At 37.3% G+C, this 137676-nt stretch overlaps 4 protein-coding genes, 5 long non-coding RNA genes and 1 pseudogene across 39 annotated transcripts in view; 4 read left to right on the forward strand and 6 right to left on the reverse strand.

The window, feature by feature from the left end:
* Positions 1 to 2129: 2129 nt before the first annotated feature.
* Positions 2130 to 4319, reverse strand: LOC143883795 (uncharacterized). The gene is made up of 3 exons (XR_013252545.1): positions 4187 to 4319; positions 3695 to 3735; positions 2130 to 2582 (listed from the first exon to the last, which is right to left on the reverse strand). It is a non-coding gene; the product is annotated as an uncharacterized LOC143883795 (long non-coding RNA).
* A 4982-nt stretch (positions 4320 to 9301) lies between these two features.
* LOC143885541 (uncharacterized) lies at positions 9302 to 15014 on the forward strand. 7 transcript variants are annotated; one of them, XR_013253432.1, is made up of 5 exons: positions 9302 to 9628; positions 9731 to 11125; positions 11205 to 13034; positions 14636 to 14676; positions 14761 to 15014. It is a non-coding gene; the product is annotated as an uncharacterized LOC143885541 (long non-coding RNA). The 7 variants fall into 7 exon arrangements; XR_013253430.1 differs by having other exon boundaries at positions 11205 to 12588; positions 12950 to 13034; positions 14636 to 15014; XR_013253429.1 differs by having other exon boundaries at positions 11205 to 12517; positions 12589 to 13034; positions 14636 to 15014.
* Positions 15015 to 17881: 2867 nt separating this feature from the next.
* On the reverse strand, positions 17882 to 22288 carry LOC143885542 (uncharacterized). 3 transcript variants are annotated; one of them, XR_013253435.1, is made up of 4 exons: positions 22147 to 22288; positions 21974 to 22028; positions 19476 to 19794; positions 17882 to 18867 (listed from the first exon to the last, which is right to left on the reverse strand). It is a non-coding gene; the product is annotated as an uncharacterized LOC143885542 (long non-coding RNA). The 3 variants fall into 3 exon arrangements; XR_013253434.1 differs by lacking the exon at positions 22147 to 22288 and having other exon boundaries at positions 21974 to 22138; XR_013253433.1 differs by lacking the exons at positions 21974 to 22028; positions 22147 to 22288 and having other exon boundaries at positions 19476 to 21359.
* A 691-nt stretch (positions 22289 to 22979) lies between these two features.
* On the reverse strand, positions 22980 to 23564 carry LOC143883796 (uncharacterized). Its single transcript, XR_013252546.1, has 2 exons — positions 23427 to 23564; positions 22980 to 23236 (listed from the first exon to the last, which is right to left on the reverse strand). It is a non-coding gene; the product is annotated as an uncharacterized LOC143883796 (long non-coding RNA).
* An 18415-nt stretch (positions 23565 to 41979) lies between these two features.
* Positions 41980 to 80396, reverse strand: LOC143885543 (cuscuta receptor 1-like). 11 transcript variants are annotated; one of them, XM_077389765.1, is made up of 8 exons: positions 58206 to 58702; positions 50859 to 51011; positions 44925 to 45080; positions 43765 to 43917; positions 43319 to 43471; positions 42873 to 43025; positions 42421 to 42578; positions 41980 to 42129 (listed from the first exon to the last, which is right to left on the reverse strand). In XM_077389765.1, exons 1-7 carry the CDS (start codon positions 58579 to 58581, stop codon positions 42559 to 42561), a joined length of 1164 nt encoding a protein of 387 aa, XP_077245880.1. In that variant the 5' UTR covers positions 58582 to 58702; the 3' UTR covers positions 41980 to 42129; positions 42421 to 42558. The 11 variants fall into 11 exon arrangements, 5 of the variants coding, with proteins under 5 accessions (XP_077245880.1, XP_077245882.1, XP_077245884.1 ...); XM_077389767.1 differs by lacking the exons at positions 41980 to 42129; positions 42421 to 42578; positions 42873 to 43025; positions 43319 to 43471; positions 44925 to 45080 and adding exons at positions 45958 to 46115; positions 47602 to 47754; positions 48444 to 48593 and having other exon boundaries at positions 43773 to 43917; XM_077389769.1 differs by lacking the exons at positions 41980 to 42129; positions 42421 to 42578; positions 42873 to 43025; positions 43319 to 43471; positions 43765 to 43917 and adding exons at positions 45958 to 46115; positions 47602 to 47754; positions 48444 to 48593 and having other exon boundaries at positions 44955 to 45080.
* A 62-nt stretch (positions 80397 to 80458) lies between these two features.
* LOC143885544 (uncharacterized) lies at positions 80459 to 91214 on the reverse strand. Of its 11 annotated transcripts, XR_013253449.1 has the most exons (9): positions 91084 to 91214; positions 90904 to 90969; positions 90658 to 90797; positions 86025 to 86182; positions 85804 to 85894; positions 84867 to 84928; positions 84737 to 84802; positions 82653 to 82742; positions 80459 to 82452 (listed from the first exon to the last, which is right to left on the reverse strand). XR_013253449.1 is itself a non-coding variant. In XM_077389771.1 (6 exons), the coding sequence occupies exons 3-6, from the start codon at positions 90748 to 90750 to the stop codon at positions 82423 to 82425; spliced, it is 321 nt and encodes a 106-aa protein (XP_077245886.1). In that variant the 5' UTR covers positions 90751 to 90797; positions 90904 to 90969; positions 91084 to 91214; the 3' UTR covers positions 80459 to 82422. The 11 variants fall into 11 exon arrangements, 1 of the variants encoding a protein (XP_077245886.1); XR_013253447.1 differs by lacking the exon at positions 84867 to 84928; XR_013253446.1 differs by lacking the exon at positions 84867 to 84928 and having other exon boundaries at positions 80459 to 82784.
* Positions 91215 to 98630: 7416 nt separating this feature from the next.
* LOC143885545 (uncharacterized) lies at positions 98631 to 108292 on the forward strand. Of its 2 annotated transcripts, XM_077389773.1 has the most exons (5): positions 98631 to 99156; positions 103656 to 104013; positions 104454 to 104910; positions 105291 to 105346; positions 108045 to 108292. In XM_077389773.1, exons 2-3 carry the CDS (start codon positions 103888 to 103890, stop codon positions 104718 to 104720), a joined length of 393 nt encoding a protein of 130 aa, XP_077245888.1. In that variant the 5' UTR covers positions 98631 to 99156; positions 103656 to 103887; the 3' UTR covers positions 104721 to 104910; positions 105291 to 105346; positions 108045 to 108292. The 2 variants fall into 2 exon arrangements, with proteins under 2 accessions (XP_077245888.1, XP_077245889.1); XM_077389774.1 differs by lacking the exon at positions 105291 to 105346.
* A 6121-nt stretch (positions 108293 to 114413) lies between these two features.
* LOC143885546 (putative LRR receptor-like serine/threonine-protein kinase At1g14390) lies at positions 114414 to 120429 on the forward strand (annotated as a pseudogene). Its single transcript, XR_013253452.1, has 7 exons — positions 114414 to 116519; positions 116806 to 116939; positions 118632 to 118875; positions 118964 to 119172; positions 119327 to 119376; positions 119578 to 119689; positions 120078 to 120429. The product of XR_013253452.1 is annotated as a putative LRR receptor-like serine/threonine-protein kinase At1g14390 (transcript).
* A 3385-nt stretch (positions 120430 to 123814) lies between these two features.
* On the forward strand, positions 123815 to 126898 carry LOC143883275 (uncharacterized). The gene is made up of 5 exons (XM_077386620.1): positions 123815 to 124892; positions 124949 to 125077; positions 125164 to 125582; positions 125685 to 126290; positions 126470 to 126898. Exons 1-5 carry the CDS (start codon positions 123815 to 123817, stop codon positions 126896 to 126898), a joined length of 2661 nt encoding a protein of 886 aa, XP_077242735.1.
* A 7249-nt stretch (positions 126899 to 134147) lies between these two features.
* LOC143883797 (uncharacterized) overlaps positions 134148 to 137676 on the reverse strand; it is a 4307-nt gene continuing 778 nt past the window's right edge. The window contains exon 2 of the long non-coding RNA XR_013252547.1: positions 134148 to 134545. This is a non-coding gene — a long non-coding RNA (uncharacterized LOC143883797). The remainder of the gene's footprint in view (positions 134546 to 137676) is intronic.

Below are 137676 nucleotides of genomic sequence, written 5' to 3' on the forward strand. Positions count from 1 at the left end.
GTGTAATTTTTTTTCTTTACACTAAATCAGTTAAGGTTAGTAAAGCCATTTCAAAGTTAGCAAGGGCCATGTTTCATGGCCGTAAGCTAGCCTTAGCACCTCTTGCCTTGTCGCCATATATCGTGGTTCCCACGACTTTCTATCTACAGAGTCTACTTCTTCTGAGGGCCCCCTTTGGATTCTGCAGCTTTGGCTTCACCTTTATTTTCGAGCTTTGCCCACCCTTGAAAGATGTCACCTACCATTTCACTATTGGGTTTGAGCTCGCATTGCTAGAAGAGGACACGAATCCTTACTTATTTAGGGATTGTCTCTTGTTTTCCTTCAATGTTGAATCCCGATCAATGTTTGCTCCTTTAATCTCTGATCTGCCTGGTCCTTCCTAGTTTCGACACTCGCTCAGTTTTGCTCCTGATATTGATCCGGACCTTCTGACCATCATATGGGTTCTTGCTTCATATGGGCTTCTTATTTAATTTTTGGCTCGTCAATTTGGTTTTTATTCAATCCATTCCTTTTCCAACAATTTACTCGGCCAACTTGGACTTCTATGAGAGACAGATTCTCAATTCTCTAGCTGAGATGACTATAGTTTCATCCATTTATCCTATTCTGAAACAAACTTTTCACTTTAGCCCTTCACAAAACTCTTTTTTTTTACAATATGAAGGATATTTTCTTATATATATATATATATATATATATATATATATATATATATATATATATATATATATGAGAAAACGGTTCCTACACATATGTGTAGAGAGTTCTCTACACACTAGCTTAAAATACAGTGGGGGCCCACATTGTTTGGGTGATCCAAGCCATCCATTTTAAAGGCCCTCACATAGATAGGTTGTCTACAAAAAATCAGATCCATAGGATCATCCCAACCCTACGATTTGTGGAGGCAAAATGGATGTCTTTAAACCTTCACAAATTAGTTCATTTTTTGCCTCCAAAGTTCGAATGGTTAGGATGATCCTATGGATCTGATTTTTTGTGGACACCCTATCTATGTGAGGGCCTTAAAAATGAATGGTTTGGATCACCCAAATAAGGTGGCCCCCACTGTATTTTAAGCTAGTGTGTAGATAGCTTATCTACACATATGTGTAGGAACCGTTTTCTCATATATATATAACCGTCCATGGGTTGATCCAAACCGTACGGACCACATATGCGATGCACGGGCCGACAAAGAACTGTACGGACCACATCATAGGTTGATCCAAACCGTCCATGTGATGGAACACAACATAAATAGGTTGTGCCCCAAAAATCATTTGTTGTTCCTCTTAAGGTGCCCGGAATTTATAAATATTTTTCAAGGTGTCCCGAATTCGTCATATCCTCAACATATTAATCAGGAAAAGTAGTTTTTTCATAATTGTCATATTTCAATACCTCTTCTTGGTAGTTTTTTTAGTAATTGTCATATATAGTTACCCATTGCCCGTAATTTTCCTACAAAACTTTAGTAAGTAATGATTATTATTGCTAGCTTCTTTCGGTACTCATTATTGCTAGCCACCTTTATAGAAAATAGTATTTTCATTCATTTTTTCACCAAGTGTAATAAGACAAATCTACGAAGACATACAAGTGCAAAGGACGGGCGAGACATAGCCTTTGGAGAAGGTGGCTAGCAAATGATGATTCAAAATTACCCACCACGTGTTAATTCCACAGATTTTTGAAATAATTCAACAATTTCTCTTCTGCTATATATATATATATATATATATATATATATATATATATATATATATATATATAAAACCCCGTGCGATGCACGGGGCGACAAAAAAACTAAAGATGATAAAATAAGAAATTTTAATTTACAAATCTCCAAAAAATAAAAACCCATCACCAAGAAATAGAATCTATTAATGCTATGGGTGCAGCAAGTAAACAAGGGCATAAGTAGAAAATAAAAATAGTGAGGAACTAAACTAAAACTCAAAAAAAATTACAAAGGAAAGGAAACATCAATGAGAAGTCCTTCTCGAAAGTTGGAGTTTAACCAAATCTCAGCTGCTATATTTGATTTGATCTTGTTAGAAAAAATGAAAATATCTACAAACATACAGAAAAAACAAAGTATCTAAACCTAAGAACCAAAGTCAATAAATAACTAAATTTATATACCATAAGATCTTTAAGTATCAAAACACAGGTATACAATACATTTATTTCGACGTTAACCACAATGATGTTGTCATCTCTTCAAAAAATACAACCAAGCTAGAGACGTCCGCGAAATCCAACTAGCTAATTTCATCTGACATTGTGGTATACATTTCGCTTAAAGGAGATGTGTGTGCAAAACAAAAATTATAAATATGCAAAACGTGAGAACATCCATTGAAAAGCTTGGACATTTACTAAAGATGGGGCAAGACGTAAGACTGATATTTTGCTTGAGGAAGTGACAATCCAAGTTTTTGGCTAATATTTGGCCACTAAAGATGGTAAACATAGTCCAATTCACAGTAAAATGCATGCAAATATAAGCATCCAATAGAGTCAGATCTTACCCTAACTGAAACAATCGCATCCAACCAAACAAACCTAACCTGCCATTGAAACCCAAGTCAATCCAACAGACAAAGACAAAGCGAGGCTTTCCAAAATCCTTGCAAATATAAACAAAAGCTTACTTAAATTGAAACAATTGATTCAAAAATACAACCAAGCTGTCTTGTCATTGAAAGGCAAGCCAGTCTAATAGGTAAAGCAAGTTTTCACCAAACCGTTGCAAATATAAATATTCAATAGACTCGAGGCAAGTCAGTCTAATAGGTAAAGCAAGTTTTCACGAAACCGTTGCAAATATAAATATTCAATAGAATCTGAGCATGTCATTGAAAGGTAAGCAGCTCCAATAGGAGTCCTGCAATCGTAGAAAGTACATTCAGTCAAATAAATCTTTCAGTGTTCTTACCATCTACATATAACATAGAATCAAGAATATGCCTTATAATGAAGAAATAATCAATCATTTTGCATTATAACAGAAATCAGGGTATGCAATTATGAGAAACAAAGCCAGAAATGAGAAGTAGACGGAAAATATATGAAAAACAAAGCACTGTGCCTATTGAGCATTACATGGCAATGAGAAGCTAATTGGAAATTGTAAACCAAAGTAAGAAGAGTCGGACGAATTCCTCTACAGATAGAAATGCTAATATAATAAGAAAAACAATGAGGATCTGAACCAAAACTCAGATAAAATTATAGAGAAAAGGAAACATCCACGTAAAGCCCTTTAATAGTTTTAGAGTTGAAACCCAAATATCCACAGCCATATAGGAAAAAATATGTAAAACCAAAAACCAAGTCAATAAAAAAAATTAAAATGCAGTAACTATAAGTAACTATAAGCCTGAAAAGCCCAAAAAACACAATTATACAGTACATGTATTCAAGAAAGAATAAGCATGCCTTTATTGTGCCATATCTTACTCCTCATCCTGAGCTTGACAGCCCCAACAGTCAGGATGTAATGACCCATAATTAGTCGTTAAAAACATAAAACATAATCCTGCTGAAGAATGGAAATAATCTAGTTGAAGAACGGAAATAAATGAAACTTGAGAACTCCCTGGCCGATGAACGAAGAGAGGCCTAAACCAATCCTTGAGATAAATTTTGCAGGAGTTAAGATTAGAAATTGTAAAATCACCTTTCATGTTGCACAAATCTCTGCAAATCCAGCCCAAGTCACTGATTCCCGTAATCAATCGCCAAAAGAATAAGAAGAAAAAAAGGAATGTAAATCTAAAGAGAGACCAGCTACAATTGATAAAAAATAAAAAATAAAAAAAAGGCAAGGGAAATGCATTTGGGTTGCCCATAGAAGACCAACTTGAGAGAAAAAAAAAAAGAGCACGGCTTGGATTTGAATACAAATGGGATGAGGGTTTGGTCTGCTGAAAAATGAAAAAGAAAAGAAACCCAAACCCCAAACCAAAGTAAATATATATATATATAAAAAGAAAAAAGAGAATCACAGATTATCCAAACTGGTTCTTAAACAGATTCAGAAAATTACATTGCAAACCCTAAGAAATTCATATAAGATAAAGGGGGAAAAACCCAAACCAGGAAAATAGCATACAATAGGGGAGAAAACCCAAAATAGAAGAACAAATATAATAGATCATAAGGGTTTTACCTCACACATACAGGGAAGATGATGAAGAAGATGAAAAAAACAACCGTGGAGACCTCAGAAGAACTGGAAAGTGCAGAATCAAACTACAAAATCAGAAGAGGAGAGAAAGAGACGTCTGTGAGTTTCAGAGAGACCTCTTATGGGGTTTTAATTTTACAAAAAAAGAGAGATTTTGAAGACCAGGTTATAGAGAGAGAGAGAGAGAGGTCGAGATGCCTCTCAAGGCGCTTGGCGCGTGGGAAATCGGGGGCACAACAGTGTTTTTTTAATTTTCGATAGGTAAAAATTAATGAAAACAAAAAATCTCGGGAGAAAATCGAGAGAAAATCTCTGGCCGATATTTTAGGCGTTTCACGAGACATGCTTATTTCGCCTTCTATTTTCTCTCTCTTAATATGAAGAGGAAAGGGAGCCCGACACGTAAGAGAATTTTTTTTTTTACATCTTTTTTAAAATAAACAAAAATCCAGGAAATATATCTTAAGACGAAGGAGAGGCTGACACGTAAGGCATGAACAGTAAAACGCCCTTTCCTCTTTATTATAACTAGTTGCAATCGACAGATTTATAACTAAAAGGGTTAATGACTGTTACACGTTAGAGAGTTGAAAATATGATAAGAAAATGCTGCTTTTTGAAAATACTCGAATAAATGCCATTTTTTAAAAGAAACAGAATTTAAGGACTGAAATGCCCCTAGCTTACTTTACCCATTCGTTTTACCTATCTAACTCAAACCCTAAAATTTTCCTACTCGAATCAAACGCCGAACAAGTGAAGACGAGTGAAACTCCGCTTATCTCCTATGAAATCTTCTCTTTTCTCTTGCGAATCCTCCTCGTTTACTCTGAATCTTGGATGCAAAAGAGAAATCCCAAGGCTTCACCTCGTTTTCACTCACGCCGAATCGTGGTAAAAAACTCAGCAATTTCTTTGCTGCATTAATGTTTTCATACTCTATGATTTCTTGCATTTTCTGCATATTTAGGGATATTTGGATCGATTTAATGTAAGTTTGGGGTTTTATCTTCATGCTGAATTTGGAGTTTTTTATGGCAAAAGGTGTTACTCGAAGCCAAAAATGTGTTATTTGAAGTCAAAATTTTGTTACTCAAATTCAAAAAAAACTCTCTTGCATGAAGGCAAAATATTACTAAAAATTATAAGTCTTGGTCGAAGCCAAAAGTTGTTACTCGAAGTTAAAAATGTGTTACTTGAAGCCAAAAAGATGTTACTCGAAGCCAAAAAAATCTCTTGCCCGAAGGCAAAATGTTACTGGAAATTATAAGTCTTGGTTGAATCCAAAAAGGTGTTACTCGAAGCCAAAAAAGTATGTTGTTTGAATGCAAAATGTTACTGGAAATCATTTTGTCTTGGTCGAAGCCAAAAATGTGTTATTCGAAGCCAAAAAGGTGTTACTCGAAGCTAAAAAATTGTTGCCCTAAAGCATAAAAGTTACTGGAAATCAAAACTCTTGGTCGAAGCCAAAAAAGTGTTACTCGAAGCAAAAAAAATGTTAATCGAAGCCGAAAAGGTTTTACTCGAAGCCAAAAAAAAGTTGTCCAAAGGCAAACAACGACTGCAAACCAAAAAGGCTAGTCGAAGCAAAAAACATGATAGTCGAAGCCAAAAGATGCAAAGCCTTATACAGATAATTTTCGCTACGAGTAACTATATTTTGCTTCGACTAACTGTTTTTATACTATTTTCAATGCTACATACAGATTTTGGGCCATCTACACCAATGTACAATAGGAAAACAATCAAACCCAAGGAAAATTATTTGAAGGAGAGAAAGTCTCTGCAAAAAGAAACAGGAAATGAAGATTTTGTATATTTGGATGAGAGAAATCGTAACAAAGAGAATGAGATTTTGTACATTTGGAAGAGTAATGAGGATCTGTGGCCGGCGAAATGAAGATTTTAGCCAAAAAAGAAGCCTTCAATCACCAGCATAATGAGGATTTCGCCAGAGAAGAACCCTTCCGAGTGTCTCTGTAGAAAGGAGTGTCTGAGAACTTGAGAAGAGTAAAATTGTAAAACCTAAAACTAAAAGAGTAAAGCTACCTAAAGGGCATTTTTGTCCTCAAAATTATTATTTTTAATAAACTAGCATTTTTTAGAGTTTTTTTAAAAGCCAACATTTTCATGTCATATTTTGAACTCTCCAGCACGTAACAGTAACTAACCCTAACTAAAAAAGATATATATATATATATATATATATATATATATATATATATATATATATGAGGAAAGTGTTGGTGAGCTTAAGCGCCCCAATCACATGGGTTCCACATTTTCTGTGGTGATCCAAACCATTCATTTGCAAGGCTCTATCATAGATAGGGTGTGTACCAAAAATCAACTCCATAGGATCATCCTAACCCCTCCATTTGTGGAGGACAAAAATGGGCAGATTTGTGGACAAATAGTGTCTGTCCATTTTGACCTCCACAAATGAATGGGTTAGGATGATCCTATGGAGCTGATTTTTGGTACACACCCCATCTATGTAAGGGCCTTTCAAATGAATGCTTTGGATCATCCTAACAAAGTAGGCCCCAATGTGATTGGGCGCTTAAGCTCACCAACACTTTCCTCTATATATATATATATATATATATATATATATATATATATATATATATATATATATATATATATATATATATAGAGAGAGAGAGAGAGAGAGAGAGAGAGAGAGATTGTAATCCTTGATTTTAGGCATTTTTTCATTCCATTTTAGGCTATTTAATCAAGAGGGATTGTAATCCTTGATTTTAGGCCTTTTTCTTATTTCATTTTAGGCTATTTAATAGAGAGATTGGAATCCTTGATTTTAGAGTAGATTTGGATAGAGATAAGATATATGATAAGGATTGCAATATTTTAGGAAAATATATTGGATGAGGAAACGATTTGATTGGATTTAGTGCCATTGAAAATAGGCAAGTAATCATGTTAGAGGGATATCGATGCATAAGAAAGTTAAAAAAAAAAAAAAAACATTTTCCATATTAACGTTTTAAATTTCGGGTGCCACATCCCCTTAAAACGTTTTTAAATTACGTGTGATAGAGGAAAACGTGTGAAACAGTGTGCCACATCACCTTAATGTGTTATTAAATGTGCGTTATACATAGAAATTCGGTGTATATAGATTGTAGACGTCTTTAATTAATTATCTTCTTATACACAGAAATTCAGTGTAAAGCTAAATGTGGGCGTGACACGTGGTGCAGCCTCAGCTTCTCACATTCAGCTTTACTTATATATATATGGGAATTGCTAGCATCCTTCGCAAAAGGTATTTCCCGGGTGGTTTGTCGTACGTCAGACCAGCTACCTCGTGAATGGAGACAACAGCTTTTGTCTCCATTCACGAGGTGGCTAGTCTGATATGCGATTGACCAGCCGCGAAAAGCCTTTAGCGATGGATCCTAGCAAATCCCTATATATATATATATATATATATATATATATCAGAAAAGTGTTGCTACTCGGTCTTGTAGCTAAGCTTATCTACTCATTCAGGTTAAATACAATGCGGGCCCACATTGTTTAGGTGATCCAAACCATTCATTTGAAAGTCCCTACCTAGATAAGGTGTCCACAAAAAATCAGACTCATAGGATGATCTTAACCCATCAAACAGTGGAGGGAAAATGGAAAAAAATGGACACACAGTGTGTCCACAAAGAGGAAGGGAAGTTTTACTGTTCACAGACACGTGTCGTCCTCCTGTTTATTTTGATTTTCTCAAATTCCCAAAAAATCACCAAAAAAAAAAAAATAACAGGAAAAAAACCATTAAAATAGGGAAAACCCTCTCTTGCCAAGAATATTGCCCTCTGTATCTCTCGCTCACCCCCAAAATCTCGCCTAAGAGAAAATCTCGATCGAGATTTTCGACCCAAGATTCCCACGAAGACTCTCTCTGTCTCTCTCTCTCCAAAATCTCGGTATCGCGAGATCATTAGCAAAGCCCGAAAATCCTCACCGAACTTATCTTCTCAGGACCGCCTCAACACACGCACCACAACTGCCATACAGCTGCTTCATCAACCACGAAGTTTCTGGATTTTGCCAGATGTTAGGAGTGTTCGTTTGATTTGTGTTTTTTGTTTTGTTTCAAGTCTTCGAGCTCCAACTCAATGCACTGTTCGAACATATTCTTTTCCTTTTACCTCTCTTCCCAAAACCTCACATCCTTCCTCTTTCTAATGCACCCCTTGAAGTTTTATTATGATGAATTATGCTCTGATTCTTTTCTCAGTTTTTTTCCCTGTATTTTCAGAGGAACGACCATGCCAACTGTTGTCAGAATCTTCGATGGAGAATTCCATCTTCTATCTTATTAGAATTCATGAAAAGTAATTTGATGTGTATTGACTATTGAGAATTACACCGATTCATCGATTGTTTAATCTGATGATACTTCGGAGATTATGAGGGTACTACTTTTTTCAGAGGATGTTGATGATGGCCGGCTTACTTGAATTATCTAAAATGTTCTTACAGGCAGCATAGTTTAAGACCACTTGATGTTGTACTATACATGTGTTCATTGGGACTTGCTAGGCAATTTTAAGAAAAGCCATGTCACGGCTGACTTTTGCATGTGAGAAAATCCACGGAGGCTCAAAAGTGGCGGTTCGCTGGTGCAAACGTTAGCCACAAAATGGCTTTCGGCTAAATTGCTTAGCAAGCCCATTTATTCAACCGCTTTTCCTATTGCTTACATTTTCCCCCTTCGCTACTTTATAAATGATTAAGACACCTTCTGTTGCCATCTGCTGCTAAGTTTTTAGGGGAGAAAATCGGAATCGCTCTCTTTACTGGCGAGTTCTTAGGGGAGAAAATCGTGCAAAAAGAGATGTCCACGAATTCCCATCGGCCTTCACCCTTTCCATCCCTTCGGCATGTCCTGGTTTTTTAAAGATTCGATGGGTTTTGGGGCTCAACAATCGATCTGGAGATTCTTTTCCCAATCTGCGACTGATTATTCAAGCTCTGCTGTTGGTTTTGGAATTTCTTTCTTCCTTCCTTCCTTTTTTTGGTTGTTGTTGATTCGATTCCTTTCTTCTTCCAGGAGTAGGCTTTTGGCAAACATTTAAGACACCTTCTGTTGCCATCTGCTGCTAAGTTTGGGTTCCAGACTTTAATTTCACCTCTCTAGCCTTTTTTTGATGGATTTATCAGGAAGGGGATGCTCTATATTTTGGTTGAGTGAAAATAAGGTTTATCAAAATTAGGGGATGCTAAAAAACTCAAAGAGTGTAATCAAACAAACCTACAACTATAGGAAGTTGGTACTTCTGGATTGAAATGAAAAATCCTTACTATGAGGTTTCTTTGTTGAATCAATGGATATTTATGGCAGATGGACTGTTACAGCCTTGGTGCGTCATTGCGGACGATGGTACTTTTAGTGAGAAGGTGGTGATGAGCAGTTGTATTAATTTTTTTCTACTTAAAGAATGTTTTTTTGAGGGTTTTATCTATTTTGATTATGATCTTCCTCTTTCTATTGTATTGCAGGTATACCATTAAAAAAAAATTGTATTGCAGGTATAAACAAATCTTACCATTGCTCAATTGTCTGTTGGAATTGCACACAATCTCTGGATATAAAAGTTTCTCATGAAAAAAATTAATCATGGTATTTTTGAAGTTTGCTTAATCATGTTTGAATTTGAACCAATAGGGTCATTGTTGGATGCAACATAATTTGAAAACTTAGTCGTGGTATTTCTGTATTTTACTTAATTGTGAACTGGAAAATTTAGAATAAATGAGTCTCTTTGAATTTCGATGAAGAGATGAGTTTCTTTGAATTTAACTTCTTGACTTTGGTTTTCTGTACACACCCTTCCAACCATCAAACATTGTTATTTTTGAAGTTTACTTAATTCTGAGCTAGAAGATTTAGAAAGGATGAGTTTCTTTGGATATAAGTTGTTCACATTGGCTCTTTGTACACACCCTTCCAACCATCAAACAGTGGTGTATATTTTTGACAAAAGCTAATATGTAGAAATTAAAATGCAATGATATCATTTCTTTAATTTTACCCGGCTCAATCATTTTTATTTCATCTTTTTAGAAACTAGCCGTCAGTTACAGGTCAAAAGCTCTTTCATTTGGTTCGTTTCCTTATCCTATTTCAGAAGTTTAGACTATGATTATTAGGTAATTCTTGTGGAATATTGTTGTATATGTTTCTCTATTTCCCTTTTTGAACTGTGCATTACATAATTTTCATTTATAGTGTGTTGAGATGTTGGAACTTTGGGTTTATTGGTGGTGTGTTGTTATCATTTATTGCTTCTGTGTGATTTTTTTTTTAGCTTGTGATGTTGTGTTCTGAGGTTTTCTTATAGATTGGATTCTGAGGATTGTGTAGTTACATGCATCCGGAAAGACTAGAGTTTTGGGAATTCATGCCATGAACTCAAACGAGTCTATGGAAATTCATGCCAATGCACTCATACGAGTCTACAGGATGTCTGGCTAGCCAAGATCTGTCCTCAATGCTCGGGAGGCTGTACTTTGGGCACTGCAGCCGTTAATCATCAGATATACTCTTTAAGTTTACTTAATTTGGGAATTTTTTTATCTTAAACTTGATTATTTTACATTCTAATTAGGACATTTCACTGATATATATTTCGTGGTGAATCTCTTTAAAATTCTTTAGATCATCTGCAATTCTCTTACGTCGCTATACTTTTTTTGGTAGGTGAGCTGGGTTTGAACCTGGGCCATAGTCGTCTTTGCTATTCTTTCTATGCGCCCAGTGGCATTTTTCATGGCCTCAATGATTTAATTTATGAAGTTGATATAGGAAGTATTCAATGGATGGGTATGCTAAAGTGTTAATAAGTATTAGTTTTTCCTTGCCGCCCGTGCATCGTCCATCTTTGCATTTCTCAGGTATGTATTTCTGCATTTTTTCCTTAAATTTTGGTGAAAAAAGATTGCTTGCATTCCATCTGGGATTTTACAATTTCAGGAGGAATTTGTTTCTTCCAACTCTGACAATTGGTTAGGGTTAATGGACACAACAATGATGGATTCAGAACCCATTTATTTTACGCATTTGGTTGTTGTGGGAGTTGCGGGTCAATGTTTTTAACTTCATAACATGGGTCCATCCTTTCTTCGTAGGTTTGTTTCCTACTTAGTGAGGTTTTTGGACTTCTGGTAATACAAGTTGTATGTTTTCCTCTTCATTCTTTGCAGTGATTATTCTTTTGATTTTGAAAAGCTTCCTTCATATACCCAATATTGGGTTATGTGTCTGGAGTTGTAACAATATCATACTTTGCAGAGCTATCTTGAGGATCTATTTTGATTGCCTGATGGTGATAGAAATGAGGATTGTGCTCCTGAACTATTTCTTTTGCATTGGCTACCACCATTGTAAAATTATTTTAACACAATATGCCAAGTTCATTTGGTTGTAGTATTTAATCCATCAATTTCCGTATTTAGAATATGACAGGATCTACAAATGTTTCAAAATTGATGAAGTTAAATGTGATGTTGATGTATTCGTGATTTCAGTAATTGATGCTTTGTGGATGATATGAAATGGATGAGAATGCAGCCAAGCAAGTCTGAGATTTTATTTCCTAAAAAAGGATAATGCTATTAATTTTCAAAGTCTCTTTCTCATGCTCTTCAAGGTTGGGCATCGAAGTACCTCCAGCTTCTTTTCCTTTTTCCCCAATTTTTCCTGTCTATGAGCCCTCGGTTATTGGGTTCTTTTATCAGATCTGGTTGGAAGTAGTGGAATTTTTTGAGAGAGAGAGAGCCCTTTTTGCAATTGTCTACAGAGGTAATTATATGAATATCTTTATTATTTAGATAGATCTATTGTACCATTGAATTCACGTCCTCTATTTCAAGGTCTAACTCAAAAACCATACTATCCACTCTGTATAAGTATTTAAGATTTTCTATGGTATCCCTTCTCTTGACTATTTGAAAACGATGAAAATCAATCCAATGATCATTTCTAATGATCTCTGCAAATTTCTTATGAGCTTGATTTTGGGAGCCAGTATTGATGACTTTTTTATAGCAACTATGGGTGATTTTGAGAGAGTATTGGTGGCTTTTCAGATTCTCAAGTATGTATTAAGTACGATAGCAATAATGAAGCTGAGAGCATATATCAATTTCACTGCCATGAAGGTGATAAAAGTTGGTTTATAAAGGTGGAGTGCAATGAAATTTGGATGTGGTTGCTGTGTTTTCTTTCTTCTTCTTTTAAATCTACAGAGTAGCCCCTGCAAAGGATGGGTTATTGTAGCTTGAAAGGTATGGGGAAAAACCTTTGATATTCCACATAGGGTAGCCCCTGCAAAGGATGGGTTGTGGTAGCTTGAAAGGTATGGGGAAAAACATTTGATATTCCACATATGTTTCACTTGCACAGAAACTGCTCGATGAAATGTTTTTAAGAAAAGAAAGAATTTTTTACCTACCTTTTGTGCAATGTTAGTCTTTTACATCCGAGCAGAGATTTGCTCTTGCTGGCCTTTCCTTTTTTCATGACAATTCCTTTCAGGTTTATCCAAAAAACTTTCTCTTTTTCACATTTATATAGTATAGATAGTCATGGAATTCTATAGGGATATGTTATGTTTCATTTAATTGTAGACATCATTTTCCTAAGCTTTGTAATAATCTACTATGGGTTCCAACATTGTTTATATTGGGTTTTTAAGGTTTTTGATTTGTTGAATCTAGGATTGCCTAAGATCATTTGTTCGCATGGTACAACTTGATATATCTCAACTTACCTGCTTCCATCAAAGACAATATCACCAGCCAGGTTGTTTCTATCTCTATCTAGAAGCTATTCATTTGACCTTATTTTTGTGCTTCCTTCTCATTTCCTGTTGTTGCATATAAATGGAAAAAAATTTCAATATTACTTCATTTTCTTTGTTTCAGTATGTGCAGGCAGTTCTTTGCCTTTTTATTTGTTTTGGAATTTTGATTGTTGATATGGAAATGAAGCTTTTCACTTTACTGAGATTTTATGTAGAACCCATGTCAGGAAAAGTGATGAAATGCGTTTGTAAACTATGGTCTCTAGGTTTTGAATGTGAATACTTGTTTTATCTCAATTTGTAGACCGTCAAATACACTTATTAAGACACACAATAGACTTCTAATCAAACCCAATCTTAACAAAAAATTGTTTCACATCCTTGGTTAAATCAAATCTATAACTATAATCCTGCAACCAGTCAAAGTTAAACACAGGACACTATCAGTTTAACTGATTTTGGAACTGTTTTAAAACAACACAAAATCAGCATATCACAATGATCCAATTGGGAGAAAACATTTAAACAAAATGTAATCAGTTTCACATTTTCGGTCTTTGAACTGTTTTTTTTATTTAATCTTGGTATATTAGGGCCGCTAAAAATGTCTCATTGAAGAAGGTGAGTTGAGGTGAGCTCTAATTTGGGTGATTCATGGCAGTTTCTATAACGCATCCACCTTTGGAAGAAGATATGCCAAAGTCCTATAAAGTAACTACAACCAGAATAGATGACTTTAAAATGGAAATAGACACTGAGAAGTGAACAACAAAATGAAAAAAAAAAAAGGAATGGAAGAAAAGCAGAGGAAGTGAGAACCTATTACTGTAAGAAAGAGAGCTGAAAATGATAAACGTCAGGGTGGATCAAAGAGAAAACAGAGATTAGAAAGGAGATAAAAGCAAGAGGAAGCTCAAGAAATTGGAGCTCACCTTCTTCTGTATAAGCTTCTTCCGCCAGTAATAGTTTCCAAAACATGACAAAAAATGGAATTAATTGAGAATACTGCAAATAAAAGCATACAAATGATTAATCAAAGAGAATCAAAATGTGTGGGTCCATAAAGTAGGAGGTAGGTCAAGAAATTGGAGCTCACCTTCAACACCACATTTTTTTGAATGTGAATACTTTTTTTATCTCAATTTGTAGACCGTCAAATACACTTATTAAGACACACAATAGACTTCTAATCAAACCCAATCTTAACCATAAATTGTTTCACATCCTTGGTTAAATCAAATCTATAAATCTAATCCTGCAACCGGTCAAAGTTAAACATTGGACACTATCAGTTTAACTGATTTTGGAACTGTTTTAAAACAACACAAAGTCAGCATGTCACAATTATCCCAATTTGCGAGAAAACATTTAAAGAACATGTAATCAGTTTCACATTTTCGGTCTTTGAACTGTTTTTTTATTATTTAATCTCGGTATATTAGGGCCGCTAAAAATGTCTCACTCAAGAAGGTGAGTTGAGGTGAGCTCTAATTTGTGGAGCTTCCTCTTATTTTATATCTTTTCTAAGTTTTATTTTCTTTGATCCACCATTTGCATGCTTTTATTTGTATCATTCTCAATTAATTTCTTTTTTGGGCAGGTTTTGAAAACTGTTATAGGTGGAAGAAGCTTATACAGAAGGTTCGAAACTTTCATGATTCTTTGCACTTTTCTGCCTTTTGGAACTGTAGCTGAGAAGATCTGATGTTACATTTCAATGTCAAGAACTACTCGATGCTTCGCATTTGGTGGAAGTAGAAACATAGTATTGCATGATCCCGAGATTGACCCACAGTTAGTTTTATCAACATGTTCTCAAGAATGTGGTAAGCTGTATTTTTTTTTGGAATGTTTTTCTCTTCTTTGTTATTGTCTGTTTTTATCCTCTTGCTTCAGTTTTTGGATTTTGATTGCATATGTATCTGCCGAATTCTGGGAATGTTGTGCGCTTTTAATTTTTTATAGCAATTTTTTTCACATTCAACAGTTTCTTGCAAAAGGAGCTCTCTCTATTTGTCTGACTTTTGTCTTTATTTTCCTGTATTGGGAAAGGAATTGGTCTTTAGTTTGATTATAACAGTTGGACATGTTTCATGTGTAGAATTTCTTGGTTGTCTCACTAGACAAATTCAAAACATTCTTCCTCGATTTAACATTTGTTATCCCATGAAATGAGGATGTTTTTATAGACAGCGTCATAACATGAATTGTATAATCTTAGTTGATACCCATTTTTAAGATGGGGATTTTTATTAGCTTTCGCATTTCCACCCATGTAAAAACATTAAACAATCTTCTTTGAATTAGAATTTTTTACTCTTTTAGAGTCGAATTATAACGACTGAAAGAAAAATAAGGACCTGGAATCTCTCCCTGTTTTCACATCTCTTCATTGAAAAGTTACATCTTCCTTAATTTCGTATCTCTTGGTATCGTCAACACATGAAAAATTACAGCTTTCTTACATCCATATCTCTTTGTATGTCTCTTTGTACGCCTCACTACTGTCTGCTAGAGTTCTAACCGTTCGAATTTTTGTAGCATCTACTAAATGTTTTACAGTGGTTACTCTGTCCACTTTTTATACAATGTTGTAGCCTCATGCCGAATTTGTTGAGATGCAGCTGGTATGGGTGGCCCCCCTCCTTCCTATACCAACTACTAAATGATTTCTTATACTTGAGATGTGCCCCCCTCCTCTTTCTGTAGCAACTACTAAATGATTTCTTATAATCTGATATTTAGCAACTACAAATTATTTCTTATAATTTGTTGAGATGTGTCAAACCAGTACATTCTCCACCGGCATCAACCACTCACTCCGTGCATCGCACGGATTTCTTACTAGTGTATATATATATATATATATATATATATATATATATATATATATATATATATATATATATATATATATATATATATAGAGAGAGAGAGAGAGAGAGAGAGAGAGGTGTTCCTGCGCAGCTGCTCATATAGCTTATTTGAGCAGCTGCTTCAGAAACTCATGTGGCCCCACATTTTTTGGGTGATCCAAAGCATTCATTTGGAAGGCACTTCCATGGATAGGGTGTGTACCAAAAATCAGCCCTTTAGGATCATCCTATCCCTGCCATTTGTGGAGGGAAAAAATTATCAGAAACAATGTCTGTCCATTTTCCCCTCCACCTTTGATTGGGTTAGGATGATCCTATAGGGCTGAGTTTTGCTACACACCCTATCTATGGAAGGGCCTTTCAAATGAATGCTTTGGATCACCCCAAATATGTGGGCCACATGAGTTTTTAGAGCAGCTGCTCAGATAGCTTATCTGAGCATGGATTTTTAAAACAAGGGTGGGCCCACATTTTGGGGGTGATCATAAGCATTCATTTGGAAGGCCCCATCATGGATGGCGTGTGTACCAAAAATCAGCTCCATTGGATCATCTCAACCCTTCCATTTGTGGAGGGAAAAATTGGGCAAATTTGTGGACGAACAGTATCTGTCCATTTTTCCCTCCTCAAATTGACATGTTAAGATGATCAAATTGAGCTGATTTTTGGTACACACACCATCCATGATGGGACCTTCCAAATGAATGCTTAAGATCACCCCCAAAATGTGGGCCCACCCTTGTTTTAAAAATCCATCCTCAGATAAGCTATCTGAGCAGCTTCTCACAAACCATTTCCTATATATATATATATATATATATATATATATATATATAGAGAGAGAGAGAGAGAGAGAGAAAACGGTTCCTACACATATGTGTAGAGAGTTCTCTACACACTAGCTTAAAATACAGTGGGGGCCCACATTGTTTGGATGATCCAAGCCATCCATTTTAAAGGCCCTCACATAGATGGGGTGTCTACAAAAAATCAGATCCATAGGATCATCCCAACCCTACGATTTGTGGAGGTAAAATGGATGTCTTTAAACCTTCACAAATTAGTCTATTTTTTGCCTCCACAGTTCGAATGGTGAGGATGATCCTATGAATCTGATTTTTTGTGGATACCCTATCTATGAGAGGGCCTTAAAAATGAATGGTTTGGATCACCCAAATAATGTGGCCCCCATTGTATTTTAAGCTAGTGTGTAGATAATTTATCTACACATGTGTGTAGGAACCGTTCTCTCATATGTATATATATACTAGTAAGAAACCCCGTGCGATGCACGGGTGAAAAAAACAAAAGCCGTAAAAACTTACACTTAAATAGCTTGATTGCATGATAAAAAATACCATAAGAGGTAAATAGAACTGAAAGAGAGATCCAAAGAAGCGGCAAGCCTGTTGGGAAATGAAATTAAAATGTAGCTGGCAATGTTTCATAACTAATATAAACAACCTAACAATAAGGTATTCACCTTTCTAATATGACTTCTCTCAACAGCCTATTGATATGACAGATGTGAGGAAAATAGAAAGACCAAGCATGAAAAGAACCTCAACCACAATATAGTACTATCAATTGAAGAGGTGGATATGAAGGAGGTGGATTTTGATATGGCCATTCCTAGCACAACCAAACTGATAAACAATTTGAATAATTGAATACGTGGGCCCCACCTTGACAAACGAAAGACCCCCACTCAAAATAACAAAGGACAATTTACTATCCTTCTTTTCATTACAATGATGAATCCAAATCTTAACCCGTAAAGTGGTATTAGAACATCACAAAAACTTTGAATTCTACATGGACACAGTAATGAACCTCAATTCTACACCCCGTGCGATGCAATATGCATTCGTTAAAAATATTTAGTTTGGAGATGCAGGTTTTGCCTTAAAACATGTGAAAAAGAGTAATAGCTCTTATAAATTATCTATTTAAAAATGGACATGAAAATGGAGGAGGAAAGAATAACAAATTCATTTTCTTGGAAAGAGGAAGGAATAACAAATTAAGTTTCGTAAACATAAACAGAATGAAAATCGAGCAAAATCCCAACTTCTAAGCCAACAAATCAAAGACAGACTATCAACAGAAAGTTCAAGTGGTGAACATTGTCTCCTGTTCTTAAGTGATGAAATAAGATGAAACCTCAATTTCCCACTCTACTCCACCCAAGCAACTGTCATTCTTTGCAAGTAGACCTCTCCAACTACAACTCAAGCCTGCATGCTCAACAACAAAATTATTCATGTGGGACCTATGAAAAAGCAACTACGGAAGGATTAGAAGATTTCGGTTCTTTATCAAAAAGCAGAAATGCAACTACGGAAGCATTAGAAGATTTTATTTCTTTATCAAAGAGCAGAAATTTTGAATAAGTAACTCCTATGATCCAAATTTCAAAATACATACCATTTAGGACAAATGTGACAATGATCAAAAGGAGATGTTGTTTTGCTAGTAATGATCCATACAGTTGGTTATTCAAGCACAATAAAGAGATCATTAGCCTTGGTATGGTGGGTTGAACAGATGAGACTCCACAAACACCCCTTGTTTGGTCAAAGCTGTAACCACTTGGAGGGTAAAGCCAGCTCCTAAAGAATGGCCAGCAACACATACATTGGAGGTTCCTAATCTATCAACCGCCAAATTTAGTGCCTTGAAAGCTACATTATATCTGACAGATTTGTAAACCCTACTTGGTAAAATGTTTGGGTCATCCTGTATGCAAACACGCATTTGCAAACACGCATTACATTGAAAGTGGTTGTATATGCATTACATTTTTGTACTGTTCATGTAATAGTAAATAAATTACCATCTCCTTCTCATAAACATATCTTTTTGGGTATGAAAGAAACAAACAAGATTGACATAGTAACATCTGCAACATGGATTCATGACAAACAAATCTGAGTATACTTACTCAAGGAGTCACCTTTTTTTTTTTTGAATGGTAGTATGATATAATAAAGAAGACTGAGGGAGTCCCCCTTACAGAACTAGAAGAGAAACAAAAACAAAAAACAACAACTGCTGAGAGATGAAATTAAGGAGGGAGAAAATCATAAAGAGTGAGAACTTGCTTTGACACTCCGTCTTTTGCTAACTTATCAGCCACCTCATTAGCCGATCTTCTCACCTGCTGAAAAGATACCGACATATCTTGTACGAGGTCTTTTATCTCATCAAAATATTGAAGAAAACGCCAAGGGGGATCTCGCGAGCCTCTGAGCCATCTTATAACATTCAACGAGTCCCCCTCCACCACACATCTAACTGAGCGCTCCTTTAGCAAACTTAAAAAGCCTTGATGCACTGCCCTGACCTCTGCCTCGTTTGAATCAGCCCTACCGATGGGCCCCGAAAAAGCCTGGAGGACTACACCGTTGCTATCTCTTAAAACACCCCCAATCCCAGCTGGTCCAGGGTTCCCCATACTGGAACCATCGAAATTGAATTTAACGATTCCGGCAGTAGGGGGGCTCCATTTAGGGGTTAAAACAGGCCTGGTTTCCTGACTCTCGCAGACCAATGAGGAGTCACCTTCTTAGAAGTTCTCCATAGAGTAGCAACCTGCCCTCGCCATTCTTGGATTCAAATGTGTACACATTCGTATCTTGTTACAACTCCAATACAAACACATAATCCAGTGCAGAGATATTGTTGGGTATACATGGACAGCTTGTATGCCCAGAGACGAATAATCACTGTAAACAATACATGAGGATGCCACATACCTACTGTAAACAATACATGAGGATGCCACACACCTTGGCAATCAGCATTGAGAGGCTGTGTTTCCTTTATCAACTGAAGTATGGCTTGCCTCTCAGAGGCAGCAGTAGATATCCTCGAAACGTGTCTATTTAAACAAAAATATAGTAGCAAGCATAGAAAGAAAAAAGTTACCTGAGTTCCGAACTCAAAAACATTGAGGACTATGAGATACCAAAGAAGAATTAACATTCTAGCAATCGTCATGGAAATTGTAATAACTATTGCCAGCAGACAACTAACAGTCATGAATTTTCTAGGCAAGAGAAGTGAGGGCGGATTTTTATGGAGTGGAGACAAAGTAAACCTGTTTTAAATAAACTTCAACTCAATTTGTAGTACAGTAACTTGTGTTATGGCCATGGTTTTAAATTTCAGTTTCGGTTATAATTTCGGTCTTGACCAAAACCGAAAATTTCAGCCAAAAACCGGTAATTGGAAAATTTATTAATTAATTATTTAACAAATTTCGGCTGAAATTACCAAAATTTTGGAATAATTTTATATTTTAAAAAAAAATCAATTTCTTAAAATTTCGAATGGTAAAACATGGAATTCCAGATTTCGCCAAATTTGGTTTTCGTATTTCGGATTTTAGCTGAAATTTGAAACCATGGTTATGGTAAACCCGAAATTTGAAACCATGGTTATGGTGAGATTATATGTATTACAGAAAATACCTTAAGAGTATCTGCAATTGGTGACCGTATAAAATGAATGAGGGATCTGATTAGTAAAGGTGTAGAAATCAGAGGCATCAAAGTGGTCCTTGGCATGAGATTAGAAAGTTTTTGTGCATAAATTGCAAAGTTCAATTTCCTAATAAGTAACAAAAAAAGGCCACAGAAATGTGGTTATCTAGCATCTTGAAACAATGATCTTTCCATGAAAGAGGGATTGTTTTTTGAAGGTAGGGATGTAAACAAAAAAGACCTCGAAACTTAGTTTTCTACCATCTTCAAACAATGATTTTTCCATTTGGCAAGAATTCCTAATAGATGTTTGGACTTGGCAAAAAGTCAGCATAGTAATATTGTAACAAAGTTCGGAATTGGGAGAAAGAAACTTTGCAAAAAAGAAAGGAATATGGAAGGATGTTTGGACTTGGCATTGAATTCCCCTTACGAAAACCAGAGGAAAAAAATCTTAATAGACGCTGAAATACTTGAATCGTAGTCCAAGTACACTTGACTTGGATATCTTCCTCTCAAAGAAGGTATCCCATATTGTCGAAGATATGTAAAATCGTTATGAAAAAGAAACCAATATTAACACTGGAATGACGATTGGAGTTGGCATTTCATCCATAACCACGTAAATTCCCCTTACGAAAAGCAGCAGGAATTTTTCTATGGAAATATCAATGCAACAAACAATGGCACAAACATAACTAATCCCATAAACATCAATGCAACAAACATAACTACGTGCATGCCCACTAAGAAATGTGATGAAACTTCTTAGAAAAGGCATTGAGCACTGACATGAATTTCTTCCATTTCAAAGACGGCTTTGAGCTTTGGACACCATTTTCTAGAACAAAGCAGGTCTTGAGATAGAAATTACCAATCCCAAAAATAATCAGCCAAGTAACGTAATACCTACCAAAATTTGACTGAAAAATATGAATCTAAATACCAACATGCCATCAAAATGGCAAGATAATCTAAACCAATGCAGTGTATTGAGCATCCCATCCAACAACACCATAAAAAAGAAGATGAGACTAAAATAATAGCCCAGTTTGGGTTGCCAGATTTTTTGGGAAATGTTTGGGAAATGAAAAAAAATTTACATTAAAAATTAGTAGCCCAAACAAAAATTTTCGGATTGCAGGATTTTCTTGGAAATGTTTGGAGAAAACACCCATCCATTGTAACAAAAAGAGAAGATACCCATGATGATCTACACTGTGTTCCTCTTATGGCTCTGGTTGATATAAAACTCTAAGTGGTGGGTCACTCTTGCAATTTGGGTACTATGCATATGATTTTTGAATCACCAGGCGATATCAGAGAATGGAATACAAAGAAGAATATACCGTTGAGCAAATGGTAGATATACTGCCCCTTAAAATCAGTGAATGGAATGAGAAAACAGAGAAAAGAATAAAACTGCAAGTTCACTAAGTTCTTTTCCTTCATATCCTCGAGGATATGAAGGAAAAGAAGAAAAAAATTGCCTCATTAATAGTAAAAAATATTACTTTTTTTCTATCAAAAGTACTACCATAGCTTGACAGAGCAACACACAGTGGTAAAATTCACCTTTAAGAAGGTTGAATGTATTGCTTCGTAGGAGATGAAAACTGCCCTCCAGATCCTGATTTCCAAGAATGAAGCTGGGCATGAGAATAGGTTTGTAGCAAAAATAGATACCAAATTGTCATCCATGAAGAAAACTAAAAAATTATCTTAGATTTCATACAGGAGACAAATACCCCTAAAGCCAATGTATTAGACAGGGAGACAGGGAAAGGCTCTGAGGGTATGAAACCCTAAATTACCCCCAAAAAAAAAATACAAAAATCCCAATGTTGTAGAAGATAAACAGGAAACCTAAGAAGAAGAGGAAGATAAGGAAAATACCTTTTTTTCTTGGACCGTGTATACCTTCAGGAACTGAAAGCAGAGCTGGGCCTGAGGAGAGATAGGGGTGATGGTGGAATGGCAAAAGTCAGGAAAAACAAATCCGGAATATATCGCAAGATGTTGAGATGGGAAACCAACGGACATCGAGAGAGAGAGAGAGAGAATATCACGGGCCGAGATTTTAGGCGTATCACGAGACGAAGGTGGTGACGTTGAGATGAGGAAAGCAACCGACATCTCGAGAGAGAAAATCTCGGCGATATCACGAGCAATCCTTTTCTTTGGCTTCTATTTTCTCTCTCTCTGCATGTGAGGACGAATGAGAGGCTGACACGTAAGAAAATCTTATTTTCTGAAATTTCTTTTAAATAACAAAGGACAATTTACTATCCTTCTTTTCGTTACAATGACGAATCCTAATCTTAACCCGTAAAGTGGTATTAGAACATCACAAAAACTTTGAATTCTACATGGACACAGTAATGAACCTCAATTCTACAGCCCGTGCGATGCACAGGCAAAAAAAGAAAGTTTGGCTTAAAATTGTTTTAAAGGCAGAAATATGCATTCGTTAAAAATATTGGGTTTGGAGATGCAGGTTTTGCCTCAAAACATGTGAAAAAAGAGTAATAGCTCATATAAATTATCTATTTAAAAATGGACATGAAAATGGAGGAGGAAAGAATAACAAATTCATTTTCTTGGAAAGAGGAAGGAATAACAAATTCAGTTTCGTAAACATAAACAGAATGAAAATCGAGCAAAATCCCAACTTCTAAGCCAACAAATCAAAGACAGACTATCAACAAAAAGTTCAAGTGGTGAACATTGTCTCCTGTACTTAAGTGATGAAATAAGATGAAACCTCAATTTCCCACTCTACTCCACCCAAGCAACTGTCATTCTTTGCAAGTAGACCTCTCCAACTGCAACTCAAGCCTGCAAGCTCAACAACAAAATTATTCGTGTGGGTCCTATGAAAAAGCAACTACGGAAGGATTATAAGATTTCGGTTCTTTATCAAAAAGCAAAAATGCAACTACGGAAGCATTAGAAGATTTTATTTCTATATAAAAAAGCAGAAATTTTGAATAAGTAACTCCTATGATCCAAATTTCAAAATACATACCATTTAGGACAAATGTGACAATGATCAAAAGGAGATGCTGTTTTGCTGATAATGATCCATACAGTTGGTTATTCAAGCACAATAAAGAGATCATTAGCCTTGGTATGGTGGGTTGAACAGATGAGACACCACAAACACCCCTTGTTCGGTCAAAGCTGTACCCACTTGGAGGGCAAAGCCAGCTCCTAAAGAATGGCCAGCAACACATACATTGGAGGTTCCTAATCTATCAACCGCCAAATTTTGTGCCTTGAAAGCTACATTATATCTGACAGATTTGTAAACCCTACTTGGTAAAATGCAACTACGGAAGGATAAGAAGATTCCGGTTCTTTATCAAAAAGCAGAAATGCAACTACGGAAGCATTAGAAGATTTTATTTCTTTATCAAAAAGCAGAAATTTTGAATAAGTAACTCCTATGATCCATGTAATTATGCTTCTCCATTATTAATAAATATATTAGTATGTGTATGCATATTTATATGTTTGTGTCTTGATGTATGCCCGTATGTTTGCTCATACATTTATGAGTGCATGTATGCAGAATTTTAGAAAAGGATTTTTGCTTATTTACGAGTGCATGTATGCAGAATTTTAGAAAAGGATTTTTACCTATAAGTATTTCATTTATAAAATATACTCTGCTTAGCCATTCTAACATATTATTTAGCCAAAAAATAATTTTTAGAAAAAAAATATTTCTACTAAGTATTTATTTATGTTGCATGCATTAGACATTGAACTTGTTTTCTTCAACATGAACTTTTGAGTAACGCTAAAAAGACAATGTTTTAGTCTGAAGAGTTTGTTGTTATATTCCTCTGATGTTTTGAATAATTTTTATTCAAAAAAATTGTGTACATATGGGCCATGTGTCCAACAGAAAAATAATCGGAGACCAATATCGATCAAAGCCTTGACCCCTAATTATTATGGCTCAAATGGGCAGTCCGCCAGACGAAATTTGGTCGGCGGCTGGACTCCACCTGGCATTGAACACATCTAATGGACATACTACTAATTAACCTTAACATTTAGTTGAAAATGTAACCCTCTATCTTTTTCTACTTTACCATTTCAACTTTTATTGGTAAGAAACTAGTGAGGGCATTTCAAGTTATTTTTTTGGAAAATGACTGAAAACCCTCTACATAAAAACATATCTAAAAGAGTCTGACCAAAATTTTCTTGATTACCAATAGCATAGTATTGTGTCCTAAATAGTTTTAATTTTTTGTCTCTACCAATTTCAACCTTAATTATATTAGGGAAAACTACTAAAAACCGACTACATCACAACATATCTATAAGAATCTCCACGTAATTTTCTTAATTACCAATAGCTTAATCTGCCCATTTTATCCTTATATTACCTAATTAGATAATGTTTACTTTTCCTAAGAAGGGACAAATTCTTAAATATCTCTCCCTATCATTAATCATTTGGAATATATATATCTCTCTCTCTCTAAAAAAAAGATAAAAATGCAACGGGAAGGAAGAAACACCGCAAAGAGTCGTCTTTCTCCTCCTCAAAGAGTCATCTTTGTCCGTTGTTTCAAAACAAAGGCTCCTTTGAAAAAGGTGGCTCTCCAAAGGGGGAAATTGCTTTGTAAAAATAAAAGATAGGTAACCGGATACATAAGTCCCTTTGACCTTTTGAGTTAAAGGATTGCTAAGGGGGGTGAATTTATTGTGAAGCGGGGTGAATTATCAGTGCCCTTTCACTTTCGTCTGTATTTTCCAAACAAATTCCTATCTTGGAAGTGTTTTCAAGTCGTTTATGAGATGACCTAATTATTGCTAGTCCCACGCCACATGAAAATCAAATCCATAAGATAGATCAACTTTCGATCACCTATGATCGAAAAAATTTCTTTATGGAAGTTGGAGCAAGCAGTTGTTTATGGAGATTTTGGTTCTAGAAAAAATTCTTAAGAGGATGAGGACGATGACCTATGATGAAGAGAGGGCTTCTTTCAATGACCCAACCGATAAAGAGATGTCGGGAGATCTTCTCCGGAAGCAATGGAAACTATTTAAGCTAAGGACCCAAGATTGCCCTTGGAAACTTTATAGCCTCTATGGGACAGACACGGTCAAAGACACCCACTCGCCGTTGCATAAACATCCTTTCTTCAAACTAATCTTGAACGAAGAAAGAGTGGTGAGGAGGCAGAACTGGGAAGCTAACAAGGTGGTGGGCATCTAGCTGGTGGGGGAAATGATTGCCTAGCAGAAAAATTCTTGGATTCTTGGATCGGGTTCCGGAGGATCTCCTCATTGAAATGTCAGATTTCCGAATCCAGCACATCCTGGAGGAGTTGGAGAAGTGCTCGGCATAGGTGAGCGGTCTAAAGATGAGTTGCTATTGGAATTTTCTGAAAGTAGGGTGGTTTCCATAGCGTTAGGGACATTGTCAGAATCTTAGGTCTTTATGGTAACATAAGTACACATGCGGAGGTTTAGAGGTAGTCTTTGGGTATTCGAGGTCATACTTTAGGATACCTTTTGTTCTGTATTTGGGACTCCTGGTCGCAACCCTTGTAAAGATGTTTGAAAGATTGAAATAAATTGTCATTTTTCAAACAAAAAAAAACTTTCGGTCACCAGATAGATCAACAATATTGATCACATGCAGAAGGTACACGTGGGAGCAAAAAAATCTATAGTTAGGAAAGATTCATCTTTTAGCGAGATAATAAATGCACCTTGTCACGCCTCGACCCCACTTTGTAAATATTGTTCGATTCTGGGTCTTCTACCCTCCTCGGTTTTATTTTCCAATAGCACTAACCGAGTCCGACCCACTCCGCGGGGCCCGCCCCTTGGAGATGCTGAAAACACATCTACACATGGAGAAGGAGAATCCACATATATAGCCTAGGAACATTCTCTCGCTTTTCGATGTGGGATCTTACACACCTCATTGTTATACGAGGGACATACCTCCGTAGATCTCTGTTTTGAAAAAAAAAAGCGATGGTGGACATTGATCGAATGGAAAACCGCGGAGCATGGGCCCCCGAATTCTAGTCTAATATATGTTAGAATATATCAGATCCATTAAGATCTAACCGTAGGATTATTGGGTACTGATTAATTAATTATTTAGATTAAGAAACATAGTTGATTAGGAGTACCTCACCATAGTTCTTATCCTTATTACTTACCATATTCAAGAGAATTCAATGTATAAGAGCATTCCTTCATCCTTCCAGGACAGAAAGTGCCTGCGTTCTTGTGGAACAGAGTTAAATAACACTCGATCTTTAGAAATGTTTCCCCATTTTTGGATTGTGAATTGTAGAGAAAAAAAATCTTAGGAGTAGTCACTACAACAATAAACACATATTTAGTTATATCTCTAAGTATATTTGCTACGTTTTCATCTTAAATTTCCATTATTACATTAGGAAACTGAGTTTCCTTCTAATTTCAATTCCTTGGGCAAGATCCATATACTAGTTTAGATTTTTTTTCCCTTACCTTGTTCCTCATCCTTCGAATTCTAGAGTTGGATATTGTTGACACCCCATTTTGACCGGACCCTACTTCCCCAAAATCGAATAAGTTCCCGAAACCCATAAATCGAGCCAAGTCGTACCCCAACCCAGGTCTTGGGTTCAAGTTGAGCGTAACAAAGGGGGGTGAATTATCCAGCCCTAGTGTACCTATATCAATCTCATGTGCCAAAAAAATCTAAATTCTACCCCTCCTTCCTACCTGAGCCACTCCTTTGTAGGGAAAAAAGTGGTTATAAATACACTAAAGTGGGGTTGTCTAGGGAGGAAAATGGGGGTGGAATTTATCACTTCCCTTAAAATGGATCGAATTAGGGCTTCGAAAGGGGGTTCCATTTTCGTTGAAAATCAAGGAGAGAGGGGTTCTCTGATCTGTAGAGGGAGAAATTGAGGGAGAGGAGAAGACTGAGAGATTTGTAGAGAAAATCTCGAAGAGAGATCAACGGAGAAAGTAGAGAGAAGAAGATAGAGAGATCTAAGACAAATTAGTGAGGGAAAGAGAGTAGGGTCTTTGATCTTTTTTTTTTTTTTAAAAGAGTAGATCTGAAAAAAAAAAAAAGCTGAAGGAGAGTTTCTAATAGCAGAGAGAGATATCTCTGATTCATAAGTGCAAGTGCTTTACAGGTATTTCTCTTACTTGTATTGTTTGGGAGTCATTGCACATTCAGATATATGGCATTTTCTTAAGGTTTTCTGGAACTTGACTTTTATGTTTGAGAGAAAGGAAACCATTGCATCTGTCATCAGTTTTTTTTTTTTTTTTTAATCTATATGATTGATGCATTTCATTTTTTTTTTTAAATTCGCTTTGGATTCTATTTTGCATGTTATAAATCATTTGTGAACTAGAGCAATTCCTTTCTGATCTTATGACATAATGGTGAATCCGGCTCAGTTTCAAATCTTTATATTATGTCCAGTGGTGTGTTTAGTATATTTGTGATACATGGAAAAGACTCGATGAGTAGATCTGCTTTAGATTGCGTGATGTTTAGGTGTTCAGAATGCAGGACCATGTTGATGTCTCGGTTTTATTTCACCTATATTCTTTTTTCTGTTAAAAGGTTATAAATAGCTAATGATTTTTCTTTTGATAGAATTGGCGGATAGTGCCATTTTATTTTGTCATCATTTGAAGAGCGAAATGAGAATTTCATTTCATCATGATTTCTTGAGGTCTTTGCTGTAGATTTCCTTTATAGCTGATTATAGTGTTTTGACTTTTCGTTTGATTCTCCTTATGATTGTGGATGTTATGATAAGGGCTGTAGAATGAGAGTCATATTTAAGACTAGAGTTTAAGAACTCGAGTTTCAGCTATCTCATTAGAGATTAAACCAACAACATTTTTTTTTGTTATTTCATAAATGTGATAGAACCCGGTATTTTGACTTACAATTTTTCTTATTAAGTTCTTCCAGAATATACTAGAAAACAAAGCTTTGAACTTATGATTTTGTTTGAATTAAGGTACTGGAATGTATTGTTGTTTGTGTGATGTTTCAAATAAAAATTACCGAGATGGATATCTGAAAATGATAAGCTCTCTTTATTTCTATGGTAATTTTCCTAGTTTCAGTTGAATATTGTAATACAAAATCCTTTATTCCATAATCTTTCACACATCCTATGGATATAAGATAAATGTTGATTAGTTGAGAATTTTCATGATTACTTTAGGTTACCTTGTTTTTTACATGAGTTACTTTGATATGAAGGTATTCAATGCACGTATTTCTTCCTAAAAAAAAAAGGGTAGCATTTTCATGATATGTGATGAGTGAATAATATTCTTAATTCAATAGGTTATACAGTTTTGTGTCTTATTAGTTCATCAAGCCTTGAAGTAAGGTTGAAATAAAACTAACTAAAAGTTCATGGTATACATATTGGGTCATATTCCTTTGTGATATATAGGCGAGTTCCAGGGTATTTGATGACTATTAAAGCATTGAGTTTTTTTATTTCATTCAAGCTGTTAATATGTTTTGGGAAATGGCTTTCAATTGAGATTTGGTTGAGACCTCTTCCTCTGCTTCCTTGAGTGAATGGGCTAAAATTGATCTGTTGTTTGTATTCCTTTTTGTTAATTCAACAGTTAACCACCGTAACCTTGGTCTTTGTAAAGCTGTCAAGATGAATAAAGAAGGTGTAAAATTTGTGTGCCTTGTTGATCCGTTTAACATACTACTTGTGGTGGCACAAAGTTTACAAGCTTCAGTTGGTTGGAAACAGCTATAGTTTTGATAAATACATGAAGTTGGGCTGTTCTTAAATGGATATATACTTTATTACAGCAACTTTATCACAGAATTTGCATGCTAACTGACCGACTTTAAGTTTGCACTAGGTGAAATGCCTAAAACATTAGCCATAATTAAGAGAGACATTTATAGAAATATTGGCTTGTGTTCTTGACTCCATATGTGTAGAGGACTACTTGAATGGAATTTAGGTTGCTTGAATGACAAATTCTTCAATTGGATAGATGGATAGATGATTTGGGAGGGTATATCTGACCTATTATATTCAATTTGTTCCATGATTGTTGTGAATTAAAATTATATGTGATTTCCTTTCTATTAACTTGTTCCAATTTAATCATCCATGGCATGTCATGATAATATGTTCATATTGTCTGTGTAAAGTATTACCCTTCTTCATTCTATAGAAATGAATGGTTTAGACCATTGATTTTATTATATCTTATCCGCATTCTCTTTTGCAAACAGATTTTGTTCAATTAGAGTTAGTTCCATTTCATTTGTTTTGTAAAACTAGTTATCATTTGTCATTTAAGGTAGATGATGTTTACATTTTTTTTGAAATATGTATAAATATTTAAACTTTAGGGGTCTGAGGAAAATGTGTCTATTTGATGATTATTGGTCAGTTGTACATTTCATTGAAATCATGTAGGGCTGCACATGGTTCGGTCCGGTTCGATTTAAGGGTGTTTCTTGAACCGAACCGATCCCATCGGTTTGGTTTTTTCCCAAACCGTAACCGAACCGAATTCGAGCCCGTTTGGGAACGGTGCCTCATTTTCCGAGTCCATTTGGGAATGGTCACTTATCTTCTTCGAGCCCGTTTGGGAGCGGTGCTTCATTTCTCGAGTCCATTTGGGAATGGTCTCTTATCTTCTTCGATCCCGTTTGAGAACGGTGTATTATTTTTTGAGTCCATTTGGGAATGGTCTCTTATATTCTTTGAGCCCGTTTGGGAGCGGTGTCTCATTTTCTGAGTCTGTTTGGGAATGGTCTGTAAGCCCAATGGTTCCCACCTTGGCATTCCCATCTTATTTTGATGATTCCAATACACAAGTGATTTAAGATCACTAATGTGTTTGAATGTCTAAGTTGTAGATCATAATGGTGTTAAGACAAGATTGCTTGGATTGAGGCCAAGAAGCTCTCATTGGACCGCTTATGAAGGCCAAAGACATCGGAGATCTAAGACGAATGAAGACTTGAAGTCGTTCATTTTGAAGTAACACCCTAGTCTCGAGTCTGGATTCTGGCATCAATAGAAAGTACAAGGAGACGTTGGGGTTGGACGATCATCCCAGGTGGGCAGAGGGTGCCCATCTTCCTACGATGACTGCTATTGATGAAGGCAAGGGTTGGTTTCTCGGTGACTAGTGACTGTTTAGAAACTGTTTATAACTATGTAGGCTAGCCTGTTGGGAACAAAAGGACTCTTGCACTAGTTGGGATAGATGGACACAATCCGGTAAGACCGTCTTTTACTGTGTTCCCTTTAAACCTATTCAGGTTGCACATGTGATACGATGGGTTTTGTAAAAAATGATAAATTTTTTATCCAATTAGCATGCCAAAAAAGGGTAAACTTGATTCCCTAATTGTTATCAGGTGGCTCGATGAGCTGGATGGGAGATCTCCCTCTCCATGGAGAATTTCAGAGTTCATTGTTGAGAAATTGAGATACTTGATCGCGTGAAGGGACACCATGTCCCGTTCCATCTTGTAAGGAGATCATGCAACTTTAGAGTATTTTTATTTTATCCCCTCATATTTTCATAAGATTTCTTTGGAGAACTAAAGCAATGCTGATGAAATAAACGGATTAGATCAATCAAAGGTGTGACTCATAACCCTCGTTTTTAAGGTTTCCGAAAAAGAAAAAGTTTGTATTATTATATTTTCATAGCCTACATGATAAATAGTCATTATCCAATCTTCGCATCCATGAAGGCATATCACTTCCTGTGCCTGCCACTTGTGCCCTGTGGATGTGATCTGTTTTGATAACTAACTGACGAATACAAACCTGGCCCATTATTGTTTGCCCTGTGGAACATTATGCTTCATTAAGGATTTCCCTATCAGAAGCTAAAGCATTGATATTTATAGTAGTTAATAGGGTGAATGGGATGTCCATTACGTACGGGACTAGAACCATATGGGTTTTCCTCATCATGTTTCACACCCCTGTCCCTATGTATGACATGATGTTGACCCTAGGCTTGATCGTAAGACTCATTTGAGGTTTTGTTTGAGTGATGTACTGTTTAAGACCCAGTTATCGGTTGTCTCTGGGTTGTGACCTGTGAGATCCAAAGATCTTAAAAGAGAGGGTGGGAATATCATTTCCCATTTTCTTTATAAAATTCATAGTTTACTTTTCTTTAAGGTGTATTATGACAGAAAAATAACAAAATCCTGTCAAAAAATACTCCACACATCATCATTGTGGGTGAGGAAATCCTACTGCCCCGTACCTGTTGAGATGACAAATGTAGATGTCAGATTATTCCATGATAAATCCAGGGTTTGAAGGGAGGAAAGGTTGCCTAGACATGATGCAAGACTTTGATCATAAAGATTGTTATTGCTGAGATATAGATTCGTGAGTCTCTTCAAGCCACATAAACCTACAAGAAAAATGATCAAGACATAAACACCCAAAACCCATATCATTTATTACTAAACAATAAATTGCTCTCAATGGAAGGGACAGTATGGGTTGACTTATGATGGTCAACTTGATCAACGGTCTTGATTACACCCTTGCCCATATGTGGAACTTAATTTTGACCCTAGGCTTCATCCTAACCATGACCACTCAAAGTAATAACATAATTAGTCCTGTAAACATGTGGAGATGATATAACTATAAGATTTGGCCCAGTCATTGTGTTGGTTGTCTCTGGGTTGTGAGATCCAAAGATCTTAAAAGAGGGGGTGGGAATATCATTTCACATTTTCTTTATTAAATGTATAGTTTAATTTTCTTAAAGCGGGTACTATGCCAGAAAGATAACAAAATCCTGTCAAAAAATACCTGTTGAGATGACGCCAGATGTGAATGTCAGATTATTCCTTGATAAATCCAGGGTTTGAAGGGAGGAGAGGTTGCCTAGACATGATGGAAGACTTTGATCGTGAAGATTGTTATCTCTGAGACGTAGAAATACGTGAGTCTCTTCAAGCCACATAAACCTACAACAAAAATGATCAAGACATAAACACCCAAAACCTATTTCATTTATTACTAAACAATAAATTGCTCTCAATGGAATATAAAACTAAAAATGCTAAAAAAATGCTAAAAAATCATCTCAAAGTTGTTGTTATCGGGTGGTTGTTGTTACATTACATATACACAGTATCTTTTAACCGTAGTGAACGAAACACTGTTTAAGGAGAGTTTTTTTTTTCTTTTGTTTTTTTTTTTGAAAAAAATCTCTTTTTATTGGTATGGAGTTAGTACTTTGTTTAAGACTTTTATAGTAAAAACCCCCATTTTCTGTGGAAAATATTTTAAGCACGTTTAAGATGGTATTAAATACATTTTTTGCCCAACTTTCCAACTTTATTACCCCCACTATATTTTTGTAAATGACAAAATTTTTAATGCATTTTTTGTGTTTTCATTTTTTACTACATTTTTTGAACCAATAATGTATTAAACTCGAATTTTCCCCATCCTCGTCCTTTTTGTGGTGCCGAACCACGTTTTGCTAAGTACGCTTTTAACTTAGGTTTCGAGCGCGGTGGATCACGTTTCATCTGGGACGGTTGCTCTCCAAAAGGCTAAGAAATTGCAAAGGAACAAACGGAAATTGACGTGCTTTGCTATTATAATCCTTCTCATAATCGTGGTTATCATTGTCGTTGTTGTCATCAAGCCTTGGAGTAAGAGCGGTGCGTGATTTGCGTAGTGTTTGTGTAATATACATCGGCAAAAGCCCAACTAAAATCTGTCATTTTTTTTCTTTTTTCTTCTTTCCCCTTTTTAGTGTGGTTTATTTCCCTGCATTATTGTTATATATTCTTTTCTGATCTATGTTTTGTGTACTTTATTCTGAGAAAAACAGATCTTTTATTTTGAAATATGAATTTGCAATTGTCTTTATATTGTTCAATAAAATTGAAAGGTGCAAAAATTGAACTTCCATCTTAGGTATTGTATTAGTGTATATTCTAGGCTACTAATGTTGACACTCCCATGTTTTGATAATTGCACTAACTCATCTTGTCTTTTATCATTTAAATGGCTGTCAAAGGTTATTATAGTTCCCCAAAAGCACTCAAAGCAATTAAGGAAGAACAGACAAGCTGAGATTCTGCAATTATGAAAACAGAGTAGTGCCAAATTCTATTGTCACAAGGTTAGAAGATTATTTTAGGGGGACTGATATCTGCACTACCGTATTTTGATAATGACACTACAATATTCAAGATGGTATAAACATCCACTCATAAAAGGTGCAAAACAAAGTGAGTAATGGCATTATCCAAATATGGTCTGCCAGCCTGCCTTAGTTATACTATATCACATGTCACTGTACTTGGTTAAAGAAGCAAAAACACCGCCCGCATGTTACAAACTTATATAAGCTATGTTTGGATGTATTACTTATATGAAAAATGCTAAAAAAATCACCCTTAGAATTTTTTCCTATGGATCACTTTCTGGGCCCACTGGTGCCATGTGGAAGTTGATCAATTCTGTTGATTTAGCTGACAGCCACAAAAATGGGCTCTTTATCATTTTCCCAACCTTGATCAGATGCTATTTTCTTTATTAAATGTATAGTTTACTTTTCTTAAACAGGAAATGCTAATAGCCCCGTACCTGTTGAGATAGCGCCAAATGTGAATGTCAGATTATTCCCTGATAAATCCAGGGTTTGAAGGGAGGAGAGGTTGCCAAGACATGATGCAAGACTTTGATTGTGAAGATTGTTATAGCCGAGATCTAGTTGCGTGAGCCTCTTCAAGAAACATAAACCTACAAGAAAAATTATTTTTGATTTCTTCTTTTATCAAGAAAAATGTATGATCGTGAAGATTGTTTTCTTCTCCAGAAACTCTATTGATTTAGTTTTGGTTACATCTTTTATCATCTTTTGTAACACGGGTGGTGAGGAGTTCGAGGGATCGTGTCAAACAACCAGTTGCTTCAAAAGCTTAAGCGGCTGGAGACGGCATTATTTAATCTTTCATACTTTAACACCCCCTCACTTGTGGCCCCTCTTTTAGGGTTGGCCTACATGCCATTGCATATGGATTTTTGTTATCAAGGAGAGATGCGGAGAAGAGGGATATCTTCTCCCTTGCATGGGCAACCTCACTTTGAGAGGAAGTCTGCGGCCGAGGCATGTGAGTTATGCACCAGGCTCTGAAAGTGTTGAGGATTTTTCTAATGTGGGTTATCATTGGGATATTTTCCATGGGGGCTTGAATTTTCCCCGTAATTACATCTACTGCAAATAATTAATCGGCTCTAATCTATAGATTTGGGGTTCCCCATTTTTGCACCATTTTGTGAAAATGGATGAGAGCTCTAGTCCAAAAAACTTTTCTTTCATGATTTCAATGGAGAATAAACCAAGAATCATTCTTTCGTCATGTTGAAGAATTCCACCAATCCTGGCTCCTTCGATATTAATCTTGAGCTCTCCATGATCATGATTCTTCGTTTCATATGGTTTGGTTTGGAATATCCTTTCAGTAATACTGTCTGGTGTTAGAGAGTGTAGCATTTCTGACCCTTCAACAACCAGCATTAGTTAGCAGACTAACGCTAGTCTTAAGCCAGTGTTGTATTTTTTAGGTGCCTTGAAGTCCTCCTTTGGAATGTATTAAGCTAGTCATTAAGATTCCTTTTCAGGTCTACCTTAAGGCCTTGTTCGAGTTGCAAGAAAAAAAATTCAGATGGAAAAAACTTTCTTGGAAAATTTTCATCTTTCCACAATTTAGATGGAAATGATATGATTATGGTTAATTTGGAAGGATATTATTATAAATTGTAAGTTACTCTTAATAAAATTTGAATAGTGGTGGTTCCAATTAGCTTTTTCATGTGTAAAACAAGTACGAAATCTTTGAAATATTTTTCCTTTCCAAACTTTTCCTCAAAATTCTTGCCATCTAAATAGGGCCTAAAGGATTCCAAGTCTGCTAGCAAGAGCTTGAAGTCTTCTGTAAGTTTTAGAAAGTTTTCACAATCAAGCAAAGCTTATTACTTTCCTTTTTTCACTAGGTAAGCTGGGATTGAACTGCCGACCTCAACCATATTGTGGATACACTATATTCTGATGGCTGTAGATAGTTAACAGTTTGACCTCAATCATATTGGCATATTTTATGGATTTACTATGGGGTGATGATAAATTCGCACCCCCTGTAGGATAATTCAAACCCTTTAACGTGAATTGAGGTAAAAAAAATGTTAAAGGCTGATGCTTGTTTATGCTTTTTGACACTTTTTGACGTCAATTCACCTTAAATGGGTGCGAATCATCCTATAGGGTGTGCGAATTTATCATCTCCCTTTTCTATATTCCAATGACTAAGGTAAATGATATATATCTTGATGAGTTTGTGTTATATGGATTAACTATATAGTAGAATGTTTTGAGCAAGGTATTCCATATTGTTTGTTATATATATGTATTATGTGATATGAAGCTACTTTTGAGAGTGATGATAGATCATACATGTGGCCTTGTTTTCACCTATATTATCTCTCTTTAGTGTGTATGATGTGCCATATATAATCAGTCGATATATCTGACACACAACATCTCATTGGATGTGGCAATTTGTGGAACATGATGAGAACAAGGTTTATAAAGCCCTATTTTACAACGTGATCTTTTCTTCGTACTTGGAAACTTTTTATATGAGGAAATTGAGCTCTATCAAAATAAATTTTTATAAGGTTTATAAAGCCCTATGGAAAGAAAGTATCAAATTTTATTTTTTCAAAATTTCTACTTTAAAACAAAAGAACTAAATGTCAATTGTTTATTGTCTAGGACTAGATATATGCACCCATTGGCTACATATTACTATTTCCTCCTCTTCTTCCACTTCCGGGTTTCATTGGTAGTCGCTGGTGCAACAAACACATTGCAGGAGATGAAAAGATAGGAAATATGATCTGAGAAAAAGATGACAAAATGGTCTTTCGAACCGTGAGACACGCCTCCTAGGTCAATAGTTTTTAAACTACCATTCATCCATAAATTCAGAAACTTTGAGTAATTACTTAGTAAAATGTCTATATATATAGTGAAGATATCTCAGCTATCACTCTAAGAGGATGTTATAGTCTAAAGAGATTGCTAGGAACAATCAACACAATCTAGGACATCCTCACAATGCAGGTGATGATTATCTAACAATAATTTATTAAAAGTTCAAGCAGTTATTTTTTTTGTGCCATCCCAACCATATAATTGTTGATATGGAGTGATCAACACCATCGTTTTGGGTAGGCGGTTTGATCTTTGTGGTCATAAGCCATTCATTGCAAAAATATCAAATTATTAACTTAAAACTCAAGATAAAGCTTATTATTAGTTCCAAAAATCATTTTGCATTACAGCTAAAGAAAAATTGTACCATTATTTGAAACAACAAGTTTTCAAGTAACTGCAGAATTCTGAGAGCTTCTCAATCGACCGATCAATATATGCATCCATAGCTCTGAAGTATTTATGCCTCCCATTTTTGTTGAGGATGAGAAAGACGATGAATCCCCAAAATCCCAAAGCATATGACATTGCCACGAATGAGTAGAAAATCACAGGATTGTCAAGAACCCTAGAATTTTTTCCCTCATCTCTAGGAGGTTGTGAAGGGATTTCCACGGAGCAATTTCTTTCTAGTGGTGGTCCACAAAAATTAGGATTTCCCTCATAGCTATCCTTACCAAATGTGGTAAGGTGTTTATCAAAAGGGATCTTACCTGATAGGTTATTGTAGGCGCAGAGAAAGCACCAAGTGAATCCAGTTGAGATAATTCATAAGGGATTCTCCCAACTAACTTGTTGTGGGAAAGATCCAAACTCTCCAAGCTTTTTAGGTTTTGAAAGGATTGTGGAAGATGGCCACTTAGCAGGTTGATGGAAAATTTTAATGAGTGAAGCGCTTCCAAGTCTCCTATTTGGAATGGAATATCACCCTGCAATTGATTCATGGACAAATCAATTCCAGTCATCAAGCCAAAAGGAAGGCCCTCGTAAAAGGAAGTTATACCCTTTGTGGTGAAAGAAGTTGAAGGCTTAGGATGAAATTTTGTATGACTTAAGAAAACAACAGGAATTTGAATTTGATCTGTTTTCTTCCATGAACTTATGTTGTTGAGACAAGAAGGTATATTTTCAGAAAAAGAATTGTTGGAGAGATCCAAGGTATAGAGGTTATTAGTTGACACAGTTGTATTGGAATGTTTCCTCGAAATAAGTTATTCCCTAAAAGAATTGATACCAATTTTGAGAGGGAGAATAACCAACTAGGAATAGTGTCGGATAGGGTATTTTTTCGCATATCAAGAATCATCAAGTCAGGGTTGTTGAAAATGAGAACACACCCATGAACTGATTAATTGAAAGATCAATAGATTCTATCTTCGTTAGGTTGTTGAAAATGAATGAAGGAATCTTCCCTGTAAAGCGATTGTGGGAGAGATAAAGCTCTTGCAGGTTATGCATGCCTTCCATACATGGATGAATGCCCTCAATTGAATTGTTCGAAAGATCCAAGTAACTTAAGTTCCTTAGTTTGCAAATCCCTGTAAGAATAAGACAGAGAAAATGGTGACAAAATTAGATTGATGTTGCAAAATGATAACGAGGAAGCCCCATTGTATGATTATGAGGCAAGATAAAATTCTTCGCTAAAAAACAAGTTTCTAATAATAAAAAAAAAATTCCAATTTATTAGTGTAAATGTAAATAGTCATATTTTGGGAAATAATATTCTCACACCTTGACTCAATGTAAGGCCTATCAAATGTAAGGATAAGATCAGTCAAAGGTGGGACCCTCAAGACCACCAACTTCCTCTGGATGACGCCCTCATACATCAAATCTCCAATGTGGGGTCCCATTCGCTATTTCTTCCCTTTTTTATTTTTTTGCTTATCTTCATAAAAAATATTTTTTATATATTTAGTTGAATGGATTGGATAGCCAAACAATGGACCCCGCCTTAAGATATGGCCCAGACATTGTATTTGTTGTCTCATGACTTGTGAGATCTCAAGATCTTAAAAGAGGGGGTGGGAATATCATTTCCCATTTTCTTTATTAGATGTATAGTTTACTTTTCATAAAGCGGGTAGTATTATGTCAGAAAAATAACAAAATCCTGTCAAAAAATACTTCACACATCATATTTTGGGTGAGGAAATGCTACTGCTCGTACCTGTTGAGATGGCGCCAGATGTGAATGTCAGATTATTCTCTGATAAATCCAGATTTTCCAGGGAGGAGAGGTTGCCTAGACATGATGGAAGACTTTGATCGTGAAGATTGTTATCTCTGAGATATAGATCCGTGAGTCTCTTCAAGCCACATAAACCTACAAGAAAAATGATCAAGACATAAACACCCAAAACCCATTTCATTTATTACTAAACAATAAATTGCTCTCAATGGAATATAAAACTAAAAATGCTAAAAAATTGCTAAAAAATCATCTCAAAGTTGTTGTTATCGGGTGGTTGTTGTTACATTACATATACACAGTATCTTTTAACCGTAGTGAACGAAACACTGTTTAAGGAGAGTTTTTCTTTCTTTTCTTTTTTTTTTTTTTGAAAAAAGTCTCATTTTATTGGCATCGAGTTAGTACTTTGTTTAAAACTTTTATAGTAAAAACCCCCATTTTCTGTGGAAAATGTTTTAAGCACGTTTAAGATGGTATTAAATAATGGTATCGTTACGGTTCCCGGTCTTTGCCAAAGCATCCGCTACGGAGTTTGCGGACCTCCGTCTGTGAAATTGTGTGTTATTTGACTAATGGAAGGAAAATTAATACTTGAGCCAAGAAAGGGTGTTTATAACCTCGTTCATTTCGAAGTAACACCCTAGTCTCGAGTCTGGATTCTGGCATCAATAGAAAGTACAAGGAGAGGTTGGGGTCCGACGATCATCCCATGTGTGCAGTGGGTGCCCATCTTCCTACGATGACTGCTATTGATGAAGGCAAGGGTTGGTCTCTCGGTGACTAGTGGCTGTTTAGAAACTGTTTACAACTATGTAGGCTAGCCTGTTGGGAACAAAAGGACTCTTGCACTAGTTGGGATAGATGGACACAATCCGGTAAGACTGTCTTTTACTGTGTTCCCTTTAAACCTATTCAGGTTGCACATGTGATACGACGGGTTTTGTAAAAAATTATAAATTTTGGATCCAATTAGCATGCCAAAAAAGGGTAAAAGATAACTTTTGACTCCCTAATTGTTGTCAGGTTGCTCGATGGGCTGGATGGGAGATCTCCCTCTCCATGGAGAATTTCAGAGTTGATTGTTGAGAACTTGAGATACTTGATCGCGTGAAGGGTCACCATGTCCCGTTCCATCTTGTAAGGAGATCATGCAACTTTAGAGTTTTTTTATTTTCTCCCCTCATAGTTTCATAAGATTTCTTGTGTTGTGTTTTCTTTGTGTTTTTTGTGGCTGCTTGGAATAAATTTTCAGTAGTTCAAAAAAAAAAGGTAAAAAACAACTTCTAGAAAGGCCTGTGTAGTACGTAGAATAACATAACAAGAAAGATGCTAAATTATTTTTTAGCATGCTTTGTCATGTGTGTAACGTTACAGTCATAATTATTTTTTAAGACAAAAATATCCTCTTGTTAGGAGAAAATCGCGCTTTATTGTTGAGAACTATAAATAGGGCTCGCTTTATTTTTTCACAAGAAAGATGCTAAATAAATATGGGTGATACTAACCAATCAAGCCTTGTTTTAAGGATTCTATTAAAAGAAGCTAAACCTTTGATATTTGTAGTCCTTAATCTGACGAAAGGGATCTCAGTTAGGCATAAGACTTGGACAATATGGATTGCCTCATGATGGTCCACTTGATCAACGGTCTTGATTACACCCTGACCATATGTAGAACTTAATGTTGACACTAGGCTTGACCCTAACCATGACCACTCAAAGTAATAACATAATTAGTCCTCTAAACATGTGGAGATGATTTACCTATAAGATATGGCCCAGACATTGTATTGGTTGTCTCGTGACTTGTGAGATCTCAAGATCTTAAAAGAGGGGGTGGGAATATTGTTTCCCATTTTCTTTATTAAATGTATAGTTTACTTTTCATAAAGCGGGTAGTATTATGTCAGAAAAATAACAAAATCCTGTCAAAAAATACTTCACACATCATCATTTTGGGTGAGGAAATGCTACTGCCCCGTACCTGTTGAGATGGCGCCAGATGTGAATGTCAGATTATTCTCTGATAAATCCAGATATTCCAGGGAGGTGAGGTTGCCTAGACATAATGGAAGACTTTGATCGTGAAGATTGTTATAGCTGAGATCTAGTTGCGTGAGGCTCTTCAAGAAACATAAACCTACAAGAAAAAGGATCGAGACATAAAAACCCAAAACCCATTTCATTTATTACTAAACAATAAATTGCTCTCAATGGAATATAAAACTAAAAATGCTAAAAAAATGCTAAAAAATCATCTCAAAGTTGTTGTTAAAAGAGGGGGTGGGAATATCATTTCCCATTTTCTTTATTAAATCTATAGTTTACTTTTCTTAAAGCGGGTAGTATTATGTCAGAAAAATAACAAAATCCTGTCAAAAAATACTTCACACATCATCATTTTGGGTGAGGAAATGCTACTGCCCCGTACCTGTTGAGATGGCGCCAGATGTGAATGTCAGACTATTCTCTGATAAATCCAGATATTCCAGGGAGGAGAGGTTGCCTAGACATGATGGAAGACTTTGATCGTGAAGATTGTTATCACTGAGACGTAGATACGTGAGTCACTTCAAGCCACATAAACCTACAAGAAAAATGATCAAGACATAAACACCCAAAACCCATTTCATTTATTACTAAACAATAAATTGCTCTCAATGGAATATAAAACTAAAAATGCTAAAAAAATGCTAAAAAATCATCTCAAAGTTGTTGTTAAAAGAGGGGGTGGGAATATCATTTCCCATTTTCTTTATTAAATCTATAGTTTACTTTTCTTAAAGCGGGTAGTATTATGTCAGAAAAATAACAAAATCCTGTCAAAAAATAATTCACACATCATCATTTTGGGTGAGGAAATGCTACTGCCCCGTACCTGTTGAGATGGCGCCAGATGTAATAGTCTGATAAATCCAGATATTCCAGGGAGGAGAGGTTGCCTAGACATGATGGAAGACTTTGATCGTGAAGATTGTTATCTCTGAGACGTAGATACGTGAGTCTCTTCAAGCCACATAAACCTACAAGAAAAATGATCAAGACATAAACACCCAAAACCCATTTCATTTATTACTAAACAATAAATTGCTCTCAATGGAATATAAAACTAAAAATGCTAAAAAAATGCTTAAAAATCATCTCAAAGTTGTTGTTAAAAGAGGGGGTGGGAATATCATTTCCCATTTTCTTTATTAAATCTATAGTTTACTTTTCTTAAAGCGGATAGTATTATGTCAGAAAAATAACAAAATCCTGTCAAAAAATACTTCACACATCATCATTTTGGGTGAGGAAATGCTACTGCCCCGTACCTGTTGAGATGGCGCCAGATGTGAATGTCAGACTATTCTCTGATAAATCCAGATATTCCAGGGAGGAGAGGTTGCCTAGACATGATGGAAGACTTTGATCGTGAAGATTGTTATCTCTGAGACGTAGATACGTGAGTCTCTTCAAGCCACATAAACCTACAAGAAAAATGATCAAGACATAAACACCCAAAACCCATTTCATTTATTACTAAACAATAAATTGCTCTCAATGGAATATAAAACTAAAAATGCTAAAAAAATGCTAAAAAATCATCTCAAAGTTGTTGTTAAAAGAGGGGGTGGGAATATCATTTCCCATTTTCTTTATTAAATCTATAGTTTACTTTTCTTAAAGCGGGTAGTATTATGTCAGAAAAATAACAAAATCCTGTCAAAAAATACTTCACACATCATCATTTTGGGTGAGGAAATGCTACTGCCTCGTACCTGTTGAGATGCCAAATGTGGATGTCAGATTATTCTCTGCTAAATCCAGATATTCCAGGGAGGAGAGGTTGCCTAGACATGATGGAAGACTTTGATCGTGAAGATTGTTATCTCTGAGACGTAGTTCCATGAGTCTCTTCAAGCCACATAAACAGAACCTACAAGAAAAAATGATCAAGACATAAACACCCAAAACCCATTTCATTTATTACTAAACAATAAATTGCTCTCAATGGAATATAAAAGAACTAAAAATGCTAAAAAAATGCTAAAAAATCATCTCAAAGTTGTTGTTAAAAGAGGGGGTGGGAATATCATTTCCCATTTCTTTATTAAATCTATAGTTTACTTTTCTTAAAGCGGGTAGTATTATGTCAGAAAAATAACAAAATCCTATCAAAAAATACTTCACACATCATCATTTTGGGTGAGGAAATGCTACTGCCTCGTACCTGTTGAGATGCCAAATGTGGATGTCAGATTATTCTCTGCTAAATCCAGATATTCCAGGGAGGTGAGGTTGCCTAGACATGATGGAAGACTTTGATCGTGAAGATTGTTATCTCTGAGACGTAGTTCCGTGAGTCTCTTCAAGCCACATAAACCTACAAGAAAAATGATCAAGACATAAACACCCAAAACCCATTTCATTTATTACTAAACAATAAATTGCTCTCAATGGAATATAAAAGAACTAAAAATGCTAAAAAAATGCTAAAAAATCATCTCAAAGTTGTTGTTAAAAGAGGGGGTGGGAATATCATTTCCCATTTCTTTATTAAATCTATAGTTTACTTTTCTTAAAGCGGGTAGTATTATGTCAGAAAAATAACAAAATCCTATCAAAAAATACTTCACACATCATCATTTTGGGTGAGGAAATGCTACTGCCTCGTACCTGTTGAGATGCCAAATGTGGATGTCAGATTATTCTCTGCTAAATCCAGATATTCCAGGGAGGTGAGGTTGCCTAGACATGATGGAAGACTTTGATCGTGAAGATTGTTATCTCTGAGACGTAGTTCCGTGAGTCTCTTCAAGCCACATAAACCTACAAGAAAAATGATCAAGACATAAACACCCAAAACCCATTTCATTTATTACTAAACAATAAATTGCTCTCAATGGAATATAAAAGAACTAAAAATGCTAAAAAAATGCTAAAAAATCATCTCAAAGTTGTTGTTAAAAGAGGGGGTGGGAATATCATTTCCCATTTCTTTATTAAATCTATAGTTTACTTTTCTTAAAGCGGGTAGTATTATGTCAGAAAAATAACAAAACCCTATCAAAAAATACTTCACACATCATCATTTTGGGTGAGGAAATGCTACTGCCTCGTACCTGTTGAGATGCCAAATGTGGATGTCAGATTATTCTCTGCTAAATCCAGATATTCCAGGGAGGTGAGGTTGCCTAGACATGATGGAAGACTTTGATCGTGAAGATTGTTATCTCTGAGACGTAGTTCCGTGAGTCTCTTCAAGCCACATAAACCTACAAGAAAAATGATCAAGACATAAACACCCAAAACCCATTTCATTTATTACTAAACAATAAATTGCTCTCAATGGAATATAAAACTAAAAATGCTAAAAAATCATCTCAAAGTTGTTGTTATAGGGAGGTTGTTGTTACCCCAACTTTCCAACTTTATTACCCCCACTATATTTTTGTAAATGACAAAATTTTTAATGCATTTTTTTTGTGTTTTCATTTTTTTGTGTTTCCATCTTAAGTATTGTATTAGTGTATATTCTAGGCTACTAATGTTGACACTCCCATGTTTTAATAATTGCACTAACTCATCTTGTCTTTTATCATTTAAATAGCTGTCAAAGGTTATTATAGTTCCCCAAAAGCACTCAAAGCAATTAAGGAAGAAAAGACAAGCTGAGATTCTGCAATTATGAAAACAGAGTAGTGCCAAATTCTATTGTCACAAGGTTGGAAGATTATTTTAGGGGGACTGATATCTGCACTACCGTATTTTGATAATGACACTACAATATTCAAGATGGTATAAACATGTCACTCATAAAAGGTGCAAAACAAAGAGAGTAATGGCATTATCCAAATATGGTCTGCCAGTCTGCCTTAGCTATACTATATCACATGTCACTGTACTTGGTTAAAGAAGCAAAAACACCGCCCGCATGTTACGAACTCATATCATCTTTTAAAGCATGTTTGGATGTGCAGAAAAGTTTTATATTATTATATGAAAAATGCTAAAAAAATCACCCTTAGATTTTTTTTCCTATTGATCACTTTCTGGGCCCACTGGTGCCATGTGGAAGTTGATCAATTCTGTTGATTTAGCTGACAGCCACAAAAATGGGCTCTTTATCATTTTCCCAATCTTGATCAGATGCTATTTTCTTTATTAAATGTATAGTTTACTTTTCTTAAAGCGGGTACTATGACAGAAAAATAATAAAATCCTGTCAAAAAATACTCCACACATCATCATTTTGGGCGAGGAAATGCTAATAGCCCCGTACCTGTTGAGATGGCACCATATGTGAATGTCAGATTATTCCATGATAAATCCAGGGTTTGAAGGGAGGAGAGGTTGCCTAGACATGATGCAAGACTTTGATCGTGAAGTTTGTTATAGCTGAGATCTAGTTGCGTGAGGCTCTTCAAGAAACATAAACCTACAAGAAAAATGATCCAGACATAAAAACCCATAACCCATTTCATTTATTACTAAACAATAAATTGCTCTCAATGCAAGGGAGAAATCTCAAAGTTTTTTATTACTTATATGAAAATTGCTAGAAAAAATCTTTAAAAACCCAGATTTAAGTTCTGTTGATTTGGAATAATGTGGATTTGTATATATAATTGCGTTTGAGAGGTCTCCGTGATTGATCTCGGATTCCTTGCGGTTCACCTTGTTATTGGATCTCCATCGAACCCAAGATCTTTCGGTTTTGGCCTAACCCTCTGATCGCCGCACCAATGGACCCACTTTCCATTTCTTCCCCTTTTATTCCCTTTTCTTTTCTTTTCTTTTCTTTTTTTGCCTAATTTATCCAAGAAAAACAAAACTTTTTTGTATGGCCTTGATCCACTAGCATATGAGCATGAGTTGAATGGCTTGGATAACCAAACAATGGACCTCACCTTGCAACAAAAATATGTTGTTTTTGCTAAAACCGAATAAACAATTAATCTAATCTACGTGTATTTGTGTTATTTTAAAAATTGAAGGAAGGAAAATTTGTTACTTTCCCCAAGAGACATGATAGTAGCCTATTGATCAATCAATCCTCGTTTTTATGGTTTCTCCAAAAAGAAAAAACAGGTTAACTTTTTATTAATATATTTTTCATAGGCCTATGACAGTCATTATATGCAGTGATCAGTTTGCCTTTCGAAAATTGAAAAAGGGTGCAGCTGCTGAAGATCCCCAAAAGCGTATTGTATGCATCATCTTATCATTGAAATTATGAGATAAGTGAAAGTGAAGAGGAAAACTACTTCAACCGTCATCATTTCGGATGAGAAAATAATATAGCCACTCCGTACCTGTTGAGATGCCAAATGGGTTTCTAAATTATTAACTGCTAAATCTAAATCTTCCAGGGACGAAAGGTTTCCTAGACATGATGGAAGGCTTCGATCATCAACATCAAGTTGGTTACGCCTGAGATATAGAGTCTTGAGTCTTTTTAAGCTGCATAAACCTACAAGAAAATGATGAAGTCAAAAACATACGAGCACATTTAATTTATTACCAAAAAACAAATTCCTTTCAATGCAAAGGAAAAAAACAAAGACTGCGATACAGGCACTATGGTTGTAGAATTTTATTACAAGGCTTGGAGTCGTACACTCATATCTCTAGGCTATATCTTATTTATTGGGATAATGCTACAGTAGGTTTCTTCTCTGAGGAGAAAGAAGAGTGACAATGACAATAAGCATAATTACTTAAAGTATCATATTGTTAGGGAGAACGTTAGGGATCATCATTTGGGTGTTAAGTACATATACACTGTGATGATAGTTGCATACCAAGTGACCAAAAGGCTTCCATACATATCACATAAGGGGCATGTAGAGCATATGGGATTGATTAGTTCAGTTAGGTCCTGTTTGTTTTGGATGCCAAATGTGAATGGTCATGTCATTTAGGCTCTGTGCATATATATGGGAATTTCAGAGTTCATTTTTTAGTATACTTGATTGCGTGAAGGGTCAGCCATGTGTTGCCTCATAATGGTCTGCCAGATCAAGGGCCTTGGTTACGCACACCCTTGTACTTCATCATGGGGTAGCCCATAAGGTTCTGATTCCATTAGAAAGGGCGGTGATAAATTCGCCCCTTGGACTCGGCATTCGCCCCCTTTAACTCCTCTCTAATAGAAGCTAAAGCTTTAAGAGGGTGTTTTTGTCTATTTGCAAAACCTGGGTTAGGGCTTCATATTAAACACCTAAAAATACAACTTTTGGGTTGTTTTTTCAAAGTTTAACCTAGTCTAATCATGCAACAGCCCTAAAAGAGCGTGTTTGTGTGCCCTAAAGGAGCGTGTTCGTGTGGGAGAAAGTGGAGAGACCATTCTTGGAGGCCGGAAATCGTGATCCAAGCTAAGATCCCATCCAAAAAATCTTTAAAAACCTTAAGATTTAAGTTCTGTTGATTTGGACATATAATTGCGTTTGAGAGGTCTCCGTGATTGATCTCGGATTCCTTGCAGTTCACCTTTTTCTTGGATCTCCATCGAACCCAAGATCTTTCGGTTTTGGCCTAACCCAAAAATATGTTGTTTTTGCTAAAACCGAATAGACAATTAATCTAATGTGTATTTGTGTTATTTTAAAAATTGAAGGAAGGAAAATTTGTTACTTTCTCCAAGAGACATGATACTAGCCTATTGATCAATCAATCCTCGTTTTTATGGTTTCTCCAAAAAGAAAAAACAGGTTAACTTTTTATTATTATATTTTTCATAGGCCTATGATAGTCATTATATGCCGTGATCAGTTTGCCTTTCGAAAATTGAAAATGGATGCAGCTGCTGAAGATCCCAAGATACCGTAAGGACTATACCAAAAGCGTATTTTATGCTTCATCTTATCATTGAAATTATGAGATAAGTGAAAGTGAAGAGAAAAACTACTTCAACCATCATTATTTCGGATGAGAAAAATACTATTGCCACTCCGTACCTGTTGACATGCCAATTGGGTTTCTAAGATTATTATCTGATAAATATAACTCTTCCAGGGACGAAAGGTTTCCTAGACATGATGGAAGACTTCGATCATCGAGTTGGTTAACCCTGAGATCTAGAGTCTTGAGTCTTTTTAAGCTGCATAAACCTACAAGAAAATGATGAAGACAAAAACATATGAGCACATTTAATTTATTAACAAAAAACAAATTCCTTTCAATGCAAAGTAAAAAACAAAGACTGCGATACAGGCACTATGGTTGTAGAATTTTATTACAAGGCTTGGAGTCGTACACTCATATCTCTAGGCTATATCTTATTTATTGGGATAATGCTACAGTAGGTTTCTTCTTTAAAGAATATGGAGATGCTAACCAATCAAGCCTTGTTTTAAGGATCCTACTAAAAGAAGCTAAAGCTTTGATATTTAGAGGCCTTAATCTGACAAATGAGATCTCAGTTAGGCATAAGACTTGGACATTTTGGGTTGACTTATGATGGTCAACTTGATCAACGGTCTTGATTACACCCCTGACCATATGTGGAACTTAATGTTGACCCTAGGCTTCATCCTAACCATGACCACTCAAAGTAATAACATAATTAGTCCTGTAAACATGTGGAGATGATATAACTATAAGATTTGGCCCAGCCATTGTATTGGTTGTCTCTGTGTTGTGACTTGACTTGTGAGATCCAAAGATCTTAAAAGAGGGGGTGGGAATACCATTTCCCATTTTCTTTATTAAATCAATAGTTTACTTTTCTTAAAGCGGGTACTATGCAGGAAAATAACAGAATCATCATTTTGGGCGAGGGAAAGCTATTGCCCCATACCTGTTGAGATGGCGCCAAATGTCAGATTAGTCCCAACTAAATCCAGATATACCAAGGAGGAGAGGTTGCCTAGACATGATGGAGGACTTTGATCGTGAAGATTGTTATCTCTGAGAAATAGATACGTGAGTCTCTTCAAGCCACATAAACCTACAAGAAAAAACGAACCAGATGTAAAAACCCAAAACCCATTTCATTTATTACTAAACAATAAATTGCTCTCAATGCAAGGGAGAAATCTCAAAGTTTTATATGACTTAGAATTTTTTTCCCTATTGATCACTTTCTGGGCACACTTGTGCCATGTGGAGATGATCAATTCTGTTGATTTAGAAGACAGCCACAAAAGTGGCTCTTTATCATTTTCCCAATCCTGATCAGATGATCCTAAGCCTTGATTTAGTAGGTCTCACACCAAAAGCCGCTAAAGCTTTCATATTTGTATTCAACAAATAATCTTAGGGCCCGTTTGGATAGTTGATATTGTGTATTTGGATTTGGAATTGAGTTTTGAATACAAAATGAATAGATCCGGCAGCTCATGTTGAGGGAGACAGATTTGTGGATTTCCAATTACTTACTACGACAGCATATTTGGAAATCTGATTTTTTTCACTGTCAGTAGCTGATTTGGAAATCCAAGGATTTGATCCGGATCCAAATCACAACACAAAAAGGGCTGCAAATGTGAGAAATCCAAATCAAAATCTTCTGGGTATCCAAATGGGCCCTTACTGACGGGATGGCGTTGGGTGTGGTGCTAGGGCCATATGCGTTGCCTCATGATAGTTTGCCATATCAAGGGCCTTGGTTATGCACACCCTTGTGCCTATGTGCAATGTATCTGATCTTGGCCTAGTATTCATCCTATGAGATTTGTTTAAGCCTGTTTGGATTGCAGAAAAACATATGAGATTTGTTTCAGCCCTGTTTGGATTGCAGAAAAACATTTCTCGCAGAAAATATTTTCTTTGATTTTTTATTTATTTCACAATTTAGAAGGGAATCATATGCTTACGGTTTAATTAGAGGGGTACCATTATAAAAAGAAAGTCCTAATAAATAAAACCTTGTAATCACTCAATGGAAAAGGGAGAAATTTTATAAAAAATTTCTTTTCCAAACTTTTTAAGAAAATTCCTGCAATCCAAAAGGGCCATATGCGTAGTTCCTCATGGCTGTCTTCTAAATGGTCAAGGGTGTAATTAAGACCGTTGATTTAATGGACTATCATGAGGCAACCCATATAGTCCAATCAGAGATCACATATGTCAGATTTAAGGCCTACAACTATCAAAGCTTTAGCTTCTATTGGGGACAAGGAAATGGGCCACATAAAAGCTTTAGCTTGCATTAGAGAGGCGATAGAGGGGGCGTATGCCGACTCCAATGGGCGAATTTATCACCACCCTTTTTAATGGGATTAGAAGTTGAGCCACGTAACCTAACCAAATGGCTTATCCTAACCGAAAGCCCGAAAGTACCCTAACCAAATTCGTCCTCCTCTTTAGACAAAGAGGGTGTTTTTGTCTGTTTGCAAAACCTGGGTTAGGGCTTCCTATTAAACACCAATAAATACAACTTTTGGGTGGTTTTTCTAGAGTTTAATCTAATCTAATCTAATCGTGCAACAGCCCTAAAGTAGCGTGTTGGTGTGGGAGAAAGTGGAAAGGCCATCTTGGAGTCCGGAAATCGTGATCCAAGTAAGATTTAAGTTCTGTTGATTTGGAATAATGTCGTCTGAGAGGATCTCCGCAATTGATCTCGGATTCCTTGGGGTTCATCTTGTTCTTGGATCTCCATCGAACCCAAGATCTTTCTCTGGCCTAATGGATTTTGACCTATATCTTAGATTCTCCTCTGATCGCCACACCAATGGACCCACTTTCCCTTTCTTCCCCTTTTATTCCCTTTTTTTTTGCCTAATTTGTCCAAGAAAAACAAATTTTTTTTGGATGGCGTTGATCCACCAGCATATGAGCATGAATTGAATGGCTCGGATAACCAAACAATGGATCCCACCTTACAACAAAAATATGTTGTTCTTGCTCAAACCGAATAGACAATTGATCTAATGGGTATTTTTGTTATTTTAAAAATTGAAGGAAGGAAAATTTGTTCATTTCGCCATGAGACATGATACTAGCCTATTTGTTAATTTCGCCAACGACAGTCATTATCTGATCTCCCCATCCATGTGGACAAGATGAGTTAATTTGCTCTATTGTCAAAACTAGTTTGTGCCTTGATCAGTTGCCTTTCGAAAATTGAAAAAGGGTGCAGCTACAGAAGATCCCAAAAGTGTATTATATGCATCATCTTATCTTTGAAATTATGAGATAAGTGAAAGTGAAGAGAAAAACTACTTCAACCATCATCATTTAGGATGAGAAAAATACTATTGCCACTCCATACCTGTTGAGATGCCAAGTGGATTTCTAAGATTATTAGATGATAAATCTAAATCTTCCAGGGATGAAAGGTTTCCTAGACATGATGGAAGACTTCGATCATCAAGTTGGTTTCCCCAGAGATTTAGTTGCTTGAGTCTCTTCAAGCTGCATAAACCTACAAGAAAATGATGAAGACAAGAAAATATGAGCAAATTTCATTTATTACCAAAAAACAAATTCCTTTCAATGCAAAGGAAAAAAAAATCAAATTTCTATATTACTTATAAGAATAATGCAAAAAACAGTGATTCTTAGGCCCTGTTTTCTTTTGGATTAAATCAATCAAAGGTGTGACTCTCATGACCACCAACTTCCCTGCGATGATGCCTGCATAAAATGCATTAATAGTAGTTTTTAGGCCGAAATTTCGGCCAAAATGTTGCTGAAATTTCGGTTGAAATTTCATTTTTGGACTTTTTTACAAAATTTCCACCGAAATAGCAAAAATTTCAACCGAAATTGACACCGAAAAATTTCCGAATTTATGTAAAATTTCAGCTAAATCTTGTAAAGAAATGACTTCATGTGAATTTCATTTCGGTTTTGTGCCGAAACCAAAACAGTTTGGCCGGCCGAAATTTAAAACCATGATCATATGTAAAGTGTATACATTTGGATATAGTCAAAGGAAGATTAACCACGGATGCATATTAGTTAGTCTTATCATAAAGAGTGCACCACATTAAGTACTCATAAAAGGAAATCATTATTTCTGTGACATATGGAATGTAATGCTCATTATTTGGGTATTTGCTGCCATGACCTATCTATTTAGTTCTCTTTACATGAATGTATATTTTCCCTGAAAGACTAGACTAAAGAGATTATTTGTTAAAGGAAATGATGTATGCCCATACTTCAGAAATTTAAAGTGTCCAAAGCCCGGTCTTTTTTTACCCAGAACATAGCAGTGTCAATATCGACCACTGGGAGAATGCTGGAATAATCTCTCGTGAGATCTAATAGGGTAGCCGACATTGCCACTTAGATTTTTTATTAATCCCTGTTTAGGATTTTTGCTAAAATAGATTTTAGATAAATTAAAGATTAAATCTATTAGAAGTTCAACTTTAAGAAGGAAGGTGTGTTTCACTAGGAGGATTAACCCCAATCTCTTTTATTAATATGTCTAATTGATGGGAGCAAGAGATATTCAGATCTTAGGATTTCTTATGATTTTTCTTTGATATACCAAAGGTAAGGCCAAAGATTCTATTGATCTGAGCATCACGACTTGGCTATATTGCAAAATCATTCCAGTGATCAACAATACTCGAAGATAGGAGCATTTTCAATAGTAGCACATATCATAAAGTACTGTCAATATGATCATCATGGCAAGAGGTACGATCAATTTTCCACATTTTTTATTTGACTTAGATACTAACACAAATTTCTATATCACTTCTATGAAAAATGCTAAAAATGTCACTCACACCCCGGTTGTTTGAAGCTAAATTTCGATGGTTCTAGCTTTGGCAACCCAGGCTGGACCGACATCGGAGGCCTTGTTAGAGACAAGACTGGTGATAATAAGGGAGCCTTCCCTCGGCCTTTTGGTATCAAGGAATCTAACAAAGCGGAAGTGAGGGCTGCTTTCCAAGACATAAGACTAGTGGCATGGTTTTAAAGTTCAGCCGAAATTTCGGATTTCGGCAAGACCGAAACAAAATTCACAATGAGTCATTTATTTTACACGGTTTCATTGAAATTCCAAAATTTCATTTTCGTGCTTATTTACAAGATTTCCACCCAAATTTTAAATATTCCCATCGAAATTTTAAAGATGTCCACCAAAATTTCCATAGAAATTGTCGAAAAGTCCACCAAATTTGCGGAAATTTTGTAAGCAAAAAGGTTCAACGATCACCCCTGTTTTGATTGATCCCAAACCCAAATTGATTGAAATTTATAATCTAATGATTTTCTTGTTAGTATTGTGGATTAAGTTCAGGTCAATATGAGATTACTCCACAAGCAACTCAAATGGAAAGCCTCGTGACAAGCACATCAAGGAGTGACAAAGTCCTTCTTCTTTGGTCGATCATATTTCCTCCATTGAGAGTTTTACAGTTTTCCATTGAATTTATTCACAGAATAAAAAAACAGAGCATCACACATTGCTCTACCTCCATTGTTTTTTTTCCTTGGATCATATCAGGAAAACCATCCCCGTCACACGAACTGCAGCTTATTAGGATACTTGAGGAATTCTCTTTGCTTTCATGGGACTTAGAGTTTTAGAGATTTAGCAATTGGAGGAGAGCCTTGTTGTTTGATTCCATATCCTTGAGTGTTCTTTTTCGCTTTGTTCTAGACGTGCAATCCATTCGGTCCTCTCTACATTCATTGCTGGACTTCATCTCTGAGATCTTTCCTCATAAAGATCTAATAGATCAAAATAGAAAATGCATGAATCTATTCATGTTTTTCATGAAATTTCAAAAGCCTTCCTTGAACAGAATTGAAATGGGGAAAGGAGTCATCTAGATGGCAATAAAACCACTGAGTTTTTACACTACTTCATGGCAGATAATTCGTCTTTGGGAAAACTGATCATTCGTCTTATTGGAATACACAGTGCTAATTGTTAACAACAAGTATTGTGGATCCTATACTTATTATCTTCTTACATCTCTACAAAACAACAAATCCACTTGATCTTAAAGGATTCAACTTTTGTTTCTTATATTCTAGAAGAACACAGAAACAGAGTACCACCGACACTCTGTTTTTGAGAAAATTCTATGCTTTCTGGTTGTTCGATCCAAAAGGTATTTGAGAATTGGTATTGATGAACCTTTGATCCATTTTGAGCTGGAAGGAGAAAAGAAATCGTGCTATGTTATCATGAAAATCAACTATGTGGAGCTTGAGCTACCACCTGCTTGTCGTATCCTGGCGTGAGGCGATAGTTTTCTGAAGCTGAGCTTTGGTCCACCTGAATACAAAGGCATTCCGGATCTACAAGTTCCGGCTCTCCACTCTAGAATTCAGCAAGTTCTAGGTCCTATTGCTCCTTCTCTCTCATTTGTTTTTTTTCCCCTCCAATACTTGGGTTCAAGTGCTAGATCTGAGTTTCCTAGAACAGGAGAACTCAGAGCTGAAGGTATTCAGTTACCAATTTGATACTTCTTAATATCTTCTCTGGATCTACTTCTCCTCTTCACAATAAACACGAACCAGTTCAGAGAGTGAAGCAAACCTCGTTGAACTCCAATCCAGCGAGCTATTGTCAAACAACAAGCGAGAGGATCTGGCCAAATTGAGTTTACTAAGGAGCAATCATTGGAGGAGTTTGTTTCAACCTGGAGCTTGCAAATCTGAGATTGCTTTGCAGCTTCCATCACTGAAACACAACTGAATCCCAAAGAATCAAAAGTCCTTGGTTAGAAGAATCTTCAATCTGAGAGCTCAATCTGAGCAGCAGTATACATTCGCGAGCATTAATTTCACAAAGAATATAGTGATAGTGAAGCCTCAACCTGACCAGAATTCTAAAACTCATTTCTGAAGAGTGAGTAGATCGAACTTCATCACTGTTGATGAGAGGTTTGCATTTAGATCCAAGTCTTGAAGATCAGATCTTCAGAGTTTTCCGCTAACCTTTGGGAACTAGCATGACAATTTGATCTAAACGTGGCGATCTACATCAATTGATGTGTGTACATGAGCTGGTTGATGATAGATTCTTGTGTGGAGATAGGGGAGTTTGACACACAAAATGAGATTTGGGAGGATTGTCAGTCTGACGTCGTAGATACAAGGAACACTTCATAGAGGATGATGGAGAGTGGATGGCATTTGCAGAGGACGACCATATTGTGCCCAAGGGTGTGGGCAGTGGACGGCCTAGATCTTGAGATGACAAGGGACCATTTTGACTTAATAGAGCTTTTCATTCACGATCCTTTTCTAGATCATGATAGAACATTATGGCAGAAACATTTGATTCGTGAGGATAGCCTTGGGACATAAAACTTACTTGAAATTCAAGATGGAGATAAAGACAAGGCACCATCAGAAGTAGGCAGGTGGTGCGATACACCATTGACAACAAGGCAAGGTGTTGACATGGATCGGCCCCGAGCAAAGGGCCTCCTAGAACCTGAGTCGAGTCTGCCTGGAGAAAGACGTGAGCTTGAGGGAATGTTCTTTTGAAGGGGGAGAGTTCGAGGAGCGCGGGTTTCTTTTTAGCATAGAGTAGTCGTATTTTTACTTTCCTTTATGCGTACGGGGGGTTAAATGTTGTAAGGTTAATGTTGTCATATGAGAGGCAATATCGGGTAGAAAGGATGGTAGGGCATAGTCGGTTGGGAGGACTGATTGTTAAAAGGCGTGACAGCACAAGAACACACCATGTGTCACTCAATTGGGAGCTTAGAGAAGGCGAGAAGGGGGGGCTTTGGGCAAGCAGGGACCACATGATTGGGAGCCTTACAAGAAGCCATGTGGCATGCCACCTCAGCAAGCCAGCTGGCTTGAGCTGTCATAAGATGGCAGCAGCTTCTAGTAGACTTCTCTTCCTCTATAAATAAGGAGTTTCATTTTTGGCAGTTTTCAAAGGTAAGGTGCAATCAGTCCCACGCTTGTAATCAGTCCCACGCTTGAAATCATCTCCTTTATCTTGAATTTCTTTGAATGTAATCAGTCCCACGCTTGTAAAATTTCTCTTTCAAGTCAACTTTGAATCTACAAGGGTCTTTCCCATCTCATGTCATCTCTATGTTTAGATGACAAGTGTGAAGAGAAATTAAGGAATCTCCTTTAACTTCCACCTACTAAATCAGTTCTGCATCCATAGTGATCAGATCCGATCATTTCCCTAAGCGGTCAGTGGGCCAAGAAAAATAGAAACATGTTCTTTCATGAGTTGGAGTTAACGTTCTGTTTTAAGTGTTTCTTTTCGGCCGATCGGTTCTGAGTTGTTATTGATAAATCCTCATTCATTACAATGTTCCAAGATAGAGTGTGCTGTTTCTCTAAAAATTAAACTTGAATTTTGACCTAAAACACCTCAGTCTATAGAGATTAAAGTTTTTCAGCTTAAGATCCATTTCCTACTCACCTGTTCCACATCACTAATTCTAAATGGAAAAAATCTACTCTTTGATTTTTCACACTGCTTCAACTAACACAGAAATGAAATGGCAAAATGCAGAATACCAGGTAAGTCTCCTTTCAGGTTATTCCCATATAAGAACAATTCTTCCAATGCAGAGAGATTGCTCAGCAGACACGATGGAAGTGCTTCAAAATTGTTGTAGCTAAGATCCAAATATAGTAGGTTTTTCAAACCACATAATCATGCAAGAAATGAGCAAATTATAGTGAAAACAAGCTTTTTACAAATGAGAAAACAAAGAAGAAAAGAATAGATGATGTTTCATACAAATCATAAACATGATTCAATTTCCATCCAAAGCATGTCGTTAGAATATGATTCTATCGACTGTTACTCCACTAAATATTTACTGGAATTTTTGTATGTGTGTGAGTTTGTAAGATTCAATCTAAACTCGATAGATACAACCGCTTTAAGTTTTTCATTTGAATGAACCCTGCAAAAAGGAAGAGACGATGAGAGAATGAGGTGCTGATGACTATTTTTCCTCCCCTTTTATAATAATACTAAAAGAAGGACATGGATCATCATAGTATTCACCGGGGAGCACTCGCCGGTGCCGGAGACCGATGGGAGGAGCATCTCAAAGGTGAGTAGGGTGCCCGTGGGAAGAAAATTCACTAGCATTGATGTCTTGGAGAGGGTTTTTTGGACTCCTTTTGCCATTGCCTTCCTTTTCTGGCCTGTTGCCGGGGCCGACAATGGAGAAGAGGGGAACGAGGAGGGCTCGCTCTGGAGATCGTATAATTTGATTGGAATTCCATCGGTTTGGTCCATTTTCTAGCAAGATTCCGATAACCCACAAACATGGAGAGGATGAGTTTTGAGGGTAATGGGTTGAAAGAGTTCGTTTGTTGTTTGTAGGTGTTGTCTGATAGAGGGGCTTTGGTTCGGTTTTTTTTTTATCAGAGTTTGAATTTGAATTTTTTAGTCTAACGGTTAGTAACTGATAGCCATTCCAAACCTTGGTGATTAGTTACAAATCTTGGGCCCCACCTCTGCCTCAAACAGAAAGGTTGCCAAATACTCTATGAAAAGAGTAGATAACAGCCTTTGAAATAAAATACAAAAATTACACTTGTGGGACTTGATTTTGAGTAAGTCCATAGCCAAAAATTTGGCTTGAAAAGGTGGAAGGTGGATTCAAAGTCTTCCCGGTCTTCGCCACCTCACCGTTCATAAATCCAGACCGTCCAAATGTCTAAAGTAGAAGCTGAGCTCACAAATAAGGGAAAAACGCGTAGTAATAGTGACATCTCATAAAGAGTAAGACCCACAACTATGACAGGAAAGGTCGTCTCTTTTTCTATCCGTCTAACATGGGAGAGTCAAGAGAATACTTCCACTGCGTGCCTCACACTCTAAATAAAGTAGGTCAATTTCGGGCGATGATATTCCACCACCACACACCCCCCCCCCTCCCCCCCCACCCCCCACGGCTGGCTAACGTTAAACGTTAGGATTGAACGTATATGTCACTTTCCCACCATTTGACCTCTCTCTCTCTCCACACACAACAAGAACAGTTGGTGGGCCCAACAGAAACCGTTGGTGGAATGGTGGGCCCATCTTTGAACAACGTAAGCCCCGCCCATACCACACCATAGGATAATCCAAACCGTCCATTTGATGGGCCATAACATAGATAGGTTGCATCCCAAAATATCATTTCCATAGGCTGATCCTAGCCCAACCTCTATAGATTGTAGGGTTGTGATCATCCTATGGAAATGATTTTTGGGGCACAACCTATTTACGTTGTGGCCCATCAAATGAATGGTTTGGATCATTCTATGGAGTTGGTCGTAAAGTAACTTTAAGTTTTTCATTTGAATGAACCCTGCAAAAGGAAGAGACGATGAGAGAGTGAGGTGCTGATGACTACATTTCCTCCCCTTTTATAATAATACTAAAACATATATGGGCCTCATGGCGGGAATGATTGTTGGATACCACTACTTTCAAATTACCATTTGTCCATTGTTGTTTTTGTTCTTTTTTCCTATTGGAGAATTCCAGAAAAATATATAGACGGTGAATCCATTTTAGGTCTTTGTTGAACTAAAAGAAAAACCTGATTTGCTAAACATCCCTCAATATCTTTGAATTGCCTAAGAAAAGAGATTGAGGGTTTTTATGCAATTTGAGGAAGGATTTTATAAAATTGGAGGAAACAAGTATTACCTTCTGGCATAACCCATCCACCGATCTGATTAGAAGTCAAATCTAGTGACTCCAATTCTTTGAATTGGGCAAACAGAGTAGCATTAGGATACCACACTCCTAATGAAGGATCCCTTGCATTGAAAAGGTCGATTCCTATCACACGAGATGAAGAAGTAGAGCATGATATCTCACGATACCATTGACAGCAATCCTCTCCAACCCAATCTTCCAAGACAGGATAAGTAGCATTATTTGGATAGATGTTGATGGAGTCTTTCAATTGCAAGAGAGCTTTTCTCTCTTCCTCCAAACATGCTTGGCCCCCGTAAAACCAGCAACACACACTCACAAACCACAACACCCCAACAATACTATACGCGTGTAAACCCCTCATATTTTTAACAAGTTTATCTCCAAACTAAAAGGTCGGTTGTAGTTTCACTCTAAGCTTAAACATAAATATATATGTAGAGAAGGAAAAGTGGATATCCAAAGTCTTCGCCACCTCACCGTTCATAAATCTGGACCGTCCAAAATGTCTAAAGTGGAAGCTAAGGTCACAAATAAGGGAAAAACGCGTAGTAATAGTGGCATCTCATAAAGAGTGAGACCCACAAGTGTGACAGGAAAGGTCGTCTCTTTTTCTATCCTGTGGACGACTCTCACTCCTAAGAAGAGGATAAGAGAAGGGCGATGATAAATTCGCACCCTTTGTAGGATGATTCGCACCCCTTGTACATGGAAAAAGGTTATAGTTTGCCAGTGGATGCGAATTATCATCTCCCAAAAGATTGAAAATCTTAATTTGTGGGACCTATCATCCTTCGTTGGAAGATGAGACGGTTGTGTCTAGTATCTAGCGTGGAGTGCGGGTCGGACTGTATTTAATGTCTACCAGTGAAAAAGCAGTCTTGTTGATAGAGATTTAAACAACTGTGACAGGATGGTAGGTCAAGAGAATACTTCCACTGCGTGCCTCAAACTCTAAATCACTCATCAATAATTAAAGGATGGTAGGTCTCACACTCATTTTCAATTTGTGTAACCTTTATTTTATTTATTTTCTATTTATTTAAAGAAGATGCAGGTATATATATATTACAAAATGAGAATTAGATCAAAGACACTTTTGGTCAATCTAGACCGTCAAAAAACTACAGAGCTGTCCATGATACTAATCCCGTCAAACCCTACCAATGGATTATCCACAAAAGTGACCGTTAGGATTTGTTTGAATATAGGCTCTGTTCGGATTGCAGGAATTCTTTGATTCTTTCCTTTCAGGAAAATAGAGGAAAATGATATGGTTATGGCTTATTTAGAAAAATATATCATAAATTGAAGGTTTGTTTTTCGCCAAAAATTGAACAGGTTCAAGTTATTTTTTTCATATCAAATCAAACAATGGAAAAGAAGGAAAAATTGGATAAGTGTTTCCCTTCATTTTTCATAAAATTCCTACAATCCAAACCGGGCCATGATGATTTGGTCCAGATTGAACAAGGTAGATGCCAGATGGCATATATATATATATATATATATATATATATATATATATATATATATATATATATATATATATAATTCGTTTGGGTCACCTTAATGTAAGTAGGCTATGCTCCAAAATTCATCCCCTTAGGATGATCCTAATCCTCCGATCTGTATCAGTTTCTGTAATGTAACAGATCCGGGGTTACGATCATCCCGTGGAGATGATTATTGAGGCACAACATATTTATGTTATGGTAATCCAAATGAAGGGTTTGGATCTTTTAACAAAGCAGGACCAACTTTTTTTTGAAAAAGACTCATATCAAGCACAGACATCATATTTAAAATTTAGAACTATGTTTTCATATTAAATTTCCTATTTGTTGAGTTAAACAAAATTTGTATGGGGCCAGGGGCGGAGCCACGTATGTAATAAGGGGGCAGCTGCCCCCCATGAGTTGAGAAAAAAAAACTAAATAAATTAAACCACAATAAGGGGGCAGCTGCTTGGAAAGGTGGAAGGTGAATCCAAAGTCTTCCCAGTCTTCGCCACCTCACCGTTCATAAATCCAGACCGTCCAAATGTCTAAAGTAGAAGCTGAGCTCACAAATAAGGGAAAAATGCGTACTAATAGTGACATCTCATAAAGAGTGAGACCCACAACTGTGACAGGAAAGGTCGTCTCTTTCTCTATCCGTCTAACACGAGCGTCAAGAGAATACTTCCACCGCGTGCCTCACACTCTAAATCACTCATCAATAATTAAAGGATGGTAGGTCTCACACTCATTATCATTTTGTGTTACCTTTATTTATTTATTTTCTATTTATTTAAAGAAGATTCAGGTATATATATTACAAAATGAGAATTAGATCAAAGACACTTTTGGTCAATCTAGACCGTAAAAAAACTATAGAGCTGTCCATGATACTAATCCCATCAAACCCTACCAATGGATTATCCACAAAAGAGACCGTTAGGATATGTTTGAATATAGGCTCTATTAGGATTGCAGGGATGCTCTCCTTTCACTTGGCTGCATTGGTCGTTGGGGGACATGACCACTAAAGTAGCTAACCATGCATATAAAGCCATGCATCATAAAAGAGATTTTGCCAGTCAGTGGGGGCCATGGCACCCCTCATGCTATGTGTGCAAGACCCAAAAGTTCACTGTTAAAATTAAGTTCGACCAAATTGTATTAAAAGCTTACCGTCAGACGTAATCCAAATAACATCTCTTAAGTATGTGATATTATACACAGACTTTGTTGTAGCACATTCAATCATTTTGATAGGCTCCTGAAATTTGCACACCATGTTCTGATAATTTCACTAACTCACATTGTCTTGTACTATTTTACCAGCTGTCAATGGTATCACAATTTCAAAATAGGGATTTGCTGGCGCCCATCGCAGACGGCATTTCGCGGAGAGTCTTTTGCATGAGGGAGCAGCCAGCTCAGATGAATTAAATGAATAAGATGCCCCGCAAAATACATTCTGCGATGGACGCTAGCAAATCCCTTTACAAAAATCTCGTAAAACCAAATTAGGAAATAAAAGACAAGGTAAATTAGTGCAAGTAAAAAGTGCGGAAGTCCCACTGCCAACATCAATATACCTTCTTATAGACTTCATATTTAAAAATTGTGTGTGTGTGTGTGTGGTGGGGTCGGGGGTTATTATTATGTGAAAGTTTTGCTTTGGTCATTTTCAAGAGGAGAAAACGAGACTGTAAACTTTTACACCCATTTTATGGAAAAACAAATTGACCCTAAAACAAATTGACCCACCACCTCCCCATGACCCAAGAATGTTAGTGATTTAATAAATTCGATCTGCTCAGAAAAAAGATCACTCTTTACTTTGAAAGTCTCAATAATTCGATCTGCTCCTCACTTCTGCTACACCAATTGTACCATCTAACACCTTTTTACGAATGAAATGATGCTTGATCTCAATATGCTTTGTTCTTGCATGACAAACCGGATTTGTAGTAAGTTTGAGTGCACTTTGGTTGTCACCAAGAATAGTTGTCGCCTTGTGAATAGGTAAATGAACATTTTCAATCAACCGCTGCAACCAAACACATTTTTGAGACGCAAGAGCAGCGGCCTTATATTCCGCTTCCGTTGTTGAAAGAGATACCGAACCTTGTTTCTTACTGCACCAAGAAACACCCGCCGATCCACACAAAAACACATGACCGGAAGTAGATCTTCAATTATCCAAGTCCCCTCCATAATCAGCATCAGTAAATCCATTCAACACAAAATCAACTCCTCTCTTGTAAAGCAACCCACGAATAATATGCCGCTTCATTCGTGCCTCCGAAAAGGGCTCTTCCGGATCCAATAAAGAAATCTCAGAACAAAGATTCTTGATCTTAAAAAAGAATTGAGAAATAGAGAGACTACCTTGTATAGTATTTGCCAACTCATTCTCCAACATTTGTATACGAGCTATATTTTTCTTGTTGAGCAATCCATTAAGGGTAATCCAAATCTCACTCGCCGATTTACACCCAATGACGTGTTCAAACAAGTCATGTAAAATAGACCTCTTCAAAAGAAATTCAGCCTTGGCATTCTTCATCATCCATGCCTTCAATACATCGGCATTCTCTTGTGTATCTTCTGAAACTACAACGGCATTGCCACAAACAACCTCCCATAAATCTTCTCCCACAAGATAAGACTCCATACATGTTCTCCATATCTTGTAATTTGATTGATTTAGCAACTCAATATCGAGTCCACTAACCCTTCTACTCATATCCATCTTCAAAGCACCGATTGAACTTCTTCACCAAGGAAATCTAGACAAGCACCAACTACCACCCTTTTGGCTTTGATACCATTTGGAGAAAGACAGATTTCACAACACCGGAATATCCGCTTCTCAAATAGTGCAACCGAGGTTTGCACTAGCCCAAGAACAATAGCTAAAAGAGAAGAAGAACAATCACCACAAGATGTAATCCAATATATATGAGAGAAGAACAAAACTACAAGTAGAAAGCTTCAAGAGGAAAGCTTCAACACATAGAGAAAATATGGAAAGATGGTCTTTGCTTCAAACCTAAGCTTGAACACAAGAAAGCTTCAATAGCTTCAATGAAGGTCTAGGTACATAGTGGAGAATCTCCACCAAAATGAAGTTAATGAGAATAGGCTTAGTCAATGGAAAGTAAAGAGAAAATAGCTTAGGTAAGTGTTAGTGGGTATGGGAAAGTGGTGTCATTAATGCTTAGGGAAGTGGTGGGTTTAGAGTTTCAAGTAGGATTTGAATTTGAAATAGGTGAGTAATGAGAAAAGATGGACCAAACATGTGTGGCTCACACATGTGCAAGCTAGGCCAACAAAAGATCAAAATGCCCATGGACACAAAATACATATTTCTCCTCACTATATCTCTCAAAATAAAAGCTACCCAAAAATACACTTTAAAATTTAACATCATCGTCCTTTCCCTTTCCAAACATCACTAACTTTGTTTTCGTAAAACTTGACGGATCCAACTACCTACAATGGGAAGATGAAATGAATTCCATTCTAATCTCCTCTCATCTTTTGGGCCATGTTTACGGTTCCATTGAGGCCCAACCAAAAACAATTGAAAAATACCTTCGGAACCGGTACCATTGCTAACCCGAAATACACAAAATGGCGTAAAACCGACCATTATGTCAAGAGTTGGCAACTCTAACCGAAGGATTGTCTGAACAAATACTGTTGGGTATATAATATAACCCATGTATGTTCTAATATAAGCCCAATAGGTAATGGATCAGGTGTAGTGGGCCCATTTGGGCTGGAGCCCATTAACCTCTTATAACCCTAATGTATCTCTATATATAGGGGCTGGAGGCAACAACCTTGGTATTCCAAAATAGTTACCTTGGGTGTAATGCTTTAAGCATCCTGGCTTAAACCCTAATTACTCTAACAATCTTAAAGCATTAATTTTTTTTAGGGATCGTCTTCAACTCTCTCTTGTGCGATCGTTTTGATCACTCTCGTTAGGGTTTTGATCTCTCGTCTGCTTCTCTCTCTCAAAAACAGAGAACCCTCGTTGGAAATACACAGCTGGGTTATTCAACACCAACAGACGTCTGGGTCACGGTTCTCTCACGCTATTGGAAGAAACGGTGGTGAACCCACCCTCTGCTGCAAAAACGGTGGTCTCTCTTTCTCATTGAAGAAAGCCAAGACTTCATCTGCTGCAAATACGATTTTTGATTTGGGCGTTGGCTTATCTTCTCCACCAGACTCCTACCCTCTCTCAATCGTATTCGTTGGAATCAAGAAGAGAAGCAAAGAACCGATCATCAACGACTTGCTGAAACGATCTGCTGTTCGAATGCTTAGAGCGGATTTCTCGTGGGGATTGGAAAATCTCTTTTTTGATTCAATTTTTGAGGAATTCTAACGGCAGTGGGTGTTTCACGTTTTTTGCAGAACCGATTTGGGGTTTTTTCTCTTCGATTCCTGGTTTTACCAACAGTCTTCTTCTTCCACAAGACAAGGTTTCAAGGTGTGGGTTTCACTCCCACAGAACCGAGTTGGACAGATTTGAGCGTGGGTTTTGACTTCCTCAAAATCTCGTTTTGGGCATGGGAGTCTGCATCAAGAACCGATTATCACTTCTCTCAATTGGGATCCAGATTTGAGCGTGGGTTTTGACTCCCTCAAAATCTCGTTTTGGGCGTCGGAGTATAGATTCCATCGTAGCCGAACCTTTTTTTGGGTAGTTTTGGTTGGCAAAACCCATCTTGCAGACAACACCCCTTTTCTGCCGAAACCCATCATCTCGTCAAAATTGGAATTTGGAATTTTGTATCCAAATCCCTGCTTGTGGCTGCAAATCTTGGTGGGCGAATTGCTTTGGAGGATACAAACACTTGTTGCCAACCCTTGATGGTGCACTTCTTGTGGCCAAATTCTTGAGTCTCTCCAATAAGGTGCACGCTTTCTAATTTTCTTTTCATCTTAATTATACAATGGAAAAGAATGGTATGCCTTTTGAGATGGTCAAACTTCAATCCTTTGGTGGATCTGAGTTTAATTCATGGAAGCGAAAGACTCAATTCGGTCTAAAATATATGAATTGTTTTTACACTGTTTTGAGTACCTTTGCTGAGACGGATGAAGAAGTTGATGAATCTCAATGGCTTAGAGATGAGGATTTCTGCAAAGACTACCTGTTGAATTGTCTTTTAGATCGTCTTGCAGAAACCTATAGTAAATTTAACACTGCTAAAGCAATATGGGACAACTTAGATGCTCAATTCAAGAAGGAGGAGGAATTGTCCAAGACCCATCTTGTGGACAAATTCATGGATTTCAAGTTTCAAGAAGACAAGAAAATCACTCCTCAAGTGACTGATCTAGAGAATTTGAGATCTAAGTTGAATAATGAAAAAATAGTTGTCTGTGATTCATTTCTTGTGGGTGCAATTATATACAAGTTACCATCTGCATGGCACTCTTTCAAAACCGAGATATATCGGAAAAAGGTGCAAGTGAGACTGGATGATCTCAGACGATTCATTTGAATCGAAGATGAGAATCGAGCTAGGAATAACTTGGAGATGGTTAAACAGCAACAATCTGCTGCTAACGCGGTAATATATCCCAAGAAATTTCCTCGGAAATCCAAGTCACCTAAAAGTGAACATCCCAAGTTGGAGGCCAAAAAGACTATCTTTCACAAAAAGAAGGGCAAGTGCCGCAACTGTGGGAAATGGGGTCACTTTGCTGCAGAGTGTAAACAACCTAAGAAGGCTAAATCTGACACACCACAAAAGGAAGCTCATATGATGGTGGGCAGTGCTGTGCCGAAGAATTTTATTGCCATGTTAGGCAATGGTAAGGCCAGTACTTCTTCAGACTGGTGGTTAGATACCGGAGCCACCTGCCATGTTTGCAACTCAAAGAAACTACTTACGGATGTTGTTGGCGTGAAAGAGACCGTTACAGTGGCTAGTGGAGCTGAGGCAAAGGTGACTCACACTGGAACTGCGAACCTGGTCCTTTCTTCAGGTAAAATACTAACTTTAAAAAATGTTAAAGTAGTTCCTGCTATTCAAAAGAATTTAATTTCTATTAGTCTTTTAGACAATGCTGGCATGTGTTCATCTTTTTTGGGTGGTAGAGTAACTTTAACTGTTAACTCTTATTATTTTGGTTGTGCTTTCTTAATCGATGGTATGTATAGACTGAGTTTAGCAAATGACACCGTTAATCAGGTTAGTTCCACTTTGATTGATCCTAAGTTGTTACACACTAGATTGGGACATGTGAACTATAGAAAAATGGTCAAACTTGCTAAAACTTATAATATACCTTTAGATACATCGATTAGATTTGACAGATGTGAAGTGTGTGCACAAACCAATATCACTAGAAAACCTTTTCGTTCGGTTTCTAGGAGCACACAACTTCTTGAGTTAATACATTCTGACCTCTGTGACTTTAAAAGTTTCACTACACGAGGTGGTCGGAAGTATTTAATCACATTTATAGATGATTTTTCTAAATATTGTCATATTTATCTCCTTAAATTGAAAGATGAAGCTTTTGATAAATTTAAAATTTTCAAGAATCGTGTTGAAAATCAATTGAACTTGAAAATTAAGCGATTTATGAGTGATAGAGGAGGAGAATACACTTTAACAGAGTTCAAGGAATTCTGTGCCTCTCAGGGCATAATACTTGAAACTACTGCTACTTACTCACCTCAATCTAATGGCATAGCTGAACGTAAGAACCGGACGTTAACTGAAATGTTAAACTCTATGTTATTGACAGCTGGCATGCCTACTAGCTATTGGGGAGAAGCAGCTTTAACTGCAAATCACATCCTGAATAGAGTACCACACTCTAAGTTGCCCTCTACTTCTTATGAGTTATGGCATAAACATCCTTGTAGATATGACACTCTTAAGACTTGGGGCTGTATTGCTTATGTGAGGATACAAGACCCTAGGAGACCTAAGGTAGGACCTAGAACAAACACTTGTGTTTATCTAGGTGGTGCAGAAGATAGTGCTGCTGATCGGTTTTTGGATCTATCTACCAATTTGGTTATAGAATCTAGAGATGAAGTATTCTTTGAGAATAAATTTCTCAGAGATCATGGTTTGAACCTACCTGGCGATACTGATGGTTACAGACTTGCATGTAGAGTTTGAACAGAATATTTCTGACACCTGTCCTATACTGATTTCTACATCAGCACCTTTACGAGTTTCTGCAAGAGATAGAGTACCCAAGAACTTTGGTGAGGACTTTGTGACCTACCATGTAGAGATTGATCCGTCAACCTATAAGGAAGCGATGAGATCTAGGGACTCTCTGTTGTGGGCAGAAGCCATTAATGATGAAATGAGCTCTCTGTTACAAAATCAAACTTGGCAGCTAGTCGATTTGCCAAAAGGGGCTAAGACTGTGGGCTGTAAGTGGATTTTAAAGAAGAAACTTAATCCTGACGGATCCATAGCTCGGTATAAAGCACGTTTAGTAGCTAAGGGTTATACTCAAGTCAGTGGGATAAACTACTTTGATGTTTACTCACCGGTCTGCCATTTGGCAACGATAAGAATTCTTCTTGCTTTGACTTCTATTGAGAAGTATGTTGTGCATCAAATGGATGTAAAAACGGTTTTCCTTAATGGAGACATCACAGAGGAAATCTACATGAACCAACCTGAATGGTTTGTCATGGAGGGTTTCGAGAACAAAGTTTGTAAGTTACACAAATCTTTGTATGGTCTTAAACAAGCACCTAAATTGTGGCATCAAAAATTTGACAAGGTAGTAAAGAGCTTTGGTTTTCAGACCAGTTACTCAGATAAATGCCTTTACTTTCGTTCTGTGTCGAATAAGGTTGCGATTATTTGCTTGTATGTAGATGATATGTTGATTCTTGGTTCCGATCTCTCAGTAGTGAGTGACGTGAAAACCACTTTGGCTCAAGAATTCGACATGAAAGATCTTGGTGTGGTTGGCACCATTCTTGGTATGAAAGTAAGTTTTGAAAGGCAAGGGATTACTCTTAGCCAAACCCATTATATTGAAAAACTACTTTCTACATGGGGATACAGTGAGTGTAAACCGATTGAGACACCATTTGATTATACCAATAAGCTGATCTCTAATGAAGGAGACAGTGTGAATCAGTTATATTATTCTAAACTGATTGGTAGTCTCATGTATGCTATGAGTTGCACTAGGCCAGACATAGCCTTTACAATTGGCATGCTGAGTCGTTTCACTAGTAATCCTGGCCATGAGCACTGGGATGCCCTTATGAGGCTGATGAGATACCTTAAGGGTACTCAAGGATATGCTCTATGTTATAATGGCCATCCTCCTATCCTGGAAGGGTATTCTGATGCATCATGGGGCTCAGAATTAGGAGACAGTAAATCTACCAGTGGTTATGTTTTTACACTGGATGGAGCCGCTGTTGCATGGAAGTCAAAGAGACAGACTTGTATTGCTCTGTCATCTATGGAATCGAAACTTTATGCTGTAGCTTCTACAGGAGATGAAGCAGAGTGGATAAGAGATCTGATCCTGGATATTCCATTGACCCATTTAAAGACTAACTCTTTAAGTTTGTTCTGTGATAATCAAGCTACAAATACGATTGTGAAAAACTCACTCTTTAATGGTAAGAGGAGACATGTCAGGCTGAAACATGCCACGCTGAATTATCTTCTAGAACAAGGTATTATCACTTTGGTTGATGTGAGATCAAAGGATAATATGGCCGATGCTCTTACGAAGGGACTGAACAAAGATCGAATATTCAAAACTGCGGGGGAGATGGGGTTAAAGACTGTGTAGACGTGTCTTAACCTAGATTCATATTATTTTGAATTTTTCGAATCTCCCTATCTTGGCCAAGATAAGCACTTGATATGTTTCAATGATGTTTACAGTTATCTTTATGTCATTCCACATTTGATGACATGTCCTTCTTGGGAAAGGTTGTCTCATTCCAAACTTGATGATACAGCTTAACTCAATTTGGATATGATGCCTGTAACATTCCAAATGAAACATGGAATGGTTCTTTGTAAAAGAAACTGTTTAGGTCTTGTTCTTGATTGAAACTTGACATTGATGCTTATTGATATTGATATTTGTTTTTTCAGCCATTATGTAATTGTACTAAGTTCTTCTGGTAGAACTAGATACTTTTAGTAAAATACACAAATGATTGGATTCATTTTTTAATGAAATTCATATTTGATAATTTACAGGAATTGGCGAAAATGGAGGAGATTGCCTCAATTTGGATCTTGATGAGGATGACTTACTTGATGAGTGAATCCTTATAGCGCAGTGGGAACTATTATTTTCTTTTCCGTTGATTAAATAGTTCACCTACATATGAAACTGCTTATGTTTGAGTTTAGATTATTTCTAAAACTCTTGGTTATTCTGTAAAGTATTTTTGTTTTCAGTTGGATTACAAATCTTTATTGATATGGTGATATGGATGATTCAATAATTTTGTTTGGACATCACATTAACTATCTATTGGATTGTGCTATATGTAGAACATAGGAGGAGATTGTTGGGTATATAATATAACCCATGTATGTTCTAATATAAGCCCAATAGGTAATGGATCAGGTGTAGTGGGCCCATTTGGACTGGAGCCCATTAACCTCTTATAACCCTAGTGTATCTCTATATATAGGGGCTGGAGGCAACAACCTTTGTATTCCAAAATAGATACCTTGGGTGTAATGCTTTAAGCATCCTGGCTTAAACCCTAATTACTCTAACAAATACTTGGTATTCCAACCTCAAAAGAAATATGGGATACACTATATGAACTCTTCATCTAACAATCACAAGCAAGACGTTCTTTCCTTCGAAATGAACTCGTTGAACTCAAAAAAGGGTAAAAACCCATCACTGAATATCTTCAAACCATCAAATCAATTTCTGACTCCTTGGCTGCCAATGATGACCATTTATAAGATAACAACCTTGTCACATCGAATCTTAATGGATTAGGTCCGGAGTATTATTCCTTTGTCATTGCCATGGAGAGTAGATCGAACGCACCAGGTTTCAATAAGCTGCATGCTCGTCTTTTGAGTCATGAACAACGACTCACCCGCATGCCTATTGCCATCACTGACTTAGGCAACCAATCAACACTTTACTCTAGCCAAAATCACAAGAATGGACAGCGTAACAACTCCAATAGACGGAATAACAACTCTTGGAATTGTGGCTTTTCTTATGGTTCTAGATCTGGTCCTTGTCAAATTGACTCTAGCAGCAGCAATGAGCCTCGCAACTCCAATACCAACCAATCCAACTCCAAATCATCTAATGGTCCAAATTGGTTTCAAATATGCAAAAAAACAGGTCATGAGGTAGATAAGTGTTATTTTTTATTATGGATCTTCAGCAATAGTGGGCTATCTCATGATTTTCTAGGCTTACATCCTACTCCTCGAAATCAAGGACAACAAAATACTCCCCGCAATTCGCAATGGATTCTCGATTCAGGAGCGACCAGTCATATGAGCTTTGACCCATCGCTCCTTCAGCAATCACATGCTTAAGATGGATCGGATCAAGTCTTCATTGGTGATGGTAAGGCACTGCGTATTAAGAATATTGGCCACTCATTTATTTCCACTCTGCAATCTAAATTGGCACATGGAAATGTTCTTCTGGTACCTGGCATTACACAAAACTTGTTATCAGTTGCACAACTCACAAAGGATAATAATTGTTCTATTGATTTTTTCAATGGGGCTTTTCTATTAAGGATCTGCGGACCAAGATACCGGTGCTAAAGGGCCCCGTTAAGGACAACCTCTATCCTATCCCAATACGATGTCAAGATGCAGTTACTAAGCAGTTCATCGTGTATTACGGGACCAAAGCTCCAGCACGCATCCGACATAGGCGACTTGGATATCCTGTCGCAAGGATACTTTCTGATTTTAAGATGAGTAGAACTCTAGAATTTTCAGACTTCTTATCTGTTAATACTATTTGTGACTCTTGTCAGATGGGTACAAGTAGGGAACTTTCATTCTCTTCATCTAGTAGGCAGTCTACTGCTCCATTGCAACTTGTCTACTGTGACATTTGGGGACCTGCACCAGTTAATTCTGCTAGTGGTTTCAAGTACTATATTTTGTTTATTGATGACTTTAGTCGCTATGCTTAGATTTATCCTCTGGTTGTTAAGTCTTCTAGCAATGAGTGCTTTAGACACTTTAAGTTGATGGTTGAAAATCTCTTCTCTACTACTATTAAGTGCTTTCAAAGTGATATTGCCTATGAGTTAACTAAAGGGGACTTTAAATTTTTTTAGATATATGTGGTATTGTTTTGCGGATATCTTGTCCCCATACCCCTAAACAAAATGGGGTAGTTGAGCGCAAGATTAGACATAATAGTGAGATGGGTAGCACTCTTCTATTTCAGGCTTCCATGCCTAGATGTTTCTGGCTTGAGACTTTCTATGCTGCGGTTTATTTAATTAATCAGCTGCATACACCTGTACTACATGGAAAATTTCCTCATGAAACTCTTTATGGACAAAGTCCAGACTATGGGCTACTTCGTATGTTTGGCTGTCAGTGTTTTCCCTATCTTAGGCCATATCAGCGTGACAAACTGAGTCCAAAGTCACTCTCATTTGTTTTCCTGAGCTACAATGACACTCAAAAGGGATATCGCTGTTATGAACCCACATCAAGACGTGTTTATATCTCACGAGTTGTCTTTAATGAGGACATTTTTTCATTTGCTATCTCGCATGTTATGTCTCAATCTCCCTCTACAGTGAAATCTGCTACCACCTCAATTCCTATCCCTATTGTGGATCTACCAACATTACCCATTGACTCCTCTCAGTTGGCTCCTCCTTCACCACCGCAACTACCTCATTTGGCTAATCCCATATCCCCATCTTCACCACCACCCAAGTCCCCTCATTTGGTTGATCAAATATCCCCACCTTCACACCCCCTCCCCCACCACGGCATGCCATGGTTACACATCTTCAAGACGGTACTCGAAAGCTCAAAGTGTACTTTGCCACGGAACATCCTCTTCCATCAGCCTATGTAGCCATCCTTGAGTCTAATTCCCTTGAGCCATCCACCTACAAACAAGCACATCATGATCCTAAGTCTGCAGTGTCTGAAGAATACAATGCCCTTCTTGAGAACAACACGTGAACCCTTGTTCCTCCGCATCCAACTATGAATGTTGTTGGTTGTTGTTGGGTCTATAGGATTAAACATTGCAGTAATGGTACAATTGAGAGGTACAAAGCATGAATCATTACTAAAGGATTTCACCAACAGCCTGGCATATATTTCTCGGAAACATTCAGCCCCGTTGTCAAACCTGCCACCATTAGAAGCATTCTAATTGTTGCTCTCTCTAACGGTCAGTCTATTCGCTAACTTGATGTTAAGAATGCCTTCCTTCATGGTCTTCTTGAAGAAGAGGTTTACATGGACCAGCCTCCTAGCTTCATTGATGCTGCTCATCCTAAATATGTTTGCAAGTTACATAATGCCATCTTTGGACTCTGTCAGGCCCCACGTGCATGGTTTCAACGGTTTAGCGCATTTCTTCTTACTATTGGATTTCGTCGTAGGATGGCAGATACTTCCATGTTCGTTTTTTCTTGCTCTATTGGCACTATTGTTCTCTTACTCTATGTCAATGATATTATCCTCACTGGTAACAATACAACACTTATTTCTACCTTTATTTGCCATTTGGGGAAAAAATTTGCTATGAAAGATCTCGGTGATCTTCACTATTTTTTGGGTGTTGAGGCAAACGCTCTTCATCAGGCCTTCTTCTCACTCAAACCAAGTATACATTGGATATTCATAGCCGCACAGGAATGATAGGCTGCAAGCCATGCTCCACACCTATTACTAGTGGTTCTAAAATGTTTATATCTGAAGGATCTCTTTTCCAGACCCTCATGAATATCGCAGTATTGTTGGAGTATTACAATATCTTACTCTTACCAAACCAGATATTTGTTATGCTATTAATCAAGTTTGTCAGTTTATGCACAAGCCGACAACAATTCATGAACAGGCCGTTAAGCGTATTCTTCACTATCTAAAAGGAAAATTGGGGCTTGGCCTCACTCTTCAATCTGGACCTCTATCGCTTATTGTATCCTTTTCTAATGCTGATTGGGCCGGTTACCCCACTAGTCTTCGCTCCACCACTGGTCCACTGGATATTGTGTATTTCTTGGCTCCAATCTTCTCTCATGGGGCTCAAAGAAACAACTCATTGTTGCTCGCTCAAGTGACGAAGCTGAGTACAAGGCTCTTGTTATCACCGTACCAGAGACATTATGGCTTATGTACATCCTGTGTGATCTTCATATCGCTCCTAAGCTTCCTCTTACCCTCTATTGCGACATTGTTAGTGCTACCCACATGGCTTCTAATCCTGTTTTTCATGCCCACACTAAACACATTGAAATTGATTACCACTTTGTTCGTGAGCTTGTTGCCAATGGCACTCTTCAAGTTCGGTTTGTTCACAGTACACGGCAACTTGCTGAAATCTTCACTAAAGGTCTTTCTAGCCCTATAATTGATGTCTTACGTTCCAAACCGATTCCTGTATCATGCATCCGTTTGAGGGGGAGTGATAAGATATAAAAGGCAACATTCAGTCGACAACAACTTCAAGGAAAGAAATCATGCAGTGTTTGAATGGGCAACATCATGGACGGAAATCATGTAGTGCCTAAATGGCAACTATTGCCAATTAGAATCATTACTTCTTTATTAGGAATAATCCTTTGTAACATTTACTTTATTATTTAGGAAAGTAGCTTAATGGTTTTGTAATGTTTCCTTTATTATTTAGGAAACTAGCTCATTACTCTTCGTATTTAATGTAATGGAATCGTACTAGCTTCTCACATTGACAGCTACACCAAAAATATAAGACGCAATTTCCCTTTTATTTCCCTACTCTCCGGGTCTACACTGTGCATGTTGGCTACTTAAAACTTTTAACGACTATTCTCCAAGGTAATTCTAGGCAAATCCAATTATTGTCTCCTCCATGTTGGCTACTTATTCCACCACTCTCTAGTCCATGCCACGCAAAACATACCCTCATAGAAAATAGTTAACACTAATTAACATTTTTGAATTATCTAAAGAATTAGATAAAGTTGCATTTTGCTAGAAATGTATTTTACTTATCCATCTTCTAACAATTCAGAGGTCCATGTGAGATCTAGAAACCAAGAGACTCAAGATAATCTCTGTATGGTGTGCCATACACTCCACGTGACAATCTCAATCACTCTTGGAAAACACTTCAAAATGGGATCCTGTGCCAAATAAAGAAGCGATGAGAACCACCGAAGGATTTGGATAGTTTTACCCTTTTTGTTTTGGATTTTTAGGGATGCACGCTCTCTCTTTTTGTCTCTTGTGCAGGTGTAACGATAGAGGATCCTGTGCTGTTTTTCAGCATGCCCTAATTTAGAGAACCCCCTTGCGAGCAACCCCATCACTTTTTATATTGCCTCTCATCTTACCTTCACAGGGATAGTCCCAATAACTAGCATTTGGTGTATCCCATATTGTTTTAAGGGAAGTGATATTTTCACCCTGAATACACTAGAAGGGGTGTGGCCAAGGACGACAAGGGGGTGATAATATCATCTACCAAAATAATTATGTAAAAAAACTGTGAAGATCACACATGTTATAAATGAGACTTAACATTAAAACTCACCTTTGGTCAATCTAGACGGTCACATTGTCATAGGTCACCTTGGCCTGTAACCATCCAAAACCACATAGATGATAGAGCCAATAAACGTAAACATCTGATTAAGACGGTACAGATGGATGATCATAAAAAAGAAAGGGAAATGATATTTACACCCCTTTTATCACCAGGGACACCCATTTGCTAGTGTACTTTGCCATCAAAGCCACTGAATTTTTCTGATGTAAAGTTCATTAGCCCCCTTTTTGTGCCATTGATACACTGCCGCTGGGTGTCCCTGGTGATCAAGAGGGGCGTAACTATCACTTCCTAAAAGAAAAGGAAGCAAAGATCCATATTTAGTTGACAAAAGTATATTTTTGGATAGGCAATTTCGGGGAAAGCCATTTCGCAGCTGGCTTTTGCATGTGAGAAACTCTAATCACTGCAAATTGTAATTTCAAAAGTTGGTTGAAACTCTAGCAAAACTTTCCAAAATTCTGCAATTTCGAAATTAAGGTAGAATGTTTAGTACCACATCGACTAAAACCATCCATATCCCATAATTTGAGGACTATATATCGCACTAAATCAATACAATTAGGGCCCGTTTGGATACCTCATATTTTGTATTTGGATTTGGAATTGAGTTTTGACTACAAAATGAATAGATCTGGCAACTGATGGAGAGAGAGAGAGAGAGAGAGAGAGAGAGAGAGAGAGAGAGGGTACTCCCAAGTAGAGGAGAGACGGTGAAGGAAACTGCCAGAATTGTGGATTTCCAATTTCTTATTTTCACAGCAAATTTAGAAATCTGATTTTTTTCACTGTCAGATGCTGAATTAGAAATCCAAGAATTTGACCCGATCCAAATTACAATGCAAAAAGGGCTGCAAATGAGAGAAATCAAAATCAAAATCTTTTCGGCATCCAAACAGGCCCTTAGGTATATAAGAAAATTCCATGTACAATAAAACTCAGAACGTTGTACAAGAGAATTCAATGTATAAGAGCATTCCTTCATCCTTCCAGGAGAGAATGTGCCTGAGTTCTTCTGGAACAGAGTTAAATAACACTCGATCTTTAGAAATGTTTCCCCATTTTTGGATTGTGACTTGTAGGGAAAAAAAAGATCTTAGGAGTAGTCACTGCAACAACAAGCCCATTTCTAGTTATATCTCTAAGTATATTTGCTGCGTTTTCATAGTAAATTTCCATTATTACATTAGGAAACTGAGTTTCCTTCTAATTTCAATTCCTTAGGAAAGATCCATATTAGTTGAGATGTTTTTCCCCTTCCTTGTTTCTTATCCTCCCAATTCTAGAGTTGGATATTATTGAGGCTAAGCTCTAGATCATAGGAATTCAGGTTTGAATCACGGGGGACATGTTTGAGTTCAAGGTTTCGTGAAAATGTCAAATAGGTCTTCCTCAATAGAATAGCCTTATACAACATAGCCAAAAAAAAATTTGATATAATTCACATTGGATAGATAGAATGGTGGGTACAATGATGGGTTTTCTATGTTCAATTACATGTCTATTTGGTCAGTTTTATTCTATTAGACTTTAATTAAATAAAGAATGAAAGCATTCTAGAGCTATATATTTGTTGCATTATGAATTTCAGAAACATGGAGATCAAATCCATGCAAACGGATCTGAGTCCGGATTTTGATGATTCAGGATAACAATCTTTGAGCTATTCATGCAATCTCAAATGGCATCAGAACAATTTGGTATGGATGCTTGCATCACTATACATCACACCTATCATCTTCCCTGATGAGAAATAATACGCATTTGAGCTCCTTTACTTTTAAGGGGACTTGTATGATCTACCATTCAAAAAAAAAAAAAAAAAAGGGAGGAGAGAAGAAACATTTGATTTACTTCGAATTTACCTTGTAGAATAGTGATAAGTAGTGTTCAGTTACCAAACTCATAGAATTTGACTTGGAGAATGATGCTCTTCCTTTCTTGTCTCTCCCTCTTCGTTTTCTATATTGGTAATGACAACCCCTCCCACTACGAGGTTCGGAACAAACATTAAGGGGCCGTTTGGATATGCAGATTTTAGAATCTTGGATTTTCTCAAAAGCCTGGATGGAAGATGAGAGAAGAAGGAGACCGTCTGTCGTTTTCAGATTTGACGCCCTTCTTTCCGTCGAGCCAGAGAGCAGGAGATCGTCCCATTTCCAGGTTTTAGAAAGGGATTTTTGCTGATTAGTTCCTACATGGCAAAATAATTGCTTATTAGTCCTTAAGCATATTTCCTTAACGGTCCTACTTTTAGAAAATATTTGCTAAAAGGTCTCTAAAACTCACGAACTTCAATTTTCTCCGTTAAAATTTTTAAAATGGCAAATTTACCCCCCAACCCATTTAATCATTTTTAGCGTATTTGGATTTCCCCTCCAATTTTTTAGGAAAAAGACTAGGAAATAGGCGACACTATTATCTCTTCCAATATTCTTGCCAAAAAACCTCCTAAAAAAAAATCGTTTTAGGAATTAAAAAAAATTGAAAATCCCTCTAAAATAAATTAAATAGGGTCGGTTTGAGTTATCTTTTCTTCATAGATAAATAAAGTAAGAAATTTTATGAAAATTTTTCGTTTCTAATTTTTCTAAGAAATTCCTATCTTGGTTGGATTGCAAGAAAATATCTCTAATGTCATTGAAGAATTATGTCTCATTAATTTAGAGGAATAACATCATAAACCAAAGGTCCCTAACTTAAAAATTGAATAGGGTTGGTTTACCTTATCTTTTTTTTATGTGTAATAAGAAATTTTAGGTTTTTTTCCTGTCCTAACTTTTCCAATAAAATTCCTACAATCCAACGGGGCCTAAGTAGAAGGCATTTTGTAAGAGAAGCACTAATGCATCTTGCTAGGAAAGAGCTGCAGTTTCAAACAGTTGGAGGTCTCGGTGTTCTTGATCACTGCCACTGGTCGCAATATGATAGGCTTTTAGTTTTGTTTTGGGAATAAGAACTAGGGTTTGGCTTCTAATCTTAGGAGAAGAAGAAGGGAGAATTTCAAAGGGAAAGTAAATATTGGAAAAGAATATTGTTGCTTATTTCCTAGTTTTTTTCCTAAAAAATTGGAGGGGAAATCCAAAAACGCTAAAAATGATTAAATGGGTTGGGGGGTAAATTTGCCATTTTAAAATTTTTAACGGAGAAAATTGAAGTTCGTGAGTTTTAGAGACCTTTTAGCAAATATTTTTTAAAAGTAGGACCGTTAAGCAAATATGCTTTTCTTAGGGACTAATAAGCAATTATTTTGCCATGTAGGGACTAATCAGCAAAAATCCCTTGTAGAAATCTCAAGATGGGAGATTTCCGGGAGAGATTTCTAAAACCTGGATTTCTCACTTAAAATCAAAGAAACACTATCTAGACAGCATACAACAACTTGATCATGAACCCTCTTTTACATTGTTTTCAAGCTAAAACCTGGATAGAAGGCTGCCTCTTGTCTCCCATCTACAATTTGTAAGAAATCCAAGATTCTAAAATCCCTTAGGGTCCATTTGGATACGCGGATTTTAGAATCTTGGATTTCTTCAAAATTGTTGATGGGAGACAAGAGAAGGAGACCATCTATTTCGCTTCTCTTTAGAATCTTGGATTTTAAGTAAGAAATCCTATATTACTCATGCAGGACACTTGCAAAATATTGACGGATTCCGGGCACCTGAAAAGGAACAACAATTATGGAAACCTCTATCGATTGGAGAGCTAGGATCAGCCTATATCGATTGGAGGGCTAGGATCAACCTATGGAAATGATTTTACGGCACAACCGATTGATGTCGTGTTCCATCACATGGACGGTTTGGATCAACCTATAACCCTCTATATATCGGAGGCTTTGGATCAACCTATGAAAATTATTTTTGGGGCACAACCCATGTAGGCAGCGGCCCATCTAATGGACGGTTTGGATCATCCTATGTAGGTAGAGAAAAAAGGAATTTCTTTTCTTTTTATCTGAGATTTACACGTCAGCATTACTCTTTTACCATTAACCCCTTTGCTAATATCTAACATCTATCTCTATGAGAAATTATTTGAGGGTAAAATCATAATCTACATATGAAAAGTACCGACACGGGTACCTGTCTATGACAATTACGGAAAAAACTACCAAGGAGAGGTAAAAACATATGACAATGACGAAAGAACTACTTTATATTACGCATGGAGGACACTTGCAAAATATTGACGAATTCCGGGCACCTGAAGAGGAACAACAATTATGGAAACCTCTATCGATTGGAGGGCTAGGATCAGCCTATATCGATTGGAGGGCTAGGATCAACCTATGGAAATGATTTTACGGGCACAACCAATTGATGTTGTGTTCCATCACATGGACGGTTTGGATCAACCTATAACCCTCTATAGATCGGAGGGTTTGGATCAACCTATGAAAATTATTTTTGGGGCACAACCTATGTAGACAGTGGTTCATCTAATGGACGGTTTGGATCATCCTATGGTACGGGCCATACCGTACATTTTAATAAAGTGAGGAGTGCGATCATCAAAATACGGTGAGTAGTGCCATTAATTGGAAAAATGTGTGTGTTGGTGAAAGAGAAAAAACATAAAATTTTGTTATTAATTTTGTTTTTTGCCACTTATATCAATCACAATTATTTGAGGAAGGTAATTGGTGCTCCTATCCCTTTTTTGGTTTCTTCTTTTGAGGGAGGGAGGGAGGGAGGGAGGGCAATATTCTTTAGCCTTGAAGCGGATGAGAAACCTAGTATGTGAAATACTAAGAAAATGAAAGGAAAGAAATGTACAGCCTATAGAAGAGAACCTAAAATTATCTGATTTTCCATCACCTTCACAATCCAAAAATCTCCAGTACAAAAAACAATTGAACTTATGCATCAGAGTCTGGCTCAACCTAACTACATTTCGTGATCCTTGCAGGACCTCACTTCAATTGATCCATTACTGATATTGCAAAAAAGTAAACCATTTAAAAGAGAAATACAAATTGTTCTCAGCTTCAATAAAGGGCGACATAAAAGCAAATAATTCCTTAAATAAAAGGTGAAGGATCTAATCTCACTATCAGAAAATTCAAGCTCAAGGCAGTAAGAGTAAAGTAGATAACAAAGTAAAGAATAAAATGACAAACATATATGGAAAAAAAAAAAAAAAGGAGATAAAATAGAAATAGAGATTTTACAATTAGAATCAGTAAACGCGTCTGACCTTCGGTGGTCTTTGAGCAGAGATGAAGAGGTTTGTGCTGCTTCTTTGTAAAAAAATCCCCTCCCGTTATCAAAACAAAAGCCTATAGAAGCCCTAGAAATGCCCCTATATAGAACATAAAAAGATTAAATTACAGAACAAATACTCGTAAAAATATAGAAGAATTTTTAAGTTACAAGGAAAATTCCAACTTACACACCATTTTTGCAGAAGGCCCTGTAATCCTCACCAATCTGACCGAGAATCAGTTGATGAGATGCTTAGCCAAAGGAAAGATCTGGGCAGCCATGGAGTGATGGAGATGAATTGGAGGTGATGATTTTTGGGAGATGAAGAAACCCTCTCAAGGTTGGAAGTAATGATTTAGGGTTTTGCTCGGTTGGATAGATGGAGGGATGTGGGAAGAGAAACATCGGGAGGAGGACACGTCTCGCATTACCTGATGTGGACGCACGGAAATCTCGAGAGAGAAAGAGAGAAAGAGAGAAAATATGGAGAAAAAATCTTGAAACTATCGGGCGGAGATTTTCTCTCGCTAACTAAAGGGGTGAGAAAATATCGAGAGAAAATCTCTAAAATATCGGGAGAAGGTTTTCTCTCAGGTGAGACGAAATAGGAGGTTGACACGTAAGCAAAGTCTTTTAAAATCGTAGAAAATATACGGTAAGACGAAAGGAGAGGCTGGTCCGTACAGTTCTTTGTCGGCCCATGCATCGCACAGGGTTTTTAATATATATATATATACTACAATCTAGCGGGAGGAAAAAGAATTTGTTTTCTTTTTATCTGGGATTTACACATCAGCATTACTCTTTTACCATTAACCCCTTTGCTGATATCTAACATCTATCTCTATGAGAAATTATTTGAGGGAAAAATCGTAATCTACATAGGAAAAATACCAACACAGGGCACCTGTCTATGACAATTACAGAAAAAAAATACCAAGAAGAGGTAAAGACATATGACAATGACGAAAGAACTACTTTATATTACGCATGCAGGACACTTGCAAAATATTGACGGATTCCGGGCACCTGAAGAGGAACAATAATTATGGAAACCTCTATCGATTGGAGAGCTAGGATCAGCCTATATGGATTGGAGGGCTAGGATCAACTTATGGAAATGATTTTACGGGCACAACCGATTGATGTTGTATTCCATCACATGGACGGTTTGGATCAACCAATAACCCTCTATAGATCGGAGGGCTCGGATCAACCTAGGAAAATTATTTTTGGGGCACAACCTATGTAGGCAGTAGCCCATCTAATGGACGGTCTGGATCATCCTATGGTACGGGCCATACTGTATATTTAAATAAAGTGGGGAGTGCGATCATCAAAATACGGTGAGTAGTGCCATTATAAAATATGGTAGTAAGGACATTAACACTATATATAATTTGAAACCATCGTTGTTACTTGGATGTTCCCACGCGGGTCGGGTTCAACCCGAACCCGACAGGTTCAACCCGAATTTGGGTTGGGAAAAATCAACCCGAATTGGAAATCGGGTCAGGTCGGGTCGGGTTGGGTTCGGTTGTCAGGCAACCCGACCCGACCCGAAACCCGAATTTGAGTTCCATCTGAAGAAGTTCTGTATATTTCTTTTTCTTTTTCTTTTTCAACATTGAAATAGCCTCCACAGTCCACAATGGAAGATTTGGATAATCCTATGGTGCGGGCCATACCTTACTTCAATAAAGTGAGGAGTGTGATCATCAAAATATAGTAGTGCGGATAACAATTCCCTTTGTTAATTGTTAGTCCCTGTTTGGTTTGGGTTTTGAGCATGGTTTAAAATTTCGACCGAAATCCGAAATTTCGGATACCGATGGGGACCGAAACCGAAAATTTCTAAAATTCCATTTTTCGCCCTTTACCAAATTTCGGTTTAATAACATTATTTATTAAAAAAAAAAAGTGTTACAAGAATTTCGATCCGAAATTTCAAAATTTGGGTCCGGAATTTGGAACCAAATTACCAAATTTCGGACCGAAATTTCGGTTTTTGGTGGGGTCTGAAACGGTTACCGAAACCGAAATTTTAAACCTTGGTTTTGAGAACCGATTGTGAGTTAAAAACTGATTATTGGTGACTCACTATTGGTTCTCAAAATCCAAAACAACCCAGCTTGAGTTGAGGTGGTCAACAATTGGTACCATATCAAATCGGGTCAACCCGACCCGAATTGGAAATCGGGTTGGGTCGGGTTGAGGAAATTGCAAATCGGGTTGGGTCGGGTTGAACCCAGTCAGGCTGGAAATTGGGTTGGGTTGGAAAACATGGGTTCCTCGGGTTAGGTCGGGTTGAGACCCAAGTTGCACCCCTAACGATGACGAAAAAACTACTTTTCCTTATCCACTATGTGCATGTCAAATTACGGAAAGTTTGATATTACGAATATAGGACACCTGTAAAAATATTGACGAATCCTAGGCACCTTAAGAGGAACAACAATTATGGAAACCTCTATAGATTGGAGGGCTAGGATCAGCCTATGGAAATTATTTTACGGGCACAACCTATTTATGTTGTGTTCCATCACATGGACGGTTTAAATCAACCTATGATGTGGTCTGTACAATTCTTTGTAGGCCCGTGCATCGCACGGGGTTTTTTGCTAGTGTATATATATATACTAGTAAGACACCCCGTGCAATGCACGGGGCGAAGAAACAAAAACTGTATAAATGAAGAACCAAAAAACTGAGTATAAATCAGGAACACACTTGAACCACTCCACCTACCTGCACATATATATAAATCAAGTCTATAGACATTCAATTGAAAATACCACATCAAGAGTCTAAAGAAAGGAAAGAGATCCAAGAGAAAGGAAATAGTTTTCCAGCTATTAATTAAACAGCCAGAAAGGAAATAGAAATAGAAATTTCTTAAATTTGAAGCACACAAAGACAAAATTTTCGCGAGCATTACTTCTCATCACCTCAATCTCCTCGTAGGGTAGAATAATGTCTGAAGCTCTAATCCTTCGTAATTTTCTCTTCCTTTTGGTTGCACCAAGGAGGATAGAAGTCTCATTGCAGCAAAAAACCATATGATATTTAGGAAAAATCACCTACAAAGTTTATCTAAGAAAAATCTAAATTTTATCTAAGAAAGAATGCACATAAGGACAGAAACCAAAATCACATATGAGAAACTAATCCCATCAAGAACAAAACAAATATAAACCCATGAGACCTACTGAAGAAGAAATGTACAACAATCCAAAAATGCCATCACATATTAGAGAAAATCCCAAAAGATTGCACACTAAAACATAAAAGCAAGAGTAAGAAAGAATAAAAAGCAAAAATAAAAGGAATAAAGAAGTTTTTTTTGTTTTCTACTTTCACCTGTGCATCATGTATGGAGCGACAAAGAAAAAGTAAACAACATTTAGCAGTGGGTTTACAACTTGTGGAATTGCATAATCAAGTAAATCAGTTGTAAAAAGAGATCTGCAGTAAGGAGTGGAGATAACAAATGAATGAAATGTTCTTGGGAGAGCTCCTTTTGAAATAAGCTACTTGGTGGCCTTAACACTTCTTATAATAACCTCTCACAAAAATCATAGAATAACCAGTACCCTATCACAGGCAGTGAGAGCCAGTTCCTGTGTTGTATTGCAATGCAAATTCCATAGAAAATTCGAATGGGGATTCAAGTTAAAACAGACAAAATGGTTGCAAGGTAGCAAGGGAATACAATGCTTGGATTGTTCGGTACCCAGGATATACACTTTTTCCTTTTTTGAGATTATAAAAGAGAGACACAGAAAAATTATCGGGAAAGAAACATTGATCCTGCGGTACACAAATGCAATTTTTTTTTTGTCTCGGAACTCAGGATACACGCATTTTTTACTTCAAAGGATGGCGCAAATAACACATCAAGAAAGGAAGTGAGATTGTAATGGAGTTGGCCTGAGGGTGAAGGCATCCGCCGATATGAGTTTTACTCGAGTGATTTTATACTTGCAAGCAAACTAAGATCATAGAAAACCAGGGCTCCTAGAGATGATGAGAAGAGCAGGTTAACAGTTCCTCCCAAGTAGAGGAAAGTTTAAGTTCTCAGAATCGAAAACTAACAATGCCTAGGGAAAAATAAAACAGGTATAGGAAGGAGGAATGCCTGGAATTTGCACCTAATCCTTGAATAAATTATGTTTCAATAATATGAATAAATGCCTCGTATTCATAACTGCTTCAGATTTGAAAGTATTCTTCATATTCAACTCTTTCAGTTTCAGCTGAAAGAAAGAGCGCACCTTCAGCTGAAAGAAAAACGCAGTCCTCCCTCAAACTTAAGGAATTTACAGCCTTAAATTGAACAACTTTGGGACTAACACTTCATACCCCATGAGAAAAAAATCTGAGAAGATTAGATCAATACTGAATATGTTTCTCTGTCCAACATTAGCAACTAATTTTTACTTGCATAAGCTCGACTAAATCCATGTGGGTTCTAGCTCACATGCATATTTGCAAACAACCTGATTTTCAAAAGTAAGCATAATCCCATTTTAGGAATAAAAGAATGAAGAAAGAAGATGAAAAGATGTAAACAGAAATAAAATCAAATTAAAAGCAAAAGCAACGGAAAAAATCTGAAAAGTATAATGTACCATGAAACATAATTGAGAAGCTTCTAGCAAAAGCAATATCCGCACATTCTCATAACTATGAACTGTAAAACGTAATTGATGTAAGACACAAAAATATATGCACATTGGAAGCCTATTCTGTAGAATGCAAATAGCAAAAGAAGGCATCAAACCCTAATTTTAATGTAAATTACCAAGGACGTTCTAAGTTCAAGTAGCCTGCGTGATGATCTCCGTGGAAAAAATAATTAGAAACTAAAGTAAATAGAGATATGAGGAAACAACATAAATTTATGAAACTCTAGTATCTGAATCGAATAGCAGGAATGGGAGAAAAGTAGAAGAGAAGAACAAAATCCACCTTCCAATCTTTACTAATCAAATATATATGCTAATTTATAAAAATATCCATATCAATTTACCTCAAGGTCTAGACCTGCTGAAAATATCTGGTAGAAAGGTGATGGATGATGGAATCTCAAATGACCCTGCATTTTAAAGGTCAATATTTACAACAAAAAAGAAAAGAAAAGTAGTTAATCTGAAATTGACCTGCAATTTTACAGAAAACCCATTACGATCTCGATCGAAGGGGAAACCCTGAAAGTAGAAAACTGTTTTTGAAATTAAACAGAATGATGTAGCATGATAGATAAAAGGAAAATAACACAAAATGCAATTGAAGTTCACAACATCTATCCACAAATCCAAATAGATTAGTTAAAAACATTGCAGAAAAACAAATCAAAAGTGAATGGATTGTAAGATTTAGAGAAGGTAACTATCGTTGCCCGGGCCCGTCTCAAATGATTATGTACAAAGTAAAAGGGAAAAAAACACATTAGATGGCTATAAGTGGTTAAGCAACACCAAACAGTTAGTTCATTGCATTCCATAAATTGAAACATACCTTAGGCCCTGTTTGTTTTGGATTTTCAGAGGGATTGGGAGTCAAACTATTGGAATTCAATAGTCAGTTTAGGACTCAGTAATTCCGAATCGCGTTGGTCTATAGTAGGAAATAATAAAAAAGATGGTAAATTAGGGCAGTTCATTTATCACCCATACCTCGTTTTAAGAACTCCCACACCACACGTGTTCAATTTTGGAAAATAGGGAAAGTAAGAAACAAAGGCAACCCCAGAAATCCTAAGGCTACTTGCATATGATCCAAGCTATCAAACAAACAAAATTGCCATAGGAACCCAACAACAGAAGTAATATGCACTTTGCAGTCAAAATTACTCACATACAGACCATAAAATGAGAAACACAAATACAAATCAGGTGATAGTGCTTCATTAACATGGTTGTAACAATCTAGTTGTCTAATGGATTTCTTCTCTAAAGTAGTGCACTTCTCTACTCACCACTAAACAATACATTCCGAACAATCATCAAATTGGATCACATGGTCAAACCAAAGGAAACCAAAAAGCTAAGAAATAGGTTGAGTTAGAAGGTCTCACTATTTTCAATCCGGAAGTACCTTGTTATTAGTGAATGGAAGGTGTTTTGGCAGACTAAAAAGGCTCACTTGTCAACATCTTGCATCCCAATAGGGAGTCAAACTCCTTGTCCTAATAGCAGTTAAGTAGGAAAATTAGAATGCATGTGCATAGAAATAGAGATAGGAGGTATGTTGGTTGTTTAACTTCATAAGGAAATTGTCAGGGTTTGATATCTGAGATTTGCTACGTTGGCTAGTACCAAATTCCATGATAAATGAGAGTGACTCCCATTGATTCCTCCCAAGAGAATAAGTCTGTGAGAAATGAGGGTGACTACCATTGATTCCTCCCAAGTGAATCATCGACAGAGACAATTCGCCACCTCTGATCTTTTCCAGCACATCACTTGCAATAAATCTGTGAACGGAAGAAATCTTAATGAACAAACAGGGGAAAAAAGAAGAGTCATCGTTCAAGAAACAACATCCTTTAGAGGCCGAACAGTAGAATACAAACATGGAAAATGGGAAAAACAACCCAATTTCCACGTCAACGCCAAGCATATGAAAATGGAAAGATTCAAAACCAACCCTAAAAGAAGACTGCTAGGCTCAGCAAAACACCGTAAAAAATTCAATAGAAGCCGAGAAAAAACATGATTAAGCAACCAAGGACCACATGCTTGCTGTTAGGAAATGAGTCAGTTGAAAGGATATATTAAAAAATGGGAAATACTGATAGAAAACAGGATATAACTGAGAAAGAAGATGAAGAACAGGAGGAGATTGATGACGGTGAAGAGAAAGTGGAAATTCAGCCATGTCACGACAAAAGAAACAAAAGCAGTAGAATGATGAGAACACCCATGTGGATGAAGGATTATGTCCGTAATTAGATTAACAGAAGCTGATTGGTTAAAGATTGTTAAACTAGGTTGTTACCATTTATACTTTTCTTGTAATTTGAAAGGCCAGCAAGGCTGAGTTAGTTACGATTGTATGTCAGAGTATCAAGTCTGTTAGGAAAGGCCTATATAACAGAGGCATCATGAGATGAGAAGGGGATAGAAAAATACTACTTTCTGAAATTCTTCTTCTCCTCCTTCCTTTCTTCTCCTCATCTTACTCTGTTTCTCTTCTCATTACAGAGATCTGGAAAATCCAATTTCTGGGTCATAACATTGGTGCTTTCATTGACTCTATCTGGAAAGCAATCTATCAATGGCAGACAACATGAGAGCTCAATCAAAGATTGATGAACAGTTCAAGCTTCATCAACGACAACTTAATGAGATCCGGCTTCTCTAGGCACAACAACATGAAGAGCTAGTAGCCATGATTAAGCAATTGCAGAGCTCCTCATCACAACCTTCCTTTCAACGTGCATCTGCCGCCGATCACTCCTCCGGTAATTCTGACGATGTTCTCGTTCCTATCCAACCAAATTTTAATCGCTTTATTTGTATGGATGTTCCCAAATTTGATGGAACAGATCCAATTGGATGGATCTTCAAGATCGAGCAATTTTTTAATTACTATACCACTCCAGAAGATCAGCGATTTTCCATTACTTCTTTCCATCTTGAAGGCGCTGCTCTTTCTTGGTTTCAATGGGCCAAAGCCAACAATCTATTACATTCTTGGAAGGGTTTCTTGGACGCTATTCGCCTTCGTTTTGGACCGTCACTCTACAAAGATCACAAGGGCGAATTGGCCAAAATCCATCAAAAACCTTCAGTGGAAGATTATGAGCACCGATTTGAGGACCTTTCTAACAAAGTCAGTGGCTTATCCGAATCGTTTCTCACCAGTGTCTTTATCTCTGGCCTCAAACCAGATCTGAAACGCGAATTATTAGTTTTGCAACCCACTTCGCTCATTCAAGCAATGTCGCTAGCTCGGATCTATGAACAGAAGTATGAGGATATGAGGAAGCTTTGGAAACCTAATTGGCCATCACCTGTCGGAGGCCCAGGTATTCTCCCAAACCCTCCTAATTCAGCCATTAAAGCCCTTCCAGCTCCTCCATTGAAGCATAATCCTATTCGGACAAGACAGCTCACTAAAGAAGAACTGAAACAAAAACGGGAGAAAGGGATCTGTTATTTTTGCGATGAAAAATTCATTCCTGGCCATGACTGTCGCCGTCGGCTGTATCACCTTTCCGCAATGGACGACGAAACAGAGCACCACATTGATGAGGGACCTGATGATACTTCGATACCAAACAATGACGAATTACCTGCGGATAACTCGGCGGAAATCAGCTTTCATGCTATGGCGGGACAACAGAATCCGAGTACAATTCGAGTCACCGGGGTATGTGCGAATACTTCAATTCATGTTTTAATCGACAGTGGTTCTACCCATAATTTTGTTAAAGAACAAATCACCAAATCGTTGAATTAGACCATCGTTCCTACAACACCTTTCAAGGTACTCATCGGTAATAGTGACTACCTCCTTTGCACAAAAAAATGCATTGGTGTTAAAATCCGCTTACAAAGTTATGATTTCACTTTAGATCTCTTCTTGCTTCCTATCAAAGGAGCGGATGTGGTTTTAGGTGTCCAATGGTTAGCAGAACTAGGACCCATCTTGACAGGTGTCTACCATGGAATTCACTTGGAAAGGAAAATCTGTGAAATTGGTTGGTGAAGCAGCTCTAAACCCTTCCCCCCTTAAGACTGCGCAACTGAAAGGTTTAACAAAAACTGACTCAATCGCTTCTTGTTTTCAACTGGTTTGTGTTGATTCCTCAGTTCTGTCCCAATCGATGCATTTCAATAACTCCATTGATATTCCACCCAATTTACCTGTTCCAATATCCCAAGTTTTACACAAATTTGCTACCGTTTTTCAGTTACCATCGAGTTTACCTCCCACAAGAGCTGTCGATCATCAGATCCATCTAATCCCTGGTTCAACCCCAGTTAATGTCAAACCTTATAGATACCCACATTTCCAAAAACATGAAATTGAGAAGTTGGTTCATGAAATGTTGGAGTCCGGAATAATCACCCCACGCCACAGTCCTTACTCATCCCCTGTTCTTTTGGTAAAAAAAAAGGACAGTACTTGGCGCTTTGATATCAAACAATTCATTACAAATTGTCTGGTTTGTCAGCAAACCAAGTACTCAACTACTGCCCCAATGGGATTGCTTCAACCGTTGCCAATTCCAGACAGAATCTGGGAAGATATCTCCATGGATTTCATCACGGGCTTACCTCGGTCCAACGGATACACTGCTATACTTGTTGTCATCGATAGACTGTCAAAATATGCTCATTTAGGTGCTCTTCCAACTAGCTTCAATGCTACCAAGGTCGCTAAGTTGTTCATGGAAATGGTAGTACAGCTTCACGGCATGCCAAAATCTATCGTCTCTGATCGAGATCACATCTTCCTCAGCAACTTTTGGGTTGAACTTTTTAAACTAAGTGGCACTTCTCTGAACTTTTCATCTTCATACCATCCCCAAACGGATGGCCAATCAGAAGTTCTAAACCGTTGCGTGGAGCGGTATTTGAGGGCATTTTCTCAAGATAATCCAACCCATTGGCATTCCTACTTGTTATGGGCGGAGTACTCTTACAATACCTCGTTCCACACAGCTATCAGTATGACCCCTTTTGAAGCGGTATATGGAAGACCACCGCCTTCCTTACCACATTATGTGCCGGGATCCTTAGCGATCGAAGCAGTTGATACAGAACTCAAACAAAGGGATATCCTTTTAACTGCACTCAAAACAAATCTGGCACAAGCGAAATCAAGGATGAAGTATATGGCGGATCAATACCGTCTCGACAAACAATTTGCTCTTGGAACATGGGTTCTCCTCAAACTTCAACCTTACAGGCAGCAATCTGTTGTTACGAGACGTTCTCAGAAGTTAAGCAAGAGGTTTTATGGCCCATATGAAATTGTTGCCCGTGTGGGAAACGTTGCCTACAAATTGAAATTACCGGAAGGTAGTAGAATTCACCCTGTTTTCCATATCTCACAGCTCAAGCCATATCATGGACCAACACCACATTCTCCTTGCATTTTGCCTCCACAAGCTGATAACAACCACCACCCAGTTGTTTCGCCCCTAGCCATTTTGGGACGAAGAGTTGTACTTCTGCAGGATAAACCAGTAACACAGGTGCTCGTACAATGGCAAGGACTACTGCCAGAAGATACCTCTTGGGAGAATTTAACTGATCTTCAATCGGATTATCCATCCTTGAACCTTGAGGACAAGGTTATTTTTCAAGGGGTGGGAAATGATAGAAAACAGGATATAACTGAGAACGAAGATGAAGAACAGGAGGAGGTTGATGACGGTGAAGAGCAAGTGGAAAGCCAGCCATGTCACGACAAAAGAAACAAAAGCAGTAGAATGATGAGAACACCCATGTGGATGAAGGATTGTCCGTAATTAGATTAACAGAAGGTGATTAGTTAAAGATTGTTAAACTAGGTTGTTACCATTTATACTTTTCTTGTAATTTGAAAGGCCAGCAAGGCTGAGTTAGTTACTTTTCTTGTTAGGAAAGGCCTATATAACAGAGGCATCATGAGATGAGAAGGGCATAAAAAAATACTACTTTCTGAAATTCTTCTTCTTCTCCTTCCTTTCTTCTCCTCATCTTACTCTGTTGCTCTTCTCATTACAGAGATCTGGAAAATCCAATTTCTGGGTCATAACAAATACCCTTACCGTGCCAATTTCTTTCAGAACTACTAAGTAATGCTTTGTTGTGGACCAAAAAATCAGAAATAGAGAGGAATAAAAAAAGGAACTACTAAGAGGAATCCAAATGCGGAACAATTCAAGGAACTACTAAGAGGACACAAAAGAGGAATCCAAATTTTCTTGTGGCAATGCTCGGCATATCTCACAAGCTCAGTCTCTCTCTCTCCAAGGACGACGGCACTGCTAACCCCAAAATCTCGCCGTCTTTCTCTCTCGATCGGCCCCATCTCTCTCACCATCCCTTGCACTACCACCACCCTTGCATCGCCATCAAATCAGCAAAAGCCTGGATTTATGCCGCAAGCATAATATTAATTAATTGATTGGAAAGGGTCCATACAATCTGTTTACATAGAAGAGAATAAAGAAAATGGATTCATAGATGGACTCACCTTCAGTTGCTAAAATGCTCCCAAGAAAATCTAAGACTCGAGTGGATTGAAGCCACTTTGACAAACCTGAATTTTCTCCCCGGATTCAGTTGGGAGTGAAATTCCATATCAGAAAAACCCTAATTGGCTAAGAGAAGCATGAAAATATCGAAACGACAACCACCAAATCCAAATACAAACCTTACAAACCCTCGAGCAAGTAAGCAACTGTTCCAAACCCAAATCGAGCCCAGCTTCAATGACATGAAGATATTGCAGGTGAGGGAAGGAGAAAATCTTGCGAGATTTGTTTATACCTGCAATACAATTATTTTTTAATGGTATACCTGCAATACAATAGAAAGAGTAAGATCATAATCAAAATAGATAAAACCCTCAAAAAACCATTCTTTAAGTAGAAAAAAATTAATACAACTGCTCATCAACACGTTCTCACTAAAAGTACCATCGTCCGCAATGACGCACCAAGGCTGTAACAGTCCATCTGCCATAAATATCCATTGATTCAACAAAGAAACCTCATAGTAAGGATTTTTCATTTCAATCCAAAAGTACAAACTTCCTATAGTTGTAGGTTTGTTTGATTACACTCTTTGAGTTTTTTAGCATCCCCTAATTTTGATAAACTTTATTTTCACTCAACCAAAATATAGTGCATCCCCTTCCTGATAAATCCATCAAAAAAAGGCTAGGGAGGTGAAATTAAAGTCTGGAACCCAAACTTAGCAACAGATGGCAACAGAAGGTGTCTTAAATATTTGACGCCCAAAAGCCTACTCTGGGAGAAGAAAGGAATCGAATCAACAGCAAAAAAAAAAAGGAAGGAAGGAAGAAAGAAATTCCAAAACCAACAACAGAGCTTGAATAATCAGTCGCAGATTGGGAAAAGAATCTCCAGATCGATTGTTGAGCCCCAAAATCCATCGAATCTTTAAAAAACCAGGACATGCCGAAGGGATGGAAGGCCGATGGGAATTCGTGGAAGAGAGATTCACACCATCTCTTTTTGCACGATTTTCTCCCCTAAGAACTCGCCAGTAAAGAGAGCGATTCCGATTTTCTCGTGAGATTTTCTACATATGACGATATAGGTCTAGTAGCGAAGGAGGAAAATGTAAGCAATAGGAAAAGCGGTTGAATAAATGGGCTTGCTAAGCAATTTAGCCGGAAGCCATTTTGTGGCTAACTTTTGCACCAGAGAACCGCCAGCTCAGATAAATAAAAGGAATATGGTAGGAAAAGCTTTTCGAGTGCAGCATTTTTTGGGAGTGTTGATATGAAATTCGAGGGGAGGAGGTTGCATTTGATGTAAGATGAGGAGAGGGTGTATTGTGAAGAAAAAAATATAGGAAAGAGGCACCCTTTAGACCCCATTTTCAAAACCTATTATACATGGGATTAGGAAAATAAATAAAAGTTGAAATTGTCAAAAAAAACATGTAGAGATTAGATAAAAAATTTAGTTGAACTACAAATATGGCATTTGCTAGGCAATTTATCCTAGAAGGGGTGAATTTATCACTGCCCATTTTCACATAAATGGTTCCCCCTGTTTGGATAACAAGAAAAACATTTTTGACGGAAAAAGGTTTCTTCCTTTCCACAATTTAGAGGGAAATGATATGGTTATAGTTAATTTAAATGGATACTATCATACATAAGAGGCTCCTCTAAGTAAAAATTGAATAGGGTTAGTTCAAGTCATCTTTTTTCATGTGTAAAAAACAGTAGGGACTTTTAAATATATTTTTCCTTTCCAAACTTTTCTAGAAAATTTCTGCAATCGAAACAGGGTGAAATGATACATTATCTCCCCCTTACTTCCACAGGCCACCCCCTCTACTGTATTTGTGACCCCACTCTTTAAACTACAAGACGGTGGACCGGGGGAAGAAAAGGGGACAATTATATCATTTATATATCCCCCCGCATGCTAAAAACAAGTACTGAAGTTGCAACTAGAAAAGAGGCCCCATTTATACTTTTGGTCGCTCAAATTTTATTCGAATCCAACCCATTCCAATTAGGGTTTCAAGTTGGTTTTCCGGCTGCAACCCCTCCTTTCTGACAAATAATCAAACAAACGGCAAGTGGGTTTTCTTCCTATTGATTTGATGTTCGAGATCAGTAGATTAATTTGCTTGTAATTTCACTTTCTGCAAATTTTCATAATCCCCTTTTCCTTTTAATTTAAATTTCCATTTTTTTTGTTGAACTTTCAGCTGTTACAATTGTCGAGCCTCCGTGGATTTTCTCACATGCAAAAGTCAGCCGTGACGTGGCTTTTCTTAAAATTGCCTAGCAAGTCCCAATGAACTCATGTATAGTACAACATCAAGTGGTCTTAAACTATGTTGCCTGTAAGAACATTTTAGATAATTCAAGTAAGCCAGCCATCATCAACATCCTCTGAAAAAAGTAGTACCCTCATAATCTCCGAAGTATCAACAAATTAAACAAAAAAAAAAAAAAACACAAACATGCTGGAAAGAAGCTGTCCAAACCTGAAACCCTAGCAATCTTAATCCATCTTTTCCAATCTCTTTTTCATTTCTACTGCCCTTGAGGAAAAAACTGAGCAAAAGAAAAAGAAACCTAGCTTTGAATCATCATCATAAGTAAGAAAAACTCAGAAGAATCCCAAATCCAAGAAATTTCATAAATGAAAAAAAGAAAAGAACAGAGAGGTAGCGTTTCTAAAAGGTGACATGGGTAAATTACCCTGAAACAAGGTTTCTAAAATTTACCCTGAAACAGGGTTTCTAAAATTTACCCTGAAATAGGGTTTCTTGAAGAGGGGCAGAAATTGTTAGAAAATTTATGTGCAAATCTGTAATTTAGGATTCGAAAATACCTTATAAGAAATTAATCTCACAACTTGAAGACAGAGATTACTAATACTATTTTCTGTAATAATAATCTGTAAAGGAAAAAGAAATCGTTAGATCACTTATCGAGTTGAGGCACGAAGAATCTTCGCTGTCCTTAAGGCAAATCTCGCCCCCACTATGACGAATCAAAGGTGCAGATGCGCGTCTCGGCGTATGCCTCCAGGATACAACAACGCTCGCTCCAGGGGTGTGCACTCACTCAGCCCGGATGCCTAAGAACTTGCTTATATTTGCCAAAAGCCTTGAGCAGAAAACCAGAGAGAAAGGCAGAGAAGAGAAAGAGCAGAAGAAGAATCCGTCAAGGATAATCTTCTGTTTTCTCTAAAACCGATTTATATAGAAAGGTAATCGATCCGTTAGGATGAAACGTCGCACTCTTTTAGTGCGTGAGAGACGTTTTCCAAACGGTCACTAAACCACGATTAAGGAATCTCAAACGGTAAAAAAAGAATTAAAACAAAATAAATAAATTCTTGACCGTTAAAAGGAAAAATAAATAATAGAAAAAGAAAAGCCTTAGGTCCACGCGCGCGGCCGGCCGAGCCGCGCCGGGCCTGGCGGCTCGCGTGTGTGGTAAGATCAAAAGCCCACCGGACCCAAGTGGGCGATCCGTGCGCGTAGGATCCCCATAACCTCTTGATCATTTACAAGGTTAAGAGAGTGAAAGTATATATATGGCCACTCTCATCCTCTCACACTTCCCATCTAGGACTAAAGTTTTCTCATGACTTTAGTCTTTTTGGAGGGAAGCCCAAAAGCATACATAAAATTACTAAAAACACCCCATTGTAAGTTTGAATTACAAAAAGACTTCTTTTCACATAAAAAGTCAACAGAAATATGGGAGAGAAGAAAAAAAAAAAACATCAATCAGGCTTCTAAGTAGAAAGAAGACACAAAATTTCGGACAAATCCCAAGATCGAAAATCACAAATCAAGATGAAAAAAAAAAACAAGTATTACTGATGCACAGGTCAAACATTTACAAAAAAAAGTATTACTGATCACCATTCATTTGTAAATTTACAAGTCCTGAGAAGATAAGTTCGGTGAGGATTTTCGGGCTTTGCTAATGATCTCGCGATACCGAGATTTTGGAGAGAGAGAGAGTCTTCGTGGGAATCTTGGGTCGAAAATCTCGGATTTGGGGGCGAGCAAAAGATACAGAGGGAAATATTCTCGGCAAGAGAGGGTTTTCCCTATTTTAATGGTTTTTTTCCTTTTTTTTTTTTTGTATTTTTTGCTGATTTTTTGGGAATTTGAGAAAATCAAAATAAACGGGAGGAGGAAGAAGGGGAGGATGACACGTGCTGTGAACAGTAAAACTTCCCTTCCTCTTTGTGGACACACTGTGTCTGTCCATTTTTTTCCATTTTCCCCTCCACTGTTGGATGGGTTAGGATCATCCTATGGGTCTAATTTTTTGTGGACACCTTATCTAGGTAAGGGACTTTCAAATGAATGGTTTGGATCACCCAAACAATATGGGCCGTACTGTATTTAACCCGACCGAGTAGATAAGCTTAGCTACATGACCGAGTAGCAACACTTTTTCGATATATATATATATATATATATATATATATATATATATATATATAGAGGAAAGTGTTTCTAGTCCGGCCGACTAGAGATCATTCTCTAGTCCGCCACCCAAAAACACATGGGTCTCACATATTTTGTGGTGATCTAAAGCATTCATTTGATAGGCCTCATCATAGATAGGTTGTCCACAAAAATTCAGCTTCATAGGATCTTCTTAACCCTTCGATTTGTGGAGTTAAAAATGGACAGATTTGTGGCAGTTTATAGCCGTCCATTTTAAGCTCCACAAATCATAGGGTTGGGATGATCCTATGAAGCTAATATCTTGTGGACACCGTCTCTATGTCAAGGCCCATCAAATGAATGCTTTGCATCACCCAAATATGTGGGACCCATGTGTTTTTGGGTGGCGGACTAGAGAATGATCTCTAGTCGGCCGGACTAGAAACACTTTCCTCATATATATATATATATATGTTTTCAAAGTTCAAAGTGATTGTTTTACATTAGTTCCAAAGTGGATTCAAATAGTAGAGGATGTCTGATAGTTCAAAGATTCATACCGTTAGAAAAACTGAAAGAGGTTCCACAAGTCTAAAGTATTATACCGTGTAGGTGCACCAAATAACCAAATTCAATAGAGTTCATTCGACATTCAAAGATAGTAATTCACAAAGATTTTTCATAAGGTTGTCAATGCAGATGGTCACACAGTGGTCAAAGTTCATAAGCGTGAAGGAATCACAAATGGGTTTCACAAAAAATTCATATAATGGAAAAATCATTCAATGTAAGTCTCTTTGCCATAAGATTCAATAGATTTCAAAAAATAACGGAATTAGCATGCAAGACCCAAGTCAAGTCTAAAGTTTATCAATGGCTCCAAAGATTCAGAGAGTTTGGGATTCACAATGGCATAGTATTCAAAAGGTAAATCGCAGCACTAAAGTAGTACGAAATTACGTACCTCAAATGCCGAATATATATTCCTTCAACAATTTCTAGGGCATAATACCTATCCCAAACAATGGCATTCATATCAATAAATAGGCCTAGGATAGTGGCCAAAGCAATGGTTAAAACCTCCCAAAATTAAGAAAAATACTTCAAAATTTTCAATGGGTTCGGAAGTCCGACACTATTCATCGGACGCCCGCACCACTATTCATCGGATGCCCAACACTATTCATCAGACGCCTCTGCACACTTTCGGGTTTTCGGTTTACTATTCATCGGACGCCCGCAGCACTATTCCTGACTGGTTTTTGCCAAAATTCCAGATTCGTCCCGATTTTCCCAAAACTTCAACGGAGCATAACTTTTCCGTTTTAGCTCCGATTCGCTCGTGGTTGGATTCGTTGGATTCATATCGACGAGAGGAATCCATCTAAATCAATTTCACGCTCTGAATTAGTATGAGTAATTATTGTAAGATAATCTAATCTTTTAGGTTAAGCTTTCTAAAACTAAAATTCTATGATATAACTGCCAATTCTTGGGTTTGTTGGGGGTTGAAGGGCGATACTAACCCTAAGAATCCAAGATCAGTCAAAATATTCTTATTCTAAGCCATATTGATCACAAATCTTATCTTTTAAATACTTTAATTATTTTTTAGTGTTCTCAACATGCTAAACCTTATGTAGAACATAGATCTTACCTCGATTCACGTTCTCTCTTCTTGAATCACGTTCTTCCTCTCTTTCTCCTCATGGATCTTCTCTTAGGGCCACAAAGACAGTTTAGGGTTCTTAATCTCTCTTAAAGTTGTATTTATAGGCTTTTCTAAAGAAGCGCTAATTCTAATCCAACTTCTAATGACAAAATTACCCTTGATTCACAAAGCGGACGAATATTAAAGGGAGGGGTAAATTCGGGTATTTACAGTTATCCAAATAAAGGTATATAAAGAGACGTTTGTCTCCAAGGAAGAGGTACCAAAACCAAAATCCAAACAAGTTTTAACATTTTATCTTTACTTTCAAGCACTGTACCTATACTTTTCCTAGCTATAGATTTTATCCGGATTAAGGATGTAATGAATTTATCTTCCCAAGTGAGTCCTTCCCTTTAATTCAACTATCCCTCGCATTGGCGTTTTGTTTCTATTCTTTTGTCATTTAGTTGAAATAGAACGGCTTGTAAACCCTGAGAGTCGTTTGCATTCTGCGTGAATCGATAGCGACATTTGCGTTCTACGCTCGGTGACGTTTCCCTTGCCAATCGCGAGTCATTCATGTTCTTCGCATGTCGACATGTCATTGACAATTTGCGCGTGTCGACATCTCCTCAGTTGGCATTATGTATGTACTGAAGATGTCCTTTCCATCTGTGTATAGATAGAGGAGCCCGAGGAAGAAGTGACGTTCTCCTCTTCATCTCAATCACCTGAAATCCAATCTCAGGGGATGGAAACGTTTCGGTTGCTGAATCCTCGAAATGAGTTTCCAATTTCATACCTCCTTGGCTGGCACGCCCTTGCATCACTCACACATACACACACTCCCCACACACGGTTGCACTGACCGACTGTGCCCTGGCATTTTAGACTGAACAGGACAGTACAAATGCATCATGTGAATTAAATGAATAAGACAAAATGTGCTGCTATGTGGCTGTTCTTTCTCTAAAAAGTGAGTCACGAAATGGCTTTTTGGTGAAATTGCCTAGAAAATCTCTCTTAGTGGGTTAGTCGATGCTTCTTCATAAATAACTTGGTCGTTCAGCAAGCTATGGAATGGTTTTTTTGCAAAATTTCTACTACAAATGAAGGACATAAGTGCATTTGAAATTTCTACTACTAATGAAGGACCAACCACTGACAATCTTGGAGAAGAAAATGAGTGAATTTGGGTGGAATTGAAGGAGGAGATAGGAAATGAGAAAGCAGAAAAGGGAGAGCTATTAAAGAGTTCACTTTGAGTCTAAAAAGAAAAAAGAGATTCTTTTTAACTGGCCCATATTCATCATCACTCACCCAAACCCGAAGGGAAGAGTACTTAGACAATTCATTTTTGAGCTCTTAACAAGTGGACAACTACTCCCTTTATGTTATGTGGCTTGTAGGGATTTGCTCGGTTCCACACTCGGTTAGGCTGTCAGAGGTTTCAGTAGGAATACTCTCTTTTATTGCATTTTAAAAAATATATTTAACTTCAATCAAGATAAGAAATATTCTTCACATGAGTATGACTAAGGAATTATCCGAAAATCTAAAATGTTCAATTTTGGTCACATGATGGGTATATATATCTATAATCTATCTATAATATATACTAAGCCTGTAGGATTACAAAATGTCATTCACCTTTTCTAGGAAAAAGGTTTCTTTGGAAAAGTTTTTTGGGTTTCCCTCCTATAAGAATTCGTTTGCCGCCCTTACATATAGTTGCCAATCAATTTAAATTTCCCCAAACCAATTCGATTTTGCCTCGGATTTGATTTTACCACCGGTCCACCCCTTAAAATCAGCAATTTTTCCTAAACGGTAGCTTAACATTAGAGGTTTTTTGGGATAATTTACCCAAAATATCAGCTCATACTATTTCAGTTTCTTATTTTTTGATTCTCGGCAAATCATCATAAATCAAAATTTTGGGTAAAAGAAATAAGAGTAAGGGGAGTCCGGCTTTTACAAAATAGAAGTCTTGGGTAGATGAAATAAGAGGTTAAGAGGAGTCCTGCTTTTACAGAAGAAATACAAGAAACCCCCTTTCTTCTATAGCGGCGGCCGGCAACAACATTCTCATGCCTATCATCAGCCAACCTGCTGTTGGATTAATGGAAAGGAACAACAAATACATCCATCTGCTCACCGGTAAGTTTATTCAGCTTCTTTCTCATTTCTTATCTTTGCATCCTCCTCCTTTCTTTGTTAGCTATATTTCTTCATTGCAAGAACCAAAGCAAAGGGATAACAGAGATTCAGACGTCAGCTATGTTCCTTTACATCCAGATTTTGCCTTTTTTTTTTCTTTCATTTTGCCCTTTATCTTTGATGTTTTACCCTTTACCATCCAGATATAGCATTTGATTTCCTTTATTTCTTTTGCTCCAGTGGTCTCCTGTTGGCAAGATCAGATTTTCTTTTCATCTTTTCCTTCTTTACTTTTTTTTTTGAATGTTAGTTGAATATTAATTCACAAACTTTCCACTTAATCTTTTAATTTATGCATCTCCTGTGTTAAGAGTTTATGATCTAATATGCAGTTAATAATTATATTGCTTTGTACTATCTTATTACAGTCACGGCTTTTGGATTTTCTAGGATTGCCATGATTTCAACCATGTGTTCATGTTTTCTGGGATTGCTTAATAGTTAATACTATCATTTGAGTTTGTATGATCCACACACATGTACATCTGGATGAAGGAGCCTAACTTAAAAAACCCAGTGTAGCCAAGGTTTCGTCTACTGCCATCAAAATTGAGCTTCCATCAGTGCTAACATTGTGAAAATTCATGTCAACATCGTAAAACCATTTTCTCAACTCTTTTAATCTTCTCCATTTAACCCTTGGTCACTATTGGTTCCTTGGTGTTTTCATAAATATCAAAAGAACAAAACTGTAAAATATATATCTTTGCTCGACAGCTGCACCCCAATGGATGCTCACATATACAGCATCCTTCATGAATTCATAATAACCTATGCATTAGGGTGGGGCCCACCATAATCTAGACTAACCTATGCATTAGGGTGGGGCCACAATTTTTACACCCATGCATAGTTTTTCTTGAGATCCAAACATGGCCTAAGGGAGGTAAAGATTTTTCAGCTATATGGGCTGAAATCTTGCAAATTTTAATCTTTATTTTTCTCTAAAATAAATTATTTGAGATGGAAAAAATGACCCAATTAATTGAAAATTTTATTCCCTTCTAAATCGAGGAAAGGAAACATTTCCCCTAGAAAAAGTTTCGGTCGGAAATATTTTTCTTGAGATCCAAACATGGCCTAAGGGAGGTAAAGATTTTTATAGTGGGCGCCTCAATTTCATATTTGTTGCTCCGTCTTTGGATTTAAGTTAAGGACTGAATATGTAGTGGCTTCAAAGCACACCAATTCTAGAGTTTCTACTGCTGTGATTAAAAGTTGCTTTTGCTGACCACTCTACATTTGATTGGTATCAGAGCATACCAAATCAAAGAGTATAACTGTAGAAGTTTAGAAGCTTCAATGATTTCTGCTGCCGATGTTTAGAATCCACTTGGTTTTCACTTCCGCTCCACTTCATATTTGGTATCAAAGCCAGGTTGTTGTATAAATTTCATTTTATGTGGTCCTGTGTGCTCAAGGCAACAATTCAGAGCAAGGTTCGTGTACGAGCTGCCATTGAGAGTGTTCTCATTGGATGTTGTATGTTGTTGCCCCAATCTGTTTACTGTGTCCACTAGTTTTTTCTTACTATTTTTTGTCATTTATTTTTGAGTTTATTTATTTGGATACCACACTTTCAAATCAGGCACACAAGAGGGGTATCCTATAGGTGTCTATTTAGTTTAATTTTATTCTATTTAAATTACGACCTACATATTATTCATGTGTTTGCTTCTTTGCCACTTGTTATATAGAAAAGAGATGAAAAAGAGGGGTAATTGTAACCGAGTTTTTATATGGTGGCCGATCGTGAAAATCACAAGGGCAGAGTGTCAAATCTCTGCCCCTTGATTTTTTATCTAAGTGGAAAGTCAAAAAATGGGCTTTGACCAGGATAAAAAATCAAGGGGCAGAGTTTTGACACTCTACCCTTGTGATTTTCACGGTCGGCCACAATATAAATTCTCATTGTAGCCTATTGTTCTTTTATTTTTTATTTCAATAAAAGATTACCTTTTACCATAACTAGTAAAAGGCTATAGTCCTTATTTTTTCCAAAAAGTTTCTTTTACTTATATTTCTAAAATCTTTGTTCTTTCTAATAAATCTTCTAACTACATACATCCAAATATAGAAGAGAAAGTTTCTCAAAAACTGTGTTCTGTTGGAGAAATTACTTCAAAATGGAACCATTATGACATTTCATGTATGTTTGGTGTTGTACGATTAAAAAGACAAAAATTCCTTATTCTCATTCTTCTTTGTTTTCCTATTGTTTAATCTCCACCGCCATGGCTGACCATTGCTGCAACTTGAAGGAGGAAGAAGAAGCAGAGGAAGAAGAAAACAGAAAGAATCGATGTCGGGAAAAATAGAAGATGCTAGAAAAATAGAAAAGAAGAGAGAGAAGGAAAAAAAGGAGAATCGACACTCGAAAGAATGGATTGGAAAAAATGAAAAAGGGGAAGAAGAGAATGTTGGGGTCGTATTGGTGGAATTGGGGTCTACTCGGTGAGATTTAGGAATGACTCAGTATTTTTTAAAGTCAGCTTGGTGAAATTTAGAGTTGACTCTGTGAGATTTTTCGGCCGACTCAGTGACGCCACATTTCACGAAGTCGGCCGCAATTCTCACTGACACGGCCCCAATTTCTGCTTCCTCTCTCTCTTTTTTAAAATTTTTTTTTCTGGAGTCTTCTACTTTTTCCATTGTCGATTCTTTTGTTTCCTTCTTCATGCTCTTTTCTTCATCTAATTTGTCCACTTTTTCATCGTCTTCTTTCTCTTCTTTCTCCTCTTCTCCAACTTTTTTCGAGTTGCAGCGATGGTCGTCGGTGGTGGTGGAGATTAAAAAACAGGAACAATTAAAAATGAACGAGGCATTATAGTCTTTCTCACAGTACGCGAAATTGAATAAAACACCATTGACGTGTCATTTCAGAAAAGATAACACAATTTTCGACGAACTTTCCTATTATAGAAAAGGTTCTTTTTTTGAAATACAACCCTATTTCAATTAAAAATAATCATTTTTATTTTAAGCACTCCCCAAATATCTTTTTTTTTCTTCCATTTTCTTTTATAGCAGTACAAAAAATGGACTCCTATCCTACTTCTAAAAAAATAACAGTAGGCTCTCCTCTCAAGAGGATCTTTCATTTCTCTCTTCCCCTCAAAATCCTAGAAGGGGGTGGGGTGGGGATATTTCCCTCGACTGGTGCAATTCTCTCTCTCTCTTCCCCGCCTCCTATTGCTCAAAAGGTTACAGGAGAACTCTCTTAAAAAAAGTCATTTCTTTCTCTGCACACACTTTACTATAATGTAGACTTTCTACAATTGTTTTTTTTCACCATGCAAGCCATTAATACACAAATACAAACTAGAATTTATACTTTTTTCCAAAGCATTTTATTTAATCTCGATCTTATATATTGGGGCGATGCGAGCGTCAAATCTTCGGCATTCATATTGATTTTCACACAGGGCTTCTACGGAATACCAACTTCTCAATCCATCCATGACAGATCCACCATCAGTGATTGGACCCACGAATCGCAAGCATCGTGAAAGATTTAATCCTCTTCTTTTATTATTCTATTGTTTATTTATTAGATCCATACATAAACAGATTGCGCATAAGCTATTCTTAAATTTTATTTATTTAAATAATTTTTTTCTTTTGGTTATTGTTTTATGCATTTTATAGTAACCGATCATATGCATACTTTATCATTTATAAATTTCCAGATCAAATTTGTTTGATATAGATTTCTTTGAAGTTATTATTTTATTTAATTATAATCTTTGCTTGCAATACATCATTTTGTTGATAGAACTACATATTTAAAGCTTTCTAAACAAATTTTAGGTTAAAAATTTTACATATTCACTTCGACATGTTGAACTAGTCATGACCCATTAGAAATCTAACTTCACAGTTATATTTAAATTCGAAATTTTGATGTCCTCTCTTCCTACTACATTCAAAATTTCAAACCTTTTATTTATTTTTAATCTTGTTTTCTTTGGTGTATGAGATCAAGGGATAAATAAATAAATGAAAAAAAGATCTTCTAAAGAGCATGTACAATTGAACTCTGTGTAAAGAAAAGATGGTAGAGAGATGGTGTGTCTAGTAGCAAAATATGAGAGAAATGACTTGTTTCTAAGAGAATTATATGATGAAAGGTCTTATGAATACGTACTCAGCATCCCATCCTTCATATTTGATCCTACAGCAGCTCACTTTTTGACGGGCTGCTGTTGGACCAAATCTCAAGGATGGTACCTTTATCGTACCGCCTTTATGTGTTCATACGGCCCTTTCAGCATATAATTTCCTTCTAAAATGGGAGGGAGAAAGATATTTTGGTACAGGCAGATTTTAGCTATAATATAAAATTTTATTTCTTTCTATATATATATGTATTTCAAATTTAGATGTTTACGACATCCTCTGTAGAAGAAGATGAAGAGATTAATTTCATACTTGCGCAGGGGTCGGGCTGTCTCAAATGTAAGCAAAAGTGTGAGTGTTCTTGATCTTTCTGACAAGGAAAAAACTGCTAAACCACCCAGACGCCTCTCAATTCCTGCCAAGTCTTCTGTCAGCCCACTACCGAGACCGGTTAGCAGCATTACTCCAATATCAGAAATTAGAACAAAGAAATCAACTAGCAGCCAGGGAAATTGTGATACACCTGCCTCTGATGCGTCAAAGTCGACAAACATGCGGAAATTCAGTGTTCTCTTATCTGTCTCTTGTTGGATATCACAGATTAAGATATCTGAATCTGCCGCTAAGCATTCAATTTCACTTGGGTTTTTCAAGCTTGCCTTAGAGTCTGGATGTGAGGTATCTAGGCCCGTATATTCTTCAATTTCACATTACACACACTGCTTGTATTCTATGCCACAAATATCTCCAATATTTTCAAATTATCACGTTTTTATGGCGACATTTTGATAAAACGACAATTCCGAAATAATCCCTAGATTTTAAAAATATAGCAATAATATCATAAAATATTGCAATAATATCATGATGTTATCCTGACATTTTTACAATTTTTTTATATTATATATTTTTCTTAAATTTTATATATTTATGTATTTTTAAATAACTTTATTTTTTTTTCCTGATATAAACCTGGAAAAAATAAAAGAAATTTAATATATTCTGAGATTTTCCGTTGCCTAGAAATTCCCAAGAACGATATTTGTGACATTGCCTGTCTTGATTTTTCTTTCCCACATAATTCTAATTTGCTAATGCGTTGTGGCTTGAATTCACAGCCTTTTCAGCGATTGCGTGATGAGCTGAAATCATATGTACTTCGACATAACCTTCTGGAACTTGGAGAACCCACAAAGGAATTGCTGAGAAGCTACAATATTTCAGAAGATTTAGAGCAGGTACAGGTCTCTGAGACATGCTCTCTGGTCCCTGAGTCATCTGATGAAGATGGTCATTCGACTTCTACTGCAAGAGCTGGCAATTTGAAACCCAAATCATTGAATTCCGAAAATATTAGAGCATCTGTAGTTGGAGAAGCAATTTAGAAAGAGGGTGGTAAAAAAAGAACTGCAGTCAAGAACAGGGCATCAGTTAGCAAAAGCTCTTCAAATTTGGCATCTGTTAATGATAATAGGAATAATTTGCAAAAGAAATCTCAGCGGCCAAGTAGGCAGGATACCAACAGAGAGAAGGGGAAGGTCAAGAATTCAGAGACTAAGTTTGCTAGTGAGAAAGGTAAAAAAAACATCTCGATTTTTTTTTTCTGTTCTTTTTTTCTTTCTTTTTTTTTTTTTGAAAAATGATCAGGTGTATGGTGTTCTTTCTTGCCTCAAGACCTTTTTTCTCATGGGAAAACTGCACGGCATTCATTTTTTGTTGTTGTGGCAGTTGACCTCATGGTTACTATTCAATGCTTTGTGGATAAACACATGGTGAATGTATAACGTCAACCTTTGTCATGGCCTACAAATGGAAATTATTAATTTTAGGGCAAATTCTTAAAGAACCCACCATTTTGATAGGGTCACAAATGAGAGTAGATAAAAGGGGTTTAACTGTCAATAGCAGTGCTCTTCAGTTGGCCTTGCTCGTCTTATCTTTTTGTTATGTTACAGATTCAAGCAATCCTATGTCTAACGAGGAAACAGAGCAAGATGACAAGGAAAACTTGGTATGATATTTTCTTCAATGAAATGAATTTCAATTGACTGTTTTTCTAGAAGGATGGGGCTGCCGTTATGTTTTTTTGTCACATTATAATACATGTGGCACACTTAGACATTTGTTCCACTCATTTAGCGTGCCACCATTACCTCTAGTCTCACCATTATTGGGTGATCCTCACCTGGATAAAAGGATATGACTGTAGGATAAAAGACATGATTTTAACATAAAATGAGGACATAATGTTAATAATCAAGCTGAACACTTGATCACCTCGGGACTGGAGGCAATGTTCTAGACTAGCTGGGCACACCAGACTGATGAGGATGAACACCATTGGGTGTGCAATTTTTTACAGTTGGAAACCTGTATTACCAAAAGGTAATATGGGCACATCTATTTGTATCACTATTCATTTCTACATTGGCGCCTTATCTGAATTTGAAAGGTCTTTTCTTAACTTCTTCCTGCCACATCTGAATTGAAAAGGTCTTTTCTTAACTTCTTCCTACCATATCTGAAGAATTGAAAAGGTCTTTTCCTAACTTCTTCCCGTTACGGAATTTACATTGGCATCATATCTGAATTGTTCATTTGAAAACTCTATTGCGATGTGTTATATTCAAATGCTAGAAAATGAGAAATTAACTACGGGTTCATACTCAACGAGGACAAAAATCTTCTGACTAGACAATTAAGATTGTTCATCTAATGAGGGTTTCAGGCTACTGCATATTCATGGTTCGCTTAGCTAGATTATATCTTATGTGTCTAGTAGATGGTTACATTGATTGGGTTGTGGTACATATATTGCTTCAAGGGATTTGCTAGCGACTATCCCGGATGGCATTTCATGGCTGGCTGTTGCATGTGAGAGCAGCCTCACAGGCTCACTTTTCATCAGATTTTGTTTTATGAACTTTATTCATCTGAGGTGGCTGCTCTCAAATGCAACAGCTTGCCACAAAATGCCTTTCTGTGATGGTCCCTAGCAAACCCCTTGTTTCAATATATGGTGTTACCTCTTACCTGTTACCTTGATAGAAAAGGTGTGTCTCTAGTGGTTTTTCTGAGCATGACTTTGTTCAACTTGTTTCTTACAAACCTCTAGTCTTCATTATTTCAGCACTCTCATATCAATATATGGTGTTCCCTGTTACCTTTATAGAGCAGGTTTCATCAGAGATGTTTTTGTTGTTTTGAAGGTTTTGGTTCAACCTTTTAAGCAGCAATGATGGTTTGTGGCATTGAGCCTGTTCAATTAGAAGGTCCATAAATCTTACAACTTTTTATTGTTTAGTCCTCTCGTACCAACAATTTATTTTTTTCGATTCTAATCTGATGAAAGGTATCTGCCATTACAACCATAGTTTAAAACGTCTCAGCATCATCATCGACTCTGTCGTGTCAACTCCCTTTTATGCTGGATGAGTTCCTGTCCGAATCCACATTTTCACCCTTCAAAGTAAATAAGATATCCTTTGACTCCATAATTATGACTATTTCATCTGGGTACTCGATCGTGGCATTCAAAGTGACTAGGATTTGATTTGGCTTCTTTTGAAACAGAGATTAAAACATTATTTTAATGATTTTGTTGTTTTTGCCTGTAATCCGAAACAAGTAATTCAAGTATTCAACTACACTTGATTTGTTTTCTTTATTGTGATGATCCAGAGATCTAAAGTGACCTTAGAATATGATTTTAGTCGTTTAGTTGAAGGATTTTACTCACTGAATGTTGATTGTCGGTTGTGTATTGTTATTGCTTTTGTCTCTAATTTGACACAAGTAATTCAACTGTACAAGATCTGTACTGTTGATTGTACTGACTCGAAGCTCAACATTTCCCTGGTAGTCGATTTTAATTATTTAATTGAATTCCTTTACCAATCGAAAGCTGATTGTTGGTTGACTTATTAGCAGTAATCCATTTGTGGTTCTTGAAATACCTCTAATCCGATGCATGTTTTTAACTCAGCTATTGAGGGGCTGTAATCCAGTTCTTTTGAAGGTTTCCTTTTTCCTTCAATACCGACCCTTTCTAATTTCTGACATCCCCTCAATCCAAACATAAAAGTATGTTTTTGGAGGTCTAGCCCAACTGCGATGTTACTCACAAGAGGAAGGGATTAGAAACACCCGTAACTGAATTAAAAAAAGAAATGGCAACATTGGATAGTCCCTTGATCATTTATCAGTTTCATACCCCTTATACCCCTTGAGAGGAGCACGATTATCAAAATAAGAAATTGTGGATTACATCTCCTATTGTTAATATTATAAGTTGTTATAAGCTTCTCGTTTTGTTTTCTATCTGTTTGAAGGTCAGTAAGAACATTTGATGTATATGCTATTCTCGTTTTATTTTCTATCTGTTTGAAGTACACAAACCAGAAGGTTAGTATGATCATTTGATGTGAGGCACTTTTGAAGTACACAAATCAAAATGCTATTCTCGATAGCTGCCTTCAACAGGTAAAATTGTTGAGATTATGAATAAGTTTCTCACACTTGTACACTTGCCTGTTAATATGTTTCAAGCCAAAAATGCCCACCAATTTGTCATCTAAATGCTCTGTTCCTGTTTTGCAATTTTTTTTTATAGTATTAGAATTTGCAGGTAAACATATGCATTTGCATTGAGTTAGATTATTTTTAATTAGTGTTATTCTCATTCGAATTTTTATCTTTTTTTTATGCAGGGAGCTTCACAGCTTGAAGAGATCATCAGCTTGACACTAGAATAGTAGACAGTCAAAACTAAACATATATTAAAATTCTATAAATGTATTCATGTGCTTTTGTGTGCTTGTTTGAAGGTTTTAAGCAGAAGACAAAGAACAAGTGTTTGTGTTTGAGTGGCGAACAGTGATAATTGCTGTGTGTCATTGTTTTATTCTTGTGGTGATTGCCAACACTATATTGATATCATTTAATTTTTTGTTTTGTATACATTTGAAACATAAATTATGGGTTTTTGTTATAAAGGTTGCATGGTTGCTATAGTGCAGATATCAACTGTACCAGCTATTCACAAAAATATAAAATAAATAGTGAAGCACCATTATCAAAATTTACAGTGCAGATATCAACTCCCTCTAGTTATGGCTTTCAGTTTTGAATCAATGCATTGAGAATCACAGTCCAAATTGCATGAGGGAGAATGGAAGAGAATGCTGGATATTTGGAGACAAAACTAAAAAACAGGTGAATGAAACAAATAAGACAAGCTAAATCAATCAAACAAAGAGAATTGAAATACGACAGGTCGGCAGGCATATAAAAATTAATAAAAATGAAACCAAAAGTAGTTAATGTCTACCCAGCCTAGCTGTTTGACAGGCAATGCATGGGTCTTCCCACTTTCTTCACTCAATGAACAACCTCTTTTTATTGTCTCTTTCCTCTCCCATTAGATCTTAAGACCAGAATCAACCCAGATCTTGAGAAACAAAAATTTTTTGTATCATAGTGAGGATTCTCAACTAATCCACTATCTGAAAAAATATGTACAAAAAGTCCAAAAATATGGTCACTATACATCCATATCCACTTTTGGCGTCAACTTTTAAGGCTGCTCAAGTGTCTAGTCTCTCTTTTTATCAACTTACTATAAAAATCTCTATTTATTATCTATAAATAATGAGAAATTTTGTAGCTGGCCATCGATAGGCTCCTTGCTATTTAAAACCTTATAGATGCTTGTCCTAATAGTAACTAAATGTCATATCTATGTTATATATCTGTATACTATATGGTAACTAAATATCATATCTATGTTACATATCTGGATACTATATATGATGCAGAACTTAGGTGGCCCCATGCTATTGTTGTGAATGGTAGAAAAGTTTATTAAAGAGGAAATAATGGGATAATCCGTGTCTCAGGGGTCAATACAAGACAGAAAAGAAGTATACAAATACAGACACAAGTACTACTAGTCGGCCGTTAAGGAGGGAGAAAATCAAACAACTCTAAGCCTTCCTTAGACACTCTTGCTCTAACTAGCTTATTATTGGCTTCGCCATTTGCCAATCTTACATGCTGGAAAGAAATATAGGTCCCAATATAAATGGCTAATGGCCACACAATTCAGTACTTAGTTGAATTTTGAGATAAGATCGAGTTGCTAAAATTCTTTGCATGCATGGTGGCTCCAACTAGTTTGCTCTTTTTTTCTACCACCTCCAAATATAGTAGCATTGTAGTTCATCTTCAATTTATTTTCAACATCTTTTTGTTTTACAAAATCCCCTTTGAACATTGTGGTATGTTTGCTCTCATATGAGGAATCGATTCGACCCCGCGTCCTTTTTCAATTAACAAAATATCTACAATAAGGTCTTCTTAGTTGCTGTAATCAGAAGGCTGACCCGGATGGATTTGGGGCTGGTGGGGCAACTTATTTAGGATGACAGGCTGTTAAGCCCGGTGATTTGGACTACTATTTTATGTAATTTATCAATATCTTTCCGGATCGATACTTTGTTGATCGGAAGCCACTAGTAGCACCTTAGCAAGTCCGGTAGGTGCGTTAAGGCGAATGGAATGATTGAACTTGGGACCCCCTACTAATCAAAGGCTTCTGTCCTGACTTCCGAACTTGCTTTCCGACTTGAGAGCGGAATGGGGACTTGCCCACCCCCTACTAATCAAAGGCTCCGGACAGCAGACTCCGGACTTGGCACGACTAGCTTTCCGACTTCCGACTAGCGACTAGGGACTTACGACTCCTGACTTCGGACTTCGAACTTGGGACTTGCCTGCCCCTTACTAATCAAAGGCTTCTGCGACTAGGGACGACTTGCCTTCCGACTTCCGACTTGCGACTAGCCGGATAGCGGACTTCGGATAGCGGACTGGGGACTAGGGACTCCTTCGGACTAAATAACTCTTACGAAAAGGATCGCTGGTTCAGCACCTCTATTTCTACCCGAAAGAGATCCTATTTTTCAAGTTGGCCTTCCACCAGCTGCTGATGCGGTTATATAGCCAGCATTTCAGGCAGTATTTGAATAAGCCGGCCCAGCCGAGGATCCGATCAAGTACTGGTCCATAAAGCCGAAACCTTATCGCCTGGTTGCTCTAAGCTCTAAGCTCTAAGGTTGTGTATGGGTATGGGTATGGTATGCCTGAATGAGGAGAAGGTATTGGATCCGACGGTTAGGCGGGTGAAGCAAGAATAAATCTGATATTGTTCCCCCATGTTCTTATGAATCTTAATAAGAGGCACACAACCTTCTCCCTCTCCTTAACCATTCATTCTATAGGGCGAGTCCCTAAAGGGACTAGCAGTCGAGCTAAAGTCCCTAGAAGCGAGCAAGAGATACAGGAAGAATCGCTAAAAGCAGAGGAGCATGATCCCACCTTCCCTTCAGACTTCCCTTGCTTTCGCCTAGCTGTCTAGGGAGTGAATATTCGATTGATTTCATTCTGGTTTCGACCCTTGATCCTGTCGAGCCACCCCTCCCGACAATTCCTCATTTATCGATTTTATGCCAGCTGGTATGTCCGGTAAGAACGTCTCCAAAACCAAATCTTCATCGTCCCCTGCATCGTCTAGGACACTCCAAAACCTGAAAATGATCACGGGGAGGAGTGAAGTGAGAAGAGGCAAAGGATTTGGTCGAAACCGATCGAGGCGAGTCTCGACTTAAGAAAGTACCATCAAACAAGCGATGCTATACACGACATATACATAATGATAACGGTAACAAGACTTTCATGATCTTTTTCCTGATGAGAGGAAGACGCTATAGTCTCATCTCAATCCCACATGAAAAAAGCAAAATGGACAAGCATAGGTTCCTCATCATGGCATACGAGATCTGAATGAGTGATGGGGCACTTTGCATGCAATGCCAATGCATTAATCGATATGAATATCATGAAACATCTATAAAGTTATCAAGTTCTATGCCTATGTCACGAGGGTCTCACGAACAAGTTTTTAACACTACCTAGACACCTGGGCTGCAAATCTCATCACCCATCCCCCCCCCATCGAATGAAAGGCGGGTAATGGAAAAATCATTAGATTGGAATAGTTGCTGAAACATCTCCAGCGTCTCCACTGCCCACAGAACAATCGACTAGAAGACAGAGCAGAGCTGCGGAGGGACTTCAAGTATTCATGTTCAAGAGCAAGAGTCAGTAAGGTTTAGGCGAGTAAGGAGAGGAATAGATTCCCTTGTTTGGTACTAGAAGCAAGCTCGAACTACCAGAGAAATTGGGTGGGCCTAAAAAAAAAAAAAAGGGGGAATGTCAACGCATCTGGGAATAAACGATTGATCTCTATCAATAGACCTGCTAAAGACCCGAACCATAGAGTAGTTAGCACAGGTGCCACGGAGAGATATGTTTTTATATCTCGCATTGAAAATCCTCCTTCTTTATTGTAATACATATATGATCAGATGTATCTGTAGTTAAAGATCGCTTGTATTTGTACACGAAATCCCTAATCCCGAACGAAAATAGATATGTACAATAATCCGGTGGATGAGATCTACCTGTCCCTAAAACAGAAAAAGATGACCCCTTCTTACTGAGCATTACCGATAAATATTCATTTTTTTATACGTTAGGTTTCATGTTTAGACAGCGGAAGCGGCTGTGGTTGAGTAACCTGCTCCACTGAAGCTCATAGGCCTTGATGCCTTTACTAGCTGGCCCGACTAGGTTAACCTCATTAAGAAGACTGGTCCACCCACCACTAAGGGTAAATCCTGGAGCTCGGTTCGGTGGCACGTGATGGAAGACCTTTGCTTTGGGGAAGATTCATCACAGACCGGAGAAGCTAGGAGTACGAGTACGTTAACTCACACTCACCCCGATCCGTACACACGTACACCATAGACAGATGCTCTGCCCTAGTGATCAGAAGATCTGGCAGGGTCCATTCTCCTAGTTCCGTCATCCATCTAGACTTAGCTCTCAGTCCGCACGGTCGTTCACAGGTGGTGGGAGGGGACTCTTTCAATCTCTGTTTGCTTTGCGGTCTGTTGATCGCCGAATGCCATCGTCTTCGGATGTGCAATGACTAACCGCTACTGAAAGACGGAAAGGAAAGATTGAGAAGCGGTCCAATGCATTGCCATTATGTTTACCATTGGACACTGGAATGCGCGTCGATCATGAAAGGAGCATTTGTCTCCGCCGTGCGTTGCCCTTTTTGCTTTTTGAGAGAGAGGGGAGGCTTGCACTGAGCCCTTTCCCTGACTAACCAGTTCTCCCCCCTTCCCTATTGATCATACAACAAATGCACGTGGTTAGGAATCGTTAATGGCAAGCAATTGATTTGCTTTACCTGAACTTCTCTGCCCCTTTCTTCAACATAGGGGACAACGAACGGTTTCAAAATGTTTTCACTGGTAGTTCACAGCGGCGACTCGAACTACGTATCCAACCCAGCTGAAAAACGGAATGGAATAGTCTAAGATTCGGGTGCTGATGGAGATGCTTATTATCATTATGCACCTGTTCTTTCGGTAAAGTTTGGATTGAATTGGTTTCAAGTATCTGAGAATCAGACTTCAGACTTGGGGCCTGACCCTACTCTTCCAAGCCCATAGGCAAGGGCTATTCTAGCCAGTTCCTGCTAATCAGTAAAGTGAAAAGAGGAGTGGACGTATCAAAGCAGATGGATGTAAATACTATACCCATTCGTTTGCTTTGACTGTAAACTTTACATTTTTCAAGGAATAAAATATTTGGGCTTTTGATCAAAGCAAAAATGGCTCTTTACAAACGACAATGTCAAAGTCTCCGTGTTCAAAAACTTGGAGTGTAGCAATTTTATGGAAAAAGTTTAGAAAGGGAAAAAATATAAAAACTTTCCTACCTTTTTTTTTTTGATAATTTGAATCCACCCTATTCAATTTTTATTTAGAGGGACCTCATGATATATCCCTATAAATTAACCATAATCATATTATTCCCTTCTAAATCGAGGAAAGGAAACATTTTCCATAGAAAAAGTTTCCGTCGGAAATATTTATCTTGAGATCCAAACATGGCCTAAGGGAGGTAAAGATTTGTCAGCTATATGGGCTGAAATCTTGCAAATTTTAATCTTTATTTTTCTCTAAAAAAAATTGTTTGAGGTGGAAAAAATGGCCCAATTAATTCAAAAATATTGACTCTAAAATAAATTTACAAGTTTGAATTTTTATTGGCTGTTATAATGATTAAATCACACTTAATCTTAATTTTGTTATCGTTAAATATTGGACCATAAGATACCACACATTGCCGACAACGGTACGTAAAATGACACAAAAATGTCCATGATGTAAATTACAACATCTATGTGCCTGTGAAATCCCTTATTTTTCAAAAACTACTGTGGACCCACTTCATATGATGATCGAAACCGTTCATCTGTTGAGCCACAACTTAAATATGTGGTAACCGGTAAATCATCTCTGTAGGATGATCCCAACTTCCCAATCTATAGAGGTTTTTCTAAAATGTGAAGTCTCTCTATAGAGGTTTTTCTAAAATGTTAAGATCATCTTATTTAAGTTGTGGCCCAATATATGAACGGTTGGGATCATCCTATGAAGTTAGTCCTACAGTATTTTTTTTGAAAAATAATGGACTTCTTGCCCGCAGAATATAAACCACCCCCCCCCTACTTTGCACCATGTTTTGATACGGTGGGTCCTACCAATTTCCCTCAAACACAGGAATAGGATGGGGCACACCAAGAATACCAGTGCTCACTATCTCAACCCAAATCCATACATAGAGTCAGGCCCACCATCTTACACCATGTATTTGTTGTGTGGGTCCGACCACCCAAATTCATATTCATGTATAAGGTGGGGCCTACCATTTTACACCTTGCTATGATAAGGTGGGCCCCACCATTTTAATGGAATGATAAATACAGTGGTTGGACCTGTTGGGTTGATTTGGATCTTAATGGAAGGAAGGAATCTAAAGATGTAGACTTGCTGAAATCCATGCCCTCTTGTCTGCCCACAAGCACTACGCACGTGCCGCCGACACGTCCACTTTCTTACAGGACTTTTAGCCTATCATATTTGCCCCTCTTTTTTCTACACAAAGCTCGGCTCTTCCTTTCTCTGCTCTGCACTACTCTACTCTTCTGTTCCATTCACTGCCATTCTAGAGCAATTCTCTTCTCAATTTATTTTCTTGACACCCACTTCAAATTATTTTCCACCCATCTTTTGAAGCTCTTATTTTGAACATTAATTGCTGAAATGTTTGGACTTTTTTTTTCTCTTTCCTCTTTCTATTTCTCCAACAAATGATACATCTGGGTTTCCTCATCTTCAAATCCTTCCATTTCAACTCTCTTTTTTTTCTGGGTTTTTTTTGTTATAACTTATAAGTACTTAAAATTCACAACCCATTTGTAAGAATTTTCATCTTCTAGTCAATGATTTCTCCATCTGGGAAACAACAGTGAAACTCACACTCACTCCGCACCAAAAACCATTTTGCATTGTTCTTCACTTTCAGATCAAAATTTTAGGTAAAATGGGAAAAAAAAATTCATTGTCTTTCTTAGTCTGTGGATTTTACACTCCATTTTGCACCAAATTTCAGCTTTGTTTGTTTTCTTGGGTTTCAGTCCCTTCACAATTAATTTCCATAAATGGAAAGGACTGAGATTTAGACTCAATTCTGTGACTAGTTTCAAGTCTTTTAGTTTCTAGTAATAGAAAAATTGGAGTCCTTGTTTACTTGCTTCTTTCTTATATTGCTGAATTTTCATTTATGTGATGTAGGACATTTTTTGTTGTTTCTTTAGATTTCTTATTTTCCTTTTGGTTTAATTCTTAGTTCTATTTGCAGTAGGATTATTTACAGATAGTAAAAGTTATGTATAAATTAGGAGACTAAATCGCCGCATTAGAATGTAAATATTTTTATCTGTGTTCTTTCTACATTTACCAATCTTTTCTTCCCAACCATGGAAAACACACATAGTTTTACCTTCCTTACTATTCTCATTTTCTTTGTTCTTCCATTCTCTTTTGCTCAATTGCTTCCCTCTGAAACCATGGCCTTGTTCCGATTTCAACGCATTTTGGAGTACCCATCTGTTCTCAATGGCTGGAACAGGTGGACTAATTTCTGTTACATTCCTCCTTCTCAGTCTCTTAAAATCATCTGCTCGGGAAACCATGTAATTGAATGAACTGTCATTGGAAACAAAGGATCCCCTTATCCCAGTAAAGTCTTTTCCATCTCTTCTCAAACTCTATCTTCGAATTTTTCGATCGACTCCCTTTTCACCACTCTTTCTAAGTTGTCAAGCTTGAAGGTACTGTCACTTGTGTCGTTGGGTTTGTGGGGGCCTTTACCTGCAAAAATCAATCGATTTTCGTCTCTTCAAGTACTGAATATAAGTTCAAATTTTATTTATGGGAAAATCCCATTGCAAATTTATTCATTGACCAGCATTCAGAGTCTTATTTTTCATGATAATTTGTTCAACGGAAGTGTTCCTGATCTTAGTAGCTTAACAGTTCTTGAAGAATTGGACTTGGGTTGCAATATCCTCGGACCGGAGTTTCCCTCATTGGGGAATAAGCTTGTCAGTCTAGTATTGAGAAACAATTCTTTCCACTCAAGTATTAATTCTGAACTTCAGTCCTTTGATCAGCTCCAAAGATTAGATATCTCTTTCAATCAACTTGTGGGGCCAATCCCATCTCTTTTGTTCTCTTTACCTTCAATTCAGTACTTGGATTTGGCTGGTAATGAATTGAGTGGAGCTCTTCCAATGAATACATCTTGCAGAAATGGACTCAATTTTATGGATCTCTCTCATAATCTTTTGACTGGAGGTTTGCCTCCCTGCGTCTGTTCTAATTCTTCAGACCGAATTGTGTTGTATTCATGGAATTGTTTGTCTTCTGGGGATTCAAAGTATCAACATTCAAACTCATTTTGCCATGTAGAAGCTTTGGCTGCAGTTATGCCAAGTAAACAGAAGGAAACATCAAAAACCAAGTTAGGCCTCTTACTTGGAATTGTTGGGGGGATTGTGGGATCTTTGGTAGCATGTATGATGTTAATATGGGTGATAGTTAGGAGCTTGGGGAAAAAGAATGAAGGGAACTCTAGATCTCAGAAATCTGTCATAGAAAAAACGTCAGTTCGGATATCCCCAAGACTGGGTACTGAATCTAGTAAGCTGTTCTTTCTCTTCCACCATTATTCATTGCTATCTGTCTATAGAATGACCATGAATGATTTTTCTTTCACTTTACCATCGTTGAAAATTTCAGTAGAAATGTACCCAAGTTTTCCAGACTCGCGTCTATGGTTTAAGGGCCTAATCTTTCTGAATTTCTTTTGTAACGTTTCTGCTTGGTAGTGTATATAGACTTTTGTAAATGGATTCTTGCATGGAGCTCTCAATGTTTCTTTGATAGGAATGATTAAAATTTGTGAAGCCAATTTTATCTATGACAGGGCATATGTCTCAGGCAATGAGGCTCGGAGCACTTGGGCTCCCACCATATCATGCTTTTACTCTGGAGGAACTCGAAGAAGCAACAAATAACTTCGAGCCGTCGAATTTAATGGGGGAAGGATCTCAGGGTCAGGTATGACAGTGAATCTATTTCAGATGGAAAATATCGGCTACTACTCATAATAACAATCTTATATATTTGTTCTTAAAATGCTCGGGGACAAATGATCATGTAATTAAATGTTTCAGTATAATGTTGACTTTGTCATCCTAACCACTGCATTGATTAATGAAGGCAACAGAATAGGTAGATCATTTACGAAATGTTAATAAACTCTAAAGAAAGGATAAGGGGATAGTGTTGTATTTTCCTTCTTCTATCTAGAGCTGAATAGACTACCCAAGTTGTGGCTCTAACCATGACACAAGAGTGAATGTTTCCAACGTATGTGCCTGTGAGCATTGAAACAAAACTGACTGTAGAAAATAGATGACAGATTTTTAAGATCTGGTAGACCTCAATGAGTCCTGTTTATTTGCTCTGTTTCCACCATAATTTGCCAATAACCGTTTAACTGTTGATTTTTGGACTGTGCCTGTTGTGTCACTTAAACTCTTTTGAATACTAATTATTTTGTTCATGTGTTCGACACAAAAATCCCCTCAAGTTTCAGTCTATTAAGTGGTAAGTAGTGAATTTCATATAAAGTTATCCTCCTTATCAGTTCTCCATTCCCTTAGCAGCCTAACTCCCAAGTTATGAATGGATCAAGAGCAATGAAGAAATGTTTTTGGGTGTCTACAGTGTAAATCTGTCTGAAAGATTCCAAATAGCTAAGCTGGTTTCCGAATATTTTATTTTCTCAAAATTTAAACAAGTAATCACACGCACTCATGGTAAAGATCTCAAAGTAATAAAGGTTCTTTGAAAACATTATAGGCCTAATTCAGTCGGTAATAGTGTTCAACTCTATCGAAAAACATTTATTTTCACTTGTATGATTTGTTATTGTCAGATCATTTTGAGTTTTCACACTTTTATAATTTCATGTAGTGAAAAGTTGGATCCTTAAAAATGCATCAATGCTCTGTTTTATATCTCCACAATCAGTAGTTGATTGGATTTACTTTTTCTACGTTTGAAACTTCACTTGGTCAATCATTGACTTGCACAAGTCAACTTGATTTCAGATCTACCGAGTCAGTAAAACTCGTTGATCCACCCGATGCAATCAGCTTGCTGGCTAAATCATTGACTGCCTGATTCAACCCACTTTTGCTTTGGGTTGACTTCTTGACCAACGATGAGATTTTAAGCACTACCATATCTCTCTCTATATGGTGTCTTTCAATCACTAGTTATACCAAGTGAATTTTCTACGTACATAAGTCAAATTTGCGTAGTTATACTTATAGCTCCTGAACTAAAGTATCTCAAGAGGACAGTAAATTACAGTTTTCTTGTAATGTCTATGTCATTAGAGTTTCCAACATGGGCATCCTAATAAGGACAAAAGATTTGGACTGTTCTATTTAATGTCCCAGAAATGAGGATAATATTCCCATTTTCATATTTTGCAGTAACCTTTCCTGATTATGGTGTGTCTTACTGGGCCAATATAGAATATTTGAAAAACTGGAAGTTATTATTCTTTTCTGACATTGGGTGATGATCCATCATCATATCTCCATGAATTTGATAGAATTCTGTAAATTGATATGGTTAGAACATCATCTCTACTAGACACAGACTGCTTCACTTTCATTCTTTCAATGTTGACATCTGAATAATTTCACATCGTCTTGGTTTCTTTTGTAATTTTAGCTGTACAAAGGCTGGCTCAGTGACGGATCACTGGTCGTGGTGAGGTGTCTGAAACTAAAGCAAAGGCATGCTCTTAAAATCTTAAAACAGCAAATGGAAGTAATTTCAAAGCTCAGACATCGCCATTTGGTCAGCATTCTTGGACACTGCTTTGTCACTTATGAGGAATCCCCTAATGCCACTGATACCATCTTTCTTGTCTTCGAATACGTTTCAAATGGGACACTGAGGAGTCATCTTACTGGTAAGGGGAATAACCATTATCCTATTGCTTTTCAGCCATTAATATCTGAAATATCATAGGATTTCAATTCTTATAATTTATTTGGCAGAACGGCGAAAGCAAGAGATGCTGAAATGGCCACAAAGATTAGCTGCTGCTACGGGAATTGCAAGAGGAATCCAATTCCTGCATACAAGAATTGTGCCTGGTGTTTTAAGAAATAATTTTAATATAAAGAATATTTTGTTGGACGAAAATCTCACAGCAAAAATTAGTGATTATAAGCTTCCAAGACCATTTATCAATAAGATCACTATGGTGAGCTCCACCTAGAGTGAATAGTTCAGGTTTTATGTTTTGTTAATATGAAGTATCCACATTTACTTAATACACCCCTAATTTTATTGATCTTTTTTTTTTGTTTGAACCAAAAGGTCTCAATTTCAGCTAATTTTCATCTTTAATAATGTAGGTCGGTTCTGAAAGCCCTTTCAATGGAGCAGAACTTGACGATCTCGACAAGTAAACAACCACCTTTTTGATATAATGCTTATAGCTGGAGTGTGTCTTATATAAAACCCAAATCAAAATTAAGTGTAGTTTGATCATCGTCAGCCTAAAAAGCGTTTATATTTCTTACATGTGGGAGTGTATATAGTGAGGACCACCAAGCATGTTACTGTGAATTGAGTTCGAATTGGTTTTTACTTTCTTTATCTGCAGTACTGGACATGGTGATACAGAAGATGTTTATCAGCTGGGAGTTATTCTACTAGAAATTATTACAGGAAATCCCATCACATCTCAGACAGAATTGGATGTCTTGAAACTTAAGGTAAACAACCCATTCCTCAATTTTACTATTAATGCATTTAGAGAGAGAAATTGAAACCTTTTTTTACTATTTCTAAGCTATTAATCAGCTATTTCTAAAACATATTTCTAGTTTTTAAAAAACATGGAAATCTCTTCAGAAAAGATTCAAGTGTTTGGATTATTCAAAAAACAAAAAAAAATTCCTTTAATAACTGGAGAAAGAAGGTTTTGTTAGTATGTTAAGGAAATGAATTCCTTATATTAGGAAATTTTGAACCCATGATTGCGAGTTGTGACACGCCATTAGACATCAAGATTGAATCATGAATAGATTTTTAGTTCATAATAGTATGTTGAAATTTTAGTAATTTTTTTATAGTTTATATATGTTTTTTTGTGGTTCACAGCTAGAGAGAGGCCTAGCAGAAGGCCCGAAAAAACTGAGGGGGGAAACTGATCCTTCCATTAGAGGTACTTTTGCCTATGAGTCCTTAAAAACTGCAGTTGAGATCACCATAAACTGTCTATCTGAAGATATTGGTGAGCGTCCATCAATAGAAGATGTTCTCTGGAACTTGCAGTATTCAGCTCAAGTTCAAGATGGATGGACGAACAGCGAGAACCTCAGTACACATTCATAGAGATTAATGTATCCTTCATTTTGTATTTATTTTTATCACTTGGTGGTGTTTCAAAAATCCGGATCATGGTACTTGTTTGTATATTTCTACCCATCCTAATCTCTTATGGTTCTTTCTATTTTTTATGACAGTGATTGATAATGAAGGGAGGATACGTTAAATGAGCAGGGGGAATAAGATGTCTTATAAAACGAGAAAATCCTGAAATAATCCCGAGAATTTAAGAAATATCACGATATTTTCATTTTTATAATTCATTGTGAAAATAGCATGATAATTTAATGATATTTTTTATTTTATACTTTTTCTTAAATTATACATTTTTATTTAGCCTACTGATGATATTTGTTAGAAAATTAATCAATCTTAAGCGGAAAAAGATCGTTACCTCTGCCATGATGATCAAATTGAAGGTGCAAATGATGCACATTATCTGAACGTTGAATCATCTCCTTGACGAACTTAGTTTTGATGTAGCCTTCAGATCTATCCAAAGCCTTATGCTTAAATCAATGTGAATCCCAAGTAGGACAACCACGAAACAGGGGGTGGGAGTTGGTTGGCTATTAAAATTTTAAGCTCTTTAAACGTTGATCTTTAATCCTAACCCTTTTGCTTATTAATCTTTAGTTGAGTGGTTAGCCAAGTAGAATGAAAATATAAACACGATAAGCATAACTAAGAGAAGAAAAGAAGATATGGGAAAGAGAAATGTACACCGATCATTTATAGTGATTCAGCCTTCAAACCATGGCATACTCCACTCTTCTCAAGTTTTGCTCATCGAGGCAATCTACTATTGCTATCCTCCCTAGTAGGCCGGATGCGAGCCCATACAAGCTTGAAGCTTCAAGGGGTTTAATATTGGTGCCCTTCCACCTTTACAATGAGAATTAATGAAGAAGAGAAAGATCTTGCTTTGCCTCATTTTAGGGGCTGATTGCACGATGAAGAATGATGAAGAAATCTCTCACAATAGAATACAAGTTGAGTATAATCCAATCTCTCAAATGTTTTAGCCAAATCAAGACACAAGAGATGGAGACAGTAGTTTTAAATCCAAAATAGGTTTGCAGATGTTTAATCAATGCTTAAGAGTGTTGGTGAGTCATTAGAATTGAAATAAATGCAAATGGATGTGTATTTATAATGTACCAACAAAAACTAGCCGTTTTACGGCTCTAACGGCTCTGGCGATAGACCTCTCGGTCGACCGCCCAACTAGCCGTTGGGCTATTTTAAAAAGCTAGTTTATTGGGCATGGTCGACCACGGGGTCTCGGTCAACCAATCTTGGTCCACTGGACGGGGTTCGGTAGACCGCCCGATAGACTGTTCCTTTTATTTTTTGCAATTTGTTGGCTCGCAATCGACTGAGGATCAAGGACTTTCCAATTTTTTGTTCAAAACCATTTTTATGAATTTTGAAGTTTGGGGACTTGGTTTTAAAATCATTTTTAAAACATTTTTGTAATATTTTTAGTGCGACTTAACCTTGGAAAATATTAAGAGACAGGATATACATTCTAAGTTGAAAGTTCACTCTCTTAAACATGTCTTCCACTTGATTTTCTTCTTGATGCTTGCTTGCTTGAAACCGACTTCAATTGAGCTTGTCTCTTGGATATCTTCCAAGGATGAGTGTCTTCCATTTAGGTCTAGATCTGTGACATTGTTTATGGTTTATCCTCACGCTTTGAAGGATGTGCAGTGCTAGATGAGATATATCCACTGTAAACCGTCTTACGCACATACGCTTCAAGGCAACTCATTAGTCCCTAAAACTAACCAATTTGGGTTTGTTAACCATCAAAACATAGGTGATTAGTTGAACCCTTGGGCTAACACAATGGAATAACTGGTTGTTCATGGTAGATCCAGGATGCGCCAGAGAAAACAAAGCCCTAACAACCTTTGATTACAGTTAAGTGTTCTTTCTTACATTAAGCAAACACATCTTTAAAAGGTTAGGGATAAATCAGTTTCCTAATTACTCTGAAACTCCTCTTCACTTTGGGATCTTACTGAGAATTATTGTAAAACCCGACCCCACTTTGGGTCGGTGAAGTAGGGTATCTTACACAATCAAAGGGCATGCTGTGTTTCTTTAGAAATTTGATAGTTTAATGGGTTCAATTCTCCAACAGTCCTATTCCCCTCATTGATGGATTTTCAATGGCGAAGACACCTGTAGCTTCCATCCTTAGAGAATTGTCATTTCCCTAATTTTCCCAATAAGGAAGTATTCGGAATGTCCCCTAATAAATTAATTTTATAGTCATATGCCAATGCCACCATACAACCCTTTAAATTGTAAGCGTAATATATATATATATATATATATATATATATATATATATATATATATATATATATAGAGAGAGAGAGAGAGAGAGAGAGAGAGAGAGAGAGAGCGAGAAGGGTTTCTGCTAACTTTAGCAGCTAGCTTAGCTGCTAACGTTATCGTAAAACAGCAGCTAGCTTAGCTGCTAACGTTAGCGTAAAACAAGGGTGGGCCACATTGTTGGGCTGATCCGAAGCATTCATTTGAAAGGCGCCATCATGGATGGGGTGTGTACCAACTCATTGGATCATCATAGGATGTCCATTTGTGGGGGTGAAAATGGACAGAGACTGTTTGTCCACTAATCTGCCCATTTTTTCACCCCACAAATGGACAACCTAAGATGATCCAATGGAGTTGATTTCTTGTGGACACCCTATCCATGAAAGGGCCTTCCAAATGAATGCTTTGGATCCCCCCAACAATTTGGGCCCACCTTGTTTTACGCTAACGTTAGCAGGAACCCTTTCCTCACATATATATATATATATATATATATATAGAGAGAGAGAGAGAGAGAGAGAGAGAAGCTTAATACGAACTGTCTTATTTTTTAGTGTTCATGCGACTAGTGTAGCAAATTTTTAGGTATGCCACACTATTCAGGGACCATTTTACACAAAAAAAATGATTACTCTAAAAGAAGTTTAAAAATAATGCCTTGTATTATAATTTTGGGCAAGGTCTATGGTCGGTTGAACAAATGAATGGGTTAGATCACTTAGATAGGTGGGCCCCATCGCATAAAGTGAGGTGTAAATGGTGGGCTGTGCTCTATGCATGATTTGGATGGTGAATGGTGGGGCCACATCTCATAGATTTATGAGGGTTTTTGAATACGTATTCCATTTTGGGCTAAGCTAAGTTAGAAACTAGATACTTCAACTAGGTAATTATTAATCTGCTAGGTATAATTATTAAGCTGCTCTCTTACTGATCTGAAATCTGTTGGTCAAGTTTTATCTTGGCATAATAGTTCCAGGGTGGATAACATTAAACTGAGAAGACTTGATCGTGCTCTTGTAAATGTTGATTGGCTCTCTGATTTCCCGCATTCTTTTGCTCATTATAAGAACTCTGGTCTCTCTGATCATGCTCCTATCATTGTGAACCTTTCTCCTACTCAGGGATCAGGTAGTAAGCCTTTCAAGTTCCATAATATGTGGTTGTCTGATACCTCCCTCTATGAAGTTGTGGAAAGAAGCTGGGCTGCTAGACTCAAAGGTAACCCCATTTTTCGGATTTGTAAAAAGCTCCAGGGTGCCAAATTGGCTATAAGAGATTGGAACAAGAATTTTTTTGATAGGATTGATATTAAAGCTCTGTTGGTTCGTCAAAATCTCAGTGATGCTCAGGATAGAATAGCCAGGGATCCTTGCAATGTTGGCCTCCGAAGTGAAGAGAAGACTATTCAGGCGGAAAATATTGTTCTTTCCACGCATGAAGAGCAGTTGTACCATCAGAAATCTCGTGTTAGCTGGCTGAATTTGGGGAACTCTAACACTTCTTTTTTCCATTCCGCCATCTCTATGCGGAGAAATCAGAATGCTATTTCTGTTATTGAGGACCATAATGGTGAGATTTGTACTGACCCTAGATCGGTTGAGGAGGTTTTAGTTAATCACTTTTGTGCTCTGCTGAACCACTCTCTGACTTCGAATGGGGTAATTCCTGAACCTACTCATTGTTTATCTAAAGAAGATGCTGATATGCTCATTTCTCCTGTCTCTTCTGCTGAAATCAAAGATGTGGTTTTCCATTGTGATGGCAACCGGGCTCCTGAGCCTAATGGTTTCAACGGGGCCTTTTTTAAAACATTTTGGTATTTGGTTGGTATTGATGTGATTGAGGCCATTCAGTATTGCTTCAGCTCAGGTAACATCCTTCCTGTCCTGAACACTACTTTTTTTTCTCTCATCCCTAAATGTAATGGGGCCTGTAAACCGGACCAGCTTAGACCCATTTGTTTGTGTAATTTTGTTTACAAGGTTATTACTAAATTGATGGCCAACCGGCTCTCTAAAGTCATGAATAGTACCATTAGTCCTAATCAGCCTGCCTTCATCAAGGACAGACTTATTCAGGATAATGTGCTTCTCACCCATGAATTGTGCCATAATTTCCATAGAGACAATGGAGTTAAAGCTATGTGTATCAAATTGGATCTTCGGAAGGCTTATGATGACGTTATTCATGATTCCCTCATTCAATTCATGACTAAGGTTGGGTTCTCTCAGAGTTGGTGTAACTGGGTTCTTCAATGTATATCCTCTGGTTTTTTTTTTCTGTGCTAGTCAATGCCTCTCCGAAGGGGTTCTTTCCTTCCTCTAATGGGCTCCGACAAGGGGACCCTCTTTCCTCCCTTCTGTTTTGCTTAGTTAAGGAGATGTTATCCTGTTCACTTAACAGCGCTCTGGCCTTGGGTAAATTTAAAACCCCATTTTTCAAAGGGAATCTGTCTATTTCCCACCTTATGTACGCTGATGATGTTATGATTTTTCTACTCCAGATGTAGAATCTGTTGATGGGATCTTAGATTGCCTTAAGTCTTTCAGAGATATTTCTGGGTTGGAGGCTAATGTTCTGAAAAGTGAGGTTTTTATTACTGGTATCCATGACCATCTCAGGCAAGTTATTTGTTCCAAGCTCAATATTGATGAAGGTCGCCTTCCCATCAGATACTTGGGCCTCCCATTTATCACCTCCAGATTGACTAACCAAGACTGTCAGCCGCTGCTGAGTAAGATCCGGAAACGACTTGCTATGTGGGGTAATAAAATGTTGTCTAGAGCGGGCCGTTTGGAACTTATTAAGTCAGTGCTCTCTTCTTTCCAAGTGTACTGGTCTGGAACCTATAACATCCCTGCGACTATTCTTCAAGACATTGAAAAGATTTTTCGGAATTTTTTCTGGGCTGGCAAAGATCAGGTGAAAAAATATCATTAGATCTCCTGGGATCTTATTTGCCGTCCAAAAGAAGAGGGAGGTGCTGGAATTCGTAGGCTAGGTGACATTAATAAAGTTGCTCAGGTTAAGCTTCTTTGGCACATCGTTAATAACAGGAAATCATTGTGGGTTAACTGGTTTAAACTTAAATATCTCAAGAAGAAGAATTTCTGGGAAAGGCCTATGCCTTCGAAACCTCCTTGGAGGGTTAGAAGTATTTTTAACTACAGGGAATTTGCTAGTTCTCAAGTTTGTTATGTCATTGGGCATGGGAAGGGGATCAATTTTTCGACTCAACCCTGGCATCCGAATGGTCCTATATGTAAGCAAACTTCTGAAGGAGTGTTCTTCAATCAGATGAATCAGGCTACCATTGCGGGAATGCATGAAGATGGGAGCTGGGACCAGATAATCAGCTTTCCTAATTTGTCCCAACTCAGGGGCATTATCAGTACGGGGATTTTCCTGAAAGATTCTGAAGACCAGGTCATTTGGAAAGCTTCTCCTGATGGGAAGTTCTCCCTCAAATCGGCTTGGGACCAAATTAGAACTCGGTATTCTCGGCCGGCTTGGGCTAAGACTATTTGGGCCAATGGGCACATCCCGAGACATAGTCTCATTGCTTGGCAGGCTCTCAATAATCGGCTCTACACCAGGGACAGGCTTGGGTTCCTCGGTGTTAATAGGGAGGTCAACTGCTTACTGTGTCATGTTGGAGTAGAGTCTGTTGATCATCTTTTTTTCCTATGCTCTTTCTCGGCCTGGATTTGGAAATCTATCCTTTCGAGGTGTGGTCATAGGGGAGAGCCTCAAAAATCGGTTTTAGTTGAAGAACACTGGATCGTAACAAAATCGATGGGATTGGTCAGGTGGCGACTATTATAAGAGTTGGATTCTGCTCTGCTATCTATAAGATTTGGGAAGAAAGGAATAAGAAATATCATGGGACTCAGCCTCGGCATAAGCAACAAATCCTTCATTCTATCTTCTCCATTATCACTTCGAGGCTCTCTTTTCTCCAGCTTGAAAATCCCAGGACTCAAAGCAATATAAAAATCACTGAATTCTTTGGTTTAGGGTGTTTCCAAGCTAGTAAAGATGTTCAGTATTGTTCTTGGCATAAGCCCCCCATTCAGTTTTTCAAGCTGAATACCGATGCGGCCATCCATGGTGATAATGCTGGGTTGGGTGGGCTTATTCGTGACTCGTCGGGGAAGGAGGTTGCTGCTTGTTCTGTCAGGTTACCTGCTGAAGAAATTCATGTGCTGGAAAATGAAGGCTATCCTTCTGGGGGCTAGACTTGCAGCGGAAAAGGGTCTCACTTATACTTTGATTGAATCCGATTGTCTAACTGCTGTGAATGTCATCAATGATGATTGAACCTGTCCCTGGTAGGCCATCCCGGTTCTTGCTGATATTCGGGATGCTCTTTTATGTCTGACTAACTGGAAGTTATCCCATGTGTGGAGGGAAGCTAACACTGCTGCTAATTTTCTCTCTAAACCCACTTGCTGCATTGAGGGAGTGGATATCCTCGTGGTTGACCTCTCTATAGATTTGCTGGCCATCATTGTAGCTGATTCTAATGGGACTGTATACCCTCGCTTGTAGTTTTTTTTTTTTCCTTGTCTACCTTGCCTATTTTGGGTGTTTGAGCTGTAAATGGGAGCTTGTTCCCTCTTTGTTGGCTTTTGAGCCCCCCTAGATGTAATCTGTTTTCATTATCTATGTTATCTGGTAGGGGTCCTGCCTAACCCCAACTTACCCATCAAAAAAAAAAAAAAAGGTATAATATTCTAAAGTCCTAAATGGTAGTGGGTCCCAATTACTACCTTTTTGAAATTCAAAGAGGTGGAGGAGGAGTTCTCATTCCCTGAGACTCCTAGAAAGAGGATTACACTTGAATCAATAGTTCGTCTTTCTTGTGGACGTTGTTAGTGTTGCAAAGAGGTGAATATGAGAGAGGATTTTAAGGATTTGTTTTAAAGTAATACTTATCTCTATTACCAAAATTGAGTGTTTGAGTTGGCGTAGGAATTCAACCCCGCAGAAGCAAAAAAAGAAAGAAAAAGAAAAGCGATATAGGAAAATCTTAAAGAGAGAGAGAGAGAGAGAGAGAGATAATGGAACGAAAAGAAGAAGAGAGCATGATTCGCCTTCGTCAAGCGTCCTCAACGCCGTCGTTACGTCAACGGTAATAGGGCTCAAGCAATCCACAATACTTTGGTTCAAACAAAGGAGGTAGGTGATGATCGTATTTCCAAATTCCTTTTTCGCACCGTTTACATGTGTAGTTTAGAGAGCTTTTAAATTCTTCCTCATGAATGCATGATTTTCCCTGATCTAATACCAGAAGTCAACTTTTCGATGGTGGCGCGACCATTGGATTGGCAATTACATTTCCGTTGGGCTGAGTGCTCTCGGATGGTATGACCTATATCATTTCCCATTTTCCATTTTCTCGGATGGTATGACCTATAAGATATGGCCCAGTCATTGTATTGGTTGTCTCTGTGTTGTGACTTGTGACTTGTGAGATCCAAAGATCTTAAAAGAGGGGGTGGGAATATCATTTCCCATTTTCTTTATTAAATCTATAGTTTACTTTTCTTAAAGCGGGTAGTATTATGACAGAAAAATAATAAAATCCTGTAAAAAAATACATCAGTCTGGGTGAGGAAATGCTATTGCCCCATACCTGTTGAGACAGCAAATGTGAATGTCAGATTATTCCTTGATAAATCCAGGTTTGAAGGGAGGAGAGGTTGCCTAGACATGATGGAAGACTTTGATCGTGAAGATTGTTAGATCCGAGATCTAGTTGCGTGAGTCTCTTCAAGAAATTAACATAAACCTACAAGAAAAATTATCAAGGCATAAAAACCCAAAACCCATTTATTTATTACTAAACAATAAATTGCTCTTGCTGCAAGGGAAAAATCTCGAAGTTTTATATTACTTATATGAAAATTGCTAGAAAAATCACCCTTAGATTATTATTTTTCCTATGATTACTTTTTGGAACCACTTGTGTCTTGTGGACATGATCAATTCTGTTGATTTGGCTCTTTATCATTATCCCAATCTTTGATTTTGTTTATTTCACAACGTAGACTGAAATCATATGGTTACGGTTTATTTAGAGGGGTACCATTGTAAAATGAAAGTCCTAATAAATAAAACTTTGTAATCAATCAATGGAAACGGAAGAAATTTTATAAAAAATTTCTTTTCCAAACTTTTTAAGAAAATTCCTGCAATCCAAAAGGGCCATGAGCATGAATGTGATTACAACCATTGACCTTGTACTTCCTCATGGGGTAGCCCATAAGGTTCTGATCACATTAGAAAGGGCGGTGATAAATTCCCCCCTTGGACTCGGCATTCGCCCCCTTTAACGCCTCTCTAATAGAAGTTAAAGCTTTAAGAGGGTGGTTTTGTCTATTTGCAAAACCTGGCTTAGGGCTTCATATTAAACACCTAAAAATACAACTTTTGGGTTGTTTTTCCAAAGTTTCACCCAATCTAATCGTGCAACAGCCCTAAAAGAGCGTGTTCGTGTGCCCTAAAGGAGCGTGTTCGTGTGGGAGAAAGTGGAGAGACCATTCTTGGAGGCCGGAAATCGTGATCGAAGCTAAGATCCCATCCAAAAAATCTTTAAAAACCCTAAGATTTAAGTTCTGTTGATTTGGAATAATGTCGTTTTGGACATATAATTGCGTTTGAGAGGTCTCCGGGATTGATCTCGGATTCCTTGTGGTTCACCTTGTTCTTGGATCTCCATCGAACCCAAGATCTTTCGGTTTTGGTCTAACCCTCTGATCGCCGCACCATTGGACCCACTTTCCATTTCTTCCCCTTTTATTCCCTTCTTTTTTCTTTTCTTTTTTGCCTAATTTATCCAAGAAAAACAAAACTTTTTTGTATGGCATTGATCCACCAGCATATAAGCATGAGTTGAATGAAGGAAAAAATATGTTGTTTTTGCTAAAACCGAATAGACAATTAATCTAATGTGTATGTGTTATTTTAAGAATTGAAGGAAGGAAAATTTGTTACTTTCACCAAGAGACATGATACTAGCCTATTGATCAATCAATCCTCGTTTTGATTATATTTTTCATAGGCCTATGACAGTCATTATATGATCTCCCCATCCATGTGGACAAGATGAGCTTGCTCTATTGTCAAAACAAGTTTGTGCCGTGATCAGTTGCCTTCTGAAAATTGAAAAAGGGTGCAGCTGCTGAAGATCCCCAAATACTCTAAGGCCTATACCAAAAGCGTATTATATGCATCATCTTATCATTGAAAATATGAGATAAGTGGAAGTGAAGAGAGAAACTACTTCAACCATCATCATTTCGGATGAGAAAATACTATTGCCACTCCGTACCTGTTGGGTTTCTAAGATTATTATTTGATAAATCTAAATCATCCAGGGATGAAAGGTTTCCTAGACATGATGGAAGACTCCGATCATCAAGTTGGTTTTCCATGAGATCTAGAGTCGTGAGTCTTTTCAGGCTGCATAAACATACAAGAAAATGATGAAGGCAAAAAAATATGAGCAAATTTCATTTATTACCAAAAAAAATTCCTTTCAATGCAAAGGAAAAAAAAATCAAATTTCTATATTACTTATAAGAATAATGCAAAAAACAGTGATTCTTAGGCCCTGTTTTCTTTTGGATTAAATCAATTAAAGGTGTGACTCTCATGACCACCAACTTCCCTGCGATGATGCCTGCATAAAATGCCTCAATAGTAGTTTTTAATTATGTGTGGGACAATGGACCCAATTTCCGTTTCTTCCCCTTATATTCCCTTTTTTCTTTTTCTTTTTTTGCATAATTTGTCCAAGAATAAAATTCTTTTTAATAGCATTGATCTACCAACATATGAGCATGAGTTGAATGACATGGATAGCCAAAAAATGGACCCCACCTTACAACAAAAATATGTTGTTTTAGCTAAAACCGAATAGTCAATTGCAAGAAGGAAAATTTGTTACTTTTGCCAAGAGACATGATACTAGGTTCTTTAACCAACCCTCGTTTTAAGGTTTCCAAAAAGAAGAAGTTAACTTTGTTTTATTATATTTTCATAGTCTACGAGATAAATAGTCATTATCAATTCTTCGCATCCTTGAAGACATATAACTTCCTGGGCTCACATCCTGGGCCCTCCACTTGTGCCCTGTGGACGTGATCTGTTTTGTTAACTAACTGGCGAACTTAAACCTGGCACATTATTGTTTGCCCAACCTTGATTGAATGATCCTAGCACTTGAGTATTAGGCTTCATTAAGGTTTTCTCTATCAGAAGCTAAAGCTTTGATTATTTATAGCAGTTAATTGGGTGAATGGGATGTCCATTAGGTACGGGACTAGAACCATATGGGTTTTCCTCATCATGTTTCACCAGATCAATGATCTTGATTCCACACCCTTGTCCCTATGTATGACATGATGTTGACGCTAGGCTTGATGGTAAGACTCATTGAGGTTTTGTTTGAGCGATGTTCTGTTTAAGGATCATTCACAAAAGGCTAACCTGCTAATTTTCTCTTATAAATACAATACCTCGATTATATGAAGTCTACCTTAGGGATGTCCTCCTACTTATGTGGAAGGAGGGAAATCTCATCTCATTCAAAACATGAAGCATTAGTGTCAGATCTTTTCTTCTAGTATTGAGGCAGAGTTCGTTCCATGCTACAAGACTGTTTTTCAGGTACTATGGTTGCAGAATTTTATCACAAGGCTTGGAGTTGTGCACTCATATCTCTAGGCTATATGTTATTTATTGGGATAATTCTACAGTAGGTTTCTTCTCTAAGAAGAAAAAAGGGTGAAAATGAAAGTAGGCATAATTACATATATTATCATATTGTTAGAGAGAACATTAGGGATCATAAGTTGGTTGTTAAGCACATATACATTGTGATGATAGTTGCATACCAAGTGACAAAAAAGGCTTCCATACATATCACTTGAGGGGCATGTAGAGCATATGGGATTGATTAGTTCATTTAGGCCCTATTTGTTTTGGATTTTAAGAATCCTTTGTGAGTCCCAAACTGATTATTGGACTCAAAATTACTTTTAATTTTTAGTCCAGTAATCAGTTTTGAACTCACAATCCATTCTCAAAATCTAAAACAAACAGGACCTTCGTGTTTGATGGCGATTACGAGACACTTTTAAATTTAATGTTGAAACTACATTTGGTGATTCGTATCATATGTAAAGTGTATACCTTTGGATATAGTCAACGGAAGATTAACCACGAGCACAAAATAAAGTTCGAATGGAATGGATATTAGTTAGTCTTATCATAAAGAGTGCAGCACATTAAGTACTCATAAAAGGAAATCATTATTTCTTTGTTATATGGAATGTAATGCTCATTATTTGGGTATTTGCTGCCATGATCTATATATTTAGTTCCCTTTACATGAATGTACATTTTCCCTAAAAGACTAGACTAAAGAGATTATTTGTTAAAGGAAATGATGTAAGTCCATACTTCAGAAATTTAAAGTGTCCAGAGCCCGGTCTTTTTTTACCCAAAACATAGAAGTGTCAATATGGACCACTAGGAGAATTCTGGAATAATCTCTCGTGAGATCTAATAGGGTAGTCGACATTGCCACTTAGATTTTTTACTAATCCGTGTTTAGGATTTTTGCTAAAATGGATTTTAGATAAATTAAACATTAAATCTATTAGAAGTTCCACTTTAGGAAGGAAGGTGTGTTTCACTAGGAGGATTAACCCTAATCTCTTTTATTAATCTGGGTTTCTGATTGATGGAAGCAAGAGATATTCAGATCTCAGGATTTCTTATGATTTTTCTTTGATATACCAAGGTAAGGCCAAAGATTCTATTGATCTGAGCATCACGGCTTGGCTATATTGCAAAATCAATCCACTGATCAACAATACTCGAAGAGGTAAAGCCCAAGATTCTATTGATCTGAGCATCACGACTTGGCTATATTGCAAAATCATTCCAGTGATCAACAATACTCGAAGATAGGAGCATTTTCAGTGGTAGCATATATCATAAAGCAATGTCAATATGATCATCATGGCAAGAGGTACTATCAATTTTCCATGTTTCTTATTTGACTTAGATACTATAGCAAATTTCAGCATCACTTCTATGAAAAATGCTAAAAATGTCACCCATAATTTTTTCCCCTAATGGTTATTTTATGCCCTATTGACATGATCAACTCTGTTGATCCAATCGAAGGACACAAATATGACCCATTGTTGTTTATTCAACCTTGATCAGATGATCCCAGCCCTTGATTTATTTGTTCTTGTTAAAGGTTTTGCTAAGAGAGGCTAAAGCTTTAATATTTAATTTGTAGGCCTTAATATGATGGATGAGATGTCCATTAGGCTGGGGACTAGAACGACATGATTGGCCTCATGGCCTCATCTAGTTATCTAGATTTTGGAGGGTTCCATCCACTCTGCGCTTTCAGATCGACAGCCTTCCAGAACAAAATCTAGACTATTGACCAACTTTGACGCTTCCATATGCTCATAATAGATGATTTTGCCCTTTGCATAGAGCAGGCGAAACTGTGGATCACTTGCTCCTCCACTGTAAGTATTCTATACCTGTCTAGGCTAAAATTCTCGATAGGTTTGGAATCTGGATGTTCCCAGTCATACTGCTGATCTCCTCAGTTCTTGGTTTTTTGCGCCTTGGCCTAGGAAAGGCTGTTTTTATGGAAGTTCATTCTCTTGGCCGCATTCTGGGGATTATGGATGGAATGGAATGCTCACGCAATCAAAATCATGGTCAGAAGCACGTCCTCATTTGAGAGGATTATGTTGCTTACAATTTATTTCCCTTACTTAAAATTATACTCAGGCACAAATATCAGGCGATGTTGGGGGGGGGGGGATATTTTCATGAGTTGGATCGAAAGGTGTTAATGGCCCCTAGATGGTCCCCACACCCCGGTTGTTTGAAGTTAAATTTCAATGGTTCTAGCTTTGGGAATCCGAACCCTACCGGCATCGGAGGCCTTATTAGAGACGAGACTGGTGATACTAAGCGAGCCTTCTCTAAGCCTTTTGGTATCATGGAATCTAACAAAGCGGAAGTGAGGGCTGCTTTCCAAGGCATCAGACTGGTGGCATGGTTTAAATATCGGTCGAAATTTTGAATTTTGGCCATGACCGAAACGAAATTCACAATGAGTCATTTGTTCTACACGGTTTCATTGAAATTCTAAAATTTTGCTGAAATTCTAAAATTTCATTTTCATGCTTATTTAAAAGATTTCCACCGAAATATTAAATATTCCCATCGAAATTTTAAAGATATCAACCAAAATTTCCACAGAAATTGTTGAAAAGTCCACCAAATTTGCGGAAATTTTGCAAGCCCAATGGTTCAACAATCACCCCTGTTTTGATTGATCCCAAACCCAAATTGATTGAAATTTATAATCTAATGATTTGCTTGTTAGTACTGTGGATTAAGTTCAGGTCAATATGAGATTACTCCACAAGCAACTCAAATGGAAAGCCACATGACAAGCACATCAAGGAGTGACAAAGACCTTCTTTGGTCGATCATATTTCCTCCATTGAGAGTTTTACAGTTTTCCATTGAACTTATTCACAAAATAAAAAACAGAGCATCACACATTGCTTTGCCTCCATTGTTTTTTCCTTGGACCATACCCGGAAAACTATTCCCGTCACACGAACTGTAGATTATTAGGATACTTGGGGAATTCTCTCTGTTTTCATGAGAGTTAGTTATTGAGATTTAGCAATTGGAGGAGAGCCTCGTTGTTTGATTCCACATCCTTGAGTGTTGTTTTTCGCTTTGTCCTAGACGTGCAATCCATTCGGTCCTCTCTGCCTTCATTGTTGGACTTCATCTCTGAGATCTTTCATCATAAAGATCTAATAGATAAAATAGAAAATGCAAGAATCAGTTCATGTTTTTCATGAAATTTTGAAAGCCTTCCTCGAACAGAATTGAAATGGGGAAATGAGTCGTCTAAGAGGCAATGAAACCACTGTGTTGTTACACTACTTCATGGCAGATCATTCATCTTTGGGAAAACTCATCATTCGTATTAATTGAATACAGAGTGCTAATTTTTTTTTTTGAAGAGTACACAGAGTGCTAATTGTTAACAACAAGTATTGTGGATCCTGTATTGATCATTCAACTTTTGTTTCTTATATTCTACAAGAACACAGAAACATAGTACCACCAGAACTCTGTTTTTTGAGAAAATTCTATGCTTTCTGGTTGTTCGATCCAAACACTGGTATTTGAGAATTGGTATTACTGAACCTTTGATACATTTTGAGCCGAAATGAGAAAAGACATCGTGCTCTGTTATCGTGGAAATCAACTATGTGGAGTTTGAGTTGCCATCTGCTTGTTGTTACTCATAAACATCGCATCCTGGCTTGAGGCGATAGTTTTCTGAAGCTGAGCTTTGGTCCACTTGAATACAAAGGCATTCCGGATCTACAAGTTCCGGCTCTCCACCCTAGAATTTTGCAAGTTCTAGGTCCTATTGCTCCTTCTCTCTCGTTTGTTTTTACCCCTCTAATACTTGGGTTCAAGTGCCAGATCTGAGCTTCTTAGAACAGGAGAAATCAGAGCTGAAGATATTCAATTACCAATTTGGTACTTCCTAATATCTTCTCTGGATCTACTTCTCATCTTCACAATAAACTCAAACCAATTCAGAGAGTGAAGCAAAGCTCGCTGAACCCCAATCCAGCGAGCTGTTGTCAAACAACAAGCGAGATCGTGTTAATCTGGATCTGGCCAAATCGAGTTTACTAAGGAGCAATCAATGGGGGAGTTTCTTTCAACCTGGAGCTTGCAAAACTAAGATTGCTTTGCAGCTTCCATCACTGAAACACAACTGAATCCTAAAGAATCAAAAGTCCTTGGTGAAGAATAAGTCCTTGGTTAGAAGCATCTGAGAGTTTAATCTGAGCAGCAGTATAGAGATTCACAAGCATTAATTTCACAAAGAATATAGTGATAGCGAAGCCTCAGCCTGACCAGAATTCTAAAACTCATTTCTAAAGAGTGAGTAGATCGAAATTCATCACTGTTGTTGAAAGCTTTGGATTTAGATCCAAGTCTTGAAGATCAGATATTTAGAGTTTTCCGCTAACCTTTGGGAGAACTAGCATGACAATTTGATCTAAAAGTGGCGATCTACATCAAGTGATGTGTGTACATGACCAGGTTGATGATAGAGTGGGAGACAGGGAAGTATGACACACAAAGTGAGATTTTTGAGGATTGTGGTACACAAGTTGAGATTTGGGAGGATTGTCAGTCTGACGTCGTAGATACAAGGAACACTTCATAGAGGATAATGGAGAGTAGATGGCATTTGCAGAGGATGACAATATTGTGCCCTGGGGTGTGGGCAGCGGACGGTCTAGATCTTGAGATGACAAGGGACCATTTTGACTTAATAGAGCTTTTCTTTCACGATCCTTTTCTAGATCATGATAGAACATTATGGCAGAAACATTTGATTCGTGAGGATAGCCTTGGGGCATAAAACTTACTTGAAATTCAAGATGGAGATAAAGACAAGGCACCATCAGAAGTAGCCTCGTGGTGCGATACACCCTTGACAACGGGGCAAGGTGTTGACACGGATCGGCCCCGGGCTAAGGGCCTTGCTAAAGAAAGCTTTGTCTTTGACCTGGGAGTTGGCTTCATTGCCTCCTTGGCCAAACAATGGGGACGGAATCTGTAAAGCCCTAGAACCTGTGTCCAGTCTGCCTGGAGAAAGACGCGAGCTTGAGGGAATGCTCTTTTGAAGGGGGAGAGTTCGAGGAGCGCGGGTTTCTGTTTGAGAGGCAATAAACAATAGAAAGAATGGTAGGGCATAATCGGTTGGGAGGAGGACTGATTGTAGAAAGGCTTTGGAGGCCACATGGCTGCTGCACAAGTTTGCTACATCAGCAGCCATGTGGTAACTAGAGGGTGCCATGAAGAAGTGGGACTGCTTTGAAAGCATAAGAACACACCATGTGTCACTCAATTGGGAGCTTAGAGAAGGGGGGCCATTTGGGCAAGAAGCGACCACATGATTGGGAGCCTTACAAGAAGCCATGTGGTGTACCACCTCATCAAGCCAGCTGGCTTGAGCTGTCATAAGATGGCAGCAGCTTCTAGTTGACTTCTCTCCATCAATAAATAAAGGAGAGGAGCTTCAAGCTCTAAGGAGTAGACGATTGCCTCCGAGGAAAAGAAGTTAGAGATTCTTACCAAGTAAGGTGCTCCATTTCATCTCCTTTATCTTGAATTTCTTTGAATGTAATCAGTCCTAAGCTTGTAAAATTTCTCTTTCAAGTTAACTTTGAATCTGCAAGGGTTTTTCCCATCTCATGTCATCTCTATGTTCAGATGACAAGTGTGAAGAAGAATTAAGGAATCTCCATTAGCTTCTACCAATCTCCATTAGCTTCTACCTACTAAATCAGTTATGCATCCATAGTGACCAGATCCGATCATTTCCCTAAGCGATCAATTAGGGCTAAGTAAATTAGAAACATGTTCTTTAATGAGTTGGAGTTAACGTTCTGTTTTAAATCTTTCTTTTCAGCCGATCGATTCTGAGTTGTTATTGCTAAATCCTCATCCATAACAATCTTCCAAGATATAGTGTGTTGTTTCTCTAAAAATTAAACTTGAATTTTTGGCCTAAAACACCTCAGTCCATAGAGATCAAACTTGTTCAGCTAAAGACCCATTTCCTACTCAACTGTTTCACATCACTAATTCTAACTGACAAAATCTACTCTTTGATTTTTCACACTGTTTCAGCAAACACAGAAATGAAATGACAAAATGCAGAATACCAGGTAAGTCTCCTTTCAGGTTATTCATATATAAGAACAATGCTTCCAATGCAGAGAGCTTGCTCAGCAGACATGGTGGAAGTGCTTCAAAATTTTTGTAGCTAAGTTCCAAATATAGTAGGTTTTCCAAACCACATAATCATGCAAAAAACGAGCAAGTTATAGTGAAAACAAGCTTT

This window comes from Tasmannia lanceolata, unplaced genomic scaffold (genome assembly GCF_043159265.1).
Source record: "Tasmannia lanceolata isolate RefF3 unplaced genomic scaffold, GAP_Taslan_0.1 ptg000008l, whole genome shotgun sequence".
Classification (NCBI taxonomy): domain Eukaryota; kingdom Viridiplantae; phylum Streptophyta; class Magnoliopsida; order Canellales; family Winteraceae; genus Tasmannia; species Tasmannia lanceolata.

What these genes read in the sequence shown, in the direction of transcription:
- LOC143883275 (XM_077386620.1), top strand. Translation starts at nt 123,815, where the DNA reads ATGTGGTTGTCTGATACCTCCCTCTATGAAGTTGTGGAAAGAAGCTGG. An exon ending in TAACAGCGCTCTGGCCTTGG is followed by an intron (nt 125,078 to 125,163) that starts GTAAATTTAAAA and finishes TTTCTACTCCAG; the next exon opens with ATGTAGAATCTGTTGATGGG. An exon ending in TCTGGGCTGGCAAAGATCAG is followed by an intron (nt 125,583 to 125,684) that starts GTGAAAAAATAT and finishes AAAGTTGCTCAG; the next exon opens with GTTAAGCTTCTTTGGCACAT.
- LOC143885545 (XM_077389773.1), top strand. Translation starts at nt 103,888, where the DNA reads ATGCGGAAATTCAGTGTTCTCTTATCTGTCTCTTGTTGGATATCACAG. An exon ending in CCTTAGAGTCTGGATGTGAG is followed by an intron (nt 104,014 to 104,453) that starts GTATCTAGGCCC and finishes TTGAATTCACAG; the next exon opens with CCTTTTCAGCGATTGCGTGA.
- LOC143885543 (XM_077389765.1), bottom strand. Translation starts at nt 58,581, where the DNA reads ATGAGGGGTTTACACGCGTATAGTATTGTTGGGGTGTTGTGGTTTGTG. An exon ending in TGGATGGGTTATGCCAGAAG is followed by an intron (nt 51,012 to 58,205) that starts GTAATACTTGTT and finishes ATTTTCTTGTAG; the next exon opens with GTTTATGCAGCTTGAAGAGA. An exon ending in CACATTTGGCATCTCAACAG is followed by an intron (nt 42,579 to 42,872) that starts GTACGAGGCAGT and finishes TTTTTCTTGTAG; the next exon opens with GTTCTGTTTATGTGGCTTGA.
- LOC143885544 (XM_077389771.1), bottom strand. Translation starts at nt 90,750, where the DNA reads ATGGTGAGAGAGATGGGGCCGATCGAGAGAGAAAGACGGCGAGATTTT. An exon ending in CAGCAGGTCTAGACCTTGAG is followed by an intron (nt 82,785 to 84,736) that starts GTAAATTGATAT and finishes TAAACTTTGTAG; the next exon opens with GTGATTTTTCCTAAATATCA. An exon ending in TACCCTACGAGGAGATTGAG is followed by an intron (nt 82,453 to 82,652) that starts GTGATGAGAAGT and finishes ATATATGTGCAG; the next exon opens with GTAGGTGGAGTGGTTCAAGT.